The 119,565-nt window shown below is 40.9% G+C and overlaps 3 protein-coding genes and 1 long non-coding RNA gene across 14 annotated transcripts; 1 reads left to right on the forward strand and 3 right to left on the reverse strand.

Moving 5' to 3' along the window:
- Positions 1-5,099: 5,099 nt before the first annotated feature.
- Positions 5,100-77,928, reverse strand: POLR3B (RNA polymerase III subunit B). 2 transcript variants are annotated; one of them, XM_010410477.4, is made up of 28 exons: positions 77,822-77,928; positions 76,302-76,334; positions 75,708-75,764; positions 75,561-75,625; positions 75,118-75,193; positions 72,011-72,111; positions 69,316-69,407; positions 68,567-68,684; positions 67,421-67,529; positions 59,760-59,882; positions 58,165-58,281; positions 57,537-57,671; positions 52,359-52,520; positions 48,917-49,117; positions 47,744-47,906; positions 45,650-45,803; positions 44,275-44,349; positions 43,414-43,512; positions 39,743-39,870; positions 32,689-32,898; positions 30,682-30,840; positions 29,129-29,246; positions 28,497-28,639; positions 18,628-18,731; positions 17,582-17,748; positions 15,178-15,291; positions 9,910-10,083; positions 5,100-5,783 (listed from the first exon to the last, which is right to left on the reverse strand). In XM_010410477.4, exons 1-28 carry the CDS (start codon positions 77,885-77,887, stop codon positions 5,654-5,656), a joined length of 3,393 nt encoding a protein of 1,130 aa, XP_010408779.2. In that variant the 5' UTR covers positions 77,888-77,928; the 3' UTR covers positions 5,100-5,653. The 2 variants fall into 2 exon arrangements, with proteins under 2 accessions (XP_010408779.2, XP_010408780.1); XM_010410478.4 differs by lacking the exon at positions 77,822-77,928 and adding an exon at positions 77,793-77,810 and having other exon boundaries at positions 5,244-5,783.
- Positions 77,929-78,878: 950 nt separating this feature from the next.
- On the reverse strand, positions 78,879-95,179 carry TCP11L2 (t-complex 11 like 2). 10 transcript variants are annotated; one of them, XM_039570976.1, is made up of 11 exons: positions 94,835-95,179; positions 91,992-92,116; positions 89,856-90,029; positions 88,472-88,607; positions 88,114-88,234; positions 87,182-87,402; positions 86,150-86,286; positions 84,969-85,156; positions 83,441-83,622; positions 82,237-82,406; positions 78,879-81,669 (listed from the first exon to the last, which is right to left on the reverse strand). In XM_039570976.1, the coding sequence occupies exons 3-11, from the start codon at positions 89,989-89,991 to the stop codon at positions 81,425-81,427; spliced, it is 1,536 nt and encodes a 511-aa protein (XP_039426910.1). In that variant the 5' UTR covers positions 89,992-90,029; positions 91,992-92,116; positions 94,835-95,179; the 3' UTR covers positions 78,879-81,424. The 10 variants fall into 10 exon arrangements, with proteins under 10 accessions (XP_039426910.1, XP_039426902.1, XP_039426901.1 ...); XM_039570968.1 differs by having other exon boundaries at positions 82,237-82,409; positions 91,992-92,113; positions 94,835-95,177; XM_039570967.1 differs by having other exon boundaries at positions 82,237-82,409; positions 94,835-95,177.
- Positions 95,180-100,364: 5,185 nt separating this feature from the next.
- CKAP4 (cytoskeleton associated protein 4) lies at positions 100,365-108,343 on the forward strand. Its single transcript, XM_039571326.1, is given in 3 exon segments — positions 100,365-100,617; positions 100,620-100,819; positions 105,274-108,343. Coding segments are annotated over 3 exon segments (1,674 nt in total). The 5' UTR covers positions 100,365-100,475; the 3' UTR covers positions 106,606-108,343.
- Positions 108,344-111,560: 3,217 nt separating this feature from the next.
- On the reverse strand, positions 111,561-113,664 carry LOC120411953. Its single transcript, XR_005604563.1, has 2 exons — positions 112,586-113,664; positions 111,561-112,094 (listed from the first exon to the last, which is right to left on the reverse strand). It is a non-coding gene; the product is annotated as an uncharacterized LOC120411953 (long non-coding RNA).
- Between the last annotated feature and the right edge of the window lie 5,901 nt (positions 113,665-119,565).

The following is a 119,565-nucleotide window of genomic DNA, read 5'->3' on the forward strand; positions in this document are numbered from 1 at the left end:
TTGAGTTTGAGAAAAGGGCAAGCAGTCATCGATTTCCGAGCTTACACCAGATTTAGCTGGCTTTTGTTGTGTGTGGCTGGTACTAGTTACCAGAGGATTTGTACTGTGTGTTGGAAGAAGAGCCAGCCCTAGAAGCTATTATAGACAACAGACACAGAAAAGATCCATTCCAGACTGCATCTCAGCTGCCGAACAACTGGATGTGAAGCTGTCATATCCTTTTAGATGATCGACTGATAATGAGCTTCTTTTGATCTGCCTGAAGCACAGAGATTACCTTCAGTGCCTGCCTCTGACTGGCAGGGGGAGGCCTGAATGCAGAGTTTAAGTTTCCAATTCACCAGGAGTTCAAGGGAAAACTGTTTCCATTATTAGAACATAATTTTAGCAAGAAATTAGAGCTTCACTATTTAGCACACCAATTTCTTTCTTAGTTCTTCAGCTATTTCTCTGTTTATAATGTTTTATTGTCAAGCAGACAATAACTACCATGCACTGTCTGGAATGGTAAAGCATATGCATAGGTCAAGGAGCTCCCCAAAACTCGGGCTAGTGAAAGACAAAGGCTCTGCTGCAGTGAGCAGCAGGGAATTGCTTTTGATTTGGATCTAACATGCTGTTTATATACTGACTGGGAGGAGGGGACTAGGACACTCACAACAAAGTTGCTGGAAAAAATACATGGTCACTGGAACCACCTCAGAGTTACCTGCCTCAGGAAACACACAAATAAATGGGTAACTGCAGTTAGGAGAAATACATAGTAGTTGTTTTTTCTCTCAGCAGTGAGATGCAAAGAGCAATGGGCAGCTCAGGAGCTTGGAAGGAGTTTTTGGAAGATGGAACAAAGACCTAAGTCCATTTGCTGGGTAGACAACAAAAACCTTTGCTGTTGATTTTGAGACAGAAAGAGAATAAAGCCATATAGACCGCTTCTTTGAAAAATTCAACTTCAAAAATTCTCTGCATTAGCTCTGACCTGGGTTTGTAGAGTTTAACTGAGAGTTCTGGTGTTTTGGGATGTATATTCCCATGTAAGGAAGGCAGAAGGAGTGTATTTGCCTCCCAGGTTCATATGGTGAGTTCGTAAACGATTGCAGAGAGGCAAAACTGATTCACACAGTCTTGGCTACCTGAAAGCACAGAGTCTGACTGGGGCCACGTATTCAGGGCAGAGTAAGAATGACAAACGTAGTTGTCCTTATTCCTGGCACCTTTCTACCCCTTCCCAGAGAAAGAACCCCCCACCGAAACTGGTGGGCCCATGCTGAGATGGAAATATTTCATGACAAGGATGGACTGAAGTCAGAACTTGTGCTCAAACACGTTCAAGTTTCTAGCAGCATTTAGGTCTAAAACATGGATCCATTTTCTGGCTTGTGAGCCTTAGACACAGAAACTGGAATCTGGATCCTCACCGTGCCTTGCACACGTTAAGCCTCCCAGCACTGGTCCAGATAATAGCAAAGAGTCACCATCTGGCTGGATTTTACGGTTTGATGAAGTGCTCAGTTTTAAGGCAAGCACGTGTCTGGCACCTGGGGACCGTGGAGCCCTGATCCCAGTTCTGGCACAGTCCTTCTGTGGCCCTGGGCAAGTCACGTCCTCTTCAGAGGAGGGAATTCATCAAGTGTCCCATGGCCCTGCTGAAATGGCAATGGGCTGTAAAACAATCCTCAGCTCCAGCGGGAGGAAAGGCCGGCTGGGGGGCGGGGGGTGCTCTCAGCAGCACTAAGCCAGCTCCCTGCCACACTCCAGAGGTGCTTGTGCTGAGACATGGCTGAGGAAGGCTCCTGTGGGTCACTGTGGGAGAGCTGCAAGCCCTTGTTTCAAGGCTTATGCTCCCTCTCACTAGAGCCATCCTCATTCTCAAGAGCCTTGGGGCGAAGTACAGACACATTTTCAGCCCCTCTCATTTTACAGCTGTGTGACACCAGTCACTGTCAGGCTTTACAGGTGTGGTCTGAGCAGGACTTGCAAATCCATTGTCAGGTGCACAGCACTTTTCATTAGTTTCCCATTTGTTACCACTAACCAATGAAATATTCTTCAGTCTTTATAGGTTTTTAATTATGACAGACTCCCATTTTGCTATAAATAAACCACAGATATTTTTCTATTCACCATTAGAAAACATGGGAAAAGACATAGAGTAAGTTTCATCATCGTAAGTCTATGTTTTTCATTGGTTTTCCTCCCTGTTTAAGCAACAAGTAAGGAGTGAAACGAATTAAAAGCTCTCTTTGCAGGACATTGAAGCTTCTTTGTAAGGAAAACTCTTAACAAGATATGGGCATTACAAACAAAACCAATTGTGCTTAGTGGGAGCCCTTTCCATTACTTTCATCTTAAAATTATTACATCTCAGTATGCCTTTACTTCATAATATATCCTCTTTGAATGCCAAAATTGGCCAGTCTGGTTTAATTTTTCTTTATAGTTTGTTTTTCTCTTTTTTTTTTTTTTAAAGGTAAATGTATCCAAACATAGAAAAGTTAAATACCTGTAAGGGGTATGTAAATGATTTGAAGTGAAGCTGTTTTTCTGAACTCTAAACTAGTGACCTGTGTTGCTCACAGCTCCAGAACTGGCCAGAAGCCCTGTGCTTTGCTCTCTACCCCATAGCCTTCTGCAGCTCAGCCCTGGCTTCACTCTGTTTCTCACAACCAAACAGTTGGGCTGGACATGTACAGAACTCAATAGGGTACACAGCATTTAACCTTTTGTCTGCAAAGCAAGTGGCAACTTAAACATACTACATGGAGTTCAGTGTCGTTTCCAACAGCAGCACTCACCTCTAGCTCATATCAGAAAATGGATTGTATTTGGCATTTTAGCTGGGATTGATGCTCAAGACCTTCTGGCTGAACAGCATTTCTAGAAAGCTTCTCCTGGACACTATATACAAGGAATAAAGAAGTTGCAATGGAATGAACACCTTATGGTAGTTTTCTAGCCACAGCTCCTTGTACTACAGCCTTCAGATTTTGTCAGGTGTTGTTCAGAATATGGTATCTAATTCGGCAGTTAGACAGTGATGGCAGGGTTGATCTGGGCAAGGCCAGCTCCAGCAGTACAGCCAGGAGCTGCCATAAGACCTCTTTGTGAAGGCATTCACAGTATAAAAAGGGGGGAGGCGACGTTGTCTGGGAAGATAATTCAAAGGGCTGCAAGGATGAGGCTCACCAGAGGAAAGTAGTGTGACAGCTCTGGGGTTCTGAGAATGTATTTTACCTCATCAGTCCATGCATTATAATTTTTTCCCGACTGCAGTAAGATTCCTTCCTTGAATTGCAACTTTAACCAACCATATTCCAGGAATCCACAGACATTTGTTCTGCTTCTGCTGCTGGTTTTGTAATGCTTATTCCATTGCCAAGAGATTACTTGCAGGTGTCAATTATAATGGAACATAGGCAGCCTCAGAGAGAGGTGAAAATTAAGTATCAGAGTTTCAACTCAAATCTGCACTCAAATAAGCCTCCAGTGTAGGCACAGGCTTAGATTAGGCAGCAGTGATGTGTAAATGCAACTGATGTAGGTATCACCAGAGTGGCTGATAGTGGGTGATGCTCACTTACTGCCAGACATGTCTAATTTCTATGCTCTACTGGATCCATCATTCTTAAGGCTGCCCCTTTCTTCCTAAACCCCAGCTATTACAGAGGATATCCTTCACCCTCACAAAACCCATTCATCCCCACGCTTTCATCAGCTTGAGGTGAACGAGCTGCAAGGTTCCTCCTCAGGGCTGCACACAGACTTGTTCTCTCAACAGGGTTACTCATGAGCTCATTCCTTTGTTCCTCCTCCATCTCTGCTGTAACTGCTTCAATTTCCACAGGTGTAATTGCACACATTGCTTAGTCTTTCATGTCCTGCAGCTCCAACCACCCAACCTAGGAGACCACTTAGGAGAGGACTAGGGAGCAAGGACCCTTATCCTCAGTGGGTTTGCAGGGTGCCCCCCAGCAGCCGCAGCCTTAGAGGCTCACTCCCTCTGCTGGTGCTCCCGAGCCGCAGCTGGGCCATCTCAGGCACCAAAGCAGAGGTTGTTCATTTGGTTGGGGCTTTTGTTAACCTCTTCCTCCAGTATGAAGCAGCACATCACTCTCCTAAAACTCTTTTGTAAATAACCCTGAGCTGTTTTGATCCTGGAAGAGGTACTTCAAGAGGTTTTCCAATCCAGTTGTGCTGTGATGATATCTGTGTTGTCATCAGTCCAATTGCAAGAAAAAGGGGAAAAAAAAAAAGAGAAGAAAAGTAGAACCTATTTCTTCAGGCTTGTTTTTTAAGCCCAAACACAAAAGTACTAGTTTAAGCATTTGGTGGAAGGCTAAAAAGAAACCTACTCAGGCTGATACTCATCTGTGTTCCTTAAGAGCTAAGAAAACAGCAGCAATGTGACTGCATGAGCAGTGTCAGGACCAGCACAATCGTTAGGATCAGCACACAGAGTTCAGCCATATGAGGAGCCAAAGAGCATCTCAGGACTTCTAGATCATAGGCAGTGTTCTGTATCCCCACTGACCCAGAGTGCTGCTTTTCACTGAAGGACAGGTGAAGTCCGCGCATGTTGATGTCCTTTGCTTAAAAAGTTAACTGCATGCTTTAGTTTAGGTTACTAAATGACTCTTAGTTCATCCACTGCTTTAGTTCTAGGCCTTAGACCTCATGAAAAAATCCAGCTGTTCCCTTTCTAAATCCTTTCATGTCATTCAAACCTGCTTCACTGTCAGTGAAGGATTGTTGTTCTTCATAGGTCTGGTTTTGTTTTGTTCTTAAAATGTTTTGGCTACGTCCGTATTTTAAAGAAGTTCTAGAGTCCTCTGACATTACACATCATTACCCAGTGTCTGCAGCCTGTCTTTTCAGGGCTTTGAGCCAGTGTATTATCAGATCTACTACCCTCAGAAGGAATGGAATGGATATCTGTGTGCTGTATCATGCACTTGCTACATATGCAGTCACCTCCCCCCCGACCTTCATGGAAACTGCGTACATTTAGTTGAGAGCAGATCACCTGTACAAGCACAACACTGCTTGCATACAAATGCACCCACATGTCGAAATCTCACTCAAAATGTCTCATCTCAAGCTCTCGAAAAAGTAGTTTCATTTCTCTAACATTGACACTACTTCAGAAAATTTTAACGCTTTAACAAACTGCTTTAGGAACAGAAAATGGTTTAGACATTATAAGGCCTTACCATCCTTACACAACTATCAACATATTCAGCCAGTATTATTTAAAACTTTTATTACGTTGGTTTGGAAAACATTTTTAACCTCTGTGAATAAGATGTGTATTTAGCTCTGCTTAAGCCCTAGTCCAGCAAAGACCTTTTCAAACGCAAGCATGGGATTGTTTGAAGTGATCCAAGTGCTTTGCTGGACCACGGCCTTATTCCACAATTCCCAGACGTCCTGTTCATGACTAATCAAGGCTTCAGAATTGCTCCTAGTATATTTTACTGACAGACTTTTCCATGTCAGCTTAAAAACAAGGAGGATATGTAAGAAAAATTTCCTACTGTCTTGCACCTCCCTTCACTCAGGTTTTAGTTTATTCCTGTCCACCACAAAAACCTCCCAGTTAGATATGCTGGATTTCAATCTCTTAAGGTACTTTTTTGGGTCTTTTTCATCTTGTTCATTCATTGTACTTAGCTAGTTTTAGCCTAGGTATGATGTTCATGGACTGCAGTTCTTGGAATAAGAGTTTACAGGCATAAGGTATGCGCAGAGAAGACACGTGACAAGATGATTTGCAGTAGTGGCACCTAGGGAAACAAACAAAAACAAAGTTAGAGTTGGCCCATAATTTCTCCTGAAAAAAAACCAATTACCACTAGCTACTGATGTTTTGTTCATCTGCATTTAAACACTGGCCACAGTCCTAGAAGCACCAAATGCCTGAGACACATTTTAGTGCTTAAGTCATAGCTTTAAGCCCTTAAATAATTTGACTGAAGTCAACAGGAGCCTAATGTTAAACCTGCACTTTTCTTGGAGAGCAATCACAATGCTCAAGAGCTAACAGGACTGACTTCTGCTTCTTCAGCACTCACATAAATGTCAACACAAATTCAGCACTGCATAGTGACAGAAAGGAGGTGAACATAGCCAAGTGTTTCTGAAAAAAATGGTTAATGGTCCAATTTTGGTGTTATATGTATGTCACAAAAAGCGTAGTCAGGAAGAAAGAAGGTTTTTAATATGCAATTTCACCCTATAATGTCTCAAATTATTTCACTTTCCAGAATAGAGGCACTTCTCATCTTACATCTTTAAACTTTAGTCAGGATAGAAAGCCAGTAAAACTGCTTTAACACATATTCTTTGTGCTCTTTGCTCTAATGATCTTAAAATTCAGGGGGAAAAGGATTTTTTGTCATCTAGATATAACCTTGACTATATAAAGAATAAATAGGCTAGTCAGCCATCTTTACAGTATTGGGACTCAAATTCAGTGGTGGTAGAAAATGTTTCTTATAAAAATCAGTTTCCAACCTCCCTATTTCTTCATTCTCCTGTCTATCCCATCTTCTGGTTTTGGAGAGTTGAGAAAGACATTCCTCTGGGAACACAAAAACACAGCACTTCCTAATGGTCTAACAAAGCTCTTTTTTGGTTCCTGTGCTTCAAATTTGTATTTCTGGCATAAAGTCTTAACAGTCTGAAGATCCAATTAAGGAAGAATTAGCAAAACTCCTGCAGGCTTCTGTGGTACAGAATGAGGCTGACAGCCAATGCAGGTTTATAACTACTCCCCTAGTCTGTATTTATAAGGATAGGTACATTTTATGGTGGGAGAAATGACCTAAATGGGAGCCATTCTCCAGTGATGGGGAGGAAGCAGCTGCTCTCAATGGGAGCAGCCTTGCAGGCTCTGGAAGCCTGATGAGACACAACCTTTCTGCTATGGGCACATGTCTGGCATCTGATTACAGCTCCTAGGACTGAGGAGGAGAGACTACTCACTGCACCCAGGCTCAAAGCTACATGCATCATTCTGGGCCTGCTTTGTACTAGATGGGGACCACCCAGAAAGGTGCACAAAACTCCAACAAACAGAGATCACAGAAACAAGTACTTGAAAGATCACGGGGTATTAGAATTGACACTAAACTGGTCAGGAAAAGGCAACTGTGCCATTCAAGGCTGAATCTGGACTAGTAACAAAATTTTTTCTTCATGTGTATTTTAAAATGTACATACTGGAGAGATCAGAATAACTCCTCAACTTATCATCAAAAAAGGACCAAATTCTGCTCATTGCATTCAGTGGAGTTCTGCTCCTGAGCATGTGTACAACAGCAAAGTTGGAAAATTTGCATAAACCCAGTAAATCATAGTAAGTTTCAACTGCATTTTTTACAGGGATAAATTCTGTCACTGCCACAACAGCCCCCTTCCCTGTGAAAATACCAGTTCAGGCCCCAACACTGATCTGCTGTTACTATCTTGCAGAAAAACGTACCCAGGGGCTAGTCCTTGTCTGAGAGGAAGGGCTCATCCTCCACAAGACAAGTGCCCTTAATGCTAGCCACAAACAATGTTTCTAAAAGGTTTCTTGCAGCAATGTCTTATTAATGCCTGAGTCACTGAAAAGGCCCATTTGGAAGTTTCTCTTAATGACTTGGTCTCTACTGTGATGCTCATTACAGGGCCACTTGCTTCAGCTACTGGTAGACACAGTATAAAATTTAGCAGAAACTCTCTTATTGATTACTCTCACACATCAGACAGCTTTTCACAGAATCAGATTGCAAGAATGTCTGACTCTGTCTGAAACAGTAGCTTCTTTCATGATAATTTAAGGAGTTACTAAACTTTGCTATGAACTTCAAAAAAAGAAATATATTAGCAAGACTTTAAAAATAAAACGTAGTATTACTTCTAAAGTTCAAATTGCTAATTTTTTTCAAGGTATTTTTACATCCTGTGGACTCTGAAAATCTTAAAGGACTGCTCTAAGTCAAGGTCTTATTGAAAAAATAATTGAGCCACATCTGCATGTGAGAATTTTTAAACGCAATGCTTTACACAGCTACAAGTGGCTGGTTCCTTGACTTATGGCATGTCCTTCCTTTCACACTACTTCCTACAATTGTTATTTGCATTGCAGTAGTTTTAAGAGACCTGGGTCAGAAAAAAGCCTCACTTCTTACATACACTGAACACACACTCAAGAAAAACAGGACTCTCAAAAAGAGTTACGGCACAAGAGCCAGCAGGACCATGCCCAGCTGAAAATCACCAATCACAACAGGATGCCCAGAGCAAGCCTCATCTCTGCTCTGGATTACACACGTTTACCCACCTCTGTCTGAACCTTTGCTCCACCAGGAGCAGAACTGCTGCTGCTGTGAGCAGACAAACGTGGTGCTTGGTTTCTGGCCAGAAGCCACATGCTTCAGAAGAAAGGTCTGACCAAGAGCAGAAACAGTAGCTGTCACTTTTACACATCTACAAACTGAGAATACACCTTACTTTCCTACTTCATTATATCATGGAAAAATCACTCTTGAGGCACTGAAGTGAATAAAGTCCAATTTCCTGCCTCTCCCAATAGATTGATACTGATATCCAAGATAAGGCATGTTTCCAACTGTGCCCTTTTGAGATTTAGAAATTAATCTTTCTCCTCCTCCTTCCAACTCTCCATCTTTCCCCAACAGAAATATTAGAGTAACTTGTAACTTGAACTTGAACATTTAGTTTTTCTTCCCTTAGTGATGGGATTTCAGGTCACCTGTTTTTGCAAAGCTTGCGAGAACATTGTATCTCAAATTCCTATTGGTCTCACGTGTCTGTTTTCTGCTTGGTTAGAACAAAACCAGGTTAAAGCAGAACACTTCCCTTACCTCCAAGACTATAAAAAGAAGCTTGTCTATCTTCTAATAATAGTGGTGTATTTTCAGCATGCTACAGGGCAACTTTAAATCTAACATCTCAAAATTGCTGAAGAGAAAAGATGGTTAAAGCAAAACCCAGTGTGCTACCTGTGGTGAGCTCCACACAGCTTTGACATCCAGTTTTACGCTTCCCCTACATGAAAAACCAGTTTGTTTGCAGGAGACCAACTCAGTACTGGGTTAGGTGCCAGAGTAAGACAGCAAGACCATTAGCCAGCCTAGAGAGAGGTTTCCTAGGGACAAGGCATTTAGGCAGAAGCCAGCTGAATTTCCAAACAGACAGCTGCTTCTCTCTCAGGCTCCAACATGGGATCAGTGCATTTGTCTGATGCTTTGAGGAGGAACTCCTTGTTTCACAAGACGACAAAGCAAAAGGCATTTGGGAGGGGCACAGCTAAAGAAAGCCAAATGCATGGGATTATGAGCTCCATAGCTAGAGAACAGGAAAGCAGGGAATGTTGCTTTCTTCTCCTATTCTTCTGTGCCCACTCTCACTCTTCAGCCCTGGGAGGTTCAACATGGGATTGTACCAGATGTGTGACTAGCCCAGCCAGTAACCTCATTTCTGATGGCAGAAGCATCAGGTATGTTGACACTGCTGTTTTCCCCTTTTCAAAAAATAGATGTTATATGCGATTGGGTGTTTGATAATCCTTTGCACGGGTGGGATGGAAAGTCAGCAGTGGGATGGAAGGACAGCAGACAGACTGAAGGGAACAGCCTGGCTGTGGAAGAGAATACCTGTGCCCCCACAACAGGAGATATCCCTGGCCCATTGACTACACACTCAATTCAGTCCTAACTTCAACCAGACCACAATAAAGAATCATTCCCTGTCACCAATTTTCCAAATACCCATTTTGAACATTGACACTGCTTTTAAATGAAATGCATGGGACTGTTAATTGGTGCCTGTGAGCACTTGAAAACTGAGAAGTACTGCAACCAAGGGCAAGGTTCCATTACACAGAGGGGCTTGAAAACTTACCAGCCAGAGTACCCCAGCAAGCCACACTGTCCACAAACATCCACTTCGAAGGCATCACTTGAAATCATCAGTCTCTCCAATAAAAGCATGCTGGCTCCATAACCTATCAAACAATCCCGTTCCATCTCTCCAAGACGTAAACCACCATCGCGGGATCGACCTTCAGTGGGTTGCCTTTGAAATAAGTATTTGAGAAAATGCAGTAAGTATCCAAAAACATACATTCTGTGACTCTAGCCTGCCTTCAAACTGCAGGAACAGCACAGCATCAATGGACTTTACCAACCAGAACTGCTGATCTCACAAACATGTTGCTCCTGTACCTGCAATATGATGCGGTTCTGTAAGTGGCAACTGCAGCATCAGGCCACAGATCTTTACCTCACAAAATGTAGCTGAATAAGCGAAAACAAAAAGATTTCTAAGATTATCCAAGACAATCTGGACACAGATTTGGCACTCCTTCTTGATGAGACATTATCATTTGTAGCTAACAAAATGAAACAATTTTCAGCAGCTGATGAATCAATCATCAACCTAATGTTTCAGCTGAACTACAGCTAAGGCTAATTTCTAAAATAAAGATGGTTTTGATATGTGAGAGAATATCAAAATAAATCAGCAAACAAACAGTACACATATTGCTAACTCGTGACTGAAACACTATTTTTTTTTTAAAGTGACATCTATCTAGTTTATTTTTTTCATGTATGATGATTAATAGACTAATTTTTGTGTTCTGTAGGTTCCTCTACACAAGTCAAACTCTTATTTACTGTCCGAGGGGACTCACTGTCCTTATGGTGCTAGAGGAAAATTTTAATAAAGCAATCAAGTATACACTAAAGATTTTGAGGTAAAAAGTATCATATATTATCTAACATTAAGACTGCTTAAGTCAATTTTTTTGTTGGACACAGTCAAAATTTCTATCCTCTTGTTTGTCATACTGCAAGTTCATAGTATCAGTTCTACTCTCATGTACCAGCACAGTGATGTAGTACTTAGGTTGCAAATATTAGAGCAAACTATGAGGCAAAACCAGTCCTGAACTCCTGCAGCACAAATATACTGCATGCATTTTAATAAATATTTCCGTCTCAGTATATTCCCTGAAACATGACAGCAAAGAGAAGGAATTTAAAAGATGTTACTGAGCTTCACTGCTCCCTGAAACCTCATGTTTATGTGCTGTTTCTGACACCTGTAGCAGTGTAATACACCTAAAATATTCAATGACAGATCTGGCCCAATAGTTTTGGAGTATATTTTGTTTCTATTATTTCAAACAACAGAATTTGTTAAGCTTACTAAAGATATTAATAATAAGGTTTTGCCAACTTCCTGAAACTCAGAGAAAAGAATTTATAAAAGCCTTCAACATCTAATAATCTTTTGTAACATGTAAAAAGTAAGCCTAATTACCAGACCAAAATATCTTCTAAAGATGCAAGTTGTATTTGTTTTTAGGGGGAAGTAGTTTCTCTTACTCTGACCACACTGGAACCTTAAAACTAATCTGCTTCTAATTCAAATTGTCCTTTTCATTCATATAACCCTCTGTTTTTCCCACTGTGGGGAGAATGGATAGAAGTTGTTTACATCCTGATTAAACTCCTCAGGGCCCCCTCCCCAGATGATGGCACCATCACTGTTCAGATGCTGCTTTAAAGGACTAACCCTGGGGTGAATGCAGTTTCTCTTCTGAAGTGCCAAGAGGCAGATTTTAGAAGAAGTTTGGACCTCTAATGAATCAGGCATTTGCTACAGTGCTAGAAGTGCCCAAGTTATTTTTATGAACTGACTTTTATAATACTATTTAATGCACAAGTCTGCTTTCAGAAGTTTCACCAGGTGCTGTTCTACAGGACAAAATGACAAAATAGCTTTATAAATGTGAGCCCAAATAAAGTCTCAACTCAATTATGGGAGGATAAAATCTCTGGAAAAGTTATGGGGTCTCAACTCCATGGGTAGATATGCCACGGGTCTTCCAACAGATACAGGGTGAAGATTTTTAAGGAAGATGAAATTCCATTAAAAAAAATACAAAAAGCTCCCCAAACAACAACAACAAAAACCCACAACCAAAACAAAACCAAATTTAACCTTTAGCTGTTAAGTTTCACTCCCACTGTCAGCATGATCTCATTGAAAGAAAACAAAACAAAATCCTGCCTACCTAAAAAGTAGTTTTCTAAAGTACCAAAAATTTCAATATTGAGATTGAGCCTTTGAAATGAGTCTATCTTCTGCTTCCTAAGATTATCAGATTCTTCTTCCAGCTCACATGAGTTTTAAAATTCCTCATACAAAAAGTTGTTTAAAATGTTAAAACAGTACTTATAAAGCATTTGTCCTTCCCCTTTCCCTCTATACACATGTACACTGCAGCTGTTGCCCTGGGCAACTAACTTCTTTCTTTACTCTAAATACAACATCAGAAAACAAAGCAGACTCCTGAAAATAAAGATTGGAAGTATCATTAAAAAGAGATATTTTTAATGTTAAGGAAAAATGTAAATTCTTAAAATGCTAAATAAAATGCAGTGACTCTTTAAATAAAAAAATTAAGTGATCATTCTATTTAACTGTTGCCTTTAGAAAAAAAATCATAAACAATTAACTTCAGTGTTTTAAGCACATTAAGAATTTATTTGCACTAATTCTGCATTTTCTGCAAGAACAGTGGGTTCAGCTGAATGGTCTTATTCCTTGTTTCACTGGCCAGTGGGGGAAATAAGACCCCCATGGTCTCGGCAGATCTCCCTTGTGCCTGCCAGGGACAACTAGTGGCTAGCTTGAAATGGAGTTGTTTGCTGAAACACTGATCTCCAAGAAGTGGAACATTACCTAAAAAACACTGCCTGAAGGAGGAGGGCATCCTGTGCTTGCAGAGCCCCAGAGCACAGAGAGGAGCCCTGACCGGTGCTTGTCCCATTGCTCCCCTGCAGCACAACAGGACCTGGCACATCTGACATGTCCAAAAGACACACAGGTGGCAGCTCTGACAGTGTCCATCAAAACAGCTACACACACAGAAAGCTGATACTGCTCTCTTGTAAGAAGCATTAACAGCAGCTTATCTATTAAAAAGATTTAGCAGGACTGTGTATCTGGGCAACACCACCACTGTTATACATTAATTGTCAACTCCCACAGCATTGAAATTGAGGATTGCATTTCAAGTACCAGTCCAGAGGGCAACATCCTGGTGCGTTTTGACCGTGTTAACAAAGAGTTCTGCTTTGCAATTCTGCAAAGTCTTGTTTTAATCAGAACAACAGTTAGAATCAGTGATGATCAAGAAGCTCCAGTATTCTGCCTTATTCCAGATGGAAATACAGCTTTGCTCTGTCACTTAAGGTACATTTGATATATAATAAAATGCATTTCAAGGCAATGACAGCCAAATTCCACATTGGAAGCTGTTACATGATTACTTGTAAAATCAAAAAAGAATGTTAGATGGAATCTACTCTCCAGGAAGTGCAAAGGATGATAAAACAATAGCGAATATGAAAGCTGGCAATGCAGACTCTCGCAGCAGAGGCAATGGCAATAACAAATGTTTAATTATTTGAGGAGAAAAAAGAAAATTCCTGAAAGACTAGTCAAGAGGCAGCATAAATTGAACATCCACTAGCTTTCCTGAAAGTCAAATAAGGAGGCCTAGTTACATAGTGTGATGCCAGTGACTGAACAAAGAGTTTGCAGAAAGTAAGGGGTGGGGGAAATCACACAACCTTCATCTTTACATATAAACATTACATTGACTTGGTATTTAAGTTTCATTTAAATTCAGTATCTCTAAACAGCTGAGAAGTTGGGGAGGCAATACAAAGGCAGATCAAGGGATTTGGGTAAGCCAGGAGTTCCAGTAAATCCTGTGTACTGTAAGCTAAGACAGGGAGTTTTCATTTTCATGTGAAGGACCAATATAATGCTTAACACACTGAAGAACAGAAAATGGGGCAGACAGCCTCTTATTTGGGAATATAATTTATGTTCATCTAAGCAAGCAGCTGTGGTTGTGCTACACCTGCTTTTCTCAATGTGGTTGATGAAAAAGTTCAGATAAGAATTACACAACCTTTTCATGATTTCTTTCCCAGTTCAACCACTGGTATTTACTTCCATGGAAAGCATGAGTTTGTCCTATAGACAGTGTGAGGTTGGAAAGCAAAGGCATGGGAAATATGCAATGAAAAGCCAAAGAGGAAGATACCTCTCTATCAGGTACAGCAGAGACCTGCCCCTCCACTCTCTAATAGCACATCAACAGATAGAAGCTGCACTTATTAAGAGCTGTTGTGCAGCCAGGCAAAGGAAAAGAAGTGGATCCTCACATGGCAAGAGGCATAAAAATAAACTGAGAATTAAAGAATATGAATCACATTTGTTATAGGGAAGAGTAAGGGTGGGATAGACATGACTGTGCTTGCATCTTAAAAACAGTACAAAGATTTCTAAGGTCAGAATCAGTAGAAATTTTGACTGGTCACAAAGAAGAGTACCACCATGCAGGAGGTGAGGTATAAGGGTGTACATAATAGCCCAGAAAGACTGACAAAGGACATTTGGAATAATTTTTGCTAGAATATTCAAGATTAGCTGGAATTTAATTTTCTGTCATGTTTTAGTAAATAATCCGATTGTGACAGAGAGAGGTGAACTAAATCACCACTTAGAAGCATCCCCAAAGCAAAGCCTGTGGCACTAAACTCTTTCTTGTGAGCAAGGAATATCAGAAACTTAGAACGTAAGTGCAAGCAGACATAGACCTTGGCTTTAAGGAGAAAAAGTAAGTAGCACCAGTAAAAACAGGAGGCTTCAATTTCCCCAAAGGGTTTATCAAAAGTATGTTGAAATAGTAGACCATACTTAAAAATTTCTCCTTCTACTCATAAGTGATTTTGTAAAAGCACAAATGTTAAAATACTGCCTAAAATACCTATGATATGAGCAATTTGACAGGAAGGGCCCACAGTGTGTACTGTGAACCAGCAGATGGTGTTTTTACCAGCTGCTAGCAGAAGCTTGAGAAGCAAACTCAAGTTTTGGATCACATAGAGCACACCTGGGCCTTTAGAACAACCTCCTGCCACAGTCTACTGGGAGAATTTTTTGTCTGCAACAGTGTAATAACAGCTCTTAGCATTTTGTGCCAAGTATCACAAGGTAAACAAACTTTGTTCTATAGCCATCAATCAGCTGGGAGTACTTCTGGATGTACACAAGAATTTTGTGCTTAGCCTATAACAATACCTGGTGAGCACTGCTCTGGGTCCTCGAGCTCTTGCATGCATTTTATCCAACACCATGTGCTTCAGTTTCTGGTAATACACAGGACCAAAATAAATATATGCTTCCAAAGGTTCTCTGAAAGAATAAAAACCAAACAAAACCAATATCCACAGTTAGCACACATTTACCTGAAGAGAGGCAAGAGTGTCATGTACAGGAGAAATGTGAAACAATTTGGAAATCATGAGTCCTAGAAAAATGTGTTTGGACCTTCTGGGCAATCATTCTGAAGCCCCTTCCAGGGAAATCTTCTGAACACAGGGGCAGTACAGTGCCAGCACCACATGCTGCTGTCTCCACTGCAGCAAGGAACACGCTCCTGAAGTCTGGTCTTACATTGTGCAGACATGCTGCTACAGCTGCAGGTACCTGTTTCAGCTGTCCCATGGTCCCTCCTCTGTCTGTATCCATACAGGAGTGTTTCAACAGTGTCATCAGTAGCCAGGAAGGACTGTAAATGTGTCAGACCCTGAAGAGTGACTTAGGCTATTTCTGTTTACATTCCTTCACAAAGGGAAGCATATATGTAAACAAATACATCCAGCATAAATGCTCAAACCATCCTTTTTGTAGGAGTACTTTAAGAAATTCGCATTTGCAGGAATCACTTAGCACTGGCACACTATGAGCCTGACAGTGTTCTCGTCCACTAATTCTCCCTGCACAGCACTCTGAGGCACAGCCCAAAACCCAGATGGGTGAAAGCCCTCCTTGAGTGGCTGTGCATCAGCACAGCTGCCCCGGCAGCACTGCTCAGCAGCTGCATCCAGGGGACAAAGATCGCTGCCCTGGCTGGCACTGGGGGCTCAGATGAGCTGGGTTAAGGGCTCTTGAGAACTGTATTTAGGCACTTTCATCAGCTTGAGAACATCTGTAAGCAATACAGAGGGTGTTACTCCATTCTGTGAGCTGGAGTAATGGCTAAAGATTTCTGTGTTTAAAACACCCCCAACTGTAAGAAGAGTGTAAGTGCCTAAAGATCAGAAAGCAACAGTGAAAAGCACTCAGTCATTTCCCAGCTACCACCTTCAGCACTAAGAATGTCCAAATTTAACGCAGACAGACAGACAGACTCAGCATGGCCACTGATTTGTTAGAGAAAAAAAAAAAAGGTATGTGCAATGTAAAAACAAGCAGGAGACAACAGTATTGCACTTCCCTTTCAGAGTCATTACTGACATTATGCAGTGTTATTCCAAAAGTTGACTATTGAAGAAAATAATAAAACTTCATTAAACATTTGAAATCTGCAAACTTTCACATTGTTATGAAATCTGCCTTCAAATTTCATAACAAACGGATTAAGCCTGTGTAATTTGCTTGGAAAAAAGTATCAGTGTCCTTAAGCAAAGTCTCTAAATAGGGCACTACAAAGTTGAAGTTTGGGGATGGGGGATTTTTAGAGCTAGATGATTTTATTCTCCCTAGGGATCATGATTAGTCAGATTTTTTAAAAGCTATCATGATATACCAACAGGAAGTGTTTCGAGCACCAGGATATATATGTTGACATACAATTTATGGAATATGGAGTGAATAAGGAAAATAAAATCGTATCTCCGAAACAAAAAGAGAAGCAACATATGGAATAAATTGGTAGGAAAGGCAATTAAAATAAAAAGTATATAAAAAAAACTTGCAAAAGAGATCTAAACTTGCTCCTTGAGAAGAAGGGGACTGGACGGATAATAAAAATAGCAGGAAGGTAGGATTAAGATACATTTTGGAAGGGCAGGCATGTGAAGCCATATGGCCTTTTCCTGTTCCTAAACTATCTTAAGTTCTTTGAACTCTGTGTCTCAGAAGCCAGTCTGATAAACACAGCAGGAAGTTTGCAGATTAGAGTATTATGCCAGACTGAAACATTGTGTAATCGAAAGAAAAAAAAAAGAAAAAAGGAAAAAAAGAGCACACAAAGAATATTGCCAAGGAACAGACGCTTGCCTCCAAATCCATATTTACAGTACTATTAAAGTCAACATGAACATGCTTATCTGATTCCAAGCATATGTAAGACTTTCTGCCGACAGAAACCTGAAATTTCTTACTATCTCTCAGAAAGAAAGCCTTGATTTTAGCTTTTTTGCCAGGCAGTAAAACTCGGGAAATTTTCATATGTACCACAACGGCCATTCCCATTACAGCCACACGTACACTAGCAATTTTTAAAATGTGGAACCATAAAATGCTTCTAAGAAAAAGAAAAATGCACAGTACTCTTCAGCCCCTTTTCTCAGTCTCACAGAGCAGTTTGCAAACAAGAGAAAGTTCCCGAGCTCTGAGACATGAGAAGATTCTTCAGATGTGTCTCAACAGGATTTCCCCACTCTCCTGAAACACCTTAATCTAAACAGCAGATTCTTACCCAGTGATCCCAGATGTTACATAGTCCTTCCCTAGGTAGTTATAACCATGGCGAATAAGATCTTCACACACATCCTTAACTTTACTGCCACCAAAAGCTGTTCCATAGTGAAATCTACCATCAAGCACCCCAGCCTTTCCAGCTAGGAGTTCAATCAACTTTCCTACCTGTGAAAGAAAAGCAGAGTTAACAGCCTGGTCATTAGGACAGGCACATTGCTGGATTGGGCAAAGCACAAGTTAGTCAGGCAAAGTGACCCAGATGGCAGCCTGGGCTATTGCATGCAACAGGAGGAGTGGAAGAAGCCCAAGAACCAGGAGTGTAAAGGGGGAAAACTGGACTCATCACACGGTCTGGGAACATCTTTAAGGTCCCAAGTCAGGCAGTTTCACTTCTTCCAGTTATCTGAAAAATGGGCAGGATCCAGAGTGGCCATCTGCTGTAGGAAACAGCCTTGGAGAGTGACTCGCTGCAGTGCAGCAGGGGGAACAGAAGGGAAGATGCTAACAAAGGAAGAAAGGTCAGAGGCTGTATAAAGGAAGCACTGAGGTCCCACACAAAGGCCAGGTATTCAGTGCGACCCTGAAGCACAGGTGCAAAACTTGCCTCAGTTTCAGGGAGGCATGTATAATTTAAGAAGTTTTATAGGTCTGGACCTATAACTGAAGCTCCTCTACAGCCTTCACCTCACAGTCTGCCCCAGCCAAACTAGTGGGCACAGGCAATAGGGAAGGAAGAGGAAGAGCAAGAAATTTACAAACAGAAGGGGTGTAAGCGAAGTATTCAGTTGCATTCCTCTTAGCTTGACACAGAACAAAATGAGAACGATGCACAAAGAGCCTGCAACCCTACTCCTTTTACAGTAGGATGTTTCAAAACAGTGAAACAGAGGGCTGACTCCTCATAGCAGAACAAGTGTCATGGCATGATGACTGGAGAATATTCTCAGTGAAATCATGCTTCAAGCTTTTTTGTCTCTAGTGGCTGATCCCCTTCTCTTTCCCTCTTGGGGGACGGTGTCTCTTGAATCGAGCAGCACCACTCACCGTCATACGCGATGGGAAGCCATGAGGGTTCATTATGATATCTGGGCAGATCCCTGTATCACAGAATGGCATGTCCTCCTGAGGAACAATCAGTCCACACACCCCTGCAGAAGAGAAAACATTTCAATTCACAAAACAGCAAACCACCAGCAGGGCTGACGCTCATCACCAGATTTTCTTCAGTGTTTTCCTCCTCCTCTCTTTCTCATGGATCACTTTTTACCCGGATTCATTATCATGACCAGTACTTCCAAACTGCAGAGTAGAAGAGAGCCCTTGTGACAGGACTGACAAAATAAGCATACCCTTACATAATGCTCCCAGTGATTTGTGAGTGAGCAAATTAGGGAAGAAAGCTTTGGATCCTATTTCCAGAAGCAACTAGAAACTTCTATCCAGTCAAACTGGAATATCTCAAGGGGGACCTAGTTTTTAAAGCTGATGCTATAATTTCCTGAAAGAAAAAAATTAAGAAATTTGGCCTCTTAGGTTATGTCTTTGACCATACAAAATTATTATTGATTTGAAATTTATTTATCATATGTATCCCTGCTAAATACTGTCAATAAAAACACATCAAATGGGATGTTGACAGGGACTGAGAAGAGGTAAGTAGCGGAAAATGAATAAAAAAACAACAAAGATTTTTTTCTGGTAACATCTGTTTGCTGAGCAAAGACTGTTATCGATGAATTACAAAGTACAATCCACTCCACAGACTGATTTTACTTTATCAGTCCATGAACACAAACTGTCCCTTTAAAAGTTTTGGAGGCTTTTTTCAGTCTCTATCAGTATTGGATATAAAAAAAGAAAACCCTCCAAACTCTAAAACTGTTGCAGAAAGAATAAACAGGAACACGAAAACTCATTTAAAATGGTCTATCATGCATCTCAAAACTTTCCTTCCAACCCTTACAACTTTCTATAGTGGATTCTGCAGATCAACATACTGCAGCCATAAATGATCAAGAGATCTAACATTCAAATTCAGGTGCTAAAATGCAGCTGCTTAAGCCCATACTCCTTTGAACCAAAGCTACTGTTTCAGCTGGACAATTTCTTCCAGAAGCCCTTAGAGCTGAAAAAGTCTGCAAGCTATTTGAGATCAGCCTGCCGCAACTGTGCCAGAGCACGCTTTGGGAACAGTCTTGGAGTGGAGGGGGCTCCTGGAAGACTGAGGGTACTGGTTACATCCCTAAAAAGGCATCCCCTGACCAGCCAGTTCACAGGGGGATATTGGCGTCTGCTCAGGAGGGAGCTCCTCTTCCACTGTCCAAGCAAGACAGGGATAGGTGTATGGGACAGTAGTTAATAGAATGAGAATGGTAAGTATGGGGGAAGGGAGCAGAAAAAAAAACGTCTGGGGCAAGGGTGTGTGTGCTGTTGTATTTAGTTTTTAAACCTATTGAAACTAATTTTCATTGTTCTACTGTGATAAATCAATAACATCCTTCCAGCCCTCCCTGCCAAGCAGCAATCATTTGCTGAAAATAAAAAAAAAACAACTCAAACCAACCCACTACCTCTTCTTTGCACAGCTTTTTTTGTGCTAAAATTTTATACATAAATACTCTCTTATATGTGTATTATTGTGCATGCATTCTGCCTTATTTGCATTTACTTCTAAGAAAGCATTATGTTGCATCTGGACTTCACGGCACCTGTAAGCCAAAAATTAAATCTTAGCTAACTTAAAATTACTTTAGGCTCTGAAAACCTTTTATATGCCAAGCTGGTTCCCATAGCAGACAGCCACTGTGTTGTTTGTTTTGTGTGAAAGTGAATGATAAAAGATCCATGAAATCGACACAGAAAGGCAGAACACCAGAAAGAACTGAGGGCTCTCCATCATAGCGGCTTCTACCCTCCGCTGACTTGTGTAACAATAGGACCTACACACCCAACTGCAGATCTAACACAGCTGTGCATTTCATTAGATGAAGAGCACTAGTGACACAAGTAAATAATTAACTTATTCTGGTCCGCTGACTGTGGTTATGAGACCAGTCATAGCTGACAGATTTTAATACAAGTTAACACAAAGACAGCATAATGAGCTTAGAAGTTAAAAACAAAATATTTAGACAGAATCCAGCAATGTGAAGCTCACTAGGGCATTTATAAAGTTTCTATTTTACAGAGAGGGGAAAAAAAAAGGGAAAAAAGAAAAAAAGGGAAAGCTATAAAGCCTCAGTTCTAAGCTTCTGCATTTTACAAAGTTGCTGAGCCTGTAGCAGATCTATAGCATGTCTGTGTGTATTTAGAGGACAGAGAGAAACTTCTTCATAGCCTATGTTTTAAGAAAGTTCATTCAACTGTTAAAAAAGCTGAAAGACACCTTTCCTATATACAGTGCTACTTCTGAAAGCAAGTAACTGCAGTTTATTTCAAAATGTTATTTTGCAATCGCCTACTTTCAGAAGCTCTTTAGGAGATCAATGCTTGCAGGTCTACACTTTAAGCTCCTGAATTTGCTACTCTTTTTTATGCAGTAGAGCAGTACCAGGCAAGCAAACAGCTGCAAAAAAGCGATCAAATGAATTAATCCATGTAAGTGGAATTATCACTTGCAACTGGCTAATACAACAGTAAAGGAGTGGAGGCTGGATTTAAAACAGCCCCAAGTTCCAAGCCCTCCTCAAGTATGAACTGCATTTCACAACTGAGCTGCTCAACTACTCCCCATACAATATTCATAAATAAGGCACACTCAAACTAGGAGGCTGTTTTGCTCTGTGGTTCTTACTAGAGGTTAGTATTTCTTAATTGTTACTGATTTAGACATCACATGAAAATTGATCCCCAGCATTCATAAGAGGACATACAAAATAATTTGGTTTCATTCATTTCCCTCCCTGTCGCAATTTTTATATGCTGCATCTGAAATGAAGCAATACAACTTGAGACTAAATTCTATACTGCAGTGGGCCTGAATGGCTCTCACCTATACATTCTGATGTCTCATCTGGGACCAGAATCAAGTATTAACAACCAGAAAAGGCTGCAGCCAAAACAAAAAACAAAATGTGTTTTTTAATGTGGATTAACAAGAGGGTTATGTGCTTGAGCAAGAAAGCATCTAGCAACTTGCTACATCTCATTTCGTTTCAATTGAACAACAAATTAAATTTAAGAAAAAAACCTTTTGTGTATAAATTTTGTAATGTCACCTTAGAGGGAAAATCAGTGAAAATGCTAAGAAATTCTTTTATGATATCAAAAAGAAGGAAAAAAAAAGTGGATTAATAAGCATGGCAGCTTAATGCAAGGGTAACAGTTTAAATTAGAATAACCTTAAATCAGACATCCACAGTGGTTTAACATGCAAGTATAAAACAGCCACAGGCAGTGTTTTTCAATGCTATTGTATGGCAGCCAATAAATGACAGCCCCCTGACTACGCTTGATGGCCCCCAGCCCCACACACGCTATCAGCATCAATGCTGACAGCATCTCAAACCCATGTACCTCCACAAGGCACTGACAGCATAAAGAGCCCCTCGCCCCTGTACTTTTGTCTGAGTTTCTTTCCCTAATCAGGAGAAACTCAGGTTTCCAGAGCTGGTACCTTTCGTGTGGCTGCTTTTACAGTTTGCTGACAAACACGAGCGCAGCCAGACTTGTAAAACCTCGGTTCGGCGCAGAGGGGGAAGGGGGGCGGCTGGGAGGGGGCAGGGACAGAACACAACAGTATGGGAAAGTTTTTCACCAGGCCACGATAAGGTGCCTTCTATACACACACACGCCAAATGAAAAAAAAAAATCATCAAATAAGTCAAAACAACCTAATATAGAAAACTAATTACTACCAGCAGGAGGGACATTAGAAGCAAAGGAGACGATGTGAATAGAAGCAGCAGCAATACCAGTTTCTATCAGCAAGATAAAAAGAAGCGCATTACTAAACGTGCTTGTTTACTTATTCTAATGATACGGTAGTAAAAGAGCTAAAACTGACTTGAAAGGCATCTATTTTAGCTTTGCCAGTTTGCCAGAATTTGGAAATACTCTTGAGAAATAAGACTACGTCACATAATTAAGCAAAGTTGTAGCTGTAACACAGCAGTGTATGTTACGGACAAGTGACAGATTTGCAAAAATTAGTAAGGCTGAACAAAAAATGTACAGCTGCTTCAAAACTCTCTAATTACATACTGTGTTGGCTAACTAAGCATAAAAGAAGTCTTGAAGAAAAAAAAGTGCTGCATCACATAAGCTTTGTTCAGTATTGAATCATTCACTGATCTATCATATCACTTGCTACATCCCGTTTGACATAAGAGGTAAAGAACAGAATTAAAATTAACAGATAAATAATGCATAAGTAAACTTGATTAGTTTTCTTATTAAAAACATCACTCTAAATGAGAGGAGGTGCTAGAAGACAATACAGTTTGTACACTGCTTTCCCATGAGCTGCTGAATGGTCTGATGTGATAAATTTGCATAGTCTGAAGCACACAAAGAGCTGATTAATTGAAACCCTTACAATGCTTCTGGAAGCAGCTATTGTAAAACAATAACCATAGGAACTTTACAAAATACACATGGCTGAATGAGTCAAGAGCTTAATAAAATGTGTTTTCAGGATACACTATTTGGAAACAGAATTAGAGATTTTTATTCTGTGCCATAAAATGCTAAATCACCCTAATTTCAGAGGTTCAGTTGAGGATTTACTGAAAAGGTCAGAAGGTTACCTGTTTGCTGCTTGAGATAAAAAATGCAGTTATTTTCTTCTTAAGACAGCAAGCTAAGCAGCAGTTTTGTTAAAAATAAATAGAAAAAACAGTATGGGAAGTTTTAATGGCATTCTGACATTTTCTCAAATTCAACTTCTGAAGATAAAAATATGGCAAGAAATCCCTACCTTCAGTGATGCCTAATAACTACTAATCATCCCGCATTCCTGCAGTCGATTAAGAGCAAATTCCTTTTAATGCCACTTCAACCATTTAATTGCTATAAAACCACTGATGCTCTATTAGAGATAAAGTACTAAGTCTGACTTATAACATGGGGGGAAATGACACAAGTAGCCATTTAGAACTAACATTTCATTTTAAATGTTCTGCTTCTCCGTACTGTACAAGTGCCCACTAAAAGGAAAAAGATAAATTCATCTCCACTATGAAATTAGGCAAGCAGATGGCAGATGATCAAGCTAGTAAAAATTTCAGAAAGTAAGCAAGGTCAGACTTGCTTTGGTAGACAAGTGGTATTGTCATGAAGTTTATGTAGTTGATAATGCTGTGAATGGATTTTGTTTTGACACTAAAGAACACGGTTCATTTAGGAAAACAAAGACCACCTTTCATGAATTTAAACTTGCTTCCTTGTCTTTAGAGTTGTTTAAGTGCAGATACTTCAGAAAGGTTTAATCCTTTATCTTAGATCTTCAGCTATTAAAAAGCTTCTGTTTGCCAGTTCAAACAATCTCTTGCTTAAATACAGTTTTTCCACTCCTCAGGAATACTGTTCAGTATTGCTGCTTAGTTCTGTGATCTACAGGACCTTTGTTGGAGGTGTTAATCCTTTTTCACATGAGAGACTGAGAAATGTTCTTTCAGAGAAGTGTTATATTGCTTTTTTTCACATCAAAGGAGCCCAACTTTTTCCTCATTGTGACTTGTAGCAAAGCAAGAGGAAATCTGGAAATATAATAATTTACTTTGTATGGAACTCAGATGAAGCTTCTTTAGCTTAACAATCCTTTTGCCTTCTGTGCTTTGAAAAGTGACTTTGCTTGAGGAATACAAGATTAAAACAACAAAATAATTAACCAAAAAAGTTTCTTTATCCTTCTGGAAAATATATGATGCAACACAGTGAAAACAAAGTCCTGCAGTTCAGGACAACTACCAGAGAGGATTTATCTGTGAGACACTAGAAGCTTACTGACTTTACAGGCTATAGAGACAGTCCCAGACCAAAAGATCTTACTGCAACATCCAGTTTGAAGATTAATATTAAAATAAAGCAAAATATTTGCATTTCAGAAGACAACATGGTGGCCTCATTTGCTTGGGTTTTTTTTCTTCTCCCCATATACTTCTTTCTTGAGAGGCACTGAAGGACAGGCAACCTTTTCCAGTCATCTTGGGAGGAGTGTACTTAAACCACGGACGCACGTGAAAAGAGGGTGTGGTGGACAGGCCAGAAGTGGTGACCCTTGCCAATACCATGTTGACATGTGAGAGGACACAAGGAAGGCAGCAAATACAGAGGCAGTGACATAGATCTGTATTATTACAGAGGCCTACAAAATCTACCTACATATTTAATGAAAGGCTTTTCTGTAACAAAAGGCTAAAGCTGGTTTGTGAGATTTAATCTGTTGTATCCCAGACGCTTTCTAATTCCCTTACTCTGCTTCCTTCTGCTCCAGTGACAAAGCACAGCTTTGAAATACTTATCAATTTGGAATACAGCAAAAAGCCCATCAAAAAGTTTGAGACGTGGTTTGTGCAATTTCTTATTTTGCACATATTTCATTATTTAGAACCCACCACTACTACGATTCCCTGAAATCAAATCTCATCTTCACGCATTCCTTCTAGAAAATAAAAATATTACACGAAAAAGACTGCAATGCAGATAGACATATGCTTTTCCTCCTTCCCACTGAACCAAGGTACTTGCTAGTTTAAGCTCATTACATGTTTAAGTGGCCCTATGACAGGCTTAAAGATAACAGTCACAAATTAAACTTGAAGTGGTAATCACCTGCGTTCAGACCAAGACGAGAGAATCAATTCAGAGCTAATTACAAATTCTCTCAATAGAAAAAGTTAAACTGTTAGTATTATAATTTCTGTTTCATGATTGTCTATATTCTTCTGATATGACTGATCCTTGCCCAGTTTGATGTCAGAGGATGGTACTAGATGCAATGTTAAAAAGCTCTCAAAGGAGATTCTCCCTTTCCTTTTCATGCCTTTTCTCCAGTCCTGCTATTGTCAGTATTGGCTTCCTCATTGTACAGTTAAGCTGCAAAACAGTGAACTCCACTGTTCTTGTCAGTATTTTTTTCTTAGTATCTACCAAAAGTTATCTTCTCCTTTCTCCTGTTTAGTGTTACATCTTTTTCTATAATGCACTACAAGCCAGTGAACTGAGAGGTTTATTGCCAGGAAGGCTAGTAAATGAGTCCTAGCAAAATGTAATAATTTGGAATATGATCACTCCTCTGATCACAAGGGATTACTACAGATTGATGTACAGGATAGCTACAGGCACATGCCTGCAAACTCTGTAACAATGTAACTCCGTTGCAATGTTCCTGCTCCTATCTCCAAAACCAAGCTGAAAGTGACATTCTAAATAATTGATGGGTTTGGCTTATTATTACTATAGGTCCCAAGCACAGACACTGGGTGATCAGCCACTGTTAACCTGATGAAATGCCAGGCATAATTATAGGTGCCCTTAAAGTTTCCTACAGCATTTAGGATATTGCTTTTCATCACCCTGGGATTTCCACAGGTAGTTGCTTGCTCTAGGCTGTTAGATGTCTTATGTTCCTTTTGTCATATGGAAGGCCCTTAGCACCCTAAAGCCATACTGCAGCCTACCTGACACAATTCTGCCTCCTTCTGTCATTCTTCTCACTCGTGGGTTCTACATTTGTGGAGCACTCTTTTTATTAATTTTTGGAGGGATATGAAAATCAGTTCTATTTACATTCTGTTCAACTATTTCAATAGGTGCATTTTAATAGCTTAAACTAGGAGAAAAACCTAACCTGCTTAAATTTTTCATGCAAATCCCTGCAAATATTTATCATGATTAACCAAGAGGCTTCTTTAATATAATTCACAGGCTTTTTTAAAAAATTCTAATAAGAAAATTTGTCCTGCACAGTACTGATTGTACTGTTATATAATAACTTGCTGCTAAAATGCTAAAATGCATACCACTTATAAGGAGAAGGGTCCAATTAGACAAAGCTACATCAAGAAATAGGTGCTGCTCTAACAGTGCTCACAGGCTTTTAAGCACTGCACAACTTCACCGTGTATGAGACTAAATAAGTATTTGAAAGAGAATCTACACAAAATTTTCCTGGAGGAGGATCTTCCTTAAGAAAAGGAAAGAATGGGGCAGTTGAACCATTCCAATTGCTCAACTCTTTCTGTTTGCCTCTAAAGCTAATGATCTTCCTCCCCTCACTTACCAAAACTATCCTACAAGGCTGTAGGGCAAGAACTTGACTCAATTTTATAAGGAAAGTCAAGTATGCACTGCTGCATCTTTACTTTTTTAAAACCTTCAACAGTACTGGTTTCCAAATCACTTGGGGACTCTGTGGGAACAGCTTTGTATTTTTAGATCAAAAGCCATATAAAATCAAGAAAAATATTTCAATGCTTATCAGAAGAGTTTCTCTTCCTTAGTAACAACAGAAACAAAGGAAGTATTCCCTGAGAACACAGAGCTTCAAAAACCAGTTTTGTGGGTCTGTGGAAAAACACTGTGGAATTACAAGTGACCTGGGAGGGAGCTGCAAGTACTGAGAAAGTATTAGCAAGTATTAGGTACTCTTAACAGATAACACACAAACTTGAAGCAACATCTAGTAACAGCTGTCATTGTGATCAACTACTGCCTTTTGCACCCATTTTACCTCTTCTGATTGACAGGTTTGCTGTAGATAGATGTCTGACCACCTAACCTGGACACTACAGAAATGTGGATTACTGTGGTTAGCTCTGTATCTCATGACAAGGATGCAGCCTTTCACTTCAGTTACACCTGGCCAGTAGTTATTAAGACAGGATCACAAGGGGTGTACAGGCTGCAGTAGAAAGGATTTGGTAATATCAACCTCTTTGCCTCTCCATCACATCTGACAAGAGACCAAGGAATGTTCTCAAGCCAAAATAAGACCTGAACATTTAACAACGCTCAGGTAATAGCACGGCACATACACTAAGGCAGAAGGTCATGCTGTGAATACTACAAATCTCGATTTTCCAAGACTACAGAATGATGAGAACGTGTCAAAACCTGTCCCACACTGACACCAATAGGAACAAAACATGCTTTTAAGTTGGTTACAGTCAGACTGTTTTCAGTCACTTCTTTCTTAACACTCTTCCAACTCTTTTGAGATTCAGAGGATGATCTGAGACTCATATTTTTTTACATTCAGGTCAAAGGTAGTTCACTGCTTTTTTTCAGCAGATATGGAAGAAGGTTCCTGATTTTCATTTTCCTAGTAACATTAGAACTTGAGAACTGCATGCCACCAACAGCTTCCTAGTAGGTACTCATTTTCAGGTTTTGGTTTGAAGATCCAGAGGTGCTCCAGATCACGTCCCAGGTGTATTTTTAAAAAACATTCTCCCTTTCTTTCTGCTCTCTGCTGGTGCACTCCTAGTTGTGTTCCTGATTTGCTTCCCTTTTACACCATGGTCCTGAGCTATCTACCTGCAGTCTTGCCTTTAGAGCAGAACGTCTGTACCGACCTGCAAACACCTCAGTTTCATCTCTCATCTTTTCTGTCCATTCAGAATCTCTCCAGTCTCTCCCTTGATAACCCACTGACAAATCTATCACCTAAACCCAAATTCTCACTTAGGAAAAAAGCCCAACCAAACCTCAAAACCTGTTCTTGTTTAAAATGGGCAACTGCTGTATTTTCCAGATTCATAGATCAACTGAGAGTTGTTTTTGCCAATACTTCTCTGTTTCAGTAACATCATTGCTAAATTAGGTGAACTTAATCAAAAAAAGGGATACGGGCTTCTATCACTGTATTCATAAAAGATCTGAACCAATCAATGGAAACACACATGATGATATTATGTATGTATAGTAGGCATATACAACATGAATTTATTTTTATTAAATGTGTCCTTTACCTTTCTGCCCATGACGACTGCTAAATTTATCTCCAATTTCTGGACGTCTGGTTTGCCTCAGCAACATTTTGATCAAGAAAGCATCTTCGGCATTTGATGAAATCATTACTTTTTCAATGTAAGAATCAGTGGCGCCTTTGTAGCTAGTAAAAGAAGCCAGAACATTAATTTTATTTCGATGAACCAAACAAGTTACAGACAACTATCTGTATTATACTATCTTGGTAGGCTCCTGACCAAACTGTAATCTTTATGGAACTTATATATGGGGAGAAAAGATTTTATATATATATATACATATATATATATATATATGTTTATGTATATATGCTTACATATAAGTTCCAGAGTATAGCATATTTCTGGAAAAAAAAAAAAATTAAGAGCTACAATAGGAACTAAGGGAGAATTAAGCTGAACTTGTAAAGAACAAGGTATATTTTTTTTCACATGGGCTCTTCTTGACAGCAAAAACTTTCTCATATATTGCAAATTTCTTGATCTTCCATTAAACAAACAAAAGCCAAATATAGTTATAGTCGAAGAAGGGAGTTTTCTAGAATTGAATATTTTCTCAAACACCTCTCTCCTTCATGTAATTTGCCCAGCTCTAAAGTTATATTGTAACATACGTTACTGGCACATCTTTGTACTGTGGCTGCTGAGGCACACTGCTTCCTTCCAGAGGTGTCTGGGTCACAGTTGGCATAGATTTGTTCACAAGGACTTGCTTATTTTCTACTTTTTCACCTACAGAGAACAAGAAGAAAAAGCACCATGAAAATGTGTCTGTGTTAGAAATATATTTCAAGCTTTTAAAAAAAATGTAAGATGGAAGACAAATTGGGAGGAATATGCCCAAGAAGTATGCTCTGTTATTTTATTAAATATTAAATGGTAAGAGAATCACTAAACCAGCTTTCTTTGGTAAACCAAATCCGAACAGCTAGCATGCTGGGTGCACTATGAGAACAGCTATTCACCATACCCTGGGTCAAAAGACTGCACAAAACCATCTGAAGTCATCTGCTCTAAGTATGGAGAAAATTAACAGGGAACACTTTAAATGACAAATTTTAGAAATTCACACCTAAATTTGGGACAGCCCACCATTCCACAGTGAGCTGTGCAAGACTACTCTCAATCTCTCCTTGCATTTACATATTTCTATTGATACTGGTGTCATACACAGCTTTTCCCTGCTCCATTCCCCTATCCTGCCCTTTATATTGAAAACCAGATCAGTAAGATGCCCAATGATACAACTGCACACCAAGTACCTACCTCCCACCTCCTCCACTAAATTACACTGAACTTCAGCCTGTTTCTCTTCTGTCCACATGAACTATCTCAAATAGGTTTTTACCTACATGCTGAGAACAGTCTCAGTCTGGAGTCCAGCCCAGTCCTATCTATCCAATACTTCAGAAGATTCTTGCCTTTTTTCTTAATTAACTTTGAAAGCTCCATTGTGATGTGTTGAAGAGCAAAATTGACCCAATTGTGCTACTATAATGGAATTAAGTTTAGTGCCCTTTAAGACACATTTCTTACTAGATCTTAGCAGATCTATTAAGCCATTTTCTAACTAAAGGATGACAGTATGGGAGGATTCTTTCTCAAATCTATTACTGCTGAAAAGTCATACACCTATCTTTGTATTTCTATTTATTTATTTTCTTATCTCTCTCAAAACATCTTTCTAAAGTGTTAAAACCACAAGGTTTTACTTCCTCAAACAACTGCATTCACTGATATCTTGCTAGGAGATTTTGATACATGAAATCAAAATAATAAGAAATCTATCTCTATCCTTATGGAAACAACAGTACATGACAGACAAACAGGAAAAAGCTACGGTACTAAAAACTTGCCAGTTTGGGAATATAACAATACAAATTCTAACGCTTCAGTAGATTCACATTATTGAAGACTTACTCTTCTACTTAAGTATAAAGCTACCTTTTTTCATGCATAAACCACTCCCACCCCCCACCAATGACTGGTAACATGCTGCTTTCAGGAACCAACTTTTTAAAATTTTCCATTACAATGGTGTCATCTTCAAGACAAAAAAACTCCCCAAACGCTAAGTATAAAACAAGGTGCACAGGAAATACTGACAGAACATTAATTTCCACTTAGACAATGACCATGCCATGAGTGAACATACAGTCTGACCTACCTGGAGAGCAGATACCATCAGCATCTAAAATCTCGTGGCGCCAGATTGGTTTACGGGTAGCTGCATCCAGCATCGGCCCCATCACTTTATCAAATGTCTGGTTTGTGTAACGCTTCAGCGTACACTTGGCATTCTTGTACACAAGACACCTCCCGAAACCTAAAATGGAACACAAACTCATCTGCCTAGGAGTTCAAAGATCCTTTAGAACACATGATCAGAATGAACCAAGAAGTCTGATCCACCTGCTGAGCTACAGAATATGAAATATTTTTCATTAGTTAGATTATTCATTAGCTTGAATATGCATAATGTTGTACATGGGTACCTAGTGGTGCACAATTTAAACATCAGATCATGTATGCTGCTTTTTTTTAGATACTGCACTACAGTCTAATCCTGAACTGTGCTAATCTGCCTCTGTATCTCTGCACATACATGCACACATCATTTCTCTTGAATCGTTTTTGTGGTCTCCAGGAAGATGTAACATGGGAGAGGAGACTGTAACAGGGGGAGAGCAGCACCCCTTCCTTTCATGAGGTCTAAGAAACCTGAACTTTTACTCGTGTTTGTGGCTGGCATAAGATAGCCTACCAGGAAAGTACTGACCAAGTGTTTAGTATAATCAACCCATTACTCTTTTTTCCCTCAGCTGAAAGAATTCTGAATTACCTGTTATTATAAAATAACAGGTTTTGGGCTTTAGATGAGAAAAGTAGAATCTCTGGAATTTCTCTACAAGTACAGCAACTAACCACAATACTAAAGACTTTAATCACATTTAGAATTACAGAGAGCCAAGAGCAAGGCTTGCTAATAATCCTGCATTATTTTAGTTCATTTGAAAGATGGTTGTGGCCACATACAGTACATCTATATCTTTAGATTATGTCAAGTAATTCCTGACAAGCACCACAGTCCCTGTTAAATGTTACCAGTCTACCAGAAAAGAAAACATTCAGTTTTAAATCATGCCTGTTGTTGTTTTAGAAAAGGAGGCATAAATTAAATGCAGCAGACATTAATGCCAAAGATACATGTCTAGGAATACTATTATTGCTGCCTAGCAACTAGGAGGAAGGGAGCTGGGCAGGGGGGGAATAAAGTGATGGAAGAATCTGATTTTGGCCACCCGAAACTAAAACCAATTTGATCACTGCACTACGCCTGCTCTCATAGGAATTTATTTAGAAAAGGGAGAGAAGAGAGACTAAGTTTTCAGGCAACTCTCCTCCAGCCCTCAGCAGCATTAACACGAAGTGCTGAAGAAGTGTAGAGAGCGCGAGACAGGCTAGACCTACACAGACATGGGCCCCTGTTAGTTAACCTTCCCTTTGGTACTTATGTACTTTTAGTACATACACTGCACCACAGATTTGGTATTTTAAGGAAGCAGGTTAATTAATTTGGCTCTGCATAAACACTAGATTATTTTGCTTTAGACAATACTATTATTTTCTCTCAGAAAGTAGGCAATACTGCTATTGCACCCTCAGAACACCAAGTTCCCAAAGATACAAACTGCCTCGGGTTGTATTCCTTTCCTAAATACATTCACAAGTCTAATTTCATCTACTGCTTTTGTTACTGGTGGAAATAATGAGACCTCTCTGTTAGTAATGAACAAAGGTTCAGGCAACCATCTAAAAAGCAAGCCCAACAGAACAGATTAACTCATGCCTTATGCTTTTGGTAAACTAAGTACTTACACTTTTTTATTTGAGGTCAGAAGTTAGCCTTTTTGTCTTATAATATCCTGACTCAGAAGTTTATATGCATGTTGGCAACTTCACCACACTATTGTATGCATGGAGTTACAATCACTAATACAGAAAACAAACAAAAGCATTCAAAGCAGTTTGGGAATTCAATTTCTTAACTGGAGATCTAATGCTCGTAACTGCAATAAAAGTTACTAAAGGATAACACAAGGAGAAAACAAGTTTATAAGAATATGTATTGGAACACACACTGGAGAAGTGGGAAAAAGTTGATGGATCTTACCTCTGTCCAAAGAGGCCTTATTTAAGACAAGAGCATCTTCAATATCATAGCCACTGTAGCTCATCACAGCGACTGTGGCATTCTGTCCAGCAGGGAGTTTCTCAAAATCTATCAGTTCTATTGTTTTTGTTTTTACCATTGGCTTCTGTGGATAGGCTAGCAGATACATCAGAGTATCTATCCTGTTTCTTTGGTTGTATCCAATAGTACCTGCATGTAAAAGAAAAACAAAAGCAGTGAACATTAGTGACTATTCTAGAAATGTTTTGGGTAAAAAATCACCAAAAAGCAAATTAATTAAAATCACACAGAAATCCTTCAAGAAAAGAAGGGGAAAAATAATAAAAGAATCCAAACCAAAACAACTTTACATTATTATATTTAAATAAATATATAAGTAGTTTCTTAATTTAAGCTTCCAGAAGAATTATTCATTTTCGCTTAAAGAGGAAAAAACTAAACATCAATAAAAAAAGAACAATAACAAAAGAAATAAAAGCTGTTTGACTAAATGCAAATAAGATGGTTTTTTTTAATCACAACACTGAATCCTGCAAGTATGAAGTTTCCTTTTATTGTTCTCATAGCCACCAGGTTTGGGTTTTTTTGTGGAGTTCAACTTGTCTTTCAGAGACCTGATCCAAAATTTCATGAGAATCAACAGAAAGACTATTGCCGAGTTCAAGAGAAACTGTGGATCAAGCTCTTCATCCTCAACATCACATTTCCTTCCTTTTTTGGGCAATAATTAGTTCAACAGCAGCCTGTGTTAGAATGTGACAAAGTATTAACAAAGCACACCACTAGCAGCAGCCAAGTCTGATTTATTTTCTGAAATTAGAAGCATCATTGATAGAAAGACTACAGTCGAAGTCTACTCGTAATATATTTGTCTTTTTACATGAAATTAATTTTAAATTTACAGTTCAGAATTCAACCTTTTGTATAGACCTCCCAGCTTGAGACTGAAATTTTTGGCCCTGTCCCATCAGAATGCCAAAGTGTCTCCTGAAATCTGAGGAAAAAATAATTAACACCCAGCAGGGAAACATAAACCGTTGTGTAGCAGAACAAAAGTTAAGGCAATCATATGTTATTGGAGTTTGCTGTACCAAGACTATGCTATGTCTCTAAGCAATTCAGAAATTACAGTCTGAAAAGTTAACATTTTAAAGTTTTAAGTGCTAAATATTCTGCAGTACTTGTGCTTAGGATGTAAGTCTTTCAAAACCCTTCCATTTTCTCCTGCAATTTCAGAGTCTGGCTGCTTTCTTGGAAAGGTCAAGGCAGTCAGTGTATAAGGAAGACTTCACATAGCCAGGAAGCACATCTGAACACAAATCTGCTCACTAGGGAGGTCAGCTTCACATTTTACATGCACCTACTTGCAATTCCCATTTACATAAAATGTCTAGAAAATCAAACTATAAAACCATTTCCAAAGACCTATCCGGTCCTTAGCACTAAGCTCTCTCTCCTAAACCACAACAGAAATTCCCAAGGACAAGAATGGAGAGAGAGCTCAACAGCTACCATCTGAAAATGAACTGTTACAGCTGGCCTGGACTTTCCCTGGTTCTATAAAGTAGATTCAATGACGTGGGCACAGCATTTTCAAATGACAAGAAAAATCTGGCAGAGTTGACAGGCTTTACTTGTCTCTTGCTTTTTAGCAGTTGCTTTTCTGTCTTTTTCTTGGATAATCATCCATGAAAAGTATTTTTTTGTCTCCAGTAAGACACAAGCTGGTAGGGCCTGGATTCCTCAACACTGAAGACCTTTGCAGTCCCACCCTGCAAGGCCCACCACCTGAAGGCCCCACCATCTCTGATATTAGCTTAGAATTCAATTAGACATTGTTCCCATTCCACTTTTGACTCAAAACCCCTGCTTTCCTAGTATACAGATAAGAAAATATGCTTACAAATTAAAAACTTAAGAGGTTTAGACCATTTTCCCCCTCTGTATCTAGAATGAATAATTTGTGTCCTTTCAGGATAGGTTGCAGTGAAGCTCAGTTTAAATGTTTCACAGATAGGTACATTTTCCTGGTGTTGAGAGAACTCTTTCCAAGAGAAAGTCACGCCAAACATCACTTTCAAAACGCTTGCAATTTTTTTCTCTTCTGAGATGCTGTACCTGCTATGGTTCACTGGTTAGGGATGCTAAGACAGGATGAGGTCTGGAGCACCAGTTTTACCCATCTTTTACACTTTAAGGGTGTCCTTTACACCCCAGTAACAATCTGTGGAAGTCCTCTATACATCAAGGATTTCAGATGACACTTTTACATATTTCAGGTAACACAAATGATTTCTTTACAAATGTTTCACGTATTTCAAAACTGGCATTTTTCTCAGCAGTTCAGATAAGCCTAACAGAACTGCTACTGTCTGGGAGCCAGAAGCAACTGACATTACTGAGATTGTGAGCCTCAATAATGAACTGTATTCAGGCTATTCTTCAGGAGGTGAATGCTGTATCAAATGGAAAACATATACATATATATCAATGACAGATATCCTAGCAGGAAAAACACTGGTTAGAGAGTGATTCTAGAGCACAAATTAAATAAATTAGCCAAAAAGCATGCCATATATCAGCAGTATTATTCCTAATTGCTAGGATTTAATGGTTATACAAATAATGCTTTCTCTAAACTGGGCTAACAAACCACAGCCTCAAACCACAATCTGCTTATTTCAAATAAAGCAGCAGCTCTCTTCAGAGGACTGGTGTGTTAGGACGAGCCCTCTGTGTGGGCGCTGAAATGAAGGAAGTCACTAGCTTTATTTCTGTTTTCTCTCTGAAAGAACAGAGCCCTTGTTTGCTCCAGCCAAACAACCAAGCAAAAGTAAAGTATAATTAAAGTTCACCATAACAAACCCTGCTCACAATGACTCGCATTTATAATTAGCCCAACAGCAAGAACCAATTTTTTTCATTGGTAATTAGCCCTGGTTAAAGCAAAACACACAAGGTTGACCTGGATACAACAAAGATCATTTTCTTGCTTTTCTCAGTACTTGATACATTGTGAATGCACGTGTGCATTCTTTCCTTTTTTCCGTTTCCTGACAGGTTTTTTTTTCTTTTTAAGAATCATTTGAGTATCCTTTAGTGTGAAATAATCACTATAAAAACACTACCTACTGATATTTAGCATAAACAAGGCATTGTTATTCCGATGCTGAAAGTTTTGAGAACTCACCAGAACAAACAGCCAGCTAAAATAAGCATTAATCCAATTCTCTGGTGTATTACTTACAACACTAAACTGTACAATCAAAATTAACAAGGACACAGAAATCAATCTACTTGAGCCAAAAGGGCTATTACTGCACATGCCAAGAAAAGAATTGCTCTAATTCTGTATTTCCTCTGTTTTCACCATGGATTTTCTATGATTCTGTCCTTTTACATGAGCACAAAGCAAGAGAGGAAGAAGTACAGTTTCTAAATGCTGCGATAAACCTTGTGGAGGGGACTCCAACTCAGGTCAGACAGATTGTTACAGTACATGCATTAAGTGATCTGGACATTAAGTATTGGAAATACTCCTTTCAAAGTAGAAAGATTAAGGGGTGGGTTAAAAAGATTATGGGTAAATTAGAGGGGCTGGGGGGGGAGTAGTTTGGCTCATTTCTGCCTCAGTACCTCTGTGCCTACTACCGAGGAGAGGAGAGGTGTCAAAACGAGATCGTGTCGCAGAGCACAAACACTCCTCAAAGAGCAGTGGCAGAACAGAGCTGTGGCCACAGCACACCCAGATCCAGCTGTGATGACCAGCAACAGCTGGTTTTGCTTTAAGGTTTGTTTAGATTCTCTGCCTCTAGGCTAGCTGTACAAAATTTGGGAGGACTCTGACTCTCAGTCCACCAAAGAGCTTTTGCAACTGTCCAAAACCCCTGGCACTCAGTTCCTTGAAGTATATTTATCTTCTCAACTCAATTTTAATGCATTCAGCTGGCTACAGTGTGAAGCAGAGCAGCATAGAAAGGACTTTCCTACTTCACAGAAGCAAAGCAGAATGTACATGATACAGCAAGAGGCTTTTTCATTGTAATATCAAAGTTTTTGCTTCACAATAAGCTTCTACAACAAAGCTCTCACCCACTTACATTGGTCCCCTCAAATACTTCCTTTTCTTTCAGAGGCTAAAGTAACAATCAACACCCAAACCTTCCTTTCCTTAGTCAAGACTTGTGTTATGCCATTTGGGTTGAAGCTGCAGTGCACAGTAGGGCTCTGAGTGTACAGCTTGCTTTGTGTACCCACACCAGCACTTTCACAGCAGCACATGTGCATGTGCAATATGGGGGATTACTGGCAGGAAAACTGTATGTTTTCATTCCTCATATTAGGCTTTTACACAGTCACAGATGTACAATGTGTAAAACTGTTTTTTTATGTCTTAATGGAATTAAAAAGCTCAATTTAGAACTATTTCTCTAACTGTAGAAGCCTTTGATCCTCTTAAGCGTTATTTCACCAACACATTAAATGCAAACAGTACAAACTCTTGTATTTTCATCTTAAATATTGCTGAGATTTTAAGCTACAACTGTTAACCTTGCACTGAAATGTGAATGTTCAACTGAGGTCCTTGCAGCTGCTGTTATATTTACTAGCTAACTTCCTCTCAGTCTTACAATTCAACCTGCAACATATGGTAAATTATCTATGCCAAAAGTGAGAGATTTAATTTCAATTTAATTTTACTGAAATTCAGTCTGGTCACTCAGCACAGCCCTAGTCCTCCAACGAGATGACTCATGTACCCATGAAAGGGAGGTATTTTTCAGGCTATGTAATGCTATCCTGAGGAAACATTAATATTTTAGGACCTAACACTTGTCAGGAACATTTGATTACAGGCCTCACTGGAATCTCTGCTGTCCACTCTCCATTTACTTGTGCTTTCACAGACTGTCCAAAGCAGCTGGCAGAGCCCTGTGATGCGGCCAGAGGGGGTGGGGGTCAGTGTTGACAAGCACAAGGCTCTCCTTTCCCAGCCTGAACCCCGGGGCTCCCTGCACTGCCCCAGGTTTTGACACTCAAGGGAGTGACACAGAGGACTTGGACATGAGACTTTCCACATGGCAGTGTTGGACGAGGAGCTGCTCTGCAATTTCAGTACAAGGAAAGAAAGCACAAAAAGTGGATGGTTACTTAAAGGTTGGAGTTTGAAGCACTACATCACATCTCTTCACCAAAATAAACAGAAAAAAGTATGTGCAATGTTTCAGGAATACCGTCTAGGTCTCATCTGATCGGTAAGTGTACAAAAAAATCTTCTCTGCCCCTACGTATTGCCACTCATTGTGGCGTTTTTTTAAAGCAGTTATTACAAAAAGCTTCAGGTGTTTGCAGACACTTCAGACAGAGCAAAATATAGCTCAAGTCATGTGCCAACTTTTAAAATTTACTTTTATCTAGCTGCTTATTCTTTGAGTCAGGTGTTTTGTCATAACAAACTGAAACAAAGGCTTTTTTTATTGCTCAAGATATTCAATGGCTTTTGTGTTCCTAGCGTCAGCAGGAACGTCAGAGGATTGTATCCAAGGAGCTAAATGTGCAAGACCTAGGGTCAAAGCAGCTGAATACACCAACCTCAGAAAACACAGACAATGAATTGCAAATGACACTCAAAACAAAACGGGAAAAAAACCTTCACACAGAAAACTACAAAAGAACTCCACAGATACTGAATTGGCTTTCTGTACACACTGATCCTGCTTAACTGTGTGTGGTAACTAACCAAACCTTCTGAGACTAATAGTCATAAAATAGAGACTCAGGGGTGGGGGAAAGATAATGGGATGGGGGAGAACTGTAAGGAAAAAGATTGCATTGCTCCTCTTTCCACCCACCCACCCTTTAAAAAAAAAATTAAATAGAGGACATGCATCTTGCTACTTTCTGCCATTTTCATGTGCTCAACATGAGAGTTCAGCATAAGGCAGTTACTTTGCTATTAATTCTGCTGGAGAAGTCTCACAAAAGGTGCAGTGTTTCAGCTTTGAGCACACAGCACAAAATAAATGCTTTAGTAAACCTAACTGAAGTGGCAGTTTCTTCATGACACAGAGTTGTGCTACTGTAGCTCCCAACTTGCAAGGAAGCCATCAATTCAAGGCATGAAACTGGCATGTAGAGCACCAGTCTGAATGCAGCTGTCTGAATTGATGTATGACTGCTCAGGCTCTCCTTGGGACTCACTCTGCCTTGATCACAGGCCATAGGCTTGGACACTTTAATACTGGTTTAGCTGAGTATTAAAGAAAGGATTAGAACTTAACTGCTGTCAATTACCCCCAACAGCAAATTTACAAAACAGTTGGGTTTTAATGACCAGATATGACACTGTCAAATGAAATAGTAAGTGATCAGAAAATTAGTTTTGTTTCAGTCACTTTGCTGAGCCATTACTCAGCCTCTTCATGCAAAACAGCAAAAGCCCAAAATCTAAACTATGGCTGCAGAAAGTGTTCAAATAACTAACCACTCTCTTTCACACTTGATTCTTCTCGTTCTCTGATATCAATGCTAACTACTGATACATTTATTTTTAGGACACTTACTCAACCAGTCAAGGAAATGCTCCTCAATCTGTGCTCTGTCTCTCTTTGTGAGAACACTTTTTAACTCTTTTTTGTCTGGAAACACACAGCACATTGCAGCATAAAGAGAAAAAAATCCCCACTCTGCCAATCCTGCAGATATGCTGAAAACTTGAAAGTCAGGATGATTTCCAACAAAACCCAACAGAAAAAGCAAAAGTGTCCCAGTTTATTAAAATTTTCTTTTAAGTGTTAAGATCTGCAGATATGGTCTTCATGAAGTAAACCTCACAGGTACTTTTTTCACATTAAGTTTTTCAACTTCCAGAGGTAAATTCTTTTTGTCTCAAAGCCAGGGAAGTGGTCTTTCACTTTTCCTAGCAAAGTTTTTTCTGTGAACCAGGAAAGAAAGATTTTCTGTTTGTCACTTTTGCTACACAGCTTCAAAAACTACATAACATTTCAAAGAAGAATAAAAAATGAAGTCTTACCCATGGCTTGTTTCCCCATGGCACACTGGTAAGTGTTTCTTGGGGACTGGTTGTGGTGAGGATATGGAATCAGCCCAGCACAGACACCCAGAAGTGTGAAAGGCTCAATCTCCAAATGGGTTGTATCTCTTAAAAGAAAGAGTACCAATTATGGCAGGCTTGTGAACAAACAAGTTCTGTAGAATTTATTTAAGTCAGCAATATCTCATAACACTTCAAATTCAATTCTGTTCAGGAGAATGTAAGTCAGTAGGACCTCAAAACATGGATTCACTACAGGATTTTTATTTTTATTACAAAAACCCAACAACTTTCTTTTGGCTTTAAGTGCTTCCACATGAAAAGAAATGAAGGAGAAATAAATCAGGATTTATGAAATTCCACAATGGAGGAAAAGCCTCCAGATAACAACAACCTGAGGGAGCTGAGTAAGACAATAAAACATCAGTTTATACAGTAAGACCCAAAATGCCTTAAGGAATGTCTTCTCATGTAATGAGAGCCCTCTGCATCAAATTACTAATCTCAGAGATCCAGAAATCCACTGGGGAGATGGAAGAAGGAAGAGCACAACAGATTCAGGTATTAAAAAAACTGTTTTAGTTTTCCAAGGTCAGTTATATCAGTTAAAGAGAAAACATCTGTCTCCAAACCAGATCCAGTGCCATGGCTACATGACATAATATAACACTACTTGAAAAGCTCTGCAAATATTTTGGAAGTGATTATGTTATTAAAAGACAGTATCGATGAGAAGTAAAAAGACAGGGAAAACGAGTAAGACAGAGAGACAATTTGTTCTACCTGGCATGAGCTTCAGAAGAGAAAGTCCTGCTCAATAAAGACAGACCATAGCATGCATTGGGATGCAAGTGGAGAGATTAATAACTAACGATGAAGTGTACAATAATGCTTGGTTGGAGCAGACACGAATTTAAATCAAGATAAGTAATTAGGAAGCGGGGAATTATGAAATACAGATGATTATAACTAAACCTATTCAAAGCCTGTCTTTTATGTCCTGGATTTATTACAGAGAGCTTGGGTTTATGCATACATTGCTTCTCCCAGTCATCTAAACCCAATGCATTCTGAAAATCCCATCTTTAATGTTTGACTTCTCTTGGAAGTCTTTTGGAAGACTTTCTTTTAATTATTTAAATAAATTACTTTGATTACTAAACTTTAGGACCTTGCCAAAGAAGTGACTCAAAAGTCTTTATTATGGCAACAGTCAAAAGACAGCTAAGCACAGTAAGCTCACAAAGGCTAAGGAATTACCCACAAGCACATACAGACTGAAGACAAGTGCCAGCAGGAACTTGGACAAACAACATATGTACTACTGGAAGAATAATGAAATCTGAAAGCTGAAAAAAAATAGATCTGGAAATCCTAAGGAGTATGCCAACAAAGCTATCTATCAGTCCTAGAAATCTTTATAAATCACAAGTACACCTGAGCAACCTAAAAATCACCTGCTGGCCAGAGGACAGCCACTATTTTTCTCCACTTGACAAAAAGCTGCGATGTTAACTAAAGCCTGTCTTAAGAAAATACTTATGGGAGAACCCAAATTGCAGTCAAGTAATTGCAGAATGGTCTCAAGAACAAGTAGCAAACTTGAAGCAGAGACTGCTCCCCCATTTTGCAGAACTTAACAGAACTGCTGACACTTTTCAGACAGTAAAACCAGAGGCTTGAGACTTACTGATAGTGAAGTTTGCAAATTTCTTCAGTGGGTACAAGTGCATGGAACCAGATATACATTTGCATACAGGGTACTCAACACAAGTCTTCTTCCAGTGAGGTCAATCCTATTTCAACCAAAGACGATGCAACCTACACAGATCCTACTACCACATGAAGTATTCCACAGTGCTAGTGGGAGACCTTCAAACTTTACAGGGCAGTTCAATTTCTGCAGGTCAAAAATGCCACTGCTGGAACAAGGCCCAAGAAAGAAAGGCAGCTTGAAAAGTTTGAAAAGCAGAGTTACAAATGTGTAAAGAAGAAACTGAATGCATCAAGAGTCAAATACTTCCAAGAAAACCCCTCTAATTGGATTGGAAGAATAAAGAGAGGATACTGTAGCTAAAAGAAGCCTATATTACAAAAGCAGGAGTGTTAGTGGGATATTTACAATAGTGGGTTGTATCAGTTGCACTACCAGAACAAGTTGTACCAACATGGTCACACCATTTAAAACACAAGATGATCATCCAGGGAAAGGGGGTACACAACTCAACTGTTAAGGATGTAGGGAATATCATTACCAAACATAAGGAGCAATGTGCTCATACGATGCAACCTCAGATACTTAGGGCACTGTTAGCACTGAAGCCAAACTCAAAACAATTGATGGACAATGTAAGAATCTTCTGAGCTTCCTGGCAGTTGTTGTGGAGTCATTTCCTCACACTGGTCTACTGGAACTTCACTTTCTCCTCCTCTTTTGGACTAAACAGTGATTTCATATGATGCACTCCCATTAACCTTCCTAGCTGAGTCAGTTGTCCTGTAACTTAAACTTTCAGCTCTGGTGCTTTGTGGAAGTTATTTATTTTGGAACAAATGACAGCAATTGTGTGCACTCTCCTTTGCTCATGTATACAGAACTCAGTCAAGAGCATGCAAGAGTAATTTCTTAAAGTGATGAAGTCTTCAAAAGCCTGGGTAGGAGCAATGCAATTTAATTAGCAGAGTTAATGCATTACATTTAGCAAAGGTTAAAGATAATTGAAGGTCTCATCTAGCTCCACTGAAATCAATGATGTATTTCTATTAGCTTCCAGGTGTACTTGACCAGGACAGATTATTTAGAAAAAGAAATTTCTGCATAAATCTACTGATCAAACATTTCATGGAGATAATTTCTAGCATTTCATATGCAGCCTGCAGTTTACAGGATATTATCAGAGAAACATTAAAAATCATTAAAAAGATAGGAGGAATTAAAATTTTAAAAGAATCCTTCCTTTAATGTGGGCTCTTTAACCACAGTCAGAAAACAGGAGTGAAAAAAAAAAAGAAGCAGGTCCTTCAGATATGTGGAAAACATAACAGATCTGGAAACCTTTCTGAATTAAAATCACATACCAAAAATGATCTTAAGACATGTGGTAAAGAATACACAGAATGATGCAGATATTTTTATCAGGGCCTATTTTACATCCAAAAGTCAAAGGAAAGGTCTCATTCCAGCACTTCACTTATTGTAAAGTGGGTGTCTAGGGTCCCTCTACAGCCAGAAGAGAAATTTCCAAACAACAACCTTGATATGCTAACATAATCAAATAACATGTGGAACCATTTGCCTTCTGGATACCTACTGGATAAAATTACTTATGATGAGCAGTCCAATGAACAAAAAAAAAAGCGCCACATTCAGAGAAAGAAATAATATACCTTTAAGTATTTAATATTTTTGAGAGTAAGTAACAGGAATAGATCTCCCAAAACCTAAACCATTTTTTGTAACTTGCCATGGATAATTTAGGATGTGTGCAGACAGATTTCTTTCTTTCTTTAGCTTTCATCTGGAGTAGTTTCAACCACTAGCAAGGGAGCAGTGTGTACATGTGGAAACAGTAACATTATTTATATGTTTGCATTTCTGAGAGTTACCCTATGAAAGTTTTTCCAGTACCAGTTACTGAATGTGTACTTACTTATTGATTGTATTTTCATATAGTGCAATGTTACAGTCATTTTCTTCATTCACATCCAAATATTCGACGAGGCCCTCATGCAAGAAGTCTTCAAAATTCCTACAGATAAATTAAAAATTACACTAGAAGTACTGTCTCATATTTTTGCAAGCATAAAATACTTAGTACATATATTAAAGGAATGTAATATGTAAAGTTAAACCAAATAAATACTTCTACATGTATAGTTCTGTGCACATTACATATTGAAGAAAAATGTATTTTTTAAATTAATCCTGTTGCCCATTCACTGCTTCACAGTCTGACAGGTGAATGTTACTTACTTGAACAACTCAATAAAATCTTCCCATATGTACTCATCATCACTGTAAATGTAGGCAAATATAGGGATAATCATGATGAGAGATTTTTTTATGATGGTTTTTTGAAATTTAGTTAGGCTAAATTTAAATGCCTTTCTCTAAGTGTGGTTTTCTTAAAATACACAAACTAAGAATTCGCAAGGACTTCCAAAAACTCGGAATGTGCCTAATTTAGGGCAATCAAGTTGATACTCCTGTGAGGTGTTTTTCAGTCGGGAGAAGGATGATACTACCTCAAACCTTCCACCTGCAGAAAGATGAGGCTGTAAGATGTATTTATTCTGTGTACCTACCAAATCTCACAGCAGTAACAAAATAAGACCACTGGCCTTAATTTGACTTTAAACAGAAAATCTCCAGTACAGAGATGATGAATTTATATAGGAGAGCAGACTTCCCTAATTAGCTAACCCCAAGACTGTGAAATACTGACTGACTGACCTATCTCCACACAGTATTTACTTGGTGAAGACGAATATGGTCTGCTGGAATTGTGTACCTGTATCCCTGAGCCAGTTCTTCCATATGCTTATTTGTAACTGCAGGTTTTTGCTTCTTGACAATTATGTAAGGCCTGAAATAAAAAAAATAAAAAAAGAAGAAAAAAAAAAAGGGATTACCATAGCAAATACTTAGGCAGGTAACTTAATTTATACTTACAGTAAGAACCCTGACTATGCACAACCTATTCTATAAACTATTTAAAAAATTTATCAACCTTTAACTGATAAATCCACATAAATACAATCAGTAACTATTCAGACCTTAGTTTGATATAACTTTAAAAGTGTATCAGAAAATCGAGCCTTAAATTTTGACGTGAAAGCCATTTTATTCCCCTTTAAATCTTTAAAATTTTCTAAGTTTCACCTATAGATTTTGATGATGGCTTTAAAAGATGTGAGATTTCCCAACCTACGAAGCTACGAATAGCATTTAGTACCATGGTTATTGCAGGGATTTTATAGAACAGCAAGTGAACAGTTTGTGCTCAAGTGTCCACATGCAAGGTTGCATTCTGTCATTGCCTACATGATGTAAAGTACAGGCATTTACTATGGGGGATCTCTGATGAATCCATAAATTTCAACAGCACATGGATCTCTGAAGGCTTCCCTACCACACAAAAACACTGGCACAAAGGATGGCATGCAAGAAGGCAATGTCAAGGGCTGTTGCTATTTGGACAAGTTGCTTTTATAAAGAGCAGCAAATAGCTACAAGATACTTGTGGAGTCCCCTCTGAAGTCTAAATAACTGTTAGAAGACTAATAAGCACTTCTAAATGGTTGATAGGGATATCTGAACAATTGCAGGGTGAGGGGTGCCACAAAGCAAACTCGGTAAAGCCTTGCAAATCCACATGATTCCCCTTGCTTTATTTTAAAAATTGGAAGCTTTACTGCCATCTCCCAAATGACATATATTAGCCCTGACTGGAAAAGTAATTTCTCTGCCACTGAATATGCCCCTACTCTGGATGCCTTGACCAGGTGTGACTAATTGATAGTTTGTACATTTAGTATTTTGGAGCCTCTGACATGCCTCAAACTGCTTTCAACATGCTCTGAGATTCATTTAATTAATAAAGTGGAATGCCACCAGTAGTGGTGACAGCTGCTTTGTTGAAGTACACACAGAATACGCACACAGCCAGGCAATGCTAAAATATGCATATATTCATTAACCTGTTCTGCTTCTTCCAGCCTCTGTCTGTTTTGAATCAGGGCAATTTAAGGAGCAAAGAGATGCTCAAGTCTTACTGAATTTGCTTCAATCTGTTCTTGTGAAAGTCTTAGCCCAGTGTATTTACAGCGCAGAGAGCAGTGTTTATAACCAGTTCAGTAGTGAGGTAATTCTGATGAGAACTTTACCTGCACAATCTCCCTCCATCAGAGGAGATGTAGACACATCTGTCAGACAGATTTGTAGAGATGGAAACAAATTCGTTGATATAACCCGCTCGACGCATTATCCGAAAGGTGTTGACTAATTTCTGGTGATCACGTATGACACCAAGGATGTTACCTGTTCAGAGAGAGAAGAAACACCTGGTGCATCCTTTGCACATCCAAAACTCTGTTTACAAATTCTGGTCATGTGTAACATGCACAGAAGTACTTCCTGCTTCTTGCAAATAATGAGTTGTTGTAAAATTTCCCTTCTCTAACGTGAGTAAGAATTGGCTCTTTTTTCCTCTCAATTCAGAATTGTCAGAATTTCACAAGTCATCAACCTGCATGCTTCCAAACAGCTTGAGAAACCAAATGATGTGCATCTTCAGCTTTCTTCAAGTATGCTTCTGCTTCGGTGCCCATTCATCAGTTGGTGCAAAGTTAACAACTCTGAAGTCTGCAATTTCACCTACACTGAAATGGATTCAAGGTTTGCAAGAACAGACCAAGGAACTGCTCTGCTGCCTTGTCAGAAATTTTAGAAAGTCCTGATATTTTGATATATGCAATCACTCACAACAGCACCGGAATTTCTCTTTCAGGTACTTAGCTCAACTCAGCTATCTTAGCAGGGCACTTCAGCTCAGACGTAAGTATTCTGATGCACAATGAACAAACAAGAGAGTAAAAGAAATTTAAAGAGTCATCTGACTAAAGTAATCTTAATATATAAAACAAATAACTGTGATCACATTTTAAAAACTTTAAAGAAGACAAAGGGTGAGCTTGTAAGACAACAGAAACAATTTGTACTTAACCGATCATCTGCCTTCTTAGGTCAAAAGTTCAAATCAGGATCAAGTCAGCTATCCACAAGTTAGAATTTTTTATGGATTAAACCCACAAACCAGTGGATTGAACAGTAACTTGGCTTGCCTCACTTAGTACTAATTCATCTACGTTTGGGAACATACTATCTTGTTCTGTACTGCACTGAGCTTGTGAAGGAAGAGTCCAATATTTTGGCTCTGCACTCCCCTCTGGACCATAAAAAAAGACAGAAGAGAGTGCATGTGGTTTCACTGAACCTTATCTTTAACACACTGCTACAGAAAAGCAGAGCAAAGGAATGCAGCTTGGTCAAGTGTTGCTTTTATGTTACTGGGAAAAGGCAGGGTTGAAGAACAACTGAGGTTTATTTCAAGGGTAAACGGAGAACTTCTCTGTGGTGACAGACGTTACACACTAGTCCCTGGAAGTGGATGCTGCTGACAAAAGGCTATTTTGAAATCACAATTGTAGTTTTAAGAATGTCAGTATTTTGAAATCTGATACCATAGTACCTGTTGTTTTAGTAACACTGTAAGATCAGTTGTAAAACGAACATGAATGTGCAGATGCAAAGCACGTGTGCCAAATCATCCCTTTATAACAAAGAAGAAAGGCTTGTTTTCCCAGGTCTAATTTTTCTAATCATGCACAAAGCAAGATGCCCCTTCAAACGTAATTTTAAAGAAACTAGCACTGCTAAACTTTGTAACCAATTGATGTTTTGATGTTTCCTTTCTGTTTTTAAGGCACTTTAAAGTGCACGAATACATATAAAAACATATAAAGATTACAAAAAACTAAATACTTCCTGTAAATGAAGATCTGAATTTGTAAATTTATTACAAATTTAACAGTTATTTTCTTTTAAAAGTACTTTATTAACGGCACCTCCTTTGGCCAATATCTGAAAAACAAAAAAAAAACCCCTGTAGTTCACTGTACATATTTTTGTGTCTATTTATGCAAGTGAGCTTAAAAACAGGGCTGAAATTGGAGAAAGCTTCAATTTCCCAGCTACACACATCTGCACTCAGAGTTCTGAAGACACAACTTCATGCAACTAAGTGTCATCATCTGGCCTGTCTACTTTGCCCAACCCTATCAAAATATTTACAGAGGAAATGATTTGCACGTGGAAAGCAGCATCTGCAGTTGACTGTGCTCCAAGAACTGATGGAGGGTTTCTGAAGCCTAACTCTCCATCAGCAACAAATCAGTCAGGACTGCTGAAAAGTAACATACCATTAAGGAAAACCAGGAACACATTTGGGTATGAAAGTTCTTCACCACAGAGCAAGTTGACATCTTCAACTCCAAGATTACTGGCTAATTTAATAATTGGGCCATCTTCCATATCCGTAGTAATATGAGTCATGAGGGCCAGGTTTTTAACCAAACCACAGGCCTAGGAAAAAAAACAAATACAAAACCCACATATTTTATCCTTTCTCTTCCTATGTACATTTTCCTCCCCAAACTGTACTTATGACTGACAAAAACAAAAAGATGATGAAATTTAAAGTGAAAGAAATTAAACAAATTAATTACCCTAAAAATCTGGAGGGGACAAAAGTAGAATTTTCTATATCACACTAAAATGTAATGCTTTGGCACTTACAAACTAATAAAAATACAGGCACTGAAGTAGATTTTAAGTTAACCAACCAGGTATAACCCTATATTTCTCTCTTCAATTACTCAGCAACATAATGGAAATACAAGATCAGTCTATTTATCAATTTGCCAGGTATCCTGTATGTTCTAACACAAACATTAACATTTTTCAATGAAAAACTATCTTATACAGTGCAATTTTATTTCAGCTGCTTAATGAGACTACTTCATATTGATTTATCCATAAAGCTCAGAGTTCCCCCCAAGTATCTTCTATTGAGAAAAAAAAGGAAAGCAAAGCAAACCAAAAGAAGACTGTCAGAATAAATTCTTTGGTTGAAATACATACAAAGATGGTTTTCTTCCTCAAGATAATGGCTAAAGAAATACATGTTTCCAGAAACATTGCAGGTTGATGCTGCAACTTCAAAACAGAATGTTTATTACAGAACGAAGGGAGAGGGGTTTAGGACTCCTCTCTTGCTGCTCTCATCAAAAGAGAGCAAGTAGTTCCACTGCAAAAATGGGGGCCCTCATGTCATTCTCATATAGCCAAATGACTTCAGAACTGTTTCCAGAGAGTCCATGCAGGAGAATAAAGGCAATATAGTAAAGAGGACCAGGATGTAAACAGGTAGGATGTCAGAAGACACACAAGTTGTGTTATCAGGCTGAGGACAGCCTCTCCAGAAACCTCCTCATCAGAATTATTCCTCTGATGGAGGACCACCTGCTTCAAATTAAACAGTGTCTCCATTCCTCAGGACAAGAAACACAGAAACCAAAACAGAAATTCCTCACCTCTCCCTCAGGAGTGTCAGAAGGGCAGAGCATCCCCCACTGAGATGGCTGCAGCGATCGAGGACCACTCACTTTCCTGGTCTTTTCGAACTGAGAAGAGATCCTGGTCATCATTCCCAGAGCAGATATGTAAGACAAGCGGGACAAGACTTGTGTCACGCCTTGGCGGTCCATCTTGAATCTCTTTAGAGACCAATTTCCCTGTAGAATAAAATTAATGTTTCAAAAGAATTTATGCAGTTTGTCCTTGTCTTGACTTTTTCCAGTACCTAGACAGAATGATATCTGAGGAGCTTTGCAAGACAAATGTTGCCCATTTATATAAACCATGTTTCTAATACCTATCTGCATATAAACTCCTAGTTTAGTACAGCATATCTGTATTAAGTATTAAAGAGAAGTTGAAACAAAAGGTCTGCTCTTTCAGATGAGAGGATACTTTTGCTATTACATACTCAATCACACAAATATCCTTTTTCATCTGTCCCTCACAGAGAAATCAATACTCAAATTTAGCTACATTAAATGGTTTTCTGGTTTTGTTTTATAGATTTTGAGTATTTAAAAAAGAAAAAAGGTCTTTTGAGTGATGTAACACTTTTACAATAGATCCACGATCTTTGTCTTTTCCATGATTTGTTGCTTTTGTAGGAAACACAGACATTTATGCTGCAGAAGTCTGACATCAAAGCCCTCTGTTCTTTCTTGAAGCCTTTTGTTTTTAGAATCCAGAGGAAAAAGACTCACTGAAGTGTCTTCTCACAGAAGATTGTGTGTGTGGGAGGAGTAGGTCTACCCAACTTCTCTTTGGATAACACGAAGTATGAAATGCAAGATCCATGCACATTCAGAGGTATTGTGTTCCAGGACTGTCACAGGCACTGTCACTTGGGGTTTTAATTAGGAGACCAGAGGAGCTCAGACCATGTTCTAGGACACAAATATGTTTCCATGCCAAGCAGATTTAATAATCTCTACTGAAATCTTGAAATTTGGTGCTGCAGTTTTTGCCTTCATGACATTTACTCCATATCCAGTTCTCAGCACCTGAGTCAGTGGATACAGTAAATTTCTGTCTGAAATACTATTTACCCCAGGCACCACGTTACTGGTCAGTACAAAGATAACATTTTCCCAACGATTGCCTTCTGCTAATTCTTGCAGCCTTTTTGAGAAACTCAGCTCACCAATACTAACAAATAATTTGAAGCTCACTTGCTGTACTACTCCAAAATCCTTTTAAAGGGTGATTTCCTTGGCTTTTTTATTTACACTTTTAACAGCACAATCCCACTTAGTGATCAACAGGAAGAAAACACCACCCATACAATTTGGTTTTTTTTGGATTTTGTTATTTCCTTCCACTGGAGAGACTATCAAATAGTCTCAAATTTGTAATAGCAAGTGGGAAGACATAATGACCAATGGCAAGTCAGTCAAAAGAAAAAGTATCCTGTTCATTTGCTTAACATCCTTGGGAAGGGTTCACTCACTGACCATTTCATTCTTTAAAGACTAGAAGTTACGAGAACGTAAGTGGAAGAATACAATAAATCAGTAGTTTTTCTTCAAGCTAGCAAGTATTGCATCTGTAGGCTAAATTAGTATGTGGTTTCCTCTTTGCTGCCCAGAAGAGTCTAAAATCAAAAAGACTGGGGAAAAAAGGGAGGTAAAAATGCTGCCTGAAGAAGTAATACAAAATATTCTTTGTGCTTTGGAAGGGACATACTGGATCCTTCAAAAGTTGTCCACAAAAAAGAAAACCAAAATGGGGCCAAGGCAGTTGTGAGCCCACCCCCAAACAAGACCATCCTATTAAGAACTCTTAAGAATGGGAAGTTGCCCCCTCAGTGGCATCAAGTGATTCTTCAGATGCTGAAATGTCCATCAGGCCTGTGGCACTGCTGCCTGCCCTACCCTCTCTTCTGGTGTTTTCCAGGGTAAGAAGAGGACCTGTACCAAATATCACTGAGCACCATTGTACAGCTGATGCAGTAGGGCTATGAATTCTTTTGCATGCTACTGGTGTAATTATGAATCTGCTCAGTTATTTCATGCTCTTTGAGACTATCATTCTGGTGAGATTGGAGATTGTCATTTCCAAGAATGATTTTTATGGTATTTGCTTAATCTCTTGAATAGTACGCACTGGGCATTGTTCCTGAGAAATTATTTTTCAATGCTCAAGAGCAGATGGTGTTTAACTGCTTATGTGGCACTAAAAAAAAGTCCAAAGACAGAGGAAGAACGAAGACTTTACTGAATATGGTCTGAATATTTGCAGATTTATCTCTGTCAGTCCAAATGGAAAAACTGGCACAAGCTAGAAGAAAGCACTAGCATTTAGAGAAACAAATCTGTCAATTGTTTTGGTTACATGCACTGTAGAGATTTAACTACATTTGGGGCACTCATAAAATTAAACAGTGATAAGGCTTTAACACTGGGATTTGTAAGTTACAGACTATTGGTGGTTTTGGATACAATATGTGGAATTAATTTGTTTACAAGAACCAAAGAAAAACCTCAGTTTCACGCTAGGCAGAAAAGCCCTCTTAAGAGCACCGAAGATTAAAAATTAAGTTCCACAATTTTTACCAGCTGCTAAAATACTTAGGTCTAATCTAATTTCTTTTAAAAATCATGCATTTCAAAGTCTTTTACAAGCTACTAGCTGGATTTCAGGAGCAATCTCACAAACTGCTCTTGCAGATGCCTGAGGTGAAAGACAAACTTAGAAGCTATTATTGTTCTTGTCCACCGGCATGAATGAAAGTATCTGTTCCAGCAGAAGGCAGAAACAGGCTAAAATCCAACCAAGACAAATATTTAAAGGGTAATTATCAGGGGTTTTTTAATATTACAGCATGCAGCAGATTTCCCTGTTAAATAGATCAGTATCATTAACAGAGAAGTACTAACTTGTAACTAACTATGCTGAAAATTTGTTCATTCCACCAACTTCAGAATAAAAAGGCACTGCCCTCAAAGAGCTTAGAATTGAGGTTGAGGGGTTTTTTTTTCCTCCTGTTCATGATGTTTTCCTGCTGTTTTTCAAAAATCTTTTGTACAAATGATGTAACCTGACCCCAGCTAAATCCAGATAATAAAAAACCACATAGTCAAGCAGAACCTAGAAGACAGACAGTTGGATAAATACAACCATAACCACTATTCTAAATTTGCCTGTTTTTACCATTCCTTCTCAAAAACTAAAACATCAGTTTGAAATAAAAGATGCTTGATGATTATTGATTCTTCAGTGAATTCCAAACACCCTGCCCACGACAAGAGATTTGACGTTTTAATCGATAAAAAAACACAAAACAGATTTGCTTTTCAAACGAAACCCGGAAGATTCATCAAAAATAAATGTTCCCATTTCCATCATTCACTATTGTGGAAAAGCTTTGCATACTAGAATGAGAACACAAATACTTACTGTGGAGATGGCATTGACCATGCCGTTGGTGATCTGGTCCTGTCGCATGTGCTTCACAACATCAAACTGAGCCGCACGCTGCTTGGGGATGACCTGGTCAGCAATCTTTTTCAGCTCAGAGTTAAATTTTTTGAACAAATCTTCAAACAGAAGAGAAAGAAGCTGGAAATACAAAACAGTTAAGGGAAGAATTATACTTCTTCAAGTCTAGGAAATGGGGAAAGAGAGGGGAGATGTGTTTAATATTCCTACCTTTATATGCCTTGTCAGTTAAAATCTAACTTTTCTGTTTCACAAATGATTATTTTTTATCCCAAGTTTTTTGCCTTGTTAAAGTACAATATTAGAGAACTTATAACAGAAATTAAGAAGATTGGTCTAAGTTTATGCACTTACCCCTTTTTGGTTTGCTTTAGTCCTTCCTTCACAATATTTTAGCACAGCCGTATGTCTCTACGCTATCCAACTATGTTCCCTAATCTGCTACATTACAACCCATCTGATTTACTTCTTCCTAAAAGAGTTACAAACTCTTTTAAAGATTTAATACCCTAAATGTACAACCCTGAATTACACACAAGATTTGGAGGCAAGAATGGTTTTTACTCTAATACATATCTCAGGTTTCACAGGGAGCTTCCTTACTCATACAGACTTTTATCCTGCTGCTTTCTGCCAATCTATGGAAAACCAATTACACCCACAGAAAAGTTCAGCTGGTTCAACATCTGTCACTGTTTTCTAGAACTGCTACTGTCTAGAAAGTGCAATATTCTTCACATCTCTCCCTTAAAAAAACCAAACCAACAACCCAAAGTCTACAGTTCAAGCAACAAAGCTGCATAACTCAGCTGAATAGGGAAAAAAACCAACCAAACAACCCAAAATGAACCCAGCAACAGAACCATTCAAAAGTGCTGCATTTAAACAATATTATTTCCTGAATATGTATATTAATTACTTCTAGTTCTTGAAACAGCCATAAAAAGAAAAGGCTACCAAAGTCTGTGATCTGACTTTTTTCACTCTCCAATCTGCTTTGCTTCTGCAGTTTGCTCAGCCTCTCCTTGAAACACTAATAGCTTTCCAAAACACTGAAATCTGTACCACATGATACATTTTAAGTGTTCACAATGATTAGCTTTGCAAGCAAGCACTGTGAACAGTAAAGCCTGGCAGTCCTGTCCTGGGACTTGAGTCTAAAACAGCTCCAAGTGTCAGAAGAACCAAAAATGCAGCTGCTACCAGTGCCAGAAATGGTAGTTCCCAGTGCACAAAGCATTGTAGGGCTGAACAAGCCCTACATCCATCACAAGCTAAGACATTCTGGAGTCTTTTGTACCATATAATTTTTGTATATGCAGAATTAATCTGAATTTTAACTGTCTTCATGAGACACAGTCCCCACCTTTCCTTACCTTCTGGAAACTGGAAAGTAAACCACACTCATTCCTCTGTCCCTGGGACGGGCCACTAACTTTTATTTGCTTTATTTTACCTACGTTCTCCAGCTGGGCTGACCAAAGCATTTGGCAAATGATACTGTAAAGCTGGTGACAACACACACTGCATGCTAACCCTTGGCAAAAGTGGAATCCTATTTCCACTCTGGACAGACAGGTTTTTAGACCCGACCTTGGCATGAGAGGAAGATGCTGTAGACCTTCTCTCCCTTTCTGATGTTTGTAATACCATTAACAGTTACAAAATGATACTCTCTCACCACTGCCAAAAGAAATCCAGTCACCCGCAAGTCACCTGCGATGTCACAGTTAATTTAAATTAGATTTCCACCAGAAATAAAAGCAACTTTTATGAAGCATTGTATCAAGAAGGAGAACCCACTGGGGATGCCAAAAATAAGATTCTGGGGGAAGAATTTCAAAAGTAGGGAAAAAGTAAGAGGAAGAAATGTGTAGTTAGTTTTAAGATGGCTGATAGTCACATTAAATAAGAACTAACTCTTTTGAAATTAACTACAGTACACATTTGATCTCAGCAGGTTTGAGCAGGATTGAAACATTTAACTAAACACTTTTAAAAAATCACCCAGAACACATTTTCATATTTGATTTCTTCATCAAAAACTGCAAGAATCTCATAATTCCATATGCCATGGGGATTATAAAGGCACACCACCCTTCCTCTTCTCTAACTAATAAAGTCAGTTACATCCCAAGTACACCAACTTGTTACTATTTGCCAGCCTGTAAAGCCTCATACTTTGCTAATTTCACTCAGACTCTCTAAGAGCTCTGACTATTTGGCAAAGAAGAATCTCACAATAACCACATTATTTAGGTCAAGAGCAAGAGATTAAAGAGAAAGGATGGAATGCCACTGATAATATTCAATGGATTTCATAGTTAGTCCAGGGCCTTTCAGCCTGCTTCAGAGAGGAGCACTAAAGAGCAAATTATATTTAAGGGAAAAAAATACTGACAGCTCATCAATTGATTTTCATTGAAAATCCTAAGAAAAATTAATAAAGAAGTTAAGCTGCTGAAATACAGTTTCAGCAATTAGCTTAATGTCAGAGAATTCTAATTAGGCGCCTTGAGATTGCTATTTAGTGTCTAAGCCTTTAGAGTGCCAAATTCTCCCTTTCACACAAACTGGTTGCAAAATTAAAGACATTAGGCAGCCTTAATTATATTATCAGAACAGCTGGGATTAGGCAATCTCTGAAGTCAAGGCGGTATTCTTTTGTCACAGGGTAGAAATCCCTTGCTTTCCAGGGTGCCGGATTTTGGTGGTGTTCCATATCTCACCCATACAAAGCAAGCTGCATTAGAAACAAAAAAAAATGAGGACAAAGAACAGAGCAATGCTTAGCAAATAATGAACACATTAAGGGAAGAGAAAAGGTAGGTGAAAAGATTAAGCCTGAAATCGGTAGGTTTTGCTAACACCTCAGCTGGCACCTGGCCTACTGAGCCTCTAGTGGCAGACAGTCTAAGAGAAAGCTCTGTAAACCAGCTTGGCTAGTGGATACAACTCTTATCTAAAGCTAAAGCACATTTCGTACTCTCTTGTCCCATGGGGTGTGAAATTAGCAGCTATTGTTTTCACACATTTTTATAAAGACAATGTCATTTATGTCTTTACACTGTTTAGACCGCTATGTTTTTCTCCTCACATGGGAATATTTTCTTTTTTTTTTTATTTATTCAAATTTTAAATCAACAGCGTTTTTATTCCAGGAACATGCTGGCATTAAAAAAAACCAAACCAAAACCAAACCACCACCAACCATTTTATCCACACGAACTTTAGCTAAACACAAACATCCAGAAACTGGCAAAAAAAATCTCTACACTGTTTAGTCTGCAATCCAACAAAATTACTATTTCACCAGTAAGCTGGCAGAGGGGAATTCAATCATTCAGCTTGAAATGAACATTTAAAATACCACAAGAGAGAAAGAACTACTCTTAATCAATTGTTACAACCCCTGTGCATAGTTCTCCTTGATGTAGAAAAAATATGCATTGGCTTTGTTATGATGATCCTCTGCATTTAAAACCTTTTCCCACATAATTTAAACCAACTTTGGTTGTTAACATCTGTGTGAGCAGAGGCCTTTTTCTTACAGCTTGTAGAAAACTCTTTACCTGTTCAACTTTCTGCCTCTGAAAGTATTATGAAAAAACAAACTACTCCTTCAATCCAGTTAAATAAGAACAATCTGATGACAAAGCAACAACTAATTTTGCTGATTACAAACATACAAGCCTACAGCAACATTACTGCAGAAACCAAATAAACCCATTACAGCGTAAAATATTTATCCCATTAGAATGTTGCACTAATGCCCACTTACTACTCCTTACACTTTAAGAGATATATTCTGCCTCAGCAAGAGTAAAAATTTGATGAACAGTGAACATATTAATTTGAAGAAAGAATTTTCTTATCCTAACAAATTAGGAGGTTTTATTCCCTTGTATTTGTGCTCTGAATGTGTTCGAGTGTCACCCTTATTTCTTCAGAAAACTAGGAAGCAAAGCATGTGGTTTTTACTTTAAAATGATTGCTGTCTCTGTGTGTGTGTTTGTGTGTGTGTGTGTGTGTTCACATGTGCATGGAGGGCAGGGCTGGGTGGAAAGGAGGAGTATGAGACAATATGGATGCACACTTCTTAAAAAGTACAATAAAATCAGAATTTCCACTGGACAGGAACAAAAAGGAGCAGATATTGTTATATGTGCTGCAACAGAAATCCCAGTTTCTGTGGGCAGCAGAGATGCAGTTTCTGCAATCCAGTGCATTTTGTGTACTTGTCTGAATTTCTGATGCATGATCAATAACCAGAGGTGATACCAACTACTGAAACTCCAACTTAGGTTAGTATTGAGCACAGCAAAGTCCAAGCCTAATATAAACTGTTTAAGCAAATAAGCACATGTGGCAAGGAAAACCCATGCCATATTAGCTAAGCAGTTCCTTCACCTGGCAGGCAAATTCCCATTGCATTAGGAGAATGCAGTTTGGCCAACAGCTCTGAACTGCCACCCTGTCTGCAAAAGAACTGTGCCAGCCAGACACCTCAAACCGTTCCCTCCTTTACAGCTTTTTGTTACTGCTGCTGCCTCCAGTGCCAAAATTCTGCAAGCAGAGAAGCCCACAAAATCCACTTTCATTAGTCGCTCAAGTTAACTTTGAGCCACTCATTTTGTTAATTCATGCTACGCTAGAGGCCAGAGAGGCAGCTGACAACGAACGAACGATCTTATGGGCACCAAATTACAGGAGGCTTGAGTGGCTGTTCTGTGATCTGCTACACAAGCTGGGTTCTCCACAATGGGACAGCCTGGACCTGACATGCAGGCACCTCCTTTGTCCCAGTTTATTCCCTTACCCAGTCGCTTAGAGGGGAACACTGGAGGATGGCTCTTACCACTGCCTTCCTGACAATAACAGTGTTATATCACTGATGCTACATTTGTACTGCTCCGTCCTTTTATCTGGTGTAAAGAGACAATATAGAAGTGAGGATATAATGTATTAGTCTCAATCATGGAAGCAGATCTATGAGTCAACACAGAAAAGCCAACAAAAATAAAATGAGAGGGAAAACACTTCAACTGAAAAGACAGGGATACACCTTATTCTGCATCTTTTAAAAGGAGACAGTAACAAAACCCCAAAACACTTCGTTCTGAAGTAAAAACTCACCTGCCCTGCCAGTTCCAAACGTTTATTTCCGTAGTAGTCTCTGTCATCTACCTTATTTTCTCCTTGAGCCAAAATTACTCTGCGTACCATCACTGCTGTGTATATGCACTTGGCACGAAAATTGAATTCTTTCACCTGTAAACAAAAAATCCAGAAAAACCAAACAAAACCAAAACAAATGTTTCAGGATCATCTCCTTAGTGCTTATTCAGATGAACACATCCATTTAAATCACTGTTAATCTGGGCTGATGGAGGAGTTACAAAAGGGATTTGAGCGCTTTACTTTCTTTAAAAATGCAAAAAATACACATTAGTGACTTTGAAACAGATAGCAAATGGAAGTAAATCAGAATAAAGGTATAGGTCATGAGATGAAAGTCCTGAATTAACACCTGATACTGCCTGGCTATGCAGAAAAAAAATGCATAGTTTAATTAGTTCAATGATACAGCATCTCAAAAAGATTTCTTTTGACTCAATCCAAGTCTTCCCCTTTAGTTTGAGGATGATTTACTTTATCTCAGCGACAAAGCCATCAAAGACATTTTTCCCTGCCAACAAAGCTCGCACCATAAATAACCCTACAAGCTTACTCCAGTTTATAAAACCCCCAGAACGTTACATACAAGAACATGGGTCAGAATGGTTGATGCCAGCAGCTCTCGGGCTTCTTCCATCTTTGTTTTCTTTGGGCCTCCCCACATCCTTTGCCTTCGTACTTTGTTTCCAATGTACTTTAATGCCTGCAAAGGGGGGAATTAACCTGAGTTAATATCAGAACTGTAACCTAGACAAATATACACACACATGGAGTTACGTGTGTACTCCTCATCCAGTGCCATTCACCAGCTATGGATGATACAAACTCCAAACAAACTGCAAAATAACAAAGGTGTAAGTGATACGAAGAAAAAAATTCTTGAAAATTGACACAATTGACTAAATATACAATATATTTATCACAGGTTGATAGCATTTGGAATGGAAAGGGGTGAAAATCCATGATTACTATAATATTAAAAGAAGGGATATGGCAGAGATATAGGAAAAAAGGATTCTATAAATTCCAAAGATACCTAGTTTATTTAATTAGACTTTTCACCTTCAGTTCTTTTGTGCACTTGGCTAAATTTCATTCAGATATTAAACCATGAGGTGGCACTCACTGTTTAATATCCCCAAAAGCTACTGTGTGGCATCCATGTCTGTCTCCAGGAGTGCCTTGCAATGGATTCTTCCTCTCCTACCAGTTGTCAATCAATCTGCAGAATTCCTAGTCAGATGAGTCAAGAAACTATCCAAGTCCACACAGGATAAGCCATGAAGCTACGTGAAAGAATCACTCTCTCCAGTAAATGACAGATTATCCTTTCCATCTGTTACCTTCTTCCACAAAGAACTATCTCTCCATTCATTTGACATTTCTTAGCACAGTAACTTCTGTATTTCTGTTTTTCTACCTTCCTGAATGCTTCGCATTCCTCTGTGTTGCTCCAGCTCACCATTTTTCTCACCTGCCTCTAAATTAGGAGCTCTTCAAGCTAATTGGAACCCTCAAAAGCCCCCAAAGATGAAAACCAGGAAGATGTTCACTTTAAAACACTAAACATGACACATGGAATGATTTGACAAAGTTTACAATGAAATAGCAGAAATAAGATTAACCTCCAAAAGCTGCTTCCAGCAGATTAATATACTGCCATTTGCTCCCAGCAAAATGGCTTATGTTCTGGATAACTAAAAAAAGTACATGAGCTAAGAGAATTCTGCTGAGTCTTTAGCAGGACAGAGGGTGGCTACTGTTGTAGGCTTCATACAAGTGACTAGAATAGAACATCTACTCATGATGAAATGGTCATAGCCACATCAACGGGCTTCTGCCAAATGGGGCATGCAATTCCTTTTTTAAAAATGTCTTCAACAAACCCCCCTAATATTATGGACATTGCTACTTGTCATATACAGGGTTATGCCATTAAAACACAACCCTGGGCTTCTGAAAACAAAGCATTTCTTGACTCTGATTTTTTCCTTCTCCAGTTTGGTAATGAGAGCGAAGTCTCACGTTTGACAAGTCCGGACCCTTTAAAAAGCCTCAGCTTAAAATAACCCCCCAAAACAAACCTTAAAACACAAAGTGTATGTCCATTGCTGACACAGCAAAGTGGTCAATACCCACTGTCTAGATTGTTATGGCCTCTGGCCATGTGAAAAGACACACCTGCATCTGTGTAAAAATCTGAGCTTTTTGGCATTCTTCCAGGCTAGGAGCAAATGCAGCCATCACATGTTCCTCTGTGCCAATCATCTGTACAATCTCCTGGTCACTCTCAACACCCATGGCCTAGGAAAAGAAGAAAAGACAGAAATAACACAGGCTTTATGTTAACTCACTGACATTTGCTTATGCTAATTTGGTATTGTTTGTCTGCATTACTACTAAGCAAGAGCTAGTTCTTCTCTAAGAAACTGTGCCATCTGGCACTGGCAGCACATATTCCAGCTATGGAAGAACGTTAAATGGAAATCTTGATAAGCAGCAGGAACACACACACACTTTTTGGAGAGCCCTTTTTTTGTTGGTGGTATTTTGTTTTGTTTTTTTTTTATTCACTGACAGGAGTTAAATTCTGTGTTTTTTGTCTTAAGAAAAAAAATAAATACTAGGTATAAACAAGCCAAAGTGTGTAACAATGAGAACCAAGTCAGAATCTACAATAAAGAAATGAAGGCAAAACTTCTTAAAGGAGTACTCGGTCTCTTACCACAAGCAATTTTGCAAACTCAGTTGACTGTGATGTAGCGCATGATATTTGAGAAATGTTTACAATTTACCCCCTTTGCAGCTCTCTGCATTTAGAAGATGACTTCACTACACAATTCCACTTGAAAGACATTCTACTATTTCACTGATCCTTGGACACCTTGTTAGACTTTATACCGCGGAAAAAGCTTAATAAACTAAGAAAGCGCTTAACAGGTTTAGTAAAATCTCTCTATCAGTAAGTGTTTCAAGGTGGCAGCCAGCAGTGAAGGCTTTTGTGGATTCCAGATGGTGCTAAAGCTTCCCCCCCTTCACACATTTGCCTGGAGCTCTGCCATATCAAGAAATGGAATAATCTCACTAAACCTCTTCTGGCTGAGTTATAATATGTTTCTCAGAACTTTGTGAGGAAGTTACGTTTGCATTCACATTATTCTCCAAAGTGCCTGCCACAAAGACCATTGTAAATAATGGCCTATGCAGAGTCTAGTATTCTGGTTCTCATTAAAAACTGGCAGTACCCCAAAAAGTCACATTTTCCTCAAAAATGCAGAAATGCCTTCCCTTCTTACTGCCTTCATGGAGTGTCACTTTGCTTAACACCTAGCTAATGCCATTCACTTGGAAAACTGTTGCTCTAATTGTGAAGTATTCAGCTTTTTTTCTTTATTTCTTTTTGAACAAAGAAGTAGTTGAAGCCCCTTTAAATTCAAACTCTGTCTTTTCACCTTGTGGTTTATTAGAAATTAACAGCACTGCAGAAGTATAACACATCCAGAACAGTGCGAGGACTCTCCTCGTTTAATGCAAAGCCCAGATGACAATTCCACCATCTCAGACAGACTTGAGTGCCAAATCAAGATGCAGGTACTTCACCAGGTAAAGAGTGCTTCATCATAGTTTGTTCCCATTAAATTGTCACCCCTCTGTCTCAAGGCTCTTTTCAGAACCAGAAGTTGGCCTTGTGATGTTATTGTGGTTGAGATCTCTGTTTTTCAAATATTATTACACTTCCTCACCCTTTTAAATAAGGTCACACAGTAGTTAAAAAACCTCTGCAGAGAAGTCAACAAAATCCCTCATGACCTGAGAGACAGACTCACAAGGTAAGTCTACAAAAGCATGAAAGCTTCACAACAGTAAGTTTCCATGTGTCTAGGATTTAATAGCTGACCAGTAACTAGTTTAGGAATGACAACTAGATTAATACAGTTATTGCACTTAGTCCAGAAATTTCTAGAACAGAATTTTTGTGCCATTCTAGGCACATATACCATAAATACATTTATCTCAACTGCAACCTGGTATCACCCTATTTCTGTCCGTCAGGTTAATTCTACAATGGCAACCAAATCTTCAGTGTCATATGAAAAGTGGGAGGGAAAAAAAAAAAATCAATCTGCATTTTTACTATGTTTTTTCATCCATTAAAAACTGGAAAGCCACCATGAATTAAAGAGGGTTGAGGATTTCTTCCAACTTAATGAATTCTCTGATCAAGAGTCTTACAGCAGAAGGATGAGTACAAGATAGATCTTTAAGCCCATGTAGATTTTCTAGCTGGAGTTTGTAGCAGCAAAATCACCTGAGAATTCTAAATTTCTGAGTGGGAAAGGCCAGGATCTGTCACCAAACCACATACACTGTGCTGTTAAATATGTGAAAATTGAAGGAAATGAATTTATGAGTAATGACTAAAACTCAGGCAAATGACTGTAAAAGATGTGCTAACACAACAGCCTAAAAGTGAACCTATTTATTCTCCTCTATACTCTCAACAATCCTGAGCAGAGTTGCATACACAAATCCACCTACACGCAACACCAAAAGGACAAGCAGCAGGCCCATGCTGCTATCAGAGAGATTTGTAATCTTAACACTTGGGTTTTCAGTAAATTTGGCCCTGATGTTACCCTTCCAAAAACAACTAACCAAAGAACCAAACCAATAGAAAAGAAGTACTCCAGAATTAGCCTGTAACATCATTAGGACAGTAACAAAATATTCCTTGGCTGTTGCTTATGTTACAGAAACACGGAGGACACGCGATATAGGAATGGGCCCTATGGTTAAAACACTCATGGTCCTAGGACAAAGCTGAGGGAAAGGAAATTAACGTAAAAGCAAAGCAGTAGACAAGATGTCTTTTCTTTTTGATTGGAAGGCAATGTCACAAAGGGATAATTTTATGGGGGAAGGGGGAAGGAGACATTGTAAAAGCATAATTTAACAGTGGCAGTGAAAGGATGAGGAAGGAGACAGTAGCTGAAGATTACGGTTGAAGGCTAGCAGTCGATGGACATAAAACAGAGAAGGCAAAGCAAGCATTCAGAATATTCAGATCATCCTGAGTTCAAGTGGGAGAAAGCAGTCCCAGTGGGGCCAACCCCTTCCTGGGACTGGGGAGCTTCCCACTGCCTAAATGCGTGTGTGTCCATCTTTGTGTGTGCACACACACATACAGATGAGAGTGTGAGCCCAGCTCTTCCTCCCCCAGCTCACGTCTTAATGATGATGTCTAGGCGTTTCCATGGCACTTCCCTAGAATGCAGTTCTGCAGTCCATCAGGCTAAATTACAGCACAGAGACAGGCAGATGACTGGATTAAAAAGATGTCAGGGAAGTTCAAGGTTGACATCACAGACAGAATTGGTCTGGAGCTTTCATAATTCAAAAGATACGAGCTATGAAACAACAGCCATGGGAACCCATAATCCTGCAGATCCAGTCAGACCACCATCCAGCTGTTCCTCTAGAGCTGCACCTAACAGCTCCAAGGCTAGCACAGGTTTGTAAAAATGAAACTTGACTTGCTGTTCAAATCTTCTGCCGCAGGTCCTAGAGCAGTTTCTCACAGCTCCCACACACACTAAAGATACTTCATCCAGTGATTCATGTCATAAAATTCAACTTTTAAGTCCCTGTAGGGTTACTTACAATCTTCTTCCTTCCCTAACCAGTTTCAATGCAGCATGCAACCTTCACTTACTTCAGCTCCCACAGCTCACTCAAGTCTACCAAATCACAAACTCACAAGAAAAATCACAAACTCAAAAGAAAAATAGCCCTTACCTTTGAGCAGCTCTAACTCCCTGCAATTTAGGGAGCTTTCTGCAAAAGCCGCTGCACCTTCTTACCTCTAACCCAGATGATTTTCAGAACAGAAACACCCTTATATAGAGCACAAATATTCCACACCTCCTCTAGTGCCCACTGCTACCTAGAACTGTCCGAGCCCCCCAAGGTAAAGCCTGTGCACCTCCTAGCCTGACATACTCAGAAGAGCCACTGTGCACAGCTCACACAGTCCCCTGAGCTGTGCACAACTGACACAGCTAAAGAAAGGTCTCCCAGAGTTGCAAGACAGCTCAAGGTACCATAAATACCCCTGTGGTCGCACATGTATCTTAACTAATGAAGAAGTGTTACAAAGTAAGCAGGAAGCAAATAGCTGTGTTTGTTTTCCCATTAGAAGGCAGTTAACAGCCCTTTAAAAACTGACACGAACCCATAATTTAGGGGTAAAATTGTCTGATTTCTGCCACTACTTCAAAAGTAAAGTTGCATTTCCATATATAGTGACTGCACAAATGCTTCTGTCACTTATAAGAAGATGGGTTAGGGAAAACTGTTTAAGCTAGCACAGCTACAAAGCTCTAACTCCCCTACATCTAAAGAGCAGATACCCCAAGTCTGCCCTAGAATAGTGCCAGGCACATGCCTTTTGTAGCCTACCAAATTTCAGTTAGTTGTGGTCAATGTGCTAAATTCCACGAAACCACAACTTAGATGTGTTTGGCACAACTGACTGTAAAACATCTGAGCATGCCCATCCTGAAGATCCCTACAGGTCTGGAAGGCAGATAAAACAAAGCAGCAGGACAAGGTCATTCTGGCTTGCAGTTATGAATAAGGATGAACTGAAAGGCACATGCCTCCTTTAGGGTGACCCCACACAATCCAGTCCCTATCTATCCAGATCAAGGGACCTTAAGATCCACTCTCTTTCCACTGCTCCCCACAGCTCATGTGCCTGGGCTTCATTCCTCACCAAAAGCAAAAATGGAGAACACTGTGTTCAGGTCTTGCCCTAGCATGCAGCTCAGTCCATGACTTCACACCTGAAATACAAGGGTGACCTTAGATTCTAGTCTAGGGAGCACTAGGAATTTTAGGCCTCAGCTCTATCAGTTGGTGGTGTTTCTAATGTTCTGTATTTCACAGCTTTTGACAAAGATGTCTAGAGGATATATTAGTACACCTCAACCTTACAGTTGCAGTAGCTTTAAATCCACATTAGATTATAGATCTGCAATACTTGCTTTCTATTCTATAATGCTACAATGATTTTCTGCACCCGACCTATTTCTTACATCACATAAGAACACCAGGTCAGTTAAAGCTATTGGGACTAGAAAGACAATCCAAAATTGCTCACTGTCTCTCAGATAACCCCTGAATCTCAGACTACCCCCTCTAGCTGGCCCATGCACTGAGTGGCAACCCTCTACCAATTAATACTTGTTTTCTTAGTCAAAACACAGAGGTCTGTGGAACTTGGTAGTAGCCTGGATGCCAGTCTGGGAGGAAACGCAGAGCGATAGATTTTTGCCATTGCTTTATCATTTTAGTTTTTAATTAGAAATTACACATGTAGCTGTTTCAGGACAAGTTAAGGATTCAAAGGCAGCCAAAACCTGAGACCTCAGATTGTGTATACAGCTTAATTTTGTCTCTTGCAGATACGGATCTCTATATCACAAGAAGCAGAACACCTACCCGTAATAAGGAAGTCACATGCTTCATGCCCAAGGCTTCGGTGTTGGCAGAAAGGAATTATTCTCCTTGTTTTTCCAACAAATCTCCTGTGTATAATACTGCCATGTGAGAGAGCTGAAGTTAGACAGGCATCCCTAAGTTTGGGATTCTCCAGGTTGAGGGCTATTGCATTTCCAATCTTGCTTCTAGTAGTTAAATAGAACAAAGCAATACCACACTACAGCAATGCCCAAGAAAGGAGAATCAGAGACTGGTGACTGCTTTCATTTCCAGCTGGAGACTCATCAGAAGTAGACAGAAGATCCCTGAATTTCATGTCATTAAAGGAAAGGTAAAAAAAATGACCACTCATGAGAACAGCTGGGATGGAACATTCAGAACAGTTGAAGTGGGTGTAGCTGATTTGCTACTGTACTAAATCAATATAAATCATTGAAAAGCACTACAGCCAAGAACTTCCAACAACTGGAACCCCTTATTCAATTAGTAAATGAAAAATTAGGAAACATTATCTAAAATATAAAAGATACATATGAAGAGGGTGATAATTATAGCAAGCATTGTCAGATGGTAATAGTCAGTACAATTTTGCTTAGAAAAACAAGCCAACAACCATCTCCTCAAACAACAACCCAGAGCAGTTACTCTGCGTGAGCAGGTATTTATCTGTACCAGCACAGGCTGACAAAATGTAATAAAAGTCTGAAGTGAAGGTGGAATCCAGCAATTTGGTACTGGAGCAAGTGGATTAAGAGCCACATTAACACTTTTCTGCAACACAAGAGTTGTGAACTTAATCCTGGCACTTTTATGTGCATTTCTGTCCATAAATAACTTCTCAAACTCCTTGAACACTGGTCACTAAAAACAGACGATCTCCTCCCTTATTTGAAGAGATTTGCTTAATCAGATGTAACAGCCATTTATTTCTCAAGTCTAAACCCAATTATTAAACTATTTTCTAGTACCAAGGCACACCAAGCACTGGGGTAATAGGGACAAAACCCATAAACAACATCGGTGCTGCGGTTACGACCAGCTCAGATGCTGCGAGCACGTGCTGCCCTCTCCTGGCACATCATTTCCTCTCCCAACCTTCTGTGCCGTAACCCACTACAGAGAACACAAAAACAGAGTTTTGCCCAGATCCATCCAGTCAGAGGCTTTTTCGTGCCTCCAAGAACGCAGCCCAATTTCCTCCTGCACACACAATGTACCAGACTGTAAACCCAAAGGCAACATCAAAGCATTACAGGACAGGAAGGAGCTCCCAGCTGCTGGCAGGACAGGTCCCAGCCTAAGGCCTGGCCATGCCCTACTGTTCTTCTCCAGCAGCTGGACAGAGCACGTCCACCCACCACCTTTCCTGGCTGTAGTCCATGCATTTGATTCCACAGACAGATGAGCTAGCAGCCTGCTTCTGGTCCAGCTGGGCAGCTGGGGAGCTGTCATCGTTATGTCACACTGATCACACACTCACGCGTGTGCACCCTTGAGTGAATTAAAATGAAAGGGAGAAGCAGAGAGTGAAAGAAAGCACTTTGGCAGTTTCACAGGAGATGAGGGTCAAGGCATGACATTGTCACCAGCTCAACTGGAAGGGCAAATACGCCCCAGTTCTCTCCCATACTCAGGAGTGGATGCCTCTCAGAGCCCTCTGTCAGGAATCGCCTCAAAGCTATGATGCCTGCCCAAGCCTTCACTGCCCTCAGGATACCAGTGAGTGTTCCTGAACCAGGCAGGGCTTCTGAACTATTTGGACCGAGGCACGGCTCATTCACAGGGGAAGCAAACTGCTAAGAAATGCAGGCCACTCCAGTAACCTTACAGGATTTAGGAGTAGGTCTAAGAATTGCAAGACTTCCCCAGAGGCTCTCAGTTTTGTTTACAGTTATGACTGGAAGTCATGCATAAATGAACTCATGGCTATGTCCCTGAACCTGAAAAAGGACATCAAGCTACTCAGCACTGCACAAGTCAGAGCTGGGGACAGGCTGGAACCAAAACCAGAAACAAAGACCCTTAACACAACTTACAGCATAGCTCATAACAAAACAAAACCCTTTTGACCTATGGCAGCAGAGGTACCTCACAAGGCAGAGCAAGCGGAAGGCAGGCATTTCTCTTGGCACAGCAATGCTCTCCTTGCAGAAAAATACAGCACTTATTCTTTTTGCTGTACAATAAAGATGACTTCCCAAGGGAAAAAAGCTTGCAATATCTAAGCCCTGCCAAGTCCTTCTGTACATATTAACTTGAGAGCTGCTGTTGACCTTCATTCTTGCGCTACAGCACAGCATTTTTCCCCTTTTTTTCCCCCAAACAAACAGCTGTGTTACCTTAAATATGATAGCAATGGGAATATCTTCTGACAGAGTGTTGTGCCTCAGGTAAAATCTTCCTTGTTTCACAACCATATTTGTTCTGCTCTTCTTCTCATGAGTGGAACTGAAGTTAAAATAAAAATAATACTATGTCCAACAGAGTGTTTGCACTGACTTCTAGAATCTTTTGTATAGAACTTAGCAAGCTTGAACAATCTTTCAGCTGAATGAATCTCACTTTCTCCTCTTTTAAAGATTACATTAAACCAGCCAGAGATCAGCCTGTAACTCCAAGATAATAGGGCGTTATCACCTGTGCTGGGGACTATTTGGCATATTTGACTTGAGCAAGTAGAAGTCTGTACTTTTTGAAATCATCTTTGCATGCTTTTATAATCAATTTTGATGTAACCAGCAAGGTCTAAGTGTGAACAAGTACTGCAGCAACAGTGGTAATGACATAACAGTACTTGGTGGTACTGCTGGTAACCTCATCCAGGCTTACTGGGAGACAGTAGAGTAGTTAGAAGAGACATGAGAGGCCTCTGGAGAAGAAAAAACAGCCCTCATACTGAACAGTGAAAAGCACCACTATTATACCAGAATGCAGCTTAAAAAATAAGAAGCAACCAACCAAAGGCTGAAAAAAATAGAAACAAAACTTGATCAAGGAGGAAAGGCCAAATTTAGACTACCTTGCCATTTTCAGTAATTTGTGTAGTACAAAAATATTTGCTTCCTCCTCAGCTGCCTTTGCCTTTAAAAGTTTTTATGCCAATTTTATGTAGAGAGGCAAACAAAAGGTTACATCCAATTTCCACTGCAGTAGCTTCATGTTACTTGCAGCAAACTGAGACCAAACACCATCACTTAGGAAGTGCACTTTGCTATATTAAAAATTAGAACTTGCTTTTCCTAATCTGGGATGAATCCTGGAACACATGAGCAACTCTCACTGATTTCTGTGGGAATACTATACTATTTAGGGATTGAAGTTTTAGCATACAAAATGACAGTAGCTAGACAGGAGCACTGAATGTCTACAGCTTTTTCTGGTTAAACTACACTAGGAAAAAACCTCCACAGCTATTTAAACTACAACAATGAAGTTCTAAAGCTTTGGGTTTATCTCCTTTATGTAATGGTAGGAATTTATCATACCTGGTAACAGAAGCGCCAACCGTGCCTTTTCTATCAGCTTCCACAATGATTCTGTTTTTGGATAACTGCTCTTGAATAAGAATGACTTTCTCTACACCTTTGACAATGAAATAGCCACCTAGTTAATAGAAAAGAAATATTTTGCATGTCAGTACCCTTGCACCTTACTCGTCTCCTCCAATACGCCTTTGAATATAAATTATTAGAAAGTAAACCATAAGTACACAATCGGAGACTAAATTCTCCCTTAAAAAAGTAATGGACAAACTTGACAAATAAAACCCAAAGAAGTCGCTTGTTATAAATCTTCATCTCCTCTCTACATATCAAATATTACCATGTAACATGTAACACTTTATTCTTGCTTTACAGAAGGCAATAACAAACGAGAGTTCCCACTCTGGAGGACATCATACTCCACTCTTCCCTGATCTGTTTAATTTTCAATGAATGAACTCCATCTTTTTTCTCATATAACACATCACTGTACAACACTACATACAAATTTCAAAATAAAATACTCAAAATCTTAGTGCATTGTTTTTCGTGGTTGAAAATTGTCTGCAAATACCAACTATTCCTGTACTCAACCAAAAGCCGGACAATTTCTTTCAGTTGCAAGCACACACTTGAGACTTCCGCAAAGACTTCATGGCAGCAAGAAACGTACCAAAGGGGTATTTCTTTGCTGTAAAAGATTTAACACTCAAAGTACAGATGGAAAAAAAAGAACATGAGTGAAAATGTACCTGGATCTAACGGGCACTCATTTAGTTTGGCAAATTCTGCTGGAGTTTTCCCAGTAAGTACACAATTGGAGCTACGCAGCATTATAGGCATTCTGCAAGAAAACCAGTTACAATTTTACTTCAGACTCAAGACAGAAAAATATGAATAGTCAAATTCAGAACAAAAATGATGCTGAACAAACTGAAAAAAACACATTTAAGGTCATCAGAACTCATGCATGCTGTGATTTGTGAGCAGGTTTTCATTTAAGCCCACCTTATTTCATAGAACATGGAACTGAAGAGAGACCCGAAACTGGACACCTACAAGCAGAAACCACAGACTTCCTATTTAATTGTATGCAGCTACTCAGGCATCCTGACAAGCAGGGCCACCAAGGCCAATGATAACTGGTGCAAAGACTCCTGGTCCCCAAAATGGTCTGCAGTGAAGAACGTGCCACTGCAGATGAACTGTTACCAGTTTTTATTAGATAAAGTTAGTTCATAACTCATTTCCCACACAGGAATGACACCTTCTGGCTGCAGAGAGATAGTGCCTCTATCTCTCTGCATGAAGGTTCCCCAGTGTTAGCTCTGATTTCTCTGGTGACCTAGCAGAGAAGCCTGCAAGCAAGCATTTCGTGAAGCAACGTGTGGTGGAAAGATATTCCAAGAAATTAAAAACAAATTCAATGCTTAGGGAAGCGAAAAAAAAGAGAAACTAAAGATGCCCAGGCTGAATGTGAGGCAAAACTTCTTCACCACGAGGACAGTCAAAGAGAGGAAAAGCTGCACAGGGAAGCTGGGCAGTCTCCATTCATGGATGTCTTCAGGACCTGACAGGATGAAGCACTGAGCAACCTGGTTTGATCACAGAGCTGACCCATTTTGAGAAGGAGGCTGTACTAGAGGCTGAGCAGGAGACTGTACTCTTTCAACCCAAATTATTCTATCACCCTGTGATAAATCAGGAAATGTTCACTTTCAATTTGGCTTATTCAACAACTAACCAGCAATGATTTTGCAGTTATTATTGAAAAGTGTACTTTTATAGTCAGCTTCATAATGCACCTTTTCACAGATTTTTGAAAGAGAAAAACTGTGCTCTCTTTCAAAAGCTATTTCCAAAGAGAAAGCTGTATTTTGCATAAGATAAAGAGTTTACCACTACATCTACCAAAAAACCTCCATGCCCCTTAGCCTCTTCTACAAAAAAGCTGGCTTTTGATCCAGCTTACAGAATCTCCCTCCTTGGTGGACAGCCTTTGTAAGACCTGTGTTCCAAATCTTTTCTAAGACAGATGTTGACAAAAATTATTCATGAGTTCTATTATACAACTATTTTCAACCTTTGAGATTTTTCATTCAAATTTACTTCAACAAAAAACACAATTAGGCTATATTTCTTGTATTTAAATCTTATAAATTATTTTAATTTCTTTGCTGTTTTCATATTCTTATATCTTAAAAGAAAACTGATGAACTCAAATTCCATATTTCTGCAGAGTAAAAAAAACTATCTTGTCACCATATTTCACTGAGAAAGTGTGGAGACAAAAATGCTGCTAGCAAGAATTTTTCTTGCTACTCTCTAAGTCCGTGGGATACTTTTCTCTCTCACAGAAGATATTTGCAGAGTTTATAAACCATGAACACCTGCGACCTTGCTGAGCTTTGTTTATAGTACAGTAGGAAAACATTTTGACAATGGATGTTTTAGGATTTTAGCCAATCACCCCAAGGCGGGTGGCTGATCCTTTGTCCCATTAGACTATGAAGAAAAAAGTCTATAAAAGAGTTTGTAAAATAATTAAATAAATCAGTCTTGCTGCACAATTCCTGCCTGTTGGATTCTCTCCTCCTCCCTACAGCTGCGGGATATGGTAATATTTACTGCGCTAATAAGAAAGTACTTCCTAGAGATAAGAAGCTTCATATGACAAGCAAAATCTTCTATCACATGCAATAAGAGCTTAATGCATTGGCTGTTTATATCAGAAACAGGAAGCAGTTGGCATAAGGTAACTCAAAATGGAATACTCAAATGCCATTTCTGAAAACTCCAATGAAACATCCGTCCCAATCTGAACTGCATGTCCAACAAGAGCACTGGCCAAAGGAAAAGTACAATACTAAGGATAGATGAGGAAAATTATTTCCCATGGAAATAATAATTGGGTATCAACAGTTTTTAACAGCAAAAAACTTTTTGCATGTATGCCCTTAAAGCCAGTCTTAATAATGTAACTTTAATTTTTAACCAAACCAATTTTAAATGAAAGTTTAACTTGTGCAGCAGAACTAATGCTTGCTTTACTGGTTTTACCATCCACCTTCTACAGATGCTACTCTACATATTATGTATGAAAGACTGAGTAATTTGGCTACAAAGCAAATATGCCTGACTTCATTTTACAATAATGTGACTTCCAGCTCCAGGCATGCATTTTCCTCTGGTTTTCTATCAGTAGAATCACAGACAACATTCATCCTTATATCCATCCTTCTTTGGAGGGAGACATTATCAGAAGCTTTTGCAAAACAAAATCTTAGAAGCTAAAAATCCTGTACAGCTATTAATGAAGATTTGCCCACTCATGGCTTCTTTTAACAAGGAAGCAAGGTTGGCCTGCATCTGTTCTGCAGTAAGAACTCTTCCCAGCATGGCAGCAAATGAAAACTGACAGCAGAAGCTGAGCATGTGGTGTCTCACCTGCCAATGGGTAACGCATTGCGGATGATCCTCTGGCTGCCTCGGGTGTATTCAATATCCACGGTAATCGGCGCAGAATAGGTCATGTCCCGCAGGCGGCACTGAAAGGACAACAGGCACACAGTCAGGTGGTGACTTCAAGCTGAAGAATCTCTCTTAAAATATCCTGTGTTTGCCCTGTATCCTGTAAATCATCACAAAGAAATGCAGCAAAGCAAAGCTTCAGCAAGATCTTCATGGTACCTGAAGAATGTGTGACACTCTCCTGTCTAAAAATCCAAATACAATTACTATGATTTTCAAAAGCAGCCAGGAGATCTGTGCCTTGAGAAGACAGCACTGCAGAGCATAACTTCTAAACTCTCTAATTAGACAAACAGGTCCAATTAAACAAACAGGTCTAATCAGCAGAGCTGACACAAAGACCACAGTGTGTCTGAGCAGTGCTCAGCTTGGGGACATTTCTATATGCATTCTCAATAGCTGAAGAGTTGTGCTGCCACATGAATTCTGACAGGATGGAAAAGCACAAGATTGAGAGAGACACCGTGCTACCTTATTAGAAGAATGAGCAAACCTCACTGTATGGTACTGTTTCTAAAGATGACTTACTGAAGGCTCACTACAGAATCACTTCCTGTGAAGACTCCCAGAATTTGTCTGCAAATTCCTTGGAGCCCAAGGGAAGCAGAATAAACACATCTAGGCCATTAGATATCTCAAGGCTCAATCATTTCTAATCCAACCTTTCCAATCTGCTCTCCCCAGCCTCACTGTAAGAGGTTGCCAGCCCTTAAGGTGTTGTGTATCTTCATGCAAGACAGGCCTTACTGCATTTGCTGAACACAACAGAGCAACTCACAGCAGGTCATTCGTGACCTCACTGAGCATGCCTTACCTTTCAGCTCCAGGATTACAGGTTTAACAGTATTCAGACTTGCACATTTATGGTTCTGAAGTCTTTCAGTGTACTGATTATGTACTAATAAAAGGCAATTAAGATTGTGCTGTGCATTGAAGATGCAACTGTATAGAAAAATACAGCTCAAGAATCATCACAAACTGGATGTTCCTCCTCTCCACATTACAAAGTAAAGCACTTCTCTAGCAATAAAATACTGATGTGCACCAGCAGCTTTCAAGCTGTGCCATGCAGAAAACTAGGTGCCATTCTGCTCCCAGCAACTACATCCAATTTAAAAGTAACTGAGAATATTTCCATATTCTAATTACTTTAAATTCATCTGTATGAACAGTTCAGGAAACTCCTGTAAGGACTGGAGGAGAAAGAGAGTTAGACAGCCTCTTTAGTACTACCCGGGAAAAAAAGGCCTTGGGATTCTCTGTGTGTGCTTCTTTAACACAAGACACAGATATAAAATACAAATTACAGTGTAATATTCCAGCATGTGTATTTTTGCATCACCTTCCTTGAGGTAACTTCTAACTATAGACACCTGAAGGTAAAAGACAGGCATGACTTGATATATACTCAGACCCTTATAAAAATCTGATCATTTTAGGTGGTTTTGGGAAGGAATTTTAAAGCCTTCAACAGAGAAATATAATGGCAGACTCCTAACTATCCAATCCTTTTCTTTTTTCCAACTGCACCCTGGCTTGACCTGAGCAGCATCCTATTTAAGAAAATAACTGTGGCCTCCACGTGTGTACAGCACACTGAAAATAAAGAGAAGCATTTATTTTGCCTTCCTCTGCATATACAGTCACTTCAGCTATAAAGTAAGGAGGCATTTTAATACCTGAATTCTGGAATATGAGTTGTTGGCCACAAACAACTTTTTGCATGCAGTTTCATTCATATGAAAGAAATCTTTCCTGTTGCATTTTGTGCACATTCACATCTACTGATTTAACGTTAGCTACACATTTGTGAGATGCAGCAACTATCACATATGACATCTGGCTGAATTAATGGCTTTATTTCAAAGCTTTCCATCAAACCAAATGAGATTTGAGTCAGGTCACTGGAAACAAAGTGGCTATGCCCAAGTGGCAGCCACTGGACAGCCGGTTCTTACAGAATTCCTCCAAAGCGCACAATGTATCTCATGATGAGATGACAAAAAAGACATTTCAACTTCAAGTATTAAGTGGATATAGCAAGGAAAAAAGCATCTGATACGTGAACTGTTATGACGTTGACAACAGGCTGTATGCAGGTAAATGAGTGCAAGTTCCAAGCTCAGTTCCCCCTTCAGAGGCCAAAAAGAGGTGGTCACTACCTCTGTTGCAGTGGTATAAATCTCAAAGCACAGTAGCAGGAGAGAAATACTGTGTTCCTGAGCACTTTGAAGAGAATTGAATGGCTCTAGGTACATGAAAGCATCCTAAAAAGTTCAAAGGTTATGTTAGTTTATGGCTTTCTCATACATACAGAAGCTACCTGATACCCTGTTGGTCAAAACCAATGAGCCGTTCTGATTTCAACCACAGCAGCATCTGTCCTCCAACATACATCTTTATTCCAGAAGTACACAGTCCATTTGTTAACCTACATGCCTACAGCACTGCAATGAAATTAAATATACTCCCCATAAGGCTAATGTTCTTCTGCAGCTTCTTGTAATTTTAACAATTTCCATCCGTTTCTGCTTAAAGTTTCCATGTTTGCTTTCTGAACCAGACTTTAAAAATACAAGCAAAAAATCAGATATACATTCCCAAAGAAAACTGGAAGGGAAACAGAGACTGAAGTGACCTATGGTGCAGACAGCAGCAAAGCTAATATTAAAAAGAAGTTAATAAAAATATCGAAGCACCCTACATTATGGCATGAGGACTTCAGCTCTGTCATAAGGAGAGCCACAAGATTAAGCAAGAGAAGTACTTTTCACTACTTTCATGGAAACCCACTCAAATTCAGCTAACACAAAGCACTGAATACTGAAAAAAAACCCCAATTTAAAATAAAATTAAAAAGCTTTATTCCATGATGTTTCAATCTCTGAGGCTTCTTTTTACAGCGATGGTGGAATGCACTGCACTACCTAATGTAACATGCAGGTACTCAAAATTACATGCAGCTATTATCCAAGACATTCCCAAGATAAAAAACCAAACAGGACAGATGCAAACATCAATACCTCATGAGGTGATACAGGTCGTGTCACATTGAAGCTTTCTTCCACATCTGGAGTACCCACATAGATATTGAGGTACCTGTAATACAGTTTCAAAATAAGCAATGAGGCAAATATTTTTCAGGCAACCTGAAGGAAGCAAAATTTTACATACACTGAAAAATGAAGTTACTTTGATGAACACAAGCTGATTAATAACAAGCAATGATTCTTCCCAAAGTAACTCATTGTAGTTGAGTTGTGGTCTAATTAGTTAAAATTTAGCCTGCATGTGGAATAAACCTTTAAATCTTCCCATCTTTCATTACATAAAGTAAGAGATAAGTAATAGAAAATATCCTCCTGATTTATACCTACACAAGTGCCTATAAACAATTTATAGCTGATAACAAACCCATGAGATAGTACTCATGCAGCTACTGATGTGGAAATCATCTCATGCTTACTTCAGGTACCACATTGGGTCAGCATCACTTGTAACTTTTTCATTGGCCTTCATGATTTTCTTTATCTGGAGGAGAAAAATAACAAAATGGAGCCACGTGCCTTTTCTGAGTACTAAGAGCCACCCTCCTTCCCCCAACAGAGCCTACCTCAACATTGATGAAATAGTTAAATGAGTCTATGTGCTGCTTCACCAGCCCTTTCACCTGAAAAACACACACATGCAGCAAATAAAATCAGCTTCAATAACATTAATCACACAAGGCAGAAATTAGGATGTAAGCATTTATAACTATTTTTGGATAACTGTGTTAATTCTTTCAGTTGACAACTTCTGGGAAGTGGCTGGACAATCACTCTGGCTCTACACTACATTTCCAAGTTCACACCAGAGCTGTCATATAAAGAGCATGGGTAGGGTCTCCGAGTGCCAGTAAAACAGGAAAATAATCTGGAAACATTACATATATACAGCATGGATTGAGAACAACCATACAAAAATGCAAACCTCTAGGAGGATGTCTCCACAAAATAATCTGTAAATTAATCAAGAAAACAATCTATGGAATTAGTCTATTGATAACTGCAGAGAACTAAAAGAAAGGCAAACTCCACAGAAAAGTGAGGACAGATATTCTGGGAAACAGTATCAGTACAGATATCAGTAAAAGCTAGAAGAAAGGAATGTAAAGTTAGAAAGGAGATTAAGTATTCACACCATGAAAGGAGTGTGTAGCACTAACCTTCAGAAATGCTGGAAGAAGTCTCCATTTTTCCTGAAAACAAAAACAGTCTGAAATATCTTTCCAAGGATAAACAAACATCTAAGATGTTTGAGCTTTTTTGTCTGCATCTTTTATTATTGTTGTTTTTTAAACAGTAATATAGTTTAAAATCAGATCCATTTAGAAAAAAAAATGAATATTGTCTAAAGCCAACAGAGATGGATAAAAATGACCTGGATCATCTTAGTAAACCCTATGTGCAGTATTTATTCAGGATGCAATGGCACACCGCCTTTCCTAAGACCAACTTACATGAAAATATATTTTTCTTAGAAAGTTCCTTAACACCATGTCCTCATTTAAGATCAACTTCTTTGGTTTTGTTCTGTTAACACTGTAAATTATATTCCTAGAAAGGGAAGATTTCCTACAACCTGCACTTTACAAAACACATGAAAGAAGCTCAGTCTTGGAAGCAACACTTGTAGATACAAGTCTCTGTAACACTTACTAGGACCCTAAATCCTACAAAGATTTAGCAAAAGTACTGACAAGTGCTAAGTATATCAAGGTTCCTACAATTTCTCCCCTATTTCTAATCTTCAGTGATCACAGGGAACACCTCCTTACATCAGCCCCACTTTCTTCTACCATGGCAGTGCAAAAGCTTGCATGTATCTTTGGCTAGAGACAAAATCCTCTTACTGAGGATGAGTGTCCCCAGTTCTCATATGCTTCTCCATCTACTACCACTTAAAAATACTACAAAATGAATAACCAAAAAACCCTGTAAAAAGTTGTTAGTTTTCTTATATCCACAGCAATGTTGATAGTCCTCTTGGTTTTCAACCTTCACTGCTGTTGTTAATCTACTAATCTTGCCTGTGATCCCAATTTAACATCTAATAATGACAAAGCCAATGCAGTAAGAAGACACACATGCAGTACGGTGTAGCTTTTACTACTGGTTCCCTGTGGTTTATATGCAGTCGTGTTTACAGTCTGGGAAGCTGAAGAGCACTTGATTTCAGGTTTTTATGATTTAAATGTTATGTCTAAAAAAGGGCGTTTAATCTGTTAAACAGCAATGCAGTTAAACTGATGACCTAGGGATGAGACTAATGATTTTAATCTTACGTAAATATTTCAAGGCCAGGCTGGATGGGGCATTGGGCAACTTGGTGTAGCGGGAGGTGTCCCTGCCACGGCAGAGGGGTTGGAAAGACATGAGCTGTAAGGTCCCTTCCACCCCAGACCATTCTGACTCTGTGCGCCGGACACAGGCCTTCACATCCCGGGAACGGGACGGCACCTCAGGAGGCCGAGCCCGGGTTCATCACGGGCTGCTCAGGGGCAGCTCGGACCAGACAAACCCCCGCCCCCACAAACACAGACCTCCCGAGAGGCGAACCACGGGCAGGGGGGAACTCCACGTGTGCGCGGGCAGGAGACTCCTTCCACCCCAGCCCAGCCCACCCCAGCCGCGCTCCGGGAGAGCCCGAGGCGCACCCGGCTGCTGGCCCCGCGGCCCCGCTGACCTCCACCGTGTTGACCGGGGCCGCCGCCTGCTCCGGGGTCAGCGCGCCGAGACCCAGCGCCTCCATCGCCGCCCGGCCCCCGCGCACCGCGGCGCTGCAGCCCAGCGCGTCCCCCCGCGCACCGGCGCGGCGCACGAAGGTTCCGGCCCCGCGCAGCCCGCGAGAGCCGAGCGCTGAGGACGGCCAGGCCCTGCAGCCCGCCCCTCCCGGTGCCCGGCCCCTCCCGGGGGCCCTGCAGCCCGCCCCTCCCGGTGCCCGGCCCCTCCCGGGGGCCCTGCAGCCCGCCCCTCCCGGGGCACTGCGGAGCTGGCAGCGCCCGGGTGTTCCCCTAAATCCCCGAGCCGGTCACCGCCCCCCTCGCCGGGGCAGCCGGGGGGCCAGGAGGCGGCAGAGACACGGAGCAGTTGGGCTTTAAAAGGCTTCCCTGCAGTTTTAGCGTGTAAAGCAACTTGGGGCATAAGCTTTTAGCATGTTTATTATTAATGCCGCCTTCTGATCTTGGATGCTGTAACTGAATCACCTACAAATTTATTTGTTTTCCTTTACAAGGGTCGGTGCTATAGAGACACCAAAATCCCAGTCAAATAGGGAGCTACTCATCTGTCCCAGTTCAAAATGAAACAATAAGCACTTGTAATCTTTGCAGATTCCTGTAGCAGTAAGTTTTTGGAGATATATATGTAGATACATATGTGTATATAGTAATAATTGGTAAGTTTTAAAAGCAGAGTGTGAAAACAGACCCACACACGTCTGCTGCGGCTGTTTCCATATGAGTAACATTCACGGGGTTGGGTCTGGGCTCCACCCACCCCGGCCACTAAGGCCCCTACCTTAAAGAGGAGTAACATGTTCAGACTACTTCCATTTGGTTTCCGTCCTGAAGAGCAGAGTCAGTGGAGATTTTTTTCAATACGTGGCAATCCATGTTTAATCCAAGCAAGTCCTCTGTCGGACACGGGGGAAAGCTTGGAGCAGCTGCTCACAGAAGCCACTGCTGTAGCCTGTTCCCTCCCAACTCTGCCATGCAAACCCAATACATCCTTCTTCCAAGTAGTCAGATTTGAGCAAGCAAATGTTTTTAATATTATTTGTACAGCTGGGTTAAAATCACTACAGTGGAGCTGCTGATGAGAAGTAACAGAAAAACAGTCACAATAGAGTATTAGTGGAGTCATTTATCTTTGGCATTTAACAGTCCATTCCATTTAATAAAGTTTGTATAGAGGACTTTTCACCACTGAGGGTATCACAAACAAGATTTAATGTATACAAACCCTCAAATATTTGTTTTTTAACAAAGCTGCTACAGAATAGCATCTTGTTTCACAAGGACAACTTCAGAGTAGAGGCAAGTGCGTTTCAGCCACAGCAGCATGAACAGCATGCAACACATGACATTAAACAGATACAATGTCCACGTTTGAAACATTAAATTAAAACACATTAAACAATCAGTTGAAACACAGGCCATGCTATAAAATGCCCTTTCCAAGTCACCTTAATCACCAATGCCCCCCAATAAATGCTATCTTCTGAGTATTTACTGGTAAAAACTAGTATGACAGTTTCCCCAGTTAATTAAAAAGCTGTAGTTTGGTATTTATTTGTACAATAGAATGTATATAAAATATTACAATAAAAAGTTCATAATCATGTTAGCAATCACCTTCAAATGTTCATAAAATCCTCTTTTGCCTGAAGCTCAAAATCATGTAGGTATTTCTAATTATGTAGCAAATCACTAAGATTCATTCCCCCTACCTGCTTTTGAAATGGCATTCTCTTAATGATTTAGGACTGCCTACCAAAATTCCATATTCATCTGAGCAAGCCTGGCTTAGCTAGTGGCACAGTTATTATAGTCTAAGAGTTCCTTTCTCTCAGGTTTTCCAGGAAACAGTTCCCTTTATAGTATGTGTTCATCTTGATTTTGTGCAATGTTTTTACAGAAGTGCACTAGAGAAATTTCTCTAAAAAGGCATTTTGAAGAGAGTTTTCCTTAACATGTACATGTGACCAAAGTCCTTGGACACTGAAGAACAACTGAATAGAAGTCATTTCCCTTGCTATAAACGGTACAGAATCCTGTAGAAATGGACTACAAAACCACAGTGCTAATAATGCCCAGGTTTTTTTAGACCTTTATGATAGACACAGTAATGTACATAAAGAATGTGTGACACATTAAGCTTTTACAGGTTATTTTTGTCTCTTCATAAAAAATAGATTGTAATATAAAATATTAAAAACAAGCTCTAACTTGTACCACACTGAGATTTTCTATATATGACATCTTAAAAGGAGTATTATATGGTAATATATTAAAATATCACTTTCAAGTAAATTATTCAATTTCATAGACAAGAACATGTCTATAATATGTATTCCAGCACTATGTAATCCCAGTAATCTGAAATATGCAAAATAAAGCCTGTGTAAACTTAAAGAAGTTCACTTCCACATTTCTCAATTTCAATCCTATTCATTTTCTGTATGCAAGATTCCCAATGCCTTAAATGGGGACTAAGTATTGGGGCCCAGTCCAAAGGAATTTGAGGAAAACAGGAGCATTTCTCACAGACTCCATGAAAAAGTGAAATCTAATCACATTTTCAAAACCAACTAATTGCTTGGGTTCTTGCTTTCAGGCCTAAGAATATCTTGTGAAAACCTTACATTCTGTTGGATGAGGGCATGAAAGGGGTACTTGTTCTGTGGTACACTGTAAGGTCAGTCTTAAGTGCTTTTGGGAATAAAGGTTAGAAAGACCTAACTTAAAAATACTTAACACCCACCCATTAAGATCAAAGATCAGTACATACACGTATTAAAGATCTGTATGACCTCCACTGAATAAACAAAATGCTTATAAACATTATATACAGAAATTTACTCCACCACCCCCCCCAAACATCATGTTTCTTAGGTGTTTATTGTTAATCTCAATTACAGTTGAGAAGTTCTGAATGATTCCTACTTGAAGTGGTGAATGCTGCTTCTGTAACTGCTATCCTGCAAACAGCTTATAACACTGGCATTCCTTAATGTAACAGAGGCAAAGTTCTGGCTCCAGTAATTGCAGGAGTACCCGAATTTGGCCTAGGATGAACCTGGGTTTGGTTACTAAAGCAGTTATGCTATACCTTTTTCTTCAAAGTATTTTCAGAAACGTAATTGTTGTCTGGGATGTTACTCTACAAAAATACAATGTTAAGCATAGTGCATTTTATCTACAGTTGCTTTGTCATTTTATAATATGCATTGCTATATGTAAATATATTTGAGTTGAAAAATAACATTGTTCTGATGGTGGCAAAACAGTAAGTACATTGCCAGCTCTTTGCCACTGCGAGTCATAATAAATGTTTGCTACTGAAATTCATAATTTGCTGGCTATTACATGTGACAATCCATTAGACAAATATTTTTCTATTAAAATACATATAGATGACCTTCACATTAATTTCTTTACACTGAATTTCAGAAACAAATCTGTATAGATTTTACAAGACCTTTTTCCATCAACAGTCACTGGAGTAGGCTGTTCTTAGTGACATGACTTCCCCACTGTCTTGGAAGATTAAAAAAAGGGTACATTTTTTAATTGCTAGATGTTTCTGCTTCTGTTTTCTCCACTGCTGCCTCAGGAAAAAGCAGTTTTCTAAGTATGTTTGCATAGAATGGCCCATACACTTTTTTATTGAAGTTTACAATGCTTGCATACTGAGATCCAAGCAACTCCATCTCTGTCTGAATCACAGAAAGGCCTCCTGGCACAGTAGGCATACACTTCTGAGAACTGGGAAGAGTAAGCAAGCTTCTCATGAAGAGCTGGATTCGTTTGTCTGAAATGGAATATAAAGCATGCTCAGAACAAATGTAAACCCAAGATGAAGCCATAGTCACTTTGTAAGCACCCTGCACATCAGCACAGCAAAAAATCCAAAAATGTAAGCAGTAGCTCTTTCCCAAGATTGCGTTGGGATGGCAAACAATACCATAAGCTTCTTAAATTTGGCTACTGCAAGGTGGACACAGCATAAACCCACTGCAACAAGTTACATTTACTAATATGAAGTAGACTCAAAGTAAAAAAAACCAAAACCAAACAAACCCCACTAGGTTTAAACCCAGAACGGACACAAAGGAGACTGAATAGCACTCCTTTTTCTAAATTCTTCTCCAAAATACTAGGCTGCCTAGGCTTGTCTCTACAGGCACTTTTAGAATTATTTCTAGCTGTGACTAACCACGCTCTAAGTAAACAACATTTCCTTAGGTTTAGTTGAGCCAGTATTTTACTGCAGTTAGAGCATGCTTTTAGAAGATAATCAGACAGCCTATTAAGCTTGCTAGAAGTGAATTTATAAATAGACACATACAATATGACAATTATGTAGTATCTTACTAACCAATCAAAGAACAGACAGGATTATTCTTCTCAACAATATGAGCGATTTGACCCATTAAATTACTCTGCATTTCTTCACTAAGAGTGGGAAGACCTCTTTCACTTAGAGACTTGTTCACTGTGCTGCAAATCTGGATACCAATAGCATTCAGAGCCTCCTTCAAATCAAAACTTCTGGAAGAAACAAAAAAGCATTAAATTCTGCAGTTTCTGTAGCATAGCTTGTAAAGTCTCTCACTTGTCTCCTTTCCCTTTTATTTTCAACCTGGTCTCTGCAATGAGAGAATTTTGAAGTTTTCATCTTTTGCTGCAGATTTATGTAAATCTACAGATACAAGAAAATCTCTATGTGGAAGGTAAAAGAAGGACCTAATTGTGATTCAAATGGGAAAAGTAATTTCAAGTGTGCAGCAGTGACACCAGTTCACTTTATCCTTGTGCCTAGGTGTTTTCCTGGGCCACATGCATAGCATTTCACAAGAAAAAGCAGAGTGGAAAACTCTTTTAAAAGAGCGTCACATACATCAGACTTGCTTGTAGTACAAGCAGCCAAAGAAATAGGCAGCCAAGTAACTTGGAACTACCTACAACAAGTTTGAAGCAACTGGCAAGATAATTTAGTGAATGTATTGTCACAGTCTTTCCAGCACTGGAGTGTATGAATGAAGTTTACTGGTAGGCTCCAAAATCTGCACACTGATATTGAGATGAGATTTTATTAAAATCTAGCTTTGAAAACACATCTCTAACATATAGTGGCCTTGTATTATAAAGGGAATATATAGATTAAAATTTGGTATCTTCCTGTTGCAGTGGGGATCCTGCAACACGCATATATCAAACCAGGAGTCCCGTGGAAAGGAAATATATATGGACAGACAGATTCTTGCTAGATGTTTCAGAGATGTTTATTTCTCCAGCCGCATGGCCGGGGCTCTGCTCAGGAACTGTTCCAGTCACGGGACCAAGGGTCCTTCTGCCCGCGCAGGGAACACAAACCAACCCATGGGAACGAGGCTGAGCAGGGGCAGGGAAACCCCGTGTCTGTGCCCTCAGGGCCCCTCTGCCAGGGCTACACAGCGGGGGGAGGAGACCCCAACACCTTCCTATTAGTAACAAGCACTGTCTATGACACTAGAATTGCTTCCAACTGTTTCCTCTCAAGAAAAATAAGGGTAAAAAAAAAGTAAAAAAAAAGGCCTTACTTCTTGTTCATGCCTTCAAGAAGAGGAAGGGAGATCCTTTTCAGATGGTCAGCAAAATCAGGCAAATCTACAATTGCTGCACCCACCATGTTGTTTGTTATGAGAGAAACACAAGCTATGATTTTTAATTGATTGAGCTTTTCTCTCAACTCCTGAAGACGAACTTCATCTGTTATTAGAGTCTAGAATTGAAACAATAATACTAGTTTAGGAATAAGGAAGGAGAGATACAGGAAAAGGACAGGTCTAGGATATAGTTATGAAGCATTACTATTTGTAATCACAAATACACAAAGCCAGAACAGACAGCAACTGAAATACCCTAAATATGTATAGCATCAAGTGGCATTACGGTACAAGTTACAGAAGTAAGCCTGCGGTGGGAAGGAAAGCAATGAGGAAACTGAGGACATTGCATCTCACTCCTCATCACTGCTGACAAATCTGCAACCAACAATTCAGCCCATGACATGGAATGCTCAGAGGACCCAGAGAACATTGTAATGACCAGATTACAGACAGAATAGTCTTCTGGATTTGGCTGTCTTTTGAAAAAATTCCAAGATTTGTAACTGATGGATAATGATGAACAATTGTGTTTGACAACCACCAGTTCAACCAACAGAGCAGGTTCTGCAAGTGATACATAACCCGCTCCAGGCAAAAAGCCAGCTGATCATACGAAGAACGTAAGTAACTCCCACAGCAAAATGTAGCTGGAGTTAATTTTAGGTTAGAAAGAGTTCATCCTGAGCAGCACAGCGGCATTAACATCCAACAATTTCATAATACTAGATCCACCAGAGGATACCTGTGCGTGGTTCTTATTCAAAACTGTTCGCAGAAAGCTAAGACAGTGGTTTCCCTTCTGTCCACTGACTGAGAATACCAAGAGCCATCCCCATGTATTTAGCAAATTCTCTGCCAGGCCACCCTATGTGTAGCTAAGGCCCTCCCTGGAAATGCAAATTTTAGCCCTGACCGATGGCAAATTTCACAGTGGCTTTATGGAAAGTTGCAGAGGTCGGTAATCAGGAGGTGGAGGGAAAATATGAACGCTGATTCTTGAAGGAATAGTTTACATGCACTGAGAAAGGCTAAATACCTACTTTAGAGGCCTTCAAGCTTTTACTGATTCTGTTCTAAAGAGTGATCCCACCCATTCCTGCTGCTGTTAGGGAAACAGGATGCTACAATCAGTTCTTTTAAAGATACAGAAAGCCAAGTACTGTCAGTACAAGGCCCAGCCTTTGACCACAGCCAAGGCTGCTCTTAGGGTGGAGCTGGTGAGCTATGATTGGAAAGAGGGAAAACGACCTTTACCTTGTTCTTTTCTGGTTGTTGACTTGCCCATCTCGAATTTCAGAAGCTGGACTAGAATATAATCTCCAAATTTCAAATTTACTGTGCAGTAATTTATGGAGTGCAAGAGAATATTCACTTACTGTCATCAATAGCAGGATTAGTATATCACACCAATGATTTCATATAGCTGGTAATCTGAAGACACCAAAATGTAACTTCTTACCTCTGGAATTGTTTTGCAATAATCCCATTGTAACAGTTTCAAGTAGCCATTGTTTAGCACCAGTGTAGGACTAATAATTGGTTTCGAACTACTATCAGCACCAGGGGATGATGAAGACTCATCAGAAACAGATGACAATTCATCTTCTATCGATTCCTTTATCCATTCTGTTGTGAGATTCAGGGCACCTAAGCATTGCAAATAGCACAGATTTACTGCATGCCTTCATCAAAATAAGCACTACCTTGAGAAAAAGGTTGTATACCTAAGAGAATTCAACCTCTGAAGACTTAAACATAATGGACAGCTGAGTCTGACACTTTAATTCCCTCATTCACTTTCTTCCACTGATCACCTTGAAATTCTACCTAGTTTGTACAAACCCAGCCACAAATTGTTAGACTTCAGACAAGATTTTTAGGTAATAAAAGCCTCAAAGTTTGAGTTCCCAAAGAATTGTTTTCCCTTTTTCAGAGAGACCACTCATCAGCTGGGGCATAAGACTGAAAAGTAGAGGTGAAGGAAGATTAAAACATTTGATTTGTTGTAGTAGAGGTTTTCTCAGGCTCCATATATGAACACTCAGGCCCCATCAGTGGTTCAGGGCTCCCATTTTAGAAGCCCCTGCTCTAGATGTTAGCAAGCTTACTTATTCTTTTTAGAGGATGTATTTCTGAAGACTGTTTAACCACATTAAACAAAAATCTGTTCTAGTGCATCAAGTTGACTTTGCACCATCTAAGAAATTTTTTTCAGAGCCTGCCTTTTGTTTATTAAAACATTGATCTTACCACTTCTACCTTTCAGGCACACTAACTGTTTTTACATGTTTACTTCACACTAACAACAGAACTGTTGCACACACAAGAGAGAAAAGTCTCATCTTACGTAGGGCTTCTGCATCCAGACAGCAAGAGTCACCACTTGTTTGTCTTTCAGACACCAACCAATTTGGTAAATGTAAGTTTGTCTGAAAATGCCCCAGACAGACAAACTAGACAGCAAGTTAAGCAATCATCCAGTGATAGCTTGCTTGTCAAAAAACTTTTCCATTCTTTAGATACAGACAAGAAATTGAAGTTTTCCTCTAAGTTAACTGCAACTTACAGATTTTTCAAAGCACACATTTAAATAGCCTTTTTTAAAAGAGAAGTTTAAATTAAAAATAGCATGGTACATACCTGGTGTTTCTTCAAGAATTTCCTGGAATTTTGTTCTTTCGTAGTCCACCAAGTTATGCCAGAGGTATGGTCTAAGGCTTTTAATTGTGTAATTTGCCATATCCACTTTCATCAGGTCCAAAACATGGAATATTTGTCTGAAAAGAGAAATTTAAAATTTTCCAGTTTAATTTATTCTATTGATTTTCACCAGCACATGTGAAGTACATGTACATTATCACTTTAATTTCAATTCTGGGAGAAGTGAACTCCTTCACTGGTATCTCAGAGTAACAGATATGTTACCTATCATCTGGAATTCTTGAAGGTGTTTATAAGGCTTGGTCTAAGTTAGGAAGAACAGGACTAAGGTAGCATCACTAAATGCTACAGCCCTGTAACAGTAAATTTTTCACGAACTACATGAATTGGTACATTTCAGCCTAAATGAACAGATTTTAACTTTTTGGTCACTGATTGCATTAAGAGAAACAATCCTTCTGACCTAGTTGCTTTGATCCCTGCGTATGAACGAACAGTAGAACAACTACCATTTACTATTAATACTTCAGTGTACCTAAGGAGCACTGTTTTCTGCCCTGTTGTGCAGATGTTTTGCTCAAGTTCAAGTAATAAGATCTTAACTAAAGTGCTTTTAAATCCAAAGTTCGGCCTTCCAGAAGAAGAATGCAATTAACTATTCAAGAGGGAACAGTACAAGTCTGCTGCTTACACTTTGTAAGAATGAACAAGACAGAAAAAGGTTTCTGAAACAGATTGTTGCAAAAGTTGTTGTCTTAGATATTCAGAGCTGCCTGGTTCCATCTAGGTATCCTACCCATTTCATTACAAAGTAAGATACACAATCTGGCCAGTGTGTCAGAGCTCTTTCCCTTTAATGCTTCAGTAAGGTTTCCTATAGTTTGAGAACAGGTGTTATGCAAACTGACACAATTTTAGACTTCCTTTCCTTTACCACTCCCCCTCTTCTACTGCTCAATACACTTTCAGAGGAGAGTTTTTTTTCTCTAAAAACCACACTCAAATACCAACCTCAGTAACTCTACAATATTGTCAGTTGCTTTTAACTGTTTTATATCATTGTCTCTTATTGGAGCACATAACTTTCCCATAGTGTTGATGATATAGTTAGCTAGCCCAGGAATATCAACAGCATTGTGTTCTGCCTGCTGCCTTATAAGATCCGTATCTAGAACTTCGCAGATTTGATTGTGAATCCTGTTTGCTCCAGGAGTCAGGAAGGAAAGAAGAATCTAAATTAGAGAGGGGGAAAAAAAGGAAAAGCTTATCAATAAAAACCAAACCACTTAGTAAACACACTTGAGTGAATTGTCATGTATATAGCTGACAGATTATAACCAGACATTTTAAGACTGAACATTATCAAAGGTAGTGGGAAAAAAAGGACTGTTTGAAAAAAACCCAAACCAGTACAGTTCTGCAAAAATGCTCAAAGCCATTTGTAAAACAAAAAGCAAGTCAACAACTAGACTCCTTCAAAAGGGAAGCTACCCTGTAAAACAAACATTTACTAACTTAAAGTTCTGAAAGACTTACTATTGTGCCAGGATTGAAGGTTTGTATGCTCACCTGTGCAATAATCAAACAATGAAGTCTAAGTAGGCAGGTGCAGTCATGTTTATACTCCTGTTCATGCCCTAAGCTCACACTGTGGTTCTGTAAACAGGCTAGTAGAGATGTGAAGCGTTGGGAAAAGAGATTACTTTCAACTCATCACTATGCAGCTGAGTGAACATGCCACTGCGTGTTTGTGGCCATATTACTGGTTAATATAAATATACTACAAACAGACATCTATTTTCAGTTCTGAATAATCATGGCTTCATATTATAAAAGGAAGAACTAGAAGGTGTTGGCTCAACTAAGTTAAGCAGACCCTTCAGTGAACTAAGGGACTCTCAGAGCTAAGCTGACAAAACAATACAGAGAAGGAAGAACATTACCTCCCTAATTTCCTCAAAGAGCTTGATAGCATGTTCATATTCTGGAGGATCTTCATTCAGTTCAGATTCCAAATGATCCCAAAATGCCTTGTGTACAATTTGTTTCACTGTGCCTGCAAAGCTGTGGGGTAAGTCAATTAGATACAAAAAAGACTCCCAACTGGCTTTCATCCTTGTAACCACTTTAGATGAGACTGATCACTTGTTGGGAAACACACCTCCCCATATATTATGCCCTGCAACCACATCTTTCTTTGGTGCTGGATCATCCGCTCCCAAAACACGGTCTAGACTGCTCCATTCATTTCTCCTCTCTTTCCAACACCAGTGCTGTTTTTTGCAAAATTCAGACTCTTACCTGTTTTGTGGGTAGTCTTCATGTTTTATGCAAAAATTTGCATTTACAGCAATTTCATGAGCTAGAGTCCAGTTTGACAGATTTCTTGTAGCTGCCATCAGTTCATCAAATGTGATAGCCTTGGGAGGGCTTGCTGCTGGAACAAACAAGATCAATTAAAGCCAAATATCTATAGCTGATAAGTGCAATTGAAAATACTACCCTAGAAAATTTACTGCTTGCTAATTGGACTCTAGTACTCTGAAAGAAACAACCCAAGATTACCAAGTCTTTATATCTTCTTAAAACACTAACTCAGGAAACTCCCAGCTTATCAGGGGTGTGTGTGTTTGTGGGGAAATACCACACAAGCCTCAAAACAGTTTGAGGAGCATTTTCGTATTTCTGCATCTGAACGAAGATATCTTTTTTCCTTTCAAACAGGATCTTGCATTCCACAGATTTCCTACTAAATGTTCTGTCAAAGCCATCCAACCAGAAGCATGAGCAGTAAGAGATACCAGATGTCCATTATAATTCCGAGCACATGATGGCTATATTGCCTGTTGAGAAGGTTCTGAAGCTACTGACTTGAAAACCCCCCCACTCATGATCAGCAGATCTTTCATCTGCTGTGGAATGTAAGTTATACTCATTTTTCTATGAGTTAGTAGTAACAATAAAACAAACTCTACATTGGAAAACAAAAGCAAATTCCCAAAGTTTCTAAATCCTCAAATTCTATCATTTAATTTAGTATTTGGAAGACTGGTAACAAAGAAAGACAAAGAGCCAGCTGCCAACTGCAGCTCCACTAACAAGCTTATTTTAATGTAGGACTTCATTTGCATAGATGTAAGAAGTATGCACAGTCTGCAAATGCTTACAGACACACACGAACCACATTTTAACCAAGGTTTTATTTATCATTGTTCAAATTATCTTCCTTGTGCAAATGTGTGTTTTTTGTTTGATTCTAATATTTATGAAAGAAAAATGTGAATTCAAGATTAATTATATGTAACTTGATATAGTATTACAAATCTGTAAGTTACAGAATTAATTATTTTTAAGTGCAGGGATCAAACAGAAGAAATCCACCCTTTGCACAAAAGCATATCTGGTTGAGTGGGAAGCTGCTACCAATGCCAAGGTTAGGAAGACCATGGTGACACACTTTTCTTACGCTTTCTGAAGGGAAGGAGTGCACAGGGAGACCCCCATGGATACAGCTGCTGCTGGTGTTCCACACACAGGAGATGCACTGCTTCACAGCAGAGTGATCTCTCTTAATACTCTTAAACAGATTCAGAATCCCAGGTTCTACCCATGACAGCAAAGAGAAACAAGGTAAGTTAGCCTTACTGGGCCATGCACAATGCAGGTAAGGCTGAAATAGGCTTACAGGCTGGGGAGCTGGGCTTGCTTGAAGAATCACTGTTAAAGCTCTGCCTGGAATATTCCAAGTCACTGGAAGAAGCTGTGCTTTCCGAGAGGCGTGAAGAATCTGAGTCACTGTTCTGGTCATCATTGAGAGGCATTCTGATTCCCTTTACCTTGTTTACACAGTAAACAAGACCTGGAAAGGCAAACATAATTCCCATAAAACCAGCACTTACATCTTTTGTTTGTTTCTCAAAAGTCAGCTACTGATCATCATGTTGTGAATGAAGACCAAGTAGTTGCCTTTCCTAAAGGGAAAAGCAAAGGAAAGGATCTGGCTTGACATGCAGAATCATATCATTATCAACAAACTATACCTTTTCTGTAAGAAAGCTTTGTACCTTCAGCTGTTTCATACCTTAATGATTATGTTGGAAACAGTCACTAAATTGGTTATAGTTTAAAAAATGAAAGACTACCCACATGAACCCCTGAAGCTGCTTGTTGCAAGAATTTTGGTCGTTTTCAACATCCATAAAGGCATCTCATGATGTTACCATCCCCCACCCAACTTCACCAAGCAGCGGTGTTTAGCAATGAGTTTCCTTCCACAAACAGGCTGCACCAAGTGTAATGACTGTGAAGCAAACACAGAAGTTGCAGGGGCAGAACAGGCAAGTAATTCAGAATATTACATTTCTGACAGGGTGTAGCTGACAGTCTGGCCTGCTGCTTTAGCTGGGTTTGTGCTCAGAATCAGATCAATGGCACAGACCCAAAAACTACTCCTCCTAGGGGTGAAGGTGGATAGGTTTTCTGGTTTGAGTCGAAGGGCAACTCTGAGCCTCCAAGATTCTATTTAGTACAGACAACAACCTCCACTGAGAAGTGCTGTGCTTCATAGTGTTTCTATGTAAAGAAACTGCCTCCCAGGCAGATAATCTGCAATGGCAGAAAACGCGGACAGCTGCACAGTGTGATACAGATGATTAACAACTGCATGACAGGAAGTGAAAAATATGTGCATAATAGTATTAAAACGAGAAGCTGGAAGTCAGCTACAATTACTACCAAAGGAATTTGGCCCAGATACCAAAAGTAGCTGTCTATCTCTGATTATGGCCATGAAGAGACATAGCCAGCAATGGTTTCCATCAGCAAATTTAACTAATACAACTTCATTTACGATTAAGCCACACCAACCTCAGTAGGCAGGGAATACCACACTTTGCAACTGCTGAACTTGGAAAAAAGCCACTTTTGGCAATAAAAGGATGATCTTTGTCTGTACGTATGTAAATCAACATATCATGGGGTCCTGGGATAGACTAAAAGTAGTGAAAATGAAGATTTCTTTATGCTGGCACCTAGTTACAGCTTAAAGCATTTGATTTTTGGGTACCAACTCATCCTGAATAGGCCTTTATAACTTGATGAGCCACTACACCAATGAGCACTCCCCTGTTAATTGAGATGATTAACATTTCTTAAGTGTATGTTTACTCTTCCTCCTCTCCTAAGAGGAAAGAGGATGCACTTGAGCACCTTATTATTTATGTCATACTTTATGCTGGGGTTTTTTTGTGAAAAGAATTGGTCATATTAGCAAGAACACAGCTAACAGTTTATCACTTTACTGGAGAAGCCAGTAACAGACACCTGACTAGACCATAGAAGTCATGCATTCAAGACTTGCAGCATTACCTGTGATCCTGAGCATCGTAACTCTATTTGAACAGCAATTTTATAACTTCTAACAAGCAAATATTTAAAACAGTATTGACTAAGCAAGACAGAGTTGCAAGAGAACCTAAAAAACCCAAAACACAGAGATATTTTGGCTTGGAAATTGTATTTAAGTTACAATTAGAAATGAGTCACTAGTTAATGCTAGAGAAGAGACAAACTATTTCTTCAATTAAAATCTGTGTTACAGATCTCAAAGTTAATGCTGATTAGAAACTAGTTGTGACCAACAAGTTGTAGAACATACTCGAGGTTCTTCATGTTGAACTGCTCACTTAAATACAGTAACACTGTACAGAGCCCGCGAAGTTTTTATTACCCTCCAACTAATTTTTTTGATCAGTATCAGAACACTGTATTTCCAGGCTTTAATCTTGTGTAACACCTCTTTATTTACATACAAATAACTAACCTCCAAAAGATTAATGTTGCAGCATGTGGTCCATCGAAGGATTTGACTAACGTCGTTAGCAGTGTAGTGGCCCAGAGCCTTGCAAATTGCTTGCTGAGTAGGAGCACTTCAAGGTGTGTCTACTACTGCGGTTCAGGTGTTAAGAACATGGAAGAAGGTAAATGACCATTAAAAACCCCAATATTCTCACACAATTTACACATCATTTTATGAACTTCCTCTTACCTCAAGGTATGATAATGTTAATAAATATTCAGGTTTGCAAGGTGCTCCTGAGAGAAGCACTAAACCAGCCATGAAGGCAAGCCAGCACCGCCATTTTCCACCCCAATCTTGACTTTCAAGAAGATCAAGGGGTTAAGGTAGAATTAAAAGTCTATATACATCGAGTCCTTAAGTGCTAGTCCCAGCAAAGGATCTTTTGGCAACAAATACTTGCATTTCAAAGACGCCCATGACATTTTGATGTATCAAGACCACACCTGCTCCTACAATACAGGCACACATACAGACAGCAGAGCTGTCAGTAGAGTGCTTCAGAAGGCTTCATCTAGGCAAGAAGTTTCAACATTGCAACAGGAGATGACACACAAAAAACCACTGCAATCTTTTGCCACACTAAATACATTTCCTAGTAGAATGCTTCAAACACAATGGGAAGCAAGAATGGGTGTACTCTGCGGATTCAGAACATTATTGCTAAATTCTAAGTTTAAAAGATAAACACATCAAACTAAACAAACATGAATATACAAGCAGAACCTGCAGGTGCCATCTAAAACACTTAGGCAAAAGCACAGTCATTGAGCATATGAAAGGTAAGAACAAACCAAAAATGGCATTTCTAATTAGTTACAATAGACAACCGAGTCACTTAGTCCTTGCTTTATGGCATACACTGGAAGAGCTGATTTTCCTTACACTTGTGTAGACAGCACAGAAGTTCCCATTAATAACTAATGGCCAAGTTCATACAGAACTTTAAATTAGTATAACGGCCACATAAAAATATTTCAAAAAGCCCTTTAGCCTTGCAAGAACTCTTTGTAACTCACCATCTTGGATAAACAATATCATCTTGTTATTTTTTTATTTGCTCATTACTTATTACATATTAGTCTTTTGTTTTAATACACAGATTAATATCCAAACTGTTCTATTAAAGGGTCAGCCTGGGGTTACAACCGGCTTTACTCTGCTTCATTAAAGACTACCCACGTTTACATTTATATTAGGTTGGACACCATCACAGAGGGCTTCATCCCACCATTTACCTTCTTTCAATCAGTACTATTTGTAGGGTTTTTTAAGGATAAACTCTATGGGAGACCAAGCTAAAAGTATCTTCTAAATGTACCATCCCCAAGATTCTAGCTAATTTAACAATGAGGAAATAAATTCTCATGTTTCTGCTATTTAGACAGTTGGGGGTTATTCTTCTTAGTAAAAAGAAAATAAATACAAAACTGTAGATGCTTAGAGGCATCTTGCTCTTAATCGATTACCACAACACCCAACTCAATTCTTCATTTAGAACTTATCAAGACTGCAAGATCAGGTTAGTTTTAGAAGACACAAACACACTTTCCATTTCTGAAGATTTGCTTTAGAAGTTATTTTACGAAGCACCTGAGGGGGAGGAGAGAGTAAGACAGTTTCAGTTTGTTGGGTTTTTTTCTTTAGATACCATCTTCAAGGAAAGGTTTTCCACAGCCCTGGAAGTGTGCATGGACACAGAGACTTATGAGTGCTCTGTCCAGTTTTACCACTATGAAGGTCTTAACTTTGTTTATTCTGCTGGGCTTACATTCTTACTATCTTCAAGCTGGCACCGACTGAATCTCATTTGGTCTCGAGTTTCGCTTTCAGTGACTCCACCTCTGCCAGCACTCACAACACGAGAACAGAAAAGAGCCTTTGTTAAAGAGTTACTTGCATTTCCTCCCGCCTCATTTTTCACAGCTTACAGTCGACGTTTCTCCCCTTTAGCTTGCTAGTTGCACGGCTGTTCCCTTTGAACAGACACTTCTCTTGGTGAGGGCTGAAACAGTGTATCGGCCAGAGTGAGATGCGGCCGAGTGCCCGCAGCGCTGCCGCGGCAGTGACCCCCGCCCGGACAGGTCGGTGATGGGACGAGGCGCTGCGGCCCCCGAAGCGAGCCCGGGGCCGCCCTGCCCGCTCCCCTCCCCCGCGGGGGGAGCGACACCGAGGGGAGCCGGCGGCTCCTCCTCTTCCTCCATCTGTTTCGCTGCCTGTCTCCTCCTCCGGCCCCATGTTTTGAACAGTTAGCAAAGGCAGGAGTTTGGCACTCGCCGACCAAAACAAACACCGTTTCCAAGGACGGGCCCGGGGGGAGGGAGGCCGGGGGAGAAGCAAGAAGGGAACGTTCCCTGTCAGCCCCAGAGAAGGCGAGCCCGGGCACCCGCCCCTCAGCGCCCCGGCCCCCATTCGCCGGGGAGGTGTCGGGGTGCCCCTACCCTGCTGACCGGGGCTGCAGCGGGGGGACCCTGAGGCTGCGCCCGTCGAGGCGGATCGTCCCGGCGGACACTAAGGGATGGCAAAAGCCCAGGAGAAACAGGGCAAGGGGAGCACTACGGACCCACCGCAGGAACTGCGAAACCCACCTGCTGCAGTAGGTGCCCCACCGGGGCAGCAGATTGACGGGCCAGTCCGCCACCTCCCTGTCACCCGCACCACACAGGACGGTGGCAGCCCCCGAGACAGCGCTGACCCGGACTCACCCCGCGGCTCATCGCCCGTGCGTGCCCGGACACCCCGCCGCGTGTCACCACCGCGGGCCGGTCGGCGCAGCCCTGCCCTGCTGTCCCCAGCCGGTCACTCACCGCTGCCCCTCGCCGTCCTGCACAGCGCTCGCCAGGGCCGCACACAGATTTCCCCCCCCAGGCTTTAAAGACCCAGCCCGGACTATTAGTGTCTTCCTCGGGCACGTCCATCTCTGACGGTGGAGGGGGGGAGGGCCATCATCTTCTCCTGCCTACCAGCAGCAAGTTATCCGAGGCGCTTGGGCCAGCCTCCGCTTATCGCCGTAGAAGCTGCACACATCTTCTCATTCTGCCTGCTACCGAGCACTAAGAGTTGAGAAATATGTGGCGACACGGGGAGACGCTCCGGCGGACTCCCCCGCGCTGGCAATGAGCCGTGCCGGCGTGCGGGGGGTAGGCCGGGGGACGGGCTGGGTGGTGTTTACGGAAGGGCCCCGTCCGTCCGGGCTGGCACCGCCCCCGCCCCGCCCCCGGGCCGCCTCAGGGACGGGAACACCGGCCCCGCGGAGCCGGGGAGTGGATGGGAGATGCTTGTGCACCGCAGGGCACGGGGTAGCGCCTCAGGTCATGTGTGCCCGCCTTTGTGCACTGCGCTGCAAAGGGAGCTTTAAATATGTTCCTGCCTTGGTTCCCTTACTCTCTCGATGGGGGTAGTGAGGCGCCCTTCCACGCATCATCTTGGCCCCCCACTGCCACCCCTGCCACCTCAGCTTCAGGGAAGCCACGGGATCGTGCCGAGTTTAGTCACCCGTCTCGCTCATGGCTGTGGTGTCCGGAGGCCGGCTGAGCGCCCACTGAGGAACGCAGCATAGGGCAGTGCAGCACTATCATTATAAATGTTTTGCTTATTGCTGTATTGAGCTCATGCACAGGGCAGCTTCACGCACCCACTGGGCCAGCAGTACGTGTCAGGGCCATCACCTCTTCCTGTCACAGGAGCTACGTGCCATCACTGCCTCAGCCACCAGGAAGCACGGAGGGCGAAACACCGGCAGTCATCTCTGAGACAAGAGCTCACTAACGCCAGCTTTGCCGGTCGTGCAGACAGCTCTCCTTCCTGCAGATAACCTTTAGCACACGTGGTGAACTACCCAGAAGAGGTGTTGTATTCGGGTAGACCAAAGCCCACTGTAGGTCCCGTTAACCTCTGCTACAAAATCAAGGGCTCGAAGCAGGGAACGGAGTTTGGCTAGGCAAGTGCCAAGTGCCCGGCTGGAGAGCAAGTGCTTGCTTGCAGGGATACAAAGCACCTGTCAGCCCTGCCGCTCTGAGCCCGGCCTTCAGAGACGTTAAATGGGATTAAGTCCAACAGCCTAATCCAATAGCTTCTATAAAGAAGACAATGTTTTAAATAACTCTATTTGTACCTCTTTGTCCCACTTTGTGCATGTCACATGGCAATCACAGTCTGAATGAGGCTCAAAAGTGCTTTGGAGAAGACTGTGATGATATGCAGATGGGCTGCTTTATACAGAACTGTTATCACTTCCAAGGACATTATTTATTATTATTTTTACATCCATTTTTGCTTAGATGCCATCTGAAATATGGGGAAAACATAAATTCTTGCTGTAATGGCTGCTGGTGCTTTTTATTATTAACCAGCTAAAACTGCACAAAGAGTACTTGCAGAAACACCAAGGCTAGTGACTCAGGGTCCATTTTGTGTCTGTGTGGACTGTCAATTGTGGAAACCCGTGCTGCTCAGTGGCCTGGCTTTCACAGGGAGGGAAAGAGGTGCCTCAGCCTCACCAAGTAAAGTCGCTTCTAAATACTGATATGAAAGATGACTTCAGGGGGAAAGTATCTCAGGGATATCACCTAAATCATGGAGTAAGAGATGGGATTCCAGAAAGGGATGGCTTTAAAACAATTTTTTTTCAGCTATAGCAGTGTCCTTCTCTCACAAGCACACCAGCTGTTTCGGAGTCCATTCTTAAGTGCATGGCTTGCTCTATCTATCTACCTTATCAGAGATGTACATCTGTATGTATAGCTGAAGCACCAAGGACATGCTTTGAGATTCTGGTCCAAAAGCCAAGAATAAGTTAGACTGAGTACTGCAGTACTCAGCACTTAACCTCCTTTTTGGTTTCAATTCTTTCCTGATCCAGAGGCACTGAAGCTATAGGCCACTATATGGATCTTGAAGTAGATTACCTACTGGAGAGATTTTCTCCACTGAGAAATGCCACTCATTTCTCATTTCCTGGATGTCCCCAATGTCACCCAGAAAAATAGTTGTACAGCCTTTAAATTTGTTCTGCTCAATTAAGAAGATCAATGTCCTTGTGTCTTTTATAACACGTGCATGTATGTCCTGGATTTGGCTGGGATAGAGTTAACTTTTTTCCTAGTAGCTGGTGGATGTCAAAAGCTGGTGGATTTGGGCTGAAAACTGTTGATAACACAGGGATGCTTTAGTTACTGGTGAGTGGTTCTTATGCTGAGTCAAGGCCTTTTCTGCCTCTCACCCCACCTCAGCAGACAGGAGGAAGGTGCACAAGAAGCTGGGAGAGGACACAGCCAGGAGAGCTGACCCCACTGACCTGAGGAATATTCCATACCATATGGTGTCATGGTCAGCAAAAAAACTGCTGGAAGGTTGGTGTTGGGGCACAGCTTGGGGACTGGCTGGCCATCAGTCAGTTGCTGGTGAGCAATTGTTTTCATTTGCATCACTTGTCTTTTTTGGGTTTTATTTACCTCTCTTTGTTATTTTCATTTTTATTACAATTTAATATTATTTTAATTTGTTTCAATTATTAAACTGCTTTTATCTCAAAACCACAAGTTTCAATTATTAAACTGCTTTTATCTCAAGCCCACAAGTTTTCTCACTTTTACCCTTCTGATTCTCTCCCTTATCCCACTGGGGACATGGCGGGTGAGAGAGAGCAGCTGTGTGGTGCTTAGTTCCTGGATGGAGTTCAACCACAACAAAGGTACACATTTGGAATTTTGACTAGTGTCTCAAGTCGACTTTAACTCTTGGCCTTTCACTACAGAAGCACTGTTAACTGAAATGAAGGACTAGTTCGTGCTCAGTCTTTGCAGCAGGTTGGTTCGTAACCTTCCTTACTGTTACCAGGAAAACTGGGAAAGACAGTAAAGCCTACAACTGATGCTCTGCTTTATCCAGCCAGGCAGCTACTGAGTGGATGTGTAGCTGCATTTGACCCTGCCGGTCAGAAATGTCCCAGTACATGGCTAACTCATGGTTAGTGTGGGAGGAGAGAGAAAGGGAAAGGCATGCTATAGTTTATGCCAGGCCCCAAGACAACTAAGTTGAGAACATGGGAGTCACAAGACATTTTTCCCTAATCCTAATAACTGAGCCAGGCAGACTGGCTTTAGCTAACAGATGGATGTTAAGACTCTGGGTTGACTGAGATCATCAGGCCCAGATTTGATAATAGGCTCAAGGGCAAGACAAAAAGACTACAAGGCAGGTGTAAGGACGCTTTCTCAGCTTGTTCTTCTGTGGAGTTTCCTGTATTCCAAGGAAAAATAAGTCTTGTGAGAGGCAAACTGGGTTGCTACTTCTCCCCACTGAAGTATTTGTCTTCAAATTCACACAAAGGCAAAGCAGAATATTGACACTTCTGAGAGAAAATGGTACATCAGTAGCTTCCCCAACCACACCAGTCTGGAATGTCTAGTGATTTTACCACCTCAGCAAATTCCTAATGCACACTCCCCTCAGCACTAGTAATTGGTCTTTCTGTACAAAGGAAATAAAGAGTTTGACCCACTGTGTCAAATACAAAAAAACCCTATTTGTAGAATGGTACTCTTGGTCAGAAATAGCTTGAATTGCTTCCATGGTGAGAAAAAGCTTTAGGTAGTACATTGCTAACATTTTCATTGTCACTACCAAGCAAAAGAAGGAGAAATAGTATGACAGTTACCTATGCTGCCTTACTCCCTGAAACAGATTTACATCCCTTGATACTTAACATTGATGATCCTCTTGACTGTTCTCTCTGGTGAAGTCCATATGGCTCAGCTCTTATAGTAAACTCTGAAATAAACAGCTTCAGAGCTAAAATCCTGGGTCTTAGGGTACTGCTACAAATCCTAGCCTTTCTAGGCCCTTTCTAAATAGAAATCTGATACCTCCTTCTCATAAAGTGTGAGAAAACTAGGGCTGTGGCTAGATCTTCACTGTGGAAACTGCTATTTTAGCTTTCCCAGGGTGTTTTGTTTGCTGCTGAAGATTTTTACTCTCATGGTATTGAGGAAGACAGATGATTCTGAGGGTTCCTCACCTGTTTTAGTGCAAGCCCCCTCACACCAGCTTCAGCCACTTCTGGGATGTATTTAAGACAACCTCCTGACCCCGTGCAAGCTCTCTGTTACTAGTTAGGGTCAGAGCAATAAGTTCTGTTGTGGTGCCCATAACCTGCAGTCACTTCAACATCCTCTCAAGTCTGTGCATTTGACGGAATTGTGCTGACAAAATGCCTGAGACAATTCACTATAAATTCTCCTCTTATCACCTATTCTAGTAGTCACTCACTAGAACACCATGTATAGACCAAACAGTTCAGTTCATCCTAAGCCTTGGCAGAGGTGGAACTGTATTTGCCAGGCTGACATCAGGGCCTGTGATCCTGATAACTTTAAGATTCACTGTTTCTACATATTTCTCAACCTAAAATTTATTTTTATATGTAATCTATATATATGTAAAAGAAGAACAAACAGTAATCAAAGGGAAGACCAAGAAAAGAAAACGTCTTCCAAGACAGCACTTAGTTTAATTTATTGCTGTAATCAAATAGAGGAACAGATACATTCAGCGCCCCAAGCTCCAGCTGGAGCCCACGGCACAGGGAAAGGCCTGCTCAGCCTTTCCTTTCCTGTCCTGTGCTGGGACTCGCTCCGTGGTGAAGATGAAGGCAGCGGGCTCGTGTCGGCGTGGTGAGGCAAAGGAGCATGCTCGGAGCGGAAAGGCTCCGCGGGCAGACTCGGTGCTGAGCTCCCGGTCTCTCCGTCTCGGACGAAGCCGTCCGTGACCTGACAGGGGCTTGCCTGGAGCCAGAAGCGCTCCTGCCAGCCAGGGCAGCAGCTGTTGGGTCCCCCGGGACCAGCCCGATGCCAAGTCAATGCTTTACACGCACTACAAACGGGGTGAAGAGAGGGGTTACGGATGGAGAAAACTTTTTCTCCACGCTTTTCTCCCAGTCACTCCGGAGCTTGCTGCAGTCATTCCAGCCAAAATCACAACCAAGCAAAACAGAAGTTGCGTGAGACAGAATCCCGCCGCGTTCTGCCACCAAAACTACGCGCGGGGCTAAAAACTGGCAGAGGGACCGGGCTGGGTTGGGGGACGCCCAGCGCCGAAGGCTGCGAGGGTGGAAGGCGCTCCCGCTCCGAGACCCCCGCGCCGGCTTGGGATAGGGTCTGTCATCGCAGGGCTGGGCCGGGCCTTCTCCGCTGCCTCGCCGGCCGCTTCGCGTTCCCACTGCTCCCCTGGGGACGGGGCCGGGCCCCGTGCGCCACGTCTGCCCCCCGGCAGGGACGGAGCCCATCCCCGTGTGCGTGGCGGCTCCCCGGGGCGGGGGCCGGGGCCGGGGCGGGGCGGGGAGCGTTGCGCGGCCCGGGCCGGCGCCTCCGCCTTCTCTCCATCCTCCCTCCTCTCCCTCGCCCACTCCCGCTGCTCCCGCTCTGCGTACGACGGTGGCGGCGTCCCGCCATGTCGGCCGCCAAGCACCGGGGCGCTAAGGGTGGTAGCCCGCCCGTCGCCACCAACGAGAAGAGCGCGCAGCCCGGCGGCGCCGAGGAGCCGCCGGCGAAGAAGCCGGCGGCGGCGGGGCACGGCCGGGGCGGCAGGGCCGGTGGGGGGGCCGCTCCGGCGCCGGCCCCCGCCGCGGCTGGGCGCTGCTGCTGAGCGCCGCGGCGGTCCTGGTCGCCGCGCTGCCCGCCGGCTGGTACGTGCTGCAACTGCAGGAGGAGGTCGGGCGGAGCGCCCGGGAGGTGGAGGCCTCCGGCCGGCAGCGACAGGAGCTGGCCGCCACCCTGGACACCGTGGTGCAGAAGGTAGCGCGGGCGGGAGGGCGGGCTGGGGACCGTCGGGGCGCTCGGTGGTGCTCGGCGGGGCGGGGGGCAGCAGCCGCCCGAGCAGGGGCGCGGACACGGACGTTCGCCCCTTAAATAAGGAGCTGTGCAGCTGTCCCGCCTGGCTTGCGGGAAAGCGAACGTGTCCCGTTGCCTTCCCCTCCTCTTCCGTGCTCCCTCAAAGATGCTTTCATGGCATTAGAGGGGCAGATGGAGTCAGGGCCGCGGTATTCCCCATGCCTGCAAACGTGGCCCCAGAGCAGCGAGAAATCCCTGCCAGGCAGCGTAGAGCTGGGCGGGACGGGGCGGGACGAGACCCCGCGGCGGTGGCCGCAGCCCCCAGCTCGCTTTTCCAGGGCCTGTGCCTGAAGCCATTTTATGGAATGCAGCCCGCACGCTGCATTACGTGTTGGCAGCGATGCAGACCTGCCGTTCCGAAGGAGCCTGCTGCCCGTAATTCCGTACCTTCGAGGCCCGCAAATCACTTAACCTAGCGGGGCGGACGAGCTGCTCGTCGCTCCCTGTTGAGTGGGCAGGTGTGCACGCCAAGGGACACGGGGTGGCAGCGCTGTCAAAATGGGGCAGGATCCTGCCTCAGCGTCCCCACACTCTAGAAAACAAAACCCATGTCAGCTTCACCGAACAACAGAGCCTGTGCCAGCAACACTGCTGCTGTACCCTGCCTCCCACGTTCCTGCTGCAGTCTCTGGCCAAGGGAGTGAGACTCGCAGTGTCCAAGGCAGTCCAGGACCATGGAAAAGCTGTGAAGTTGTTGGCATACGTCTGTGGCTCAAGTGAAGTGAAATAAATGCTTGTTTCTCTAATTTTTTTCAGTTAGGCCCTTATTAGCCTCCCAGCTATAGTTTCACAAATAGCACTGTCCACTTGGATACGTCCTGGGGTGCCTAAACCTTTAAAAATGGTCTCTGTGATTGCATATCATCAACATACAATTAAGCTAATTTCCTGGGAGTAGGTAAATTGGTTGGAAGACAGTATGTAAAGTTATGACTGAGTCAGATCAAGAAATAGGAAGTTCCTGTCTCAACTTGACTGCTTTCTGCATGGCAGACCATTCAGATTCTCTGTATTCCCCGCGAGCTTGGGCCTGGGCTGGCAATGAGGGGACAGGCACTGGCAAAGATCTTCTGGCTGTTCAGTGTTGCTTCCAGAAACACAGTGGCCTGCACATGTGGAGATTATATCGTCAGTCTTGGCGTTTCCTGTCCCATAGAGCAAGAAGGAAAAGGAAAATTCACATCAGCAGGGGACAAGAGTTTTAAACTTCAGGGCTGTAGGGCTGTTTCTGAAGCTAATTTTAAATCCTGGGGGTTTTCCTCACTGATGACAGGAGACTGATTTGAACTAGCAAAGGTTGTTAGTTCTTACTGATTTTTAAGCCATTTTTATAGACTGTAAGAAGGAAGAAATTGCAATGGCAAGATGTAAAACTACAATCCACAAGTATAGAACTCAGATGTACATGAAATGTATAAACCCTTCCAGTCAAAGGAATGGGTACAATTTGCTGCCTCCCATCTCCATGTCATTGCAGAAAATCATGTGTTACATATTCTAGGAGAGGAGTATATAACAGAAGTTTATAAATAGTTGGTTTCAAAGACAACTGAAACTTACTTGCCTGTGTATAGCTGGTGGCTGCAAGAATTAAAGGTGGAGGAAAGAGATCACAGGGTTTCGATGTAACCCTTGAAAGCGTCGGCTGCTGTGGTTTGGTGACACAGGAATGTACTTGAGGGAGAAGAGAGCAGGCTGTATTTCATTGCTTTACAAAGGTGTAGGATCCTGCGTTGTTCTTGCAGAGCGCCATCAGCGCAGGCTCCTGTTGTGTGACTTTGCCCTTCGTCTTTGACTGCAGAGAGCTCCTGTCAAGAGTAAGCATTATATAAACTCATCTGCTTTACACATCGAGGAGAAGGGAAATGATGTGAAAGTTCAGTTTTTGACATAGCACCATTCTCAGGCCAAGGTCATTTGGTGTTTAAACGCAAGATAGTATGACCAGTTAGAGAAAACAGTAGTCATTGGCTGAAGATACATTTTTATGTACTATTTGTGATGTTAAATCTTCCAAGGGCTACGGCTTCAAATCTTACCAGCCACGTATGCCAAAAAGGCAAAGTCCCATGTAGGTCCACACACAAACCAACTGCTTTGAAGCTGTGAGTTTTTCCCCCTCTTGTGCAACGGTATTGCTTTGAGCCCTGGTGGCTCTTGGTTAGGACAAATCAGATTAGAAGCTGGTATAATTTGAAGACCTCAGTCCTTTTTATTATATCAGAGCTCTCTGTCTTCACGTGGCTGGCACACATGGGGAATAGCTTCAACTTATACCATGAGCATTGCCTGAATGCAGTGGAGGAGCAGGTATAAAGTACTTCCACTGTGTGAGGGGGAGGATCCATCTGTCAGTCATATAGTCGCAGAGACCCAGCCCTCTGGAGAGTTCTGGCTGTTTCTGATTTCTTAGACTAAGAAGATAGTTACTTGCAAATATGAATTTGGTGATTTGGTTGAAATGTGTCACTGTAATAGGAAGGGGAGGAGAACTTTCCTGTGTTATCCTGTTAGATTCCTGACCTCCATTTCTAGTGGTACAGAAAAAGCTTTCTGCTCTCTGTGGAAATAATCAGAATGAATGACAGCTAAGATGTAATGAAAATGAGTTTGGTAAGTCAGTCTAATGACTGGTGCCCAGCTGCAATGTGTTTGGCAGTATTACCTTCTCCACCCCTTCCCCTTAGCTCATTTCTAATTTCCTATGGGAGCACTAGAGAATACAGGTATAGGGAATGTAAAGTCATTAGAAACCTTTTTGCTGAAGAGAGGGAAAAGAAGTCGTCTCTATAAGTATTCTTCAGACTGCAGGGATCTGTTGGAGCAAGGGCAAGTCTCATGGCCAAACTCTACGATCCTTACACAGTGTAGACTTTCATGAAAACTAAGGAGGATTTGGCCAGGGATTTGCAAAAATATATAGAAATAACTTAATTTCTAATTAGAACGTCTGTTAGGTCTTTTGAAAATAAGTTTTAGGTTCAGAGTCAGTCAGGAAACTGCTGGAGCCTGCTTCAGTTGAAAAAAAAGCAGCTCTGTTTATTTCTTTCTAAAACCATATAAAATATGCTTCATTCTATTTATAAAATAAAACCACCCCTCCAGCTGTGTATCTAATCAGTAAACATGGCAGCCCATGTGGCATGGCTGATTAATATACCCCTCTGATACAGGGAGTAGTGTGAGGCAAGGCAACATGCATTACTCAGCACTTGCCATCCTGCCAAAGCCTTGAGGTATTTTCTGTGTGATGGATTCCTCTTGCAGTCAGTGGGAGTTCTTACGTTGCTTTACAAAGTTTAAGAAAGTATAACCCACACATGCACAAAAAGATTTCTCCACAGTCTTAAGACAGATACTCTACTTGGCTTCAAAATTAAGTAATGTGTGCTTCCCTGGCCTGGATCTTACCTTTAAGTGTGAGAGCAGATGAACATGGTAGCCCCTCACCCCTTGACCTTTTCCCTCTGGCTGCTACTAAAACCAGTTGTAAAGAGAGTTTTTCTAATTGGGAAGTTTCATAGCGTACCTGATGCAGTAGTAGGAACTTTCTGTTAACCTGAGCTAGATGCAAGGCAGGCCCTTGGCAGCTGCTGTGCTTTTGTTCTCTCTGTGTACATGCATGCACCGTGCTCACTGTGAGCGTGTGGGTGTATGCAGGAGTGGGAAAAACAAGCTGCTAACTATTTAGAACATTAAACACTTTCTAATTCTTTCCAGTCTTAAAAAATAGTTAACAAAAAAAAATCTCGTGTTTCCATTGGTGTCTAGGAGCAGCAAAATGTCATGATTACTACTCCCATTCTTCAGCCCATCCCAGCTCTCTTGTCCCCTGAGTTTTTTCTGTCCCTCTTTCTTGTCTACCACTAAACTTCTTTTTCATGGTCAGGAATTGGTCTTTGGTATTCTTCCTGATAAAATCTAATCCCAGCTTTTCTGTATTCAGAAGCTGATGGTAGATGTTCTTTTGGTTGGTTTCTTTTTGCCCCCTCCCTTTTCTCCCTTATGGACTTGTGGTCTTTAGAACCAGGAATCATATAGAGGAGGGGTGGTTCAGGGGTCTGCATGCAGACTCTGGAGACCTGGGTTCCTTTTTCACTGCCACAGCTTTCCTGGATCATCAGTGGCAAGTCAGTGAGGCCAAGGACTCTTTTAACAGAAGGTGTATGTACCATAGAGCTGTAAGGCTCTAGATGCTGGGGTTTTTGTGCCTCCCATAACTGTGTGCCACAGGGTCACTTCAGGTATGGGGCATGAAGGATTGCAAGGTAATAATTTCGTTTGGTGACAAGGGCTATAAGGATCTTGGACAAAAAGGGTGAAATTACTGGTATTAACCATGTGTATTTCTGGCCTAGGTACGTTCTCTTCAAACCACATTTGGAGAATTTGAATCCATGATGAAAATTGTTCAGCAGAAGCAGGAGGTTAGCGAGAAGGCTGTTAAACAAGGGGAGAGTGAAATAAACCGGATCAGTGAAGTGCTTCAGAAGCTGCAAAATGAAATTTTGAAAGACTTGTCTGACGGCATTCACATGGTGAAGGATGCAAGGGAACGAGACTTCACATCTCTGGAAAACACAGTGGAAGAGAGACTAACAGAGCTAACCAAGTCTATAAATGATAACATTGCTGTATTCACTGAAGTCCAGCAAAGGAGCCAAGATGAAATCAACAATATGAAAGCAAAAGTTGGTTCACTAGAACAGGCTGATGTATATAAACATGAAATTAAGGTGCTAAAAGATGCTTTTGATGAGATGCAAGCATCCATGGAAAAGAAAGAAAAGGACATAGAGACCTTGAAGAGTACAATAGACTCCATGGAGTCTGATGTGTACACTGAAGTGAAAGAGTTAGTCAACCTCAAACAAGAACATGAGAAGTTCAAAGAGGCTGCGGACACTGAACACCTTTCATTAAAAGCTTTACAAGAGAAAGTTCTGAGAGCTGAGGATTCTATTATGCAGCTCCCTAGTGACATTAAAAGACTTGATGAAGATTTACTGCAACTTAAAGCCAACCTCAACAAATGGGAAGAGAATGAACTCTTCAGAAAAGCATTAGAAACTTTTGGGAAGAACAGTGAAGGATTGGAGTCTCGATTTAGGCACATAGAAGACAGCCTAGAGTCTCTAATATCTGCTGCTGCTCAAAACAGTGAAAAGTTGGAATCTTTCCTTTCTAAAGAGGCGGCGTATGAGAAGAAGCTCAATACCCTAGAACAAAGCATTACTGCTCTTCAGGGACTCTCAGATACAGACATAACTTCAGTCACAGATGTTCTGAAAAATCTTGGTGAAGCACAGACTTCGCTGTACAACGACATGGAAAACTTAAGGAGAAGCATCAGTGACTTGCCATCGTCTGGTGCTCTCCAGGATGTCCAGAAGCAAATTAGTACTTTGTTGGATCAAGGAAATCTTCAGGCAGGTCAAGCACATTCTCAAGGCTACCTTGAAAAATTTTCATCTATGGAAGGCTCTGTAGATGAACTGAGATCTTCTGTTAGCCAGGTTGATTCCGATTTGAAAATGATAAGAACTGCAGTGGATAGTTTAGTGGCCTACTCAGTGAAAATTGAAAATAATGAGAACAGCTTGGAGTCTGTGAAGAGCTCAATAGATGACCTGAGGAATGATCTGGAAAGGTTGTTTGTGAAAGTAGAAAAAATACATGAAAAAGTTTAGGCAGTGGTACTCCTTGGGCAAATAATGGGTTAAGGAGAATAGCTTTTGTATGCCCTGTTTTTTACTCTTTTTAAAAGCAATTTGATACCTCCAAAGAGAATAGAGACACTTCTGCTTATTTCCTTTATTTCTTTTCTGTGTAGTGTTTTTGGAGTTTTTGTTGTTTGGTTTTTTCTTTCCCCTAAATTTTGTTTTAAGAAAACATGAGCTTAGTTGGGGGTTGAGTTTCTTAAGGGCTCATCTTCTCTATGAAGTTGTACCACTGTAAGTGTAGTGGTGTAACTAAGGCACTACCGCCTCGTTAGCATGGGCACATATTTAATGGCATGAAGGTGTTTCACACTGACACTAGATACCCCACACGGAAGGGCTACAGCTGTTCTGGTACCCAAAGCATACTGCCGCGCTCACTGAGGATTTTACCGGTATGTTTTGGTTTAAGAAACAAATGAGTGAAACTACACTCTATCTTAAGCTCTTCACTGTGGTGAACTTAAGAGTGGAGCAGGTGTGGAGCACCTCATCTGTTTCTGCAGTTTGGGACTCAGATGTGTGGTCGGTTTAGTAAGGGTCAGCTGAGCTGTAGTGTGTTTCTGTGAGATCTTAATCTGTACCAAGGAATTAGCAAGGTCTGAGGTAAGTGGCACTGCCTGGGGCTAAGGCCTAAGAGGTGTTCCACCACGCGGCTGGAGGGATTCATTCTTTGTGATCACTGGCTTCTTTGCCAGCATCTTCAGCTGCTGGTGTAGAAGATCGGTGTTTAAAAGGGACATCTGAAGGATGGGATTAATTTCAAGAGGGTAAAGTAATATTTTTGTCATAGTTTTAGATTGTTTATGCGATTAGGCTGTGTCTTTCTTGGAAAGATCTAATTTGGTCTTTGGATTTTTCTGTAAAAATGATCACAAATTTGAGGAGAGAGAAATACCAAAATTGCACCTTTGTTGTGTTCCATATATAACAAGCATGCTAACAACAGCAATAATACGCTCCAAAACACACAAGAGGGAAAATCACCATGAAATCAGCAGAATTGCTTCTATGGCATATACATTTCCAAGTTTTCACACAGCTGACAGTGACCTGAACTTTTGTTATGTATTCAGGACTTGGTGCCTGATTCTTGTCCTATTTTTGTCACCAGGTGTCTGGCTGGGGCATTGGTAGTAAAGGATCCTTCTAGGAGACCCGCTCTAGGAGAGTGGGGAAAAAGTGTCATGATTCTGTAGATGGTCTTTTAAAAACCACTTTCTCGTGGAGCTTCTTTGGTTTTCTGTCTTTTTGGAAAGGATTTCTAATATCCCTCCTTTTCAAGTTTACTTTTGAACTTTATCCAAATAATTGGTAAAGAAGTCTGCACATGGATACCTTGGAAATAGGCCATGTGCATCATCCCCACCTCAGCCTGGACCAGACAGATCCTTGACTGTGTTAGATGAAAAATTCCTAGAAATAGCATCTCCCAGAAATGGGAACAGCACAGGTGAGAAGGAGTTCTCCTAGGTAAATAAGACACTGAACCATATCCAGTGTTGTTCCCACTGTAAACAAGAAAATTGCTGACAAAGAGGGAGCCATGGCATTAAGGCAACTGTTGTCACTGTTGGAACTGCACTGTTCTTTGTTGACTTCTCAAGTTCTTGAACAATGTTGTTTAGGTTACTGTGAAATGAACTGTATGGCTTATTTGCAGTATTTTTAATACATAATAAACATTTGGAATATTCTTTGCACCTTTTTTTTTGATTGCTGCTTGCTTATTGTTGTGTTTCCCAGGGTGCTTCCAGTGGGGTACAGGGAAGGGCTTGGAGAAGCGCCAGATGTGCTGCAGCCCTGTACTTGTTCTCAGCTTCCATGGGGGAATGTGGAGGCACTCTTGCCTGCTGTGGTTACAAGCCAAGTCTTGGAAGCAGGGTTTGAGTCACATCAAGGTGTTGCTGTTGAACAGTGGGCTCAGAAGCCCGAGATGGTGATCGTGAGGTGTGACATACTTGATCTGTGCCATGAGTGAGTTCTGTAGCAGACACTGCCAGCAAGGCCTCAGTAAGACTGCCTCAATGCCCAAAGCTTGTAGAGCAGAAAAAATGTGCAGAAAGAACCTGTGTAATATTTCCACGGTGGCTGCTCCTTTTGCTTAACCTGGAATGCTGGACCATCAACTGATATCATTCTCATGATGGATAGGTGCCTTTCAAGAGTTTGGGAAAGGGTAATTTCAGGAGTATAGGCATCATCATATCCTGGCAATTCTTGAGGCTAAAGTCGCAGAAATAGGTAAAAACTCTTTAATTAAACTACGTGTGCTTGCCAAAGCAGGTGAGCACCCAAGCCCTTCTATCTAAAGATGCTTGATATAACCTATTGGCAGCAAGTTGGCTGACAGCATGCAGTGACTTCATAGTAGCTGCGTGATGCTGGAACTTAGGCTATAAAGCCAGCAGTGCAGCTGGGCTGTATTTGATCTCAAAGATTAAACAAAGAATTACTAATTACACTTCTAGTAACTGAATTTTTATGGCAAGCTATTGAAATTATTTATTTCACTAAATGAGAATAGTAATTCTCTGTAAATAATAGCATGTCTGGAGGCAGGCACAAGAGACAAGGATCCCTTGGCAGGCCTGTGGCTCAGCTTTTATGTCTGGTTTGACATTTTCATCCAATACAAACATTTCCTAATTTCCTTCAACTTTGTAATAAAGCAACAGAGAAGGTCTTAGACAGACTGCGTTGCCAGTGTTCCACTACTGGTAGTTCATCAGTAACATGCTGTTACAGTAACAAATTTCAACATAAATTGTCTACCTGATTGATGAGGTACTGATCGGGTCTGTTCATTAACACTTGCCTTCATTTTCAGCTCTCATAAATGGAGAAGCCATTACACTGAGGCACTGGGGACTTGATCACTCTTGAAAGGACTGGCCCAAATAGCTGCGCTGGTAAATGTGATGGAGATAAATCTTGGGTTGCTGCAGAGACTTCTCCCCGTGGGAATTCAACCACTGTCTCGAGCTAAATTACCGAGAAGGGCATCTGGTGGTCTCAATGTGTGTGTTGGAAGTTTCATTAAAGCATGGGTTAGTGATTTAGTGTTTTTACGGCCTTTTTTGACATAGCTCAGCTGGTACTGTAAACAGCTGCAGAGAAGTGAAATGAAAAGACGGGAAAAAAGTCTGTCTGAGAGGTACAAACACCGAAGCAGCCAAAAAACACCCAGCGCGGACCTTCCACTTATCTGGGCACTGTCAAGGGTGCTCTCTGTCCAGTTTAGAGAAATGCAGGAAAGGAGTGGCTGGGCTGGAGCCGCTCTCGAAGACAGCAATGGCGATGATGGGAGGTGAGATGTTCCAGGAGAAGAGACTGAACAAACGGGCCTGTTCAGACACGGGCAAGGGGGAGGAGGATGGAAGCGGAGATCGAGCCCTCGCCGCTCCCGAGGCTGAGGGCGCGGCGCGGGGCGGTGGCGGCGGGCGCCCCCCGGTGGCGGCGGCGCGGCGGCGCGGCCCGGGCTCTGCGCCCGTCCGTCTGTCCGTCCGTCTGTCCGTCTGTCCGGGCCGCTGGAATTCCCTCCCGGGGCAGGGGCCGAGAACATGCCCGGCCTGGCGCACCCAGCTGGCAAAGGCCAGGCGCCAGGTGCCCCCGCCTCCCCTTCCCAGGTCCCGCCGTGACACCGGCCCGTGTGCCCTGTTTAATGCTCTCCTGCGCTACCACTGCCCCGAAAAATCCTTCATCGGCTGCGGGGCTGATTCTACAAGCAACTGCCACTTAACCTGCCCACTTCTGCCATTTGGCTAATAACGGCCCTGGCCCATTTGTCGTGTCATCACCTGCTTGGTTTATATGTGTTTATGGAGGGGGAAGCTGTGGCTCTTTTGGGTTTTAATATCAGCTCAATGTGATACTTAGCACTGTGAGATGCTAATCCCTGTTGCTCCTCTGAGTACTCGTACATTACTGCCACCCTGGCCTTCCTGCATGCACTTTAGTCACTGTCATCCTCCGCCAGCCAAGAACAGATATTCACCAATGTCAGAGATGCTGGTTCAGAATATTTACACTCAGTACTTTTTGAACACCTATTTGTAAATCCTGGCATGAGGTCAAACACCAAAAAAAGTGATTCTCTTGGCAAGAACCTACTTAGTCTAACACTGACCAGGGATGCTCAAAGGGCAATTCTGCCTTGGACACCAAAGCAAGAAATTTATTTTCTGCTTGCTCACATAGCAAAACCTCTCCAGAGTCTCTAGTATACTATCCATTGCAAGTTCCCAATATAATGTAATTTGTCCAGAGTCAATGCTTGTTCATGCACTCGGAAAGTGAAAGAACTTGGAAATCTCTTTATGTGAGCAGAGCTCGGTAATTCCTGCATTTATAATGCAAATACTAAACCCCAGAGCTATTCAGAGGTAATACAGCATCACAGTTGTAGCTTGCTAGACCTCAGACAAAGAGATGCTTTTTTTTGCTAATGGAGCAGGTGTTCCCTTGGCTGCCATGGATTTGCAAATAGTACATCTCAAAATCTATTCCAAGATGATGCTACTAGATGCTGTGCTTAGCATCAAGGGGACAAATCTTTTCTCAAAAGACAAATCTTAAAGTGATTCCAATTGCACTGCAAGAGGAATAAAAGCCAAAGAACCAATTTCTCATTTTACTGCATATCCTGTTTAGAAAAAAAAATACTTTGAGGAAACAGTTACTACACAGTTAACTCCTGTGCCTCACCCTGGTGTGCATTCGCAGTTCTAGAGGAAGAAGCTAGTTCAAATAAGGGTGGCTTTGTTCCACTCGGAAAGACTTTCCTTTGGCACTCTCTAGATGTAAATATGTCAAATTCCAGTGGATAATCCTTTCCTGTCAATACTGCTTAGGTTGGGGTTGGGATGGAATCCTAGAGTTATGAGTAAGGATGGAAAACATAACAAGTGGAGAAAGAATCAGGGTTACCTTAAAACTTTTGAATTTTTTTATTGCTCTGACTTTCAAAGTTCTGATAATTTTTTCTTTTTCCCTTGTAACTCCCTTTTCACCAAACTTCTCAACTGTATATACATAGCAGGGGGATACAGAATATTATGCTTAGATTTTAATTGATTTACAAGTAAAAATTTAAGTCACAAACAAAACCAAACCTTAAGATGAGAGCTACTGAAGAGCTACTTGTTTAGAGAGAGCACTGCAGGTGACACGATCTAAACATAGGAATTGACATCCTTGTCAGTGGCAGGTAAAACCAAAACTTTGCAGTTCCCAAAGTGTGTTTGAATAGTTCACACTTCGGTGTCACTCAGGCCAAAAATCCTTACTGACAAGTAGTTCCCTGCCCTGGAAACTCAAAATGCTCTTCCAAGGGAGTGAGATCCAAGCTGCAAGGTGGCATGCCTGTGAACCGGAGACCTGGGAAGGGCAGCAGACTACCCCTAGTCTGCTCAGCCTGGGAAGCTTTTCTTGGACAGCCTCTGCTGAGTGTGCGAAGTCTGTAAATTGAAACAGTATGGTCAAAAGAAAATTTCCACCCAGATGGGAAACTTATACAGAGTGACAAGGGACCTGATCCAGATCCCATTCAAGTCAGTAGCTACACGCCCCTTTTCTTTCCCTACAATATCAAGGCCAAAGCACTTCACCCAAAGTCACATAGATAATGTGTAATATACCCAATAATTTCCAACACCTCAAGTTCAAAAAATCCTCTCCTTTCCCCTGAGTGCATCAGAGTTGCTTACCAGAATACCTAATAGCTAACAAATCTTCCCATCCTGAGCGAGGCTTTCCTTTTTCAAGATCCTTTCTCAGGGTCTGGACACAGCAGCATAAGAACATTATCAGAGGAGGTAGTATTGGCTCATATGGTTTATGGATTAAAAAAATATGGTTTGTGGTGTTGGGGAAGCAGGCTGAGCCTCAGGGTGTGTTTATTAGCTATTTCTGTTCAAAAGATTAACAGGGTAGATAGCCCAGTGCTCACCATTAGGCTTTTCACTGAGGGACAGCCCTTTCCATGCTGTTGTTTCCAGCTGCTTGAAGTTTCAGGCAGAGCAGCTACCTGGTACATGTTCAGCTGATGCCTTCGGAGATGCCATCACAGCCCTCAGAGCTGGAAACAAAAGGGACATTGATCTGAATGTGTGCCCTGAGTGAATGAAGCTGTTGTTATTCCTGTATCATGCGTATAACACCAGTGTCCAGAGGTTTGAACAGGTGCTGGATGAGAAAATTTATGTAGGCACCTGTCAGCTGGAATGCTCTGGGCACCAAACCACTCTCCCAAGGGCATATTTTTTAGGATTAAATGTGGGCTTCAAGCACCCCATTCTGATAATTTTTGCCTCATCCCCATACCAGATTTTTAACATCATACATTCATATCTGAAGATGGTATTGGTCTTAGCACATCCATTGAGGATTCCACATTCTTAGGGTGGTTTCTAAAAGGGGGAAAAAACCTCTCGGTTCTGGCTGATGTGTTTAGCATTTAAAAATAAGATATGCAACAAAAAGAGCAGCTTTTCCATTCAGAAAGAAGATATTTGTATTGCTAAAAATAGCCCTACTAAGCTTTTGTGACCTTGAGATTGATAGAAGGATAATTAAGGTTTGCCAGAGTCTGAATCCTTACATATAATTAACTGAGGTGATAATAACCTCTTAGAGTCATGCAAAATACCTCTGTAGTTGAATGCATTCAGTGATCAAACTGCATTACAGCATCCCAAAAGAATGTCACAGCCTCCCAGTGACTGCAGTTTGGGGACACTACTGGAAAAAGCCCTGTACCTCCTCCCTAAGTCACTGTGGTTTTAAAGCCACAGCAGCTGTAGAGACAGCAGGGTGACTTCTCATGGCCTCCTTTGGGTTCAGAAGAAGTCAGGCTGGGAGACATTGTAGACCTTTCAGGGTGTATTATCACACAAGCACATTTGGGTTAGCCGGTAACAACATGGGGAAAAACTTAGCTGTGGAGCTGTAGAAAGTGAGGGTGCAGGCTACAGTTCTCCTTTGTGTCCCTGCTCCTTCCATCCACTGTACCGACACCAGACCCCCTGCCCAAAGGAGCTGATCAACCTAAGAACAGAGAAGGACAGAGATGAGGTGTGCCAAAGCAGTGAGGCACACAGCAGAGACAGCCACCAGCCCACGTGGCTGGTGGCAACCACAGCACCCATGACATTTTTATAATCTTAACTTTCAGGTGTTTCTGCATCCTCTCCTGTCTCTTGTAGGATCACATCTTTCATTTGATATGGTCCAAGGCGTACGGACATAGATAGATCCTCCTCTGTTGATTTCTATGGTCATTGGAGTAGTGTGTGTGGGACAGGGAGAGGGGTAGGTGAAGAAGTACCAATTAGAATAGATACCTGCTGCTTTCCAGCCTTCAGCCCCATGATATATTTTCCAGTGTTTGGGGACCTTTCTTAGCTTATAAACCTTCCCAAGGCAAAGAATCTTCTATTTCTTCTCTCCATTCTTTTAGTATGGGTAAGGAATACTTATAAAGAAGCTGGCAATAGATAGTGGTGTTATTTGTTGCATATAACCCTTAAAAATAGTTTTTGGTTCAGGTCAAGGAGTAAGATCAAGGACTTTAAGCATTGTGACCAGAAGTGCTGGTAGCTCCATAAATGCAAGACAGAAATCACATGTTTGGACTGCATAGAGTTAGTGTATTTTCACCAAGGTCCACAGGAACCGCCAAGGGTAGGGTGAGGGGTTGCATTCTCATCTGGTTCAGGGGATCACTACTCACATGTAATCTTGCTGTTGTTGTGGATCATCTGCAAGTACTTTTGGCAGAGAATTACATGTCTCACATGACATCTTAGGGACCTGCCCCTTGCAGCACACGTGCTGACTCTCCGCTTGTCGTGGCTCATGAGCCAGGTCTGCCCCAAACCTCAAACAGTTGGAGTAAAGGCTGAATCTATCCAAGAGCCTTACTACTTTGTCCTTTGTTCAGATCCTGATTTGCTTTCACTTGCCTTCACAAAGCTCTGCAGTTTCCTCAGGTTTAATACTTCACATTCATTAGAACTGGTATGATTTACTACTTTACCTATAAAATTAATTAAACAGAGCTTCTGTTTCAAATGGTTGCACAGAGCTAAATCCCTGTTTATAAAAGTATGTGAACTATAAAAAGAAGCACATCTATTAAAAAGAGGTTTTGGAGTGCTGTTTATTGTTCCTTTCAATTTTTTTTCATGTAACCTTAACAAAAAGTTCTCCTGCTCCTGAAGAGCAATGAAATAAATCTAAGTTCTTACAGACTTCGCAGCACAACCCACATTCAAGGACTAGGTGTGCTTTCTTTCACTGGCAGAAGAGAACTGAGAAAGGATGTACTGTAGCAAGTGAAGTTCAGTGTTAGCATTTTTGCCTGAACTATTTAGAGGCAGCCCTGATTTCGACATTTCCTGGACAAAATCTGGAGATAAATTTATATTGGGATGATGGCTGAGTCTAGAGATCAGCACTTGATTCCTGCAGAAAGGAATCAAGAGCACAACATGGAAATGTCCATCCCCAGGTGAATCCTGCTCACCTCAGTACTGCTGCCTGCAAAAGGGAAGAGAGTTTTGGAGGGTGCAGCTATACTGTACCTTGAGTGTGAGCCCAAATTTCCTTTATACCTAAACCATTTGAGCAAAAGCCTGTGCTTGGGAGTGGGATTAACTACAGATTTGGGCAGAGGAACCTAGAGGAGCTCTTTCCCTCTCTCCCAGTTTGCATCCAGAAAGCAGAAGCAGGGAATTACTATGGGTTTATACAGGCAAAGAGAGGCTTGAGGGGTCCGGCTAGCAGCTAAGTCTCCCAGCATCAAGACAAAACTCCTAGCCAAAGTGCTGACTCCCAATTCAAAGTGCTTAGGTCCCTCTGAAGTTTGTACTGAGTAAAGATAAACACATCCTGAAGTGATTTCTTAATACCACAGGGACGGGCTTGACACAGGGACCAGGTCTGAGAGAGGAGTTCTTCACTACAAATGAAAAAATCTAGTCACTGGGTGATTTATTAGTCTCTCTTCAATGATACTTTTGTTTTAAGAGGGCTTCAGTTACCCTCTGCTGACTGGAATTTTTCATTTTTGTTGGAGAAGTATTGCTCCTTGACTTGAAAAATTACTTCCAGTGAGCAATAAATGCTGTGGGCCTCATCCTGTGGCTTTGGGCATGACAGCTCACCACCGGTCACTTTGCCACGGGATCCTTGCCATTCTTTCTCTGTTTTCTTTTTCTTGCCTTATGCTTTACACGTGTTTGTAATTAACTCTTCTTTTTTTTTCTTTTCTTTTTTTTTTTTAAGTTGCCTTGTTACATCCCCCTCTGTTCCAGGCTGTCAGCTACGGGTTTCCCTGTATTTAAATCCCAGACATTCCTCATCAATGTGCTTGCTGAAATGCTTTTACTGCTGGAAGAAATCCTTTTTTCACATTGTTTCCAGTACATGTGGTAGAGTGAGTCCTTACACTTAAAGAAAATTCCCTCCGGGGAAAGATCCAAAGTGCAGTGAAAGGCTCAAGATCACCAATTAACCTGCTTTCAAAAATAACAGCAACATTTTAGGTGTAGCTGAAATTCTTCTAGTACATTTTGATCTTATTTGCACATTTCTGACAATGGAACCTCTGTCTGGCTGTATTTTTGAGTCTCCTGTGCAGTTATCAAGGAAAAGGCTGGATGTTTTGGCAGATTTCTAATGTAGGTTCTATCAGTAAGCTTTTTAAAAACAACTGTTTCCTTTAATATGAGTCCTGATCTTGTGGAGAATCTTAATATTGCTCTGCTTTATAAAAACCCTTGGTGTAGGGATCTGTGGGGTCTGTTTGTTCTTGCCCTGCCATCTCCTGCTCCTCTCAGTAGGCACATTTGGCAAAAAAAAAAAAGCTGTATTTCAAGGCAGTTCAACTCCACTTACTCTTTTCAAAGTCGAAATGAAACCGTTTTAAAGTAGGGTTTTTACTTAACAAAGCAACTCCTGCATACTTACAAAGAAGAAGAAAACAGCACATTGTTACGATGCTGTTATTGTGTAAGGATGTTAAATGTCTGTGAGTAAGCAGCTGTGTGGGACACCTTCCCAGGGCACTTGGGTACAGCAGGGTGCAGAGCTTCACCGCTGCCTGCACATCCTCCTGCACTGCCTTTGCAGCAGATGGCAAAGGAAAACTGTGACACCCTTAGGACAAGGTGTATTGCCGAGACCCCTAATTCTGCAGTTTATTTTGTTGAAATCAGAGCCCTCTCTCATCACTGACAGTGTAAATGTACTTTAAAGGTAAAACAATTCCATAATAAGTCAAGAACTATTGCTGAAGATGTTGGGTAGAACAGGTCTGGCAGTGCCTGTCTTTGGGCTAAACATGTTGGTTAACTGCCTCTTCCTTCTCAAATGCCACAGTGTTCTCAAAGTGGGGCAGAATTTCCTATTTGCTGCCCTAGCAATACATAGGGAAACCAGCTTCTGTTGACCAAGCTTTCTGTATAAACATGTACAAATCTTGCCAAGTACAGTTACCTTTCTCGCTGATTTGCCTGTAGAGATTTGGACAGATCTTCAACACTTTGATAATATCTTCTGACAATGCCTGCAATTCTCCTGATTTTTCTGAATATTCCCTTATATCCTTGTACAGGATAACGAGAGTTGTGCCTGGGGATCCTTCCACAGCATCCAGCTCAGCTACTGCAATAGCAATGAGCAGTACTCACTCCTGTGGGAGTAAACTTGCCTCTTGCTTCATGCAAGATTTAGGCTCCAGCTTTCTGCTGAGCCTTCTTCAAAGGCGGCCAGGAAGAGCAAGGTTGCCAAACCTCACTCCAACCCTAATGGGATTCAGTCATCCAATTCCTCACAGCAGCTGTGAAATCCCACTCTCAGCTCCATATCTTGTTCTTTGCATAATGTTCACACCCCCATGCTGCAGTCTGGCTAGTCAGTCCCTAGGCAGCAACTTGTCTTTGGTTGTCTTAAAGGGCTGCAGTTTAGGTTGATGTGCCCAAAGGAAACATAGGAAACAGATTAAAGAAGGAAATCAAGAGAAAATCAGCTAACAACACTCATCCTCATTACCCTGAAAGAAATGAGACATAGAGAACAGAAAGAAACGAGATGCAGAGAATGGAAGGAGGAGCCACCAACTAAATAGGTCAGGTTGCCAGCATGAGGCTATTTAGACAGAGATAGCAGGAAGGGTGATCAGATATGCAAAGCTTTTGAGATGTAGATTTAAATTCCCCTGGTCAATGGCTCCAGATGTTCTCTAATGTAGCAGGGCACAATTTTTTCCAAAGTAATCCTGATTTCTCCTCCAGGTTTCACTGACCATAAACTTTTCATGAGTACCCTTAACATGAAGCACAGAAGTCTTCAAACTAACACCTGTTGCATCTATTTTTATCAGCTGTGGGACTGATCAGTTCTACAGGGGATTCAAGAATAAAACATATTTAGTAACCACAAAGGTTTTCTATTAACTTTATGTTTCTTTTCCTTTCAAAACTTGGGACTATATAGCCTATATGTGCCACCTGCTGCTGTTCCTGTTTGACATAAACCTCTCTTTGTTTTGCTCCTTTAAACTCGGTGCCAAGATTCTGCTCATGCTTGTGCCCTTGTAGATCCAAAATAACTCCCTGGGTACTAATGGTGCAATTCCAGGTTCTGTCTAGGGTAACTAAGAATAGGAGCTGGCCTTTGTCGATTCAAATTTACCCTTGATGCAACTTCATTGAGGGTGAAGGAGCTGCCACGAGGGTATTTTGGCCTCACTGCCCCGTGACACTGAGTGTTTCCTGCAGGCAGCAAATGGAGTGCTGTCCCGCCAAACGTGGTGAGTGCAGCAGGTCACATACCTCTCATAAAGCTCTGGAGCTAAACTGGGTCAGTGGAGGCACGACAGTCCATACCAGCTACAGAGGGACTTGTGTTGTTTACGTGAAGCAAGAAAAACATGTGCGAACGCATCCATCCAAATCCGTAACTGGAACTGACAGAGGCGAGGGGAGTTCCCCGCTCCACTCTCTCATCAGATATCCTCGGTAATAACCCCTGACAGAGAAAGCCTCTTCCTGGGCAGCTGCGGATTTAATTTTGGTCTTTGTCCAGCCCAAGCAGCTCAGATCTCTAAAGGAGTGGATTTTCTATACAATAGAGGTGGGATGCACCGAAGCGTGAGGAGGAGGCGGGATACCAGGTGTCTATGAATGAGCTAACCAGGAGCCTGAAATGCCTCTGTAGCCCTCCCCTGCCCCTTGTTCTGCCCTTGGACTGTAACACGGAGCAGCACAATGAATCAGTATTAGCCCTGGTGCAGCTGCGAGAGGTCAGGCCCTGCACTTTTGTACCAGCATCTTTAATTTAGGCTCCTCAGGGACTAATTTTTAAACTGAGAAGAGGGCTAATGCTCGAGCTATCAGGGGAAATTACATCAGTTGGTGAGAGAACAGGCTTTTAGGAAAGACAGCTTGTACTTTAACCTCTCCTGCCACACCCTCGGTGTGATGCTTAGGTAGCCTTTTCTGCCTCGGTCTCTTTTAAGTGGCCTGTATAAAGTCAACAATGCAGATCTGTTCACCTCTTCTTCCACTGATCTTCAGAAATGCGAAAGTTAAAAAACTTAAAGGAATTGCTTTTGGTGGCACTCAGAGCAAAGTTAAGTCCAGAGACACAAAGTCTGACACTAAAAGAGGCAGGGGTAGGTGTGTGCTTTTGCTAACTGCATCATAGGGAGAGTTCAGATTATCTTAATTCTGGTCTACACTCCTGACTGCTAAATATTAAGCCCTTTACTTTGGCTCTGATGCTCTGCAATGCTGCCTGCAACCCGGACTCTACTGTTTCGTACCTAGTTTTACTCACGACTCATGTTTTTAACCGCAAGCTGTTTCTCCAGGAAAAATAAGGTTATCCAGTCTACCCACAAGGAAGAGAAGGGATGCCTCATGC

This window comes from Corvus cornix, chromosome 1A (genome assembly GCF_000738735.6).
Source record: "Corvus cornix cornix isolate S_Up_H32 chromosome 1A, ASM73873v5, whole genome shotgun sequence".
NCBI classification, from domain to species: domain Eukaryota; kingdom Metazoa; phylum Chordata; class Aves; order Passeriformes; family Corvidae; genus Corvus; species Corvus cornix.

Excerpts from the sequence above, each read along its gene's own strand:
- TCP11L2 (XM_039570968.1), bottom strand. The coding sequence starts at position 89,991 with ATGCCTCTCAATGATGACCAGAACAGTGACTCAGATTCTTCACGCCTC. Across the intron at positions 86,287-87,181 it reads AATATTGTAGAGTTACTGAG|ACAAATATTCCATGTTTTGG; the intron begins GTTGGTATTTGA and ends TTCTCTTTTCAG. Across the intron at positions 83,623-84,968 it reads ATTGCAAAACAATTCCAGAG|ACTCTAATAACAGATGAAGT; the intron begins GTAAGAAGTTAC and ends TTTCAATTCTAG.
- POLR3B (XM_010410477.4), bottom strand. The coding sequence starts at position 77,887 with ATGGAGGCGCTGGGTCTCGGCGCGCTGACCCCGGAGCAGGCGGCGGCC. Across the intron at positions 30,841-32,688 it reads TAAGGCCTCTTTGGACAGAG|GTTTCGGGAGGTGTCTTGTG; the intron begins GTAAGATCCATC and ends GTTCCATTTTAG. Across the intron at positions 5,784-9,909 it reads TTGCTGGGGTACTCTGGCTG|GTGCCACTACTGCAAATCAT; the intron begins GTAAGTTTTCAA and ends TTGTTTCCCTAG.